The sequence below is a fragment of the Carcharhinus amblyrhynchos genome, chromosome 7 (assembly GCF_965287045.1).
Source record: "Carcharhinus amblyrhynchos chromosome 7, sCarAmb.v2.hapA, whole genome shotgun sequence".
Classification (NCBI taxonomy): Eukaryota; Metazoa; Chordata; class Chondrichthyes; order Carcharhiniformes; family Carcharhinidae; genus Carcharhinus; species Carcharhinus amblyrhynchos.
In genome coordinates, this window is record NC_137330.1 from 46,068,083 (window position 1) to 46,211,797 (window position 143,715).

General features: G+C 42.4%; 2 protein-coding genes across 2 annotated transcripts; both read right to left on the reverse strand.

The window, feature by feature from the left end:
- Positions 1-67,797: 67,797 nt before the first annotated feature.
- Positions 67,798-69,681, reverse strand: LOC145344913 (rho-related GTP-binding protein RhoB). The gene has a single exon (XM_080192232.1). It carries the CDS (start codon positions 69,506-69,508, stop codon positions 68,918-68,920), a length of 591 nt encoding a protein of 196 aa, XP_080048358.1. The 5' UTR covers positions 69,509-69,681; the 3' UTR covers positions 67,798-68,917.
- Positions 69,682-73,447: 3,766 nt separating this feature from the next.
- On the reverse strand, positions 73,448-96,982 carry LOC145344914 (b(0,+)-type amino acid transporter 1). The gene is made up of 6 exons (XM_080192233.1): positions 96,247-96,982; positions 86,437-86,570; positions 83,257-83,386; positions 79,581-79,705; positions 77,399-77,486; positions 73,448-74,128 (listed from the first exon to the last, which is right to left on the reverse strand). Exons 1-6 carry the CDS (start codon positions 96,943-96,945, stop codon positions 73,895-73,897), a joined length of 1,410 nt encoding a protein of 469 aa, XP_080048359.1. The 5' UTR covers positions 96,946-96,982; the 3' UTR covers positions 73,448-73,894.
- Between the last annotated feature and the right edge of the window lie 46,733 nt (positions 96,983-143,715).

A 143,715-nucleotide genomic window follows, 5' to 3' on the forward strand; every position in this document is an offset into this window, starting at 1 on the left:
GGTGAGGGTTGTTTGGGATCTTGTCCATTCAGGGAGCAAATGAAGGAGGTCATCACTGTGGTGACCAGAAGTGACCACTGAGATGCAGCTACAGAAGGTGATTGAGCAAAGACACGGGAGAAATGACTCACATCAGTTTTGTATGATGAACAATACTGTTCTGGATCCTCACTTGGTTTATCGCCACTCAACTCCCTATCAGTACAGGAGTGGTCAACTTCATCCCCAGCCAGTTAGAGGGCTCTTTCTTTTAAGTTCATGAGGACTTTCAACTTGGGCATCCCTCTACTCATCTGGGATCCCTTCCTCTTATTATTTGTCAGTTTACCTTGCATGAAAACAGATGGAGACAGTGTAAGCAGGATGCCTGTCAGGGCAGCTGCTGAGGATTCCTGGTATGTGTGAATAGTGAGTGGGATCAGCAAGGTGATGAGGACATGATCAACAGGGGAGATGAAGATGTGTGTGGGAGAATGAATGGTGGTGTCCCTGAAGCTATCTGTGAGTGAGATCTCTGTGTGATGGTTGTGTGAGTTGAGTGTGATGAGATGAGTGTCTTACGCTGGCAGGAATGGAGGCTATCATTCATCTTCCTCTGGCACTGGATGAGTCTCTTCCTCAGCAGGACATTCATCCTGACCACCACTGCCACTGACTCTCATGCTGGGCTGGTGTTCTCGCTTGCTGGTCCTCTCCCTGTGAGAAGGTACAGGGTGTCAGGCCTCTCCTCCATGCATTAGCAATCTGTTGAGGGAGGTAACTGAAAAAAGTTAAAGTTTATTTATTCGTCACAAATAAAGCTTACATTAACACCGTAATGAAGTTAAAATCCCCTAATTGCCACAGTCCAATGCCTGTTCAGGTCAATTCACCTAACCAGCACGTCTTTCAGAATGTTGAAGGGAACTAGAGCACCCAGAGGAAACCCATGAAGACACGGGGAGAATGTGCATACTCCATACAGACAGTGACCCAAGCCGAGAATTGAACCCAGGTCCCTGGCGTTGTGAGGCAGCAGTGCTAACCACCGTGTTACCGTGCCGACCCTGGGGGCAGACTTCCTTTGCAGGCATCTGTTTCCATGGACCATGAAGAAGTGGCTGGGGAGCGTTGGGGCAGCCTTTAAATGGAGTTTCCCCATGATTAATAGCTGAGGTGATGGAGGGGCAGGAGAATCAGAGGCTGCCCGCTATGGAGCTGTTGTGAGCTCCGAGGCCTAAGATGTTTTTGTCAAGTGTGTAACATTATGGTGTGAAAACTTGCCATCGCCTCCAGCAGGCTAAATACCACTCTTCCTGCCGACATCAGCCTTTGCCAAATTTAGGGAAAATCTGCTCAATATTTCTGTTCCACAATGAAAATCTGAATGAAGATCAACACATCTTACTTCCTGACACTGTCACAGACGAAAATTTACATGAAGTCATGCCATATATGAAGGAATAGTTAAAATTGGGAACGTTCAACAGGTCAGAATTGAAGGAGCAGAGATATTTCAGAGTATTGTGGGGCTGGAGGAACTTACAGAGATAGGGAGGAATAAGGTCATGAAGAGACTTGAATGGAGTTTTGACCAAAAAGACAATCTCCGGAACACTCCCACTTACGGAAGTAATAGTTCCATTGACAGTTACTAAAGGTGGAAGTATTCAGCACCACCCTCATTACAACACAGAATGCTGCCAATTATGTTGTTGCCTTCCAACACCAGTAGAATAGTTGCAGACAATTCCTCTTTAAAAGCAGCAGTCTTTATTATGAGCTGTCGGTTCAATTAATTTTGCAACATGGAGCCAAACAGGGAAGTTTCTGCTGACTGGATAATACAGTATAACATGCAACCCAATATGATATTGACCCATAAGCCTTGTAGTTGGTGCCCAAATGGCCTTAACTTCTCTCCTCCCACTTATCTGTTATCACCCTGTGTTTCACTGACTTGCCCAATCAAATTCAGCAAAGTGAATGTTTCTACAATGATACATGAGGGATTTGTAGCACTTGACAAGTGATGCTAGTGACCTTATCTTGGGAGTCATGTACGCAAAAAAGGGAGCATGTTAGCATTATTCAGCTCATGGTTGTGACCACAAAGGTGAATCTAAATGACTTTGTGTGCAGAGTCTCTTAGTCATTTAACCAATGTAAAATACCAGCAAAAAGAATGACATTCATGAGGCTTTACCTTGTTGACCTGACACAAGTTGTCTCTTATTCACTTTCTCAAAGGTTTATTTGACCATTATTTGGAAGGCCTGTTTCCCCCATCAAATGATCCATTGTAGGTTAGTTGAATCATTATAGCACAGAATGAGGTCATTCAGCCTGTCAAGTCCACGGCAGCAATTTAACTCATCCCACTCCCCTGCCCTTTCTCCTTGGTCATGCAATTATCTCCCCTTCGGGTGCTGATCCCATTCCATTTTGAGAATCACAATTGAATTTCCCTCCATCACCTTGTCAGCCAATGCATTCCTGTTCCTAACCATTTTCTGTGAAAACATCTTTTTCCACATGGTCCACTCAGTTCTTTTGTCAATCATTTCAAATCCTTCCAAATGCACAGAATGGAACATATCACTGCCGATGAGGCTGAACCAGGATTTTATGAAGCTTCATTGTAACTTCTTTGCTTTAAAGCTTTGTGCTTTTATTTATGAAACCCTTTTACTCACTTTCTCAGCCTGCCCTGTCACTCCCAACCAGCTGTACAAATATACCCGCAGGACTCTCTGCTCTGTCTTTAGAATTGTACGCTTTCGGTTATATTGCATCTCCTCATTCTTCCTACCAAAATCCTTGCATTGAATTTCATCTGCCATGTGTCCACCATTCTCCCATCCTGTCTCTGTCCTCATGAAGTTGATTATCATCCTCATGGTTCTCAATAATGCCAGGTTTTCTGCAAATAATGAAATTGTGCCCCACACACTCAAATCCAAGTCACTAACATATATGAAGAAAAATAGTGGTCTGAGTGCTGACCCCTGGGGACTACCACTATACCTACTTTAGATCAGAAAATCACCCCTTCCCCCATCTTTCCGACTGTTTTTCCACCTCCCCAGGACAATCTGGATATCCTAAAATAGCTCCCAAAAGTATCCATGACTCCATCATCAAGGGTCCAAAACTTGACTCTAGCCTGTACATTCAAGTAGACCCTGTTCTGCTCAGTAGTTCAGTTCTTCTATATTTGGTTATGTGGGTCTGTCCATTATTAATACTCACTGTGCTTGATTGGTTAAGCCTGAATGTGGACTCAGCGAAAAGTAAACAAGCTGTAAAAGAGCCAAAAGCCAGGGCTGAAACATGGAGAAGACTGTCAATTAAACCAAAATAAGCACTACAAATAAAACTTGTTACACACATAGAAACTAGTATTATCTCTGTAAAGATCTGGAATATAAAAAATACAGCAAGCCCAGATAAGGGGCAGAATCCAGGTATACCTGTACCAGTCATGTGCTAAGCTCTCAGCTGAAGTTTGGAACCTCCCAATCCTAAGTCCTGTCCTTTGTGTCAATGACCATGTAGTGGTGGGCAATGGCTCTGTTCTACAAGGTTATAAAGGAAACTCTACCGTTAGGGTAGGGCCCAAGAAACCCAGCTGAATTTATAATAAATCTGGCAGACTAATTGCAAATTTACAGTGAGAGTTGACAGGAACAGTTGCAAACATTTGAGGACACAATTTCTTGAAAACCACTGACCAATTCAGCATTTTAATACGTAATCTGATACCTATTCAGACATGGAAAATACCAGTTCAGGCTTTTGGCCACACTCTCTCGATCGTTACATCAACTATGTTAAGCACAATGATGGACACTTAAAGATGTAGCTTTCAATAAACTCCACTAATAGGAAAACAAGATTATTGTACTAATCCCACAGTCTCTGTGAAGTGGCAGACATATGTTTTTAAATGACCACAATTTATTTGTTAAATATGATTTTAGGATTCAACGGAATTATAGTGGGAGGAGAAACAGCAAAATGTGCAGTGCTCCCATATTCAGGGGAATTCCCACATCGTTTGATCTCCTGCTGAAGACAATCAAACTGAAATCCCTAAGTGGCTTCTGGATTTTACAGCATCTCAACACGATCACATTTTCCTGTTTGGAGTTTTTCTCACATATTTGGGATCCTTGACCTTTTCCTTTGTCCTGATTAGTTCCTTCCTTTCCATGTCTGCCAAGCTAAAGCTGCGGGCTGAATGTTCAATGCAGCTCTGATTTGGCTAGAAAAGTTAAGGATGTCTGTTTTCTACCACGCTGTTGTCTGAGATAGTAGGATATGAAACTTATTCTCCAATCATTCAGGGAAAAGAGAATTACTGATGCCATATCTGTGACCATGAACTGAAATGCTCGAAAGTCATGTGTGCTTAGGTTCATTTTCCTATAAATTGGCTGTTTCTCCTGTATCACTGGGAGAGAACTGGCCCTTTTATTTGCTCATCAATTTAAACTTCTCAATTAAGGATTTTTGTCTTCAAGATAAGCGTCACTGATAAATAGTAGATAGAAAAATGTTTTATTCAATGCAGGAATTATGCAATTATACAGTAATAGAGTCATAGAGATATATAGCACGGAAACAGGCCCGTTGGCCCAACTCATCCATGCCGATCAGGTTTCCTAAACTGAACTAGTTCCATTTCTCTGCATTTGGTCCATATCCTTCTCAACTTTTCCCATACATACACCCGTCGAAAAGTATTTTAAAAATTGTAATTGTACCTGCTTTGTTGTCAAGACACTGGAACAAGGGAGGAAAAAATGACGCACCTTTATCATGTTCATGTGGTGAGAGAAACTGTGACCTCTCCACGAATAAAACGAAGATTATTATTTCAGGATTTATTTCCTCTCAACTTCCTTCATTTCTTCTGAAAGCACTGGAAACAATGATGAACTTTAACCCCTGCCTTAGTTGGTCATTTATTTCTTTATCAATGAGACTTTTGGCTGAATTTTACAGCCACTCACCATCACCTTCTTTGTGAACTGAGGGCTGGAAGTCCCATGCTCTGTTTGCTTTGGCAGTGTAATGGCTGGAGAGCAGTTTTATTTAAAGTTTGGAACTGACATTTACATAAGAACATAAGAACATAAGAAATAGGAGCAGGAGTAGGCCATCTGGCCCTTCGAGCCGGCCCCGCCATTCAATAAGATCATGGCTGATCTGTCGTGGCTCAGTTCCACTTTCCCGCCCTCTCCCCATAACCCTTAATCCCCTCGCTTATCAAAAACCCATCAACCCGCGTCTTAAAAATATTTAGCGAGGCAGCCTCCACCACTTCAACGGGCAGAGAATTCCAGAGATTCACCACCCTTTGAGTGAAGAAGTTCCTCCTCAACTCTGTTCTAAACCGCCCCCCCTTTATCTTGAGGCTGTGCCCTCTAGTCCTGCTATCCTTTCTGAGCGGGAAGAGTCTCTCCACCTCTATCCTATCCATCCCATTCATCATCTTATACGTCTCAATGAGATCTCCCCTCATTCTTCTAAACTCTAACAAGTACAAGCCTAATTTATTCAGCCTCTCCTCATAGCTCAACCCCCTCAACTCCGGCATCAGCCTAGTAAACCTCCTCTGCACTCCCTCCAAGGCCAAAATATCCTTGCGTAAGTACGGCGCCCAAAACTGCACACAGTACTCCAGCTGCGGCCTCACCAATGCCCTATACAGCTGCAGCAAGACCTCCCTACTTTTATATTCAATCCCCCTCGCGATGAAGGCCAGCATCCCATTCGCCTTCCTGACCACCTGCTGCACCTGCAAGCTGGGTTTTTGCGACTCATGCACAAGGACCCCGAGGTCCCTCTGCACCGTCGCCTGCTGCAGTTTTTCTCCACGTAAGTAATAATCCTTCCTACCATTATTCCTACCAAAGTGGACCACCTCGCACTTGCCAACATTAAATTCCATTTGCCAGTTCCTGGCCCATTCGCCCAGCCTATCTAGATCCTTCTGTAGACTCTCCCCACCCTCCGCACAATTTGCCGTTCCACCAATTTTGGTGTCATCAGCAAATTTCGACACCCTACACTCGGTTTCCTCCTCCAGATCATCTATATAAATGGTAAATAGCTGAGGCCCCAGCACCGACCCCTGGGGCACTCCACTAGTCACCATCCGCCAATCCGAATAGCACCCATTGACCCCCACTCTCTGCCTCTTATTTGACAACCAGTCCTCTGTCCACGCTAACACCCTACCCCCAACTCCATGTCCCCTGACCTTCTGCAATAACCTCTTGTGAGGTACCTTGTCAAACGCCTTCTGAAAATCAAGAAAGTCCACATCCACCGGCTCTCCTCTATCCACCGGCCTAGACACATCCTCATAGAACTCCAGTAAATTTGTCAGACACAACTTCCCTTTAACGAAACCATGCTGCGTCTGCTCTATCAAGCAGTTCCCCTCAAGACGCCTTGCTATTTCCTCCTTGATGACGGATTCTAACATTTTACCTACAACAGATGTTAAACTAACAGGCCTATAATTCCCCGCCTTTTGTCTGGCACCCTTCTTAAACAATGGCGTAACATTAGTGGAAACTGTACCCATACACCTCCCGTCCCCACTAACCCATCAAATCCAACCCTTTATTTTCCATTTAACAAGCTATTCAATCTTCATTTTCTATCGATCTTAAAAGTTAGACAGAATCTTACTAGCTGCAGGCGGGGTGGGGGACAATTGTTATAAGTAATGAAAATGTCAGATCAGGTTGTTCATCCGATGAGGCAGCCTTGCCTCTGCACAACCTTGCCCGAGGTGGATAAGTACTGGGAGTGGTTGATCACTCAGCAGTGGTGCGTAGCCGATTAGTAGCAATTAACAAGTCAATAGAGGCCAGTTTGGACATGCAGGGTAGAATAGGTGTAGGGTGATGCGGCGGTGCGGGCTCGTTGGGCCGAAGGGCCTGTTTCCCGTGCTGGGTTGTTCTTTGTTCTTTGTTCTATGCTGTCAGCATCTCACTGGTGGCAGATGCCCCCCCACTGTGCTGGTCTCTGGAGGCAGCCACTTGATACACAGGCCAGGAAGTGGCCAACAAAGCCTCCTATTTTCTCAATCACGCCTTTCTCTCCCCTGTCAACTCCTCCGCTTCTGCCAAAGAGTAATCACTGCAGCCATAGTTTGTCCCGTTCATGGGTCTCCCATCCACAATGTTGGCCTCATCACTGTCTGATTGGTATATGTTTCGGCAGGCTTTCCTGAAAAGAGGCTGCCTGGGTTTCTCGCCAGGTCTGCGGCTGGCAGGTGATATTCCCGACACTGCAACAAGATTCGGACCATTGTCCCAATTATTTTTAACAAAGTGATTTTTTATGAACATATTGACAATGTCAGGGCCAATCCTTGTCATGTTGTCACCTGGTCTCCACACATGAGAACTTCCAACACACGATTCTGTTTGCAGAATAATGATCTGGGCTGTAACTCAAGAAAATTGTAATGGGGAACACTGCCAAGGAGGGGGAAGGTAGGAGGCTGAGGGGCTTATGGAGGGAAGTCTAAACTAAGAAGTCTAGATAGCTATACGTCTCACTACAATCCCCCTTTTGCCTTGCACCTTCATCCCTTTCATCTATTAATTTTTCTTGTAGTAAACAGTAGTAAACCGATCTTCCATTTTGATCTCCTGTTCCCTTCCTCTTTTTCCTGTAGCTGCTTAGCATCTGTTACATCCCTAACCTTTTCAGTTCTGTTGAAAGGTCATCGGCTGAAATTTCGGCTTGAAGATTTAGCCTTCAGTGGTAGTGAAAATGGAAGTGGATCAGCGGAATTTTGCTCCACTGACCAGTATGTTTCGTTCTCTGACTCCATCCTCACATCGGGCCATTTTCCCAGAGGTAAAATGAAAGATGTAGGGGTCAGGGAGCTACAAGCTTACAAGTGACTGGTAGCAAATTAAGGTTAACAACTTATCAAGGCCTGTTGTAAGAGGCTGACCAAGATTTCCAGTCAGCATCTAGATCCCTGCAAACAGCAAGAAGCAGTGTATTTGCCTGGAGGCAGTCTCCTGACACCAAATAAGGAAGTCATAATGTGGAGATGCCGGTGTTGGACTGGAATAAACACAGTAAGAAGTCTGGACTTCTTACCAAATAAGGAAGCCAGTGCCCTAGACAATGTTAGAGCTCACTCAGCTTGCCTGGCTTCACTTGCAGCTCCAGGCCACCCTATATTGCCATTCATCCACCACAACAATTAAAGTATTTTTATATTTTAAACTTGAAAATGTTGGAGAGCGGGTGTCTCCATTTTGAAGTCCCTCACTTACTGCAGTGGCATCCTGCTTCTGTTTCCAAGCTGGAAGACCCCACCTCCGGCCCCATCTTGAATGTCCAGTCAGCCATCAGGCCTCTATTTGGCCAATTCAGAGAGAATCACAGATGCGCAACTGTTAGCCACACAATGCAGGCTTCTGATCCCCATTTGAACCATCAGGGGGAAGTTCAGAGAGAAAATTCTGCCTGTTAACTTGGGTTTCTCTCTCCACAGATGCTGCTTGATCTGCTGAATATTTCCAGCATTTTCTGTTTTTATACCTGGCCAAATGTATGTTGCTGTTGTTATTGTTGAGGTTGCAGAGTTAAACTAGGCAAGACCATGAAGGGATTTGTAAATAAGGATCAAGATTTCCAACATCCACAGTCTTTTGCCTTTATCAAGGTTTTGGATTCAAAGTGCTATCACAGGTAAAGTCAGTAGGGATTGGCAGGAACTGTGAAGATGGCTGAGCCATCATCGACTGTCCCTTGATTTAAGATGGCATCTGCTCAGATCCTGAGTTTCTGTCATGAACCTTCATGTGACTAATCAGGCTGATTATTGGTCATCAGATCATTATTAGGCCCATGGGGCAGGATGTCTCACAAGGCAGTGGGATCCAGAGTGCAGAATTTACTTCCTTTTCTTTCCATTTCTGCCATCACTCCACCTCATCATTAAGATGTTGAAACTCAAAGCATGCAGCAGCTTGATGGGCAAGATGTTGCCAATTTGAGCGATTGATAGTGAACTTCTCCCGGGTATTAATAGCTGAACAGTATCTTTGAAATGTATTTTTTGCCCACTGGACCATTGGCTATTTGAGAGCTGAGAGAATAGGAACTTATGGAGGTAATGATTTTTAGACATATAATGTGCACTCCATTTAAGTGAAATTTTGCAGGAGTTTTGCCTGAATGCTTGTGGACATGGATAGAGGATTGGTTGACTAGCAGAAAGCAAAAAAGTGGGGATAAATTGGTGTTTTTCAGGTTGGTAATCAGTGACTAGTGGTGTGCCTCAGGGATCAGTTCTGGCACCACAATTGTTTACAATTTACATAGATGATTCAGAGTTGAGAACCAAGTGTAGTGTGTCAAAATTCGTAGATGACACTAAGATGAGTGGCAGAGCAAAATGTGCAGAGGAAACTGAAATTCTGCAGAGAGATACAGATGGTTTAAGTGAATGGGCAAGGGTCTGGCAGGTGGAATACAATGTTGGTAAATATGAGGTCATCCATTGTGGTAGGAATAACGGCAAAATGGACTGTTATTTAAATGGTAAAAGCTTGCAGTATGCTGCTGTGCAGAGGGACCTGGATGTCCTTGTGTATGAATCACAAAAAAGTTGGTTTGCAGGTGTGGCAGATCATTAAGGCGACAAATGGAATTTTGTCCTTCATTGCTAGAGGGATGGAGTTTAAAAACAGGGAGATTATGTTGCAGCTGTATAAGGGGTTGGTGAGGCCACACCTAGAGTACTGTGCACAGTTTTGGTCTTCTTACTTGAGAAAGGGTAGATTGGCATTGGAGGGTGTGCAGAGTAGATTCACCAGATTGATCCTGGAGTTGAGAGGGTTGGCTTATGAGGAGAGATTGAGTAGACTGGGACTATACTTACTGGAATTTAGAAGAATGAGGGAAAATTTTATAGAAACACATAAAATTATGAAAGGAATAGATAAGATAGAAGCAGGGAGTTTTTTTTCCACTGGCGGGTGAAATTAGAGCTAGGGGGCATAGCCTCAAAATAACAGGAGCACATTTAGGACTGAGTTGAGGAGGAATTTCTTCACCCAAATGGTTGTGAGTCTGTGGAATTCCCTGGCCAGTGAAGCAGTTGAGACTCATTGAATGTTTTTAAGGCAAAGATGGATTTTTGAACAGTAAAGGAATTAAGGATTATGGTAAGCGGGCGGGTAAGTGGACTTGAGTCCACAAAAAGATCAATCATGATTTTATTGAATGGCAGAGCAGGCTGGAAGGGCCAGATGACCTACTCCTGCTTCTGGTTCTTATGATCTTATGGACCTGGTTTCAAGAAGATCACTACCATTTTTTTGATGATCCTCTTATTGAAGGATGTAGTGGAGGTATTACTGTGGTGGAATGTAATCCTGGTCGTAATCATAGATGAGGAAAGATTTTAGCAGAAGTGGGGATGGAATAGGTTAAGAGAAAGAGAAAATAGACTGTCTTGGTGATGGACTGACTGTAGGATCTAAAGCTCAGTCCTGGACATTAAAGGTATTTACTGCAAAAAGGCCCACTGCAGCCCAATTAATCAGCACAGACTATTTGGTCCATTATTCAATTCCTCAGGCAATTGCACCATTGGGAAAACATGCCCTGAATTCTATTGTTTAGGCTTTGAGTGCGGATGCAATGATTTTACAGGGAAGCGAGAGAGCAAAATCGAAACAGAAAAAGGAAGCATCAAATTAAAAAAACTGTAAAGACAACATTACTGAAGTACTTGAAATGCTTTGAGATTTCCTTGATGTCTGATTTGCATTTCAGTGCGTAAATCAGTGAGAACTTTCAATACTGTCCAATTTCATGCATATTGAATTTAATGGGAACCAGTGTGTGGGTGTTTGTCAACTCAGCATGTATTTGGATCCATTTCCTAAATGCTAATTCTTTGATGAAATGCTGAAGTACACAAAACAGTGTGGGGGAGATGATGACAGCTATAGCATTGAAGAATAATATAAATAATATCCGTGGAATGAAACTATTCCATCTGTTAAATTCATTCCCATTGTAAATTCCAGGAGACAAACCAGCCGTGAGCAGACAACAGAACAGAGTACAGAGCAAAACATATTCCTAAAAGGGAGAAAAACGATGACTTGGCAAGAGCCTTGAGATTTGTTGCTTCAATGCTCATTCTCTAATACTTCCAAATTGTATCAACAGTTTCACATAAACAAATGCTCACACATTTACTGAGTGGAAATGTGACAGTAAGAATTAGACCTTTCAAAAATCTAGACAGATTTGTAACTATTTTGCTTCTGCTTTGTTATGAGATACAAAGTGGAGTGAAGAACTAAAAGCCAGTAACTTATGCAAACCCGTTACTAATCTCATACAGGTTTCTCTGAGCAACATGATCCACTCTGTGATATTTCCAACATTTTCCTAGTTTATCAGTTCTATGCACACAATTTCATAATACTGTCACCACCAGGTCAGGGAGGATGGAATAGTTTCCTTTCTTCCCACTCGTGGCCGGGTTTTGTGCCCCCATTTGCCACAGGCATAAATGGTGACAAAGGTACAAAATCTTGTGAGAGCCAAAAAACAAGCTTCCCCCTGGGAGATTTCCCAGAGCAATTGTCCCTGCCACCCCCCCCCCCCCCACCCCACTCCCCTCGCCAACCTCCCCCCCCCCCAGGAATGTAACAGCTTGGTGGGAACCCTATTTACATACATTAACATATTATTAGGGGCCCTCCTCCCTGCAGCAATCCTCCCACAGGTTCGAAATGTCTGCCTTCCACAGTGTGATGTTATGTTGGCGCACTTCACGATAGCTTTTAAGAAATGCAGAACTGGTGAGTTCACTTACAAGGAGTGAACAGAGGTGAATGCGCAGTTGCCATTGACCACCAATGACTACCAGGAAAGTAAGGGCATTGGAGAGACTGGGGAGGAGCTGGCTATGGGACTCATTCTACAGCAGGGTGCACCAGATAGTGGGGTGGTTGGGGAGTGGGGGATCGGGGTTTGTGGGGAAGGTAGTCAGGAGGCCACACAAGGCTGCAGCTGCTTGGGGTTTGTGTTCTTCGGGGGTGGAGTGCATGGTGGGGGGAAGGCACCATGGTTGTACAGCTGGCGGGGGTACTGGGGCACCATCACCATTCAGATAAAACAGCCGGTCTCTGTCTTTTCTTGGAGGTTCAAAAATTGTGAAAATGACAGACTGTCTCCGGATATAGACATCATTTTTGATTCCAGGATAGCGGGAAATTACCAGCATAATGATTCATTTATGGTCACATACCAACTGAAGTTTGGTATGTGACCATAACTGGTGGTCTCTGTGATTCCTGTGTCTTTTCCAGTTGGCATGATAGGCCCATTGAACCAACTGGTACACATTCAATGACTCCCTGTTGGGAATGCCATGTCCTGGCAAATCCATGTGCCTGCTCATCTTGCTTACCTCTGCTTAGAGATCACACTATAAATTTGCCTCACTTCATATACAGGGCCTCTGTCATCACTCAGATACAGTGATGGATGTCATTGAGGACGATATTTACCATTCCTGCCTGGAATGGTTCTATTGAGTAAAAGTTTAATGTAACTGTGCTCTTTATGGTCACTGGCAGATCACAGGACCATCTTCATTCCTGGTATGTGGCTGCGCATCCTCTTGAACAAGGTGGCACATTAATATGCCCACCTCCTTCTTGTATCTTAGGTATCTCAGGCATTGCTACTAGGTGAGGTTGGGGGCGGGGAGGAATGTTACCTAACCCATGGTGCATTGGGCTTTCTGTGGCAAGCCCTCCTTCTTAACTTGTTTATTATTGTCACAAGTAAGTTTACATTAACATTGCAATGAAGTTACTGCATAAAATCCCCTAGTCACCACACTCTGGCGCCTGTTTGGGTACACTGAGAGAGAAATTAGCATGGCCAATGCACCAAACCAGCATATCTTGGACTGTGGGAGAAAACTGGAGCACCCGAAGGAATCTCACGCAGACACGAGGAGAATGTGCAAACTCCACACCCGGGTCCCTGGTGTTGTGAGGCAACAGTGCTAACCACTGTGCCACCGTGCCAGCTCTTCCCTCTTCGGGGAGTTTCCCTTTCTGCAGCCTTTGTTCTCGTCATTGTTAATCACGTTGCAAACTCAGATGGCACTTTAACCACAGAGCTATCCATTGCAAACTTGATGTATACAAATGACCAAATCTTTTGTACAGCGAGTCTTTGAGTGGATGCATTAATTCACCAAAAGAGCTCTGAAACAAGGTGACGTACTTCCATAAATATTGCCCTAGCCGAAATAAGTCAAAAGTGCCTCATCAGCAAGTTTGGATAAGTTTAAAATGCTATTACGGGAAAACCCTCTTGGTTGGTGTTCAACTATGATGACTAGCACAGGCACTCAGTGGAATTGTGAGTCAAATCAGCTGGAATGACTGATGCATGTTAGATTTACCATGTTTCTGCAAGGCCCTCATAGCTTTCCCAAAATGGACACTGGGCCATGAGGGAAACAGCCAATAACAGGTTCGGTACAACATTCTTACTTTGGGGCTCCTCTGGCACATACTGCATGTCGTACAGAGCCCACTTTCATAGACATAGCACATTTATTATACCACCTTTATAGGAACAAAATATGCACATTTTTTTCTTTCTTAAGTTTTCTTGCCAAGTGACAAAAGAATGTTCTTTGTTCCTCCCATAATAAATATTTTTGATCTGATTTGTTGCCATTGGCAGCATCTGTTGCTTTATCATTAAAAAATCAGTTTCAATATTATTAGTATTATTGGGAATCCAAGGTCTTTCTGTTTGCAAGTATTTTGTAAGCTAACATTTTAAAATCCTTTTTGTTTGCTTCCCTTTATGTGTTGAAGTCAGACAAGGTGTCACCTAATTGCAACAATAAATCACAGTGAAAAAGTAAGCACGTGTGTCTGGAATTTGTTTGGAATTTGCTGCAGATTCTTGGCAGGTTGAAAATAGCCCATTATCTCTTTGCAATGTGAAATAAAGTCTACAGTTTATAAGCAAAGGATTCATGTTCCCTTGCTTCATGACAACTAGTTGAGGAATAATCTACATTGAAACTAAGAAACAGGGAAATAAACTTATGCGTTAATTATGTTTTCACTTTTGATCCCTATTTTGAAATATTTTCTTGTGCCTCCAAAAACTGCTTTGTACCTATAAATACTCTTCATTTCCAAAGTCTTTAAATGATTTTCCATGAAATTAATGTACAGCTGCATCAAAATCTCTCTGCATTGTGGCAACATAATCAGATTAGGGATAAAAGCTTACATTTGAAATAAGCAACACAACACTCTCCATAGCCTAGTTTAACAATACATTATCCAGTGTGAAATGGTACAATAGAAATTCAGAAGGCGCCAGGTTTAATTGCTGGTCTATATCAAAGTAGTTGAACTCGGTGGTAACAAGTGAACAGCCAATTAGCCATAGCGATTCAGCTCGACAGTGAAGAATCTATACAAGGCTTCTGTTCATCATCCCATACATGGATACTGGATAGGAACCAGATGGAATTCAACAGACAGGCTCCTCCCCCCACCCCCTAGTGCTTTAATAAGATGTTGACATTTGGTTTTAAGGATTACATATAATAAATGGTCCTTTTGGCAAGGTACCAGAATATGGTTCGTGCTGGTGGAAATATAACTAAACCATCATAAGCTAGTGCATCCAGAAGGAGAAAAAAAAACAACAAATGTTTCTAGGTGATGTTTACACATATTGGGAATCATCGCAGATGCAATGTTATATTTGCTGGACTGTTTAAAGGACCTTGGATAGGTATTTCCAGTCTCCGGGCAGGTGCAGCTGAAAAATCCAACCCAAAGTGTAACTGAAATGTTAATCTTTAATCTCCTTCACTTGTTTTCACTTTTAGTCTCTTTTTGTTTTCCTTTCCTGAAGACATCAGCTGAGTGCAACTCGTGTGCAACAAGAGGTACTGTGCCCAGAGAGGGATGTTGAAAACGTCAGGTGCAGTCTTCATATACACTTAATGGCTGAAAGTTTCAGCAGCAGACTCAGGGAGTAACTGGTAAGCAACAAGACCTGAGTAGATGGCTGTTATAAATGGCTCACATAATATATTGAGACATATTTAAAGAGTGGCCTCCAATGGAGGAGTGGGCAGAGGCAAAAAAGAAAGGACGGGCATTGGCAAGAGACAGAGAGGACCCCAGAATTGACCCTCAGCACTCTGGTTGTTCAGAGGTTCACCAGCTTTGTATATCACAGGGTGCGATCGCCACCTTGACATGGTAGATAGTCTTATGCAGACCAACAATCCTTTGAGCAATGCCATTGGGCGCTCCTTGCTTCTGGTAGAACCATCTATAGTAGCAAGATCAGAGGAGAGGCGCTGTACAAGGTGTGGTTCAAAACGTCCGCCATGGAAGAACAGGTGAAGGAAGACTGTGCAATTCACAAACTGCAAGCTGGTAAGGTGTTCCCAGTCAACTTCACTCGGCATATAACTGAAATCTGACTCCAACCCATGAAGGTCATGTGGTCAATGATGGCACATCAAAGTCCCTATGATAAACAAGGTCACACACAAACTTCTACCAGAGTCCATTTTCCAAGTTCTGTGGAGATTGAGAATTGACGATGACAGGGCTATGAACATTAGAGTTCCTAGCAAGAATCTGCACACAGGCAACGTACACTTTAAGATGACTGGTACAAGCAAGGGGATATACCAGCTACTGGAAAGGAAAGGTTGTCAGTGATCCCCATGTTCAAGGATTTGCTTTAACCATTGGAATTTCTTAATTGTATAAATGAAAGAATCATGACACTTCACCTACCCCTCAGCTATAATCAATATATCATCATTATCAGTGCTTTAGCCCCAACCCTTACTTAATTCTAATGAAGATGTCAAGGAAAAGTTCTATTCTGATCTCACTGCCAACCCAACAGAAGAAAACAGCACCTTTCTCAGGGACTTTAATGCCAGAATTGACTGTGAATTCAATGTCTGAAACAGAACCAATGGGAAAAATGGCTGAGAGAAAGTCAAGGGAAATGGCATCCTCCTGTTGAAAAAATATGCATGTCCTCATTATAACAAGCTCCTTCTCTAACCAAAAGAAAAACGCAAAACTACATGGCGGCATACTAGGTCAAAGAACTGACACCTGTTTAAATCAAAGTGATGCCCATATCACTTGATTGTGGGGAATTAATGTCTGCAGGATACATCATAGACTTGGTCAATCAATGAGAAACATCCATCTAGCACCAAGACATTGCCCAATGTCCAAGAGGAAGAAAATCAATGTCTCAGCTCTAAATTAGCACTACTGAAGATAGGAATTCCAAGTGCAGATCGTGAGCACTCTGGAAAATCTTCAATTCCAGATCAGTGGGAGCAAATAAGTTAGTTGTGCTGAACTCCTGTTGCCAGGCCATTGGCTTTAAACAATGGTTTAATGAAAATAACGCTGAAATGTTTGAATTCCTAGAACAAAAATGAACATGAACCCAAGATTGCAAGTCAAGAAGGCAGCATTCCACAACTCAAGATTGATGGCCATGGACAAATCTGGAAGATAATGGACAAGTGGTGGGAAGAGAAAACTGGAGAGATCCAACAACATGCTGACCGTGATGACATGTAAAGTTTTTTTGAAACAAACGGGGCCATCTATAGCCTAAAGTTAAATGGACAAAATCCCCCATCCTCACAAGAAGGCGTTTGTCTTCTCAATGACATCCATCAACTCTGGAGAGAGCATTTTCAACAACTTCTTAAGCGTACATCCATTGTGGCTGTTGATTCTCCCAGATGCTCCCTTAGTTTCCTGATGTTGAATCCATGAGTGAATTACCATTGATACAATGCTGAAACAAGCAAACACATGAAGAACAGCAAAACCTGTGGCTCCAATAGTATCCCAGCAAAGGTCTTCAAAGCTAATGAGTTGTTCCCCACATCAAGATTCCTGGTACTCACTGTACAGATTTGGGAGGAAAAAGAACTAAACTGACCACTATGTACAGACATGATCTACAACGTATGGGTGACTGCAATGTCATTGATTTGCAAGCCATTTCAATCTCTTAAATTCTGCATACAAGAAACATGGCCTCTCCTCGAACGTTGTCAAAACAAAACTCATATCAACACACACTTGGTCAGCAAAATATTCCACCTCCTTTATATGTTGAAAGAAAGACTCTGGAATATGTTGAACACTTCATGTATCTTGGTAGCCAAGTCCAACAGCTAGCTCACCTTTTTAGAAACTGTGGCAGCAAGTGTTTGACAACAAAGACCTCTGAAAGTCAACAAAAGTTCTCATGAACAGAGCAGTTGTTGTCACCACACTCCTCTATTACAGTGAGCCCTAAACTGTATCAGCAACACATTAGCTTGCTAAAGAAATTCCATCAGAAATCCCTCTGGAATCTACGGAAGGACCATCAAACAAATGTTTGTGTTTTTCTTGAAGCCAAATCCACAAGCATTCAGGTAAAACTCTTGCAAAATCAACAACCGTGGACTGGACATTATGTCCAGATAGCCAACAAGTATCTCCCCTGTCAGGTTATGTTTTCTCAACTCTTGAATGGCCAGCATTCCAGGGAAGGCAAATAAAACAATTTGAGGCTCTCTTTGAAGTGTGGAAGCATTGACATTAATAACTGGGAGGAACTTGAGACCAATCCTTCAAAATGGTGACAACTTGTCTGTTAAAATGCATTACACAGTGAGTCTAATGGTGAGGCAGAGCAGTGACAGAGAAGGGAAAAAAAGAAAACAAATACTGCATTGTGGATGCCACAGCCTCATGGGACACTCTATCCCACATTCCCAAAGATTGAGAATTGACTTGCCAATCACATGAAGACCCATGGCAGAAACCCACGGCCCTGTGTAAAAGTTATTCTCAAATCAAGGGACAGCCTCTGGTCTGCCAACAATATCACAATATGGAGTAAATTTGGTATGCATTGCGCCTGTTTCTCAGGCATAAAATGGCTGCAAAGTATAGCAATTTGGAAGTGGATGACCTGCACCCAATCCATACAGGCATTAATACATTTGCTAAACTCTTTGGTCCCTGGATATAGGTGTCCAAGATATAAAGCTAGGATAATGCTCAACCCCACAATGAAATTAGTCACTGATATGTGTGGTAGATGTCGGGATTGCCCTACTCAGGAATCTTCAGCAACCTTAACAATTAACTGCAAGTCATATCAGACACTTAGTGAATTTTTAAAGCTTGAAATGAATCTTTCTTGTGGAGTCAGAGAAGTAGAAGTGCATCTGTCAATTCCACAGGAATAGTTATCACATCCCTCCTTTTCTGTCTTGACAGCCTTCACCTTACTTTTTGAAGGTGGCGTAGATAAGGAAAGTTGCTTGAGACTGAAGTTTTAAGTATGCTGACAAGGTTGTGGGGGGGGGGCGCGAGTCATCCATCAATATCTGAGTTTTGTTTTGATTGCAGAGCATTATGTCCGGTCCCACAAACTGACCCAGATCAAAATCTTCCCCAGTGTGATCTCTCAACTCTTCTAATGACACTTATATGTAGAACCCATTACACATAAAAATCAATTCATTTTCCCAGTAGAGTCTTTCCAATCCAAGAAGCATTGTGTGACCAATGGCTGCCTAGTCCTTATATGTTATGTAAAGAAGGTGTCATTAAACCAGGCTAGCTTTCTTCAGGCAAAACTCAGAGCAGCTAAAATAAAACAGATGAGAACTCATAGTTAGTGGAAAGAAGATTGTGGATGAAGAGTTCCCACTATCCAGGGCATGCCCCGTGCTTTTTTTGCTTGCTTAATACATTTATTAGCTCAATTTTAATTGTTTTTCCTTGCAGGAAAAACTAGGTAAAAACCAGGAGATGTGCAGTAAGGCAGAAGGGTCCTCCTTTAAAAATGCAGACTAGTGCCATTACAGAAACAGGAAGGCAATTCAGATGGAGATAATCAGGAGGTGGATGTGGAGGTTGGAGAGTTCTGGTTAGGCCATGTATCCAACAAAAAAAATTATATATAGCACATTTAACAAAGTAAAACACCCAAAGTGCTCATGGCCCAAAAATGTATTTGTTTTTGCTGATTCTGTTTGCTTAATATCCAAACAACAAAGACCAGCTCAGCTCCATGAAGGGGCAAGAGTGAGCCCACAACAGTGTTATCAGTGCATTACAGTGTTATCTCTCTGCGCCAAAATTTGCTTTGCTTATTTCTCACAACCACTTCATCAGCCTGGTAAATCATTTCCATGTGTATTGCAACATGGCTCAAAGTTTCAAGGCTATGTCAGAATTAAACCTTCCCTTGTTTTAATAGCCATAACTAACAGCTCTCAAGAAAACCAGATTGCAAAGAATCATTTCAAAACTCCTCTAATAAGTTCTTAGGCACAGTGGTATAATGAGCCAACCAACAGACTGAAATCAACTTCTCTGATCATGGTTTCCGGTCAATATTTTAAAACGAATGCTATCCTTTGTTGTATTAATCTTCAGCAATGCTGCCAGACACTGCTACGCGCTTTGAATAAAATCATCTTGACAGCTTCACATTATGGTGTGAATCTCTTTAACAGCAGAAGTTGGCATTTGGCACAATTGTGCAGCTCTTCTTACAAGAGCGCTGCAGGAAAATAGCCATGTTATTTCATTTAAATATCTTATACCCTTTATCTGCCAACAGGCCTTGGGGTGGAGAGGTGATGAGGGACATTTGGATCTTGGTGTTGGACTGTTTCTCTCAGCATTGGTGAAACTACTGTGCATTTCCAACATCTTCAGTTTTTAATCCAGGCAGCCTGGATTTAATGGTGGAGAATCCAAAACCCCCTGGAGTATATAATTCCAAATACTCTCAACCCTTTGAGTGATTAAATTTCTCCTCTTCTCAATTATGAATTATGCTGGGACTGTAACCAGAATTTCACCAGTCTGCCCACCATGGGAATCAGAGCAGGTGAGGGGTGGAGCATGAGAAGGTCCATTGATCTTGGTAGGATTTTATAGTTTTGGGACAGGTGAAGCTGTAAAATCCTGCCCCGTATATTTTTAATTGTTCCTTTAAATGTTTCTCACTGTTCATTTACATCCATACCTTTTAGTTCATTTACCCAATTAACCTTAGCTACTTCTCCATTCCATACTAATGTATTGGCTTTGCTTAAGCTTAATTTTTTTTTACAATTGGGAATATGTACTTTCAAACTTAACATAGAATTGAATATATAATGGTCATTATTTCCCTATAAATCTTTTGCTATGACATTACCAATTAACCCTATGCTTCATTACACAACACTTGATCTCAGATAGCTTTATCTCTAATCTGTTCCATTGCGAATTAGTCCAAGAAACTGTCATGTAAATATTCTATAAACACCTTCTGGACCATTCTTGACAATTTGATTGTCCTAGGTTATATGAAGATTAAAACTCACAGTTATTTCATTTCCTTTAATATAGACTCCAGTATTTTCTGAAATAAAATAAACACATAAAATACTACAGATGCTGGAATCTAAAACAAAAACTGAAAAATGCTGGAAAATCTCAGCAGGTCTGACAACATCTGTGGAGAGAGAGAGTAGAGCCAACATTTGAGTCTAGGTGACCGTTCGTCAGAGGTGAAATGTCATCGAGACTCAAAACGTTGGCTCTACTCCCTTTCCAGTATTTTCTTGTTTGTGCGCTGCCCAACTATCAAAAATATTCAACGTGTCTTCATCCTAATGTTAAAGAAAATTTTAAAGAGCAACTTACATTGCAGAAAATCCACACAATATTACTTTATTTTGTGCTTACAATGACCATTGGGAGAAATCAGAAGGATCTGCTCAAAGTTGTCCTCTTATAGTCTTTTATTCAGATCTAATCATACGAGTATGTTTAATTGTGTATAGATCTAAGCACACGAATATATTCAATTCTGTACAGATCTAATCACATTCCTCAATACATTGCATTTCCTACCTTGTTTACCCAATAGATCCTTACAATGTTACACCCATAATTAAATCACTTATGTTGTTTAGCTTTTTTCTAGAACATTCATTTCTTTGCATGCCTTCGTTTTATACGAGTTATTCTACCCTCTCTAACCTCCATGCTAACTCATATTTTCTGAATTAAACCTTTATTTATATTCTATTTTTTCACTTGTGGATTTTAAATCCTCAGTAGCTGAAACCAGTTGTATCCACAGAGCAACACTCCGCCATGTTTGTCACCATCTACAATAAGTGGCCTTTTATTCAGATGGGACAATGACAAGTTTAAATACCCACTTGCACTGCTGCTCAAACTCACCTCCATTTCACTGGTCAGCTCCTCAAGCCCCAGGAAGCAGGTATTGCTCGAGTAAGAGGTGCAGCCCCATTAAAAGCAAAGTTTTAAAATACCTCACTGACATTTATTACAGAAATAAATATCCACATCCAATTAGGAAATTCCTGACTCTGTTTCTCATAATCTTCCACATGTGTTGCCTTGAACCTGGAAAAGAGTGTGTTGGAGCAGGGGTGCCTTCCCACTCTTAAAACCAAAATATTTACATCCCACCTGCTCCAAACACACCCATTGTTGGAGGTTAATATTCTTGTCTCCATTCCCTCCCCTTCCAGGTCAACATAGCACCTCATTAGAACTTGTTAGAAAACTGTGTTGCTTTGCATGTTCCAAATATGGAAGGGAGTTGTCTTCACCTCAGTGCTGTTTCAGACAGATGCCCATATTAGTTAGCAGCACTTATAACTAAGCAACCTGAATGCACATATTGAGTGCCAAATCTCACCCAATTACCCAATCAAAACTAAAACATATTTTTTGTATTCATTCGAGAGACATGGTCATCGCTGGTTGGCATTGCAGTCGAGAGTCAAACACATCGCACTGGTCTGGAGTCACATATAGGCTAGACCAGGTAAGGACAGCAGGCTTCCTTCCCTAAAGACGGTTAGTGAACTAGATGGTTTTTTTCAACAATAGTTTCATGGTCGTAAGTAAATTCTTAATTCCGGATTTTTTTTTATTGAATTCAATTTCCTTGCCTCGGCAGGATTTGAACCTGGCTGAGTTTCTGGGTTAATAGTTTTGCGATAATAACACTAGGCCATTGCCTACCCCGTATTGCACGCAAGGAGAAATAACCAGATTTGTGTTATGAAGTGCAACAGTTGAAATTATACAAACAGAACCAGATCCACTCTGACTGTTCAAGCACATTCAGACTGGCATGTCTATGTTTTCTTGAAGGTTTCAGTGTGACCATTGCATTCATTTGTATATTTTACAGCCGCAGTAATAACACTATCACAACTGCCACTTCACATATGAAATGTCAGAAACACCCCGAAAACAAGAAGATGACGCATGCTATAATATTGACTATGAAAATTTAACAGTTTTAGCATTTAATTCAAAATAAACATAGCCCCACCCATCAGACCTCACTTCACACTCCGCCCTCAGTTGAACTTCATACCACTGTTTTGGTGGCTGCATGAGTCCTGCAGAACTAAGTGTTGTCCAAATAGACACTTGTGTGTGGCACCAGGGGGAAGGAGACCCCTGAACTCCCCAACCCCAGGCACACTACTAATCCGATTCAGTGACACATGATGAACCATGGGTCCAGTGGCACTGTGCTGACCATTAAGACTACCTCAGCACGGAAATGGAGGGCAGGAATGGTCTGTACCGGCAGAGTGGTGCACAGTGCATCAGGAGCAGTATGCAAGTGTGGCAGAAAGGCCTTGTTGCACTTACCTCAAAATCTTTGGTGAACTTAGCGCTGCCTTGTGCACACTACTCTTTATCGATAGGGTTTTAGACCAACATAATTTCATCACGCCACCTGCCACTGGGAAGAATGACTTGCCATTAACCCACCATTGGGAGAATTACAATACGATTTTATGCCAGCGAGCTTTCAATTTTTGGCTCCTACTAGATTCTCCACTCCTGCCTGCCACCAAACCCATAATTGGCCTGATGGGAGAATTCCACACCGAGAATTAGTTAGCTTTAAAAGAGAAAGACAGATTAATATTTTGGGTAAGACCCTTCATTGGAACTGATATATATACAGTTATAATCAGACCATCTTATTGCAAATCATGCAGTTCTCCCTTTCCTCCCTGGAACTGACTATGTAGAACTGACAGTATGATCAGTCCACATAGGCCTGTATGTGCACTAGAATACAATCTCCTCCAGTAAAGTACACACAAGGAGCATTCAACAGAATACAGTGATTTACACTTTCTTAGAAAAAGGTATATGCACTTGCGAATGGGGTGGGGAAAGAATATGGTTCTGGTTAGGCAAGACCCTTGACGAACAATGTTTAGGCTACTCATAGCCAATGAAAGGAATGTGCACAGTCCACATACTGTTACCTTAAAATTATATTGGAAAGCCACATATGTCATAATACATTGATTAATGTAAGGCTCCCACACAAGTTACCCAAATGGAAACCCCAACTGAATGGCAGGAATGTAGCAGGAACATGCCACCATGAATTTCAGAGTCTCATTCCTACCTGTCAGAGGTAGTAATTAACTCAAGTCATTCAATGGAGTTAAGCAGCAATGCAGAATGCAGAGCCTGATGAAATCATAAAGGAGAAGAGCAGCACTAAAAGGAAACTCTTCCAATGCAGAGACCATTTTCGCAGGTTCAAAGACATTTGTCATGTTATATTCAGACTGACATCTAAAGACAATCCATTCAAATCTGGGACATCCTAATTTACCAGTCTTGAAGTACTCAGTTTTTTTAAAGTTATTGAAATGATCTCAAGCTGAATCTGTTTTTAAATTGTTCTTTAGTCACTGGCTCCCTTAACCCGGGTTTTTCACAACCGGCAACCAGATGAAGGTAAAATTGATTTTTTTCAGGTTGGCAGCCAGGAAGTCTTTTGTTTTTCCATGACGATGATATTTGCACCTAGTGCAATACCTTGAACTAGCAACAGCACAATCCATGCTGAATTTTGGAATGCTCCCCTGATGATGTTACAAACGAAAACCTGTATCTTTGAGTCCTGTATGTATTTTACATGCCAAATGTCAATGATGTAATGAAAGTGCACAGTTAGCAGTTAGCATTGTCACTATGCCCACCGAATTCCCTTTGGAAACAATTTGCTGGTAATTGACAGGGAGACTGATGTGTGACTTAAAGCCTGACCTGCAATATAAAAGGTCCTGCAATTTAACCTGATTACTAATCCCAGATCAGGCCTGACCAGACACTAAAGTGAATCATGCTTCCTTTACCAGCTGCACTGATCTAGATATAAAATAGGCACATCTTCATAGACAATGTCATAAATCTAGAAATTGATGACATTCCACTAAGTAATTTTACTTTAATTATTCATCTACATAATTACAGAGTTCCTAATGCCAAAAATTTTCTGACATGTCCAGGCATCAATAGGTGCTCCCAAGCAGCGCAGAAACATGGTCCAATAACTTGACATTCTCACACAAGTTGTTTTTTTCAAAAAAAATCACATTACTGAGATCACCTTCTGTGATAAGACATTTGGTTGGTTTGAAGTTGAGGGAGCTTTGCGTCTTATTGCTCATTCCATGTCTGACCCCATAATTGCTTCATGCTATCATGGGTATGCAAATTGAAAACATGCCCCATTCCCTAGCATCAACATTCCTTAACTTGATAAGGAACAAGAACTATACATAAAATGAAATGTTTGTTGAGCAACCCTTAAGCACTCCACTGAAACAATGGTCTAAGATTTCGAGAAGTAGTTTCACAAAGGCAATACGTTGTTATGATTTTGGTTAGCATTTTGAGCACAAAGCATTGCTTTGTATTCAAAGGTCATTCATTCAATAAATTTCATTAGTATATTTTGCATATTGAATTACATTAGTTGCTATTAGCAGGAGATTGTTCCTTGTATTCAGATCCTGATAAAGGACTTTTATCAAAATGCTTACATTGGATACAATTACAGAAAGCTTTTGAAATTCAGGTTTTCATCTGCTTCAAATAAAAACTGTCACGATAAGCAAAGCAAAAGTATTTTTGGAATGCTTGAATCCAACTCACTCACAACCCTTGAATTACAATACAATATTTACGAATAAGACTGTCGTTCTAACAATTCCCAAAAAGATATGACCATTGACCATCATTCATTGCACATCTATGTGCACTGAGCACTGCAACTGATGTTGAGAAAATAATAATGCTATTGAAAATATTCCATGCCATTAGAGCTTTCCAGTAGTTTTGCCCCAAATATTCTTCAAAGCAACAGGGTGTCAGAACATTTTACCTAAGTTATATTCTGATAGACTCCATTCCTAGCACAACAGAATGTAAAGAGTTGATTATTAAATTTACATTCTCTTCACAGAATTCCTGAGCACTGTCAGTTTAACGATAGGATAACAACTTACATTTATATAACAGGCCAGATTTTGTTGTAGTTGTAATAAAACTGTCAGTGTTCACAGGCATTGGTTTATAAAACTGACGGCAACTTCTGGTGTCCGCATATATGCAGCTAAATATGAAAGTCTTCATGCTGTTAGTGAGCTGCCATTCTGTTATGGGGCTGCTGTTGAAACTTTGCAAATGTAAATCTTATATATGACTGAATTGATATGAACTTTCACCTTAGTCTTGCTGTAAAATATCTTGAAAAATGTACTTTTCTTGAACGATGTAAAACTGTTTTTAATTGACTACTAAGTCATAATGATATCTGACCAACCTCTCTGGCCCTGAAAAATTAATTTTGTATTTAAGAAACAGCAAAGTTCTCCATTATCATAAAAATCCATTGATTTTTAAAACCAATTTTTAAAAAAGCTTGTTTATTATATTTCATCTTCTACCTTAATCTATGCATGCGTTCCATTGTTTATTTCACTCTCTGTGAAATTATTAAGAGAATGATAAACTTTGCTTTCTACTTCCCAATTTGTTATCTATGAGAATTCTTCAATGTGCTTGACTGTTTAGTAAATGAATTTAACAACATGGGAGGTGAAAAATGCATAGAGATCATTAGATCTTTGTGGTCAACTTTCTTTAAGGATATGGTAGGCAGTTTCTGATGAAAAGAGCAGCAAATGATATCTGTGAACCATGCAATGGGAAATATTAGCTGAGTATTAAGTAGCTGAGTTTAGAAAGAGGAAACATGTGATGGGTTTAATGAAAGAGATGGGTCTGATGAGGTCTAGGAAAAGAATGGAAAGAAGTCCAAAGATGTGCGGATTAGGTTGATTGGGCATGCTAAAATTGCCCCTTAGTGTTCCGAGATGCGTAGGTTAGTGGGACTAGCGGGTAAATGTGTAGGGATATGGGGGTAGGGCCTGGGTGGGATTGTGGTCGGTGCAGGCTTGATGGGCCAGATGCACTGTAGAGTTTCTATAATTCTACGAAGCTGCAGAATTGTTTGTGATATGGAATGGAGGGATGTGTGGGGATGCTAGTACAGGTAGAATGTGAGGTAACTACATGGCTTTTCTCAATGTTGGAGATGGAAAAATAAACTGTGAACTTCTCACATCTGAAATCAGAGTCAAGAAAGGAACAGGCAAGGAAAATGCAAAAAGAGATAGATTGTGGTTGAGAACAGAAATTTGGAGAAATTACAGAAGGTGAACGGATGAGAAAATCAGCAGACTGCCTGCTATTTTGAAATTATTAATTATCAAGCTATTGAACTTGTCAACCATCTGCAATTTTTCATTTTCTGCTGCATCTTTCACACATCGGGCATGAAAATGTTTGGGATTGTTTTAGGACAGCTGCACCAGGGGAGGCGATGGCCTAGCAGTATTATCACTAAACTATTAATCCAGAAACTTAGCTAATATTCTGGGGACCATGGCAGATGGTGGAATTCAATTAAAAGGCCAGAATTAAGAATCTACTGATGAAAACATTGTCAATTGTTGAAAAAACCCATCTGGTCCACAATATCCGTCAGGGAAAGATATCTGCCATTCTTGCATGATAGAGCAGACGCAGCACGGTTTCGTTAAGGGGAAGTCGTGTCTGACAAATTTACTGGAGTTCTATGAGGATGTGTCTAGGGCAGTGGATAGAGGAGAGCCGGTGGATGTGGTCTTTCTGGATTTTCAGAAGGCGTTTGACAAGGTACCTCACAAGAGGTTATTGCAGAAGGTCAGGGGACATGGAGTTGGGGGTAGGGTGTTAGCGTGGATAGAGGATTGGTTGTCAAATAGGAGGCAGAGAGTGGGGGTCAATGGGTGCTATTCGGATTGGCGGTTGGTGACTAGTGGAGTGTCCCAGGGGTCAGTGCTGGGGCCTCAGCTATTTACCATTTATGTAGATGATCTGGAGGAGGGAACCGAGTGTATGGTGTCGAAATTTGCTGATGACACCAAGATTGGTGGAACGGCAAATTGCGCGGAGGGTGTGGAGAGTCTGCAGAAGGATCTAGATAGGCTGGGCAAATGGGCCAGGAACTGGCAAATGGAATTTAATGTTGGCAAGTGCGAGGTGGTCCACTTTGGTAGGAATAATGGTAGGAAGGATTATTACTTACGTGGCGAAAAACTGCAGCAGGCAACGGTGCAGAGGGACCTCGGGGTCCTTGTGCATGAGTCGCAAAAACCCAGCTTGCAGGTGCAGCAGGTGGTCAGGAAGGCGAATGGGATGCTGGCCTTCATAGCGAGGGGGATTGAATATAAAAGTAGGGAGGTCTTGCTGCAGCTGTATAGGGCATTGGTGAGGCCGCAGCTGGAGTACTGTGTGCAGTTTTGGTCACCGTACTTACGCAAGGATATTTTGGCCTTGGAGGGAGTGCAGAGGAGGTTTACTAGGCTGATGCCGGAGTTGAGGGGGGTTGAGCTATGAGGAGAGGCTGAATAAACTAGGCTTGTACTCGTTAGAGTTTAGAAGAATGAGGGGAGATCTCATTGAGACGTATAAGATGATGAATGGGATGGATAGGATAGAGGTGGAGAGACTCTTCCCGCTCAGAAAGGACAGTAGGACTAGGGGGCACAGCCTCAAGATAAAGGGGGGGCGGTTTAGAACGGAGTTGAGGAAGAACTTCTTCACTCAAAGGGTGGTGAATCTCTGGAATTCTCTGCCCGTTGAAGTGGTGGAGGCTACCTCGCTAAATATTTTTAAGACGCGGGTTGATGGGTTTTTGATAAGCGAGGGGATTAAGGGTTATGGGGAGAGGGTGGGAATGTGGAACTGAGCCACGACAGATCAGCCATGATCTTATTGAATGGTGGGGCAGGCTCGAAGGGCTAGATGGCCTACTCCTGCTCCTATTTCTTATGTTCTTATTATGTTCTTACCTGACTCCAGAGCCACAGCAATGTGGTTGACTCAGAAATGGCCTAGCAAGTGACTTAGTAGTGTTTCAAGAAGGCAGCTCACCACTACCTTCTCAAGGGCAACTAGGAATGGGCAATAAATGCTGGCCAGCCAGCGATGCCTCTATCCCATGACTGAACAAAAACAACAGGGCAGCACAAGGGAAGAAGAAAAGGCATGTTATTGGGACCATGGCTGATTGTAGCAGCAGCTTCTGCTGGTGAAGGTGGCAGCATCTGGACTTTTTTTTAATCTATATTTAAAAATTATTTGGTCCAAGTTGTAAGAAATAAAGAAAGAATGATAGCCTTCACCAACTTTCTGTTAACAACAAAACTACTCCACATGACATCCCAGCCTAGAATAGCAATTGGGCACCTTCCTGTTGGATAGCTAAAATCGTAGAATCATAGAATCCTACAGTGCAGAAAGAGGCCCTTCAGCCCATCGAGTCTGCACCAAACACAATCCCACCCAGGCCCTACCCCCATATTCCTACATATTATGCCCACTAATCCCTCTAACCTACACATCCCTAGACACTAAGGGGCAATTTCTTACCATGGCCAATCAACCTAACCCGCACATCTTTGGACTGTGGGAGGAAACTGGAGTACACAGAGGAAACCCACGCAGACACAGGGAGAATGTGCAAACTCCACACAGACAGTGACCCAAGCTGGGAATCGAACCCAGGAATCTGGAGCTGTGAAGCAGCAGTGCTAACCACTGTGCTATTGTGCCGCCAAAATTGGCCATCTGTGCTTGATTTGCCGAGCTGAGATTGGAGCAGCGAGGGGGGGAAGTAGCAAAAAAAATCCTCTGTATTCTGTATCACATCCCTCATTGCATTGTTGATTGCTGTGCCTTAGCATGGAACCCAAGTTCAGTGCCAGACTAGCATTTAAAATTAATCTGCATTTGTTAAAGAGAGGTGCATTCTTGCTGCATCTATACTGAAAGAGGCTGGGAAGCAGGATCTGTCCTGCAAGGACATAACACAAAAATCAGGAGCAGGAGTAGACCATAGGGCCCATTGAGCTTGCTTCACTATTTAATAGAGTCACGGCTGATCTCGAGTTTCAATTCCACTTTTCTGCCCACTTCCCAAAGTGATTCCTGAGAGGCCAAATAAAATTATCTCGGTCTTAAATATATTCAATGAAGTTGCAACCACAAGCTTATGGACTAGTGAATTCGAAAGATTCACAACCCTTTCAATGAATAAACTTCTCTGCATCTCAGTTCTAAATGATCACACCCTTATACTGAAATTACATCTCCTTATTCTAGATTCCCCAGACAGGGGAAACATCCTTTCAGGATCTATCCTGTTGAGTCCCTTCATAATCTTGAATGTTTCAATGAGATCAGCTCACATTTTTCTAAACCCCAGAGAAAATTTACTCACCTCCTCATCAAAAAGACACTCCTTTCATCCATAGCCTAGTTTCCTTTACTGCACACACCACACTCCCCCGCTCCACTGCTTCAAGTGTATCCTTTCCTAAATTGTACACTGAAAGAGGCTGGGAAGCAGGATCTGTCCTGCAAGGACATAACACAAAAATCAGGAGCAGGAGTAGACCATAGGGCCCATTGAGCTTGCTTCACTATTTAATAGAGTCACGGCTGATCCCAAGAGAGCCAAGTGTGATCCCACCAAAGCCTCATCAAATTATAGCAAACTTTTTTTATTTTTATACTCCATTCCCTTTATGCTAAAAGCCAACATGTCTTTTTTTGCTTTTCTCGTTGCTTACTGCATTTGCATGCTAATTTCTTGTATTCCTTATTCTGCTTTTCTATCCTTATGACCAAATTGAATGAATTCACACTTCTTCACATTATACACTCTTATACCTTGTTGCCCACTCATTTAACCCGTCCATCTCTCTTTGCAGACTCTGTGTCCTCACAGTTTGCATTCCCATCTGACATTGTACCATAAGCAAACTTAGATCTAACACTCTCTGTCTCTTTGTCTAAGGCATTATGATAGATTAAAAATAGCTGAGACCTCAGCAATGATTCTTGACACACTCCATAGTCACAGTCCGTCAACTTGAAAATGCCTCATTTTTATTCCTACTGTTTGAATTTTGTACGTTATTTGATCCTCTATCCATGCTAATATATCATGTTTGTGTGGCACTTTATCAAATGCTATTTGGAAATCCAGGTTTACAACATCACTGTAGTTACATGTTCAAAAAATCTCTAATTTATTTGTCAAACAGGATTTCCCTGCAAAAAACCGTGTTGAATTGTTCTAGTCATGCTATGTTTTTCTAAGTGCATTGATAGGACTTCCTTCATAATAGATTCCAGCACCAACACATCAACCACCTGTCTGGCTTCATTGATAAAGAATTAGGTCCAGCACTGCACCGTCCTTGTTGGATCCTCTACATATTGACCTATGAAGTTTTCCCGTATACATGTTAAGAACGCTAATCCATCTACGCCCGTAAAATGATGACTATCCCATTTGATGTTGGGAAAATTGAAATCACCTAATATAATGATGCTCTTATTATTCTTACATCCCTCTGCGAATTGTGCACATATTTGTTCTTCAATTTTTCCCTGACTATCTGGGGGGTCTATAATAAACATCAAGCAATATAGCTGTCCCTTTTTTATTCCTAAGCTCTACGCACAAAACTTCATTTTATGCCCCCTCTAAGATATCATCTCTCCTTACTGCAGTAACTGCCTCTTTAACTAACAATGCAATGCCTCCTCCTCTTTTACCTCCTCTGTCTTACCTGAAGATTCTATATCCCACGACGTTGAGCTGCCTGTTTTGCCCCTCACTCAAGCATGTCTCTGTGATGGCCATTATATCATAATTATACGTGTTAACCCTCATCCTTAACTCATCCATTTTACCTTTAATACTCCTGGCATTAAAGTAGAGGCTCTCCAGCCTTGTCTTACTCCCCTGAAACTTACTATCGCTGCATTCCTTCTGACCTGATTGCTTTTCTATGTTATACTGTTCCCCTATTCTACTAACAGTCTGGGTCCCTTCCCCCTGCCAAACAAGTTTAAACTCTTCCCAACAGCACTAGCAAACCCATCAGCAAGGATGTTAGTCCCTCTCTGATTCAAATGTAGACCATTCCACTTGTACAGGTCCCACCCTCCTCAAAAATGATCCCAGTGATCCCCCTGCGTCAACTCTTAAGCCACACATTCATCTGTACTATTCTCCTATTTCTCTTCTCACTAACTCATGTCACTGGGAGTAATCCAGAGATTATAACCCAAGAGGTCCTGCTCCTTAGTCTATTGCTGAGCTATCTAACTTCTTGGTGTAAGACCTCATCCCTCTTTCTACTATGTCACTGGTACCAACATGTACCATGACCTCTGCCTTATCCCCCTCCCTCTTCGAGATGCCCTGAATTTGTTCAGTGACATCCGGACACTGGCACCAGGGAGGCAACACACCATCCTGGAGTCTCTTTCATGACCACAGAAGCACCTTAATGTCAATAGAGTCATAGAGGTTTACAGCATGGAAACAGGCCCTTCGGCCAACTTGTCCATGCTGCACTTTTTTTAAAAACCCCTAAGCTAATCCCAATTGCCTGCATTTGGCCCATATCCCTCTCTACCCATCATACCAATGTAATATCTAAATGCTTTTTAAAAGACAAAATTGTACCCGCCTCTATTACTACCTCTGGCAGCTTGGTCCAGACACTCACCATCCTCTGTGTGAAAAAATTGCCACACTGGATACTTTTGTATCTCTCCCCTTTCACCTTAAACCTATGCCCTCTAGTTTTAGACTCCCCTACCTTTGGGAAAAGATATTGACTACTTAGCTGATCGGTGCCCCTCATGGGGCAGCATGGTAGCACAGTGGTTAGCACTGCTGCTTCACAGGTCCAGGGACCTGGGTTTGATTCCTGGCTTGGGTCACTGCCTGTGTGGAGTTTGCACATTCTCCTCGTGTCTGCGGGGGTTTCCTCCGGTTGATATCAATATGCTAACTTTCTGGTCACAGTGCCTGTTGGCAAGCTGGCATTCTTTTTGAAAGATAGTGCTTCTTGGTAGAAAATGCTTCTGAAGCACTAATTCTGCTACCTGTGAATATTTTGCATTTACGCAGAGCTCTCCAGGGAAACGCTGAGGAGTGAAAAATGTAAATACCCGTCTTCCGCAAATGGAACTCGGTATGAATCAGAAACATGCTGAGTTTTCTGTCTCAGTAAGGCCTGACTTACAAAAACAGCCACATTGCGAATCACATGCTTGTGTGTTAATCATCAGATCAATTGGCATAAAAATATATCAAATGTAGATCAACTTTGTAAAGTAACCATGCTGTTATCTAGGGATGTGCATGTCAGACATAAACATCCATTTCTAGATTGCAGAAGCATTATGAAATGAAAGGCATCATTTAAACATTTTTGCAAATGATTTCATGATAAAAGATTGCAGTGCAGGTAAAGGATAATCCTGGATATTTATTTTCTTTGTATGGCATCTATAAGCGACAATAGAGGTACACGTCCAATATGAATGCAGCAAAATGCCAGTAATTCCGTAGAAAATGGCCAACGACAAGCCCTAATGTATGATTCTCCTTTCCTTTGGAAATAATTGATTTGTTCATGTCTGTGAAAAATTAGGTCAGTAAGTGCTTTAAGCCTGCAAGAGAAATCAAATGATTGAGAAAAATGTAATGTAAATGAAATCAGGATATTAATTTGTAGCACATTTGGAATCCAAAATTGTAACCTTTGAAGCCTGAAGAGAAGGAATGAAGTGTTTTCTGGAGGATTATGTTTATCTTGGTGGATGGCTTTGCTGTAGGTCTGCAGCCTCTGGAGAATCATTGTCAGGATTTATCTCCTGCTGTTGCCATTAATTACAGGCTCACTCACTCACAAGTAATACAATGGTGATGGTTGTCGGGTCAGTCACAGTTCAACTCTACTATCTAAGCTAAGATTTCTGCAGCTTTTTTGTCCATTTTTTGCATCATGTTTAAATAACGACACTCAGCAAATATTTATTTTTACTCTCTTTGTACAAGGCAAGGTGAAGGGACATAAACTCTGAATGTTGGCTTTGAGATAAAATTTGGGATTCTAAGTTAACGCACACATTTTTAAATAAAGCTATCCCAATGCCAGGGAGATTAACTGGTGGATAACTGAACCATGCAGATCCTGTATGTCCCCAGGTGAAATTATGGGGTAATCATGGTTTCCACTGTGTGTGTGTGTGTGTGTGTGTGTGAGAAGAGAGTCAGTTTGACTATGAAGCCTTCTGTGATAGAGTAGCTTGATGACACTCTGTCAAAGCTGCTTGATGTCCATGCATCAATATCTGAGCAATGAATCAACATCTTTAAGAGACAATGGAAGTGTGTGCTTCATGAAAATAAACATTCTTATGTGCCAATATTCTCAAAACATCTGTATTTTAAGTTTTTGCAAAATTAAACAAGATCTTTCCAGACATATAAATGCTACTTTACACTGTTCAATTTCATCTTTTGATAGTGATGTGAGAATTGCTTATAGGATTAAAAATCTTGGGAGATCTCAGCCAACTGAGAAATCTCACAAACATAATTGTACATAGCCATGATCCCCGGGATGGTTCAGGCCTCTGCGGAATATCAATCGAATTGAACAGACATTTATATCGCTAAAGCTTCCAGCTAAATCTTCTAGCAAAGTGACCCAATTATTCTTCAAAATATTCTGGCAGCAAACATGACATAATGCTGTTTAATACTTGTTAAAAGGAGTTCAATTAAATGACGGTTCTCACTTTATGATGCAGTTAAAGACACATTCCAACACAAATAAATCATTGGTCACTTAAAATATTTTACATTAAATATTAACAAATGAGCAAGACATTAACTCATTGAATACCTATCTACCCCCTCAGGGTGAAAGGGGGGCCTTGGGATACATGGCTAACAAATTACTGGAGGAGGTTCGATAGTGAATGACATCCTTGTGTTCCTATTTCCTCATTCTTTGTTCCGAAATCTGATTTCCAGCTGTTTTTTTTTCTGTGTCCACTTCATGTTTTTGCAATGTAGTTACTTCTATTTAAAGAAAAGAAACAGTATTTTTAAAAAGATCTTTCTTTCCTTCCTGTGAGTAGAGTGCTACCAATCCTGTCCAGTGCACTTTTTAACATAATATCACAAGAACTTAAGAAATAGGAGCGGGGGTTGACCACACAGCCCGCGAGCCTGCTCTGCCATTCAGTATGGTCATGGCTAATCTTAGGTTTCGACTCCACATTCCCGCCAATTCTCATATCCATTTATTCTCTAAGAGGTGAAATATCTGTCCATCCCAGCCTTAAATATATTCAATGATGGAGCATCCAAAAGCCTCTGTTGTAGAGAATTTGAAAGATTTACAGTCCTTTGAATGAAGTCATTTCTCCTCCTTTCAGTCCTAAATGATTGGCTGCTTATCCTGAGACAGTGCCTTCATGTTTTAGATTCCCCCACCTGCGAAAACAAAGAAGTGTAGAAACTAGAAGCAGGGCTAGGCAATTCAACCCTCCGAGCCTACTTCACCATTTAATATGCTTTCAAGGTCAACTCAGTAGCCTTGACGCATTAGTGGCAGTTGTGTCTCCTCAATGAATAAGATATGGACAGGAGGCAGATATTCCCAACAAAGTCCTCATCTCACTATCCACTGCATTAATGTGACAATGGCTGCTTTTAGGTAAGTTTTCACATGACTCTAATTTTTAAGTGGATTTTATTCCCAGATTGAGCACATACAGGGGACATTGCTGACCTTCTTAGAGACCATGGTCTGTGAGTCATAAGGCTGGAAGGTGCCCATATGAATACTGAACGAGCTCTTGATGTACAGGTTGGACATCCCTTCCACTGAAGTGGATTGGCATTCAGGAAGAGGAAGAAAAAATGGAAGTGAGAAAGAAGGATGATAAAATAGATGAATGAGATTAAATGAAATAAAATAAAATAAATGGAAATGGGGTGAAGGTGGAGGGGAGAATTCATGCTCTGAAGCTGTTGAACAAAATACGCAGTCCAGAAGGCTGCAAACTGCCTACTCGAAAGACGAGGTGCTGTTCCTCCAGTTTGCGTTGGGGCTTGCTTCATTTAACCTCATTCATCCATTTTATCATCCTTCTTTCTCACTTCCATTTTTTCCACTTCTCCATTCCAGCTCTCTTTCTTTCCACAGTTTTAGGGCAACTGTCACATTCCTCACGCAGTCCCTTAACCACCTATACCTCTGTTTTCCATTCTCGCATTCTGGTCACTTAATGGATACTTTTTAGCATGTTCTTGACCTTCTGTATCCTCATTTACATTTCCTTTGTTCAATTCCAACCCCCCCACCCCGAACCCATCCACTCTCATAGTATAAATCTCTGCTGTTTCTCTTTGCTGTCAGCTCTGACGAAGGCCATGATGTGGAGATGCCGGCGTTGGACTGGGGTAAACACAGTAAGAAGTCTCACTAGTGATAGGGAGAAGTTGGAAGCTGGTCCCCCAGAAGAAGGTCAGCAGCACCATTTTCAATCTTACTTCACAATGATGAAGTTTGACAAACAAGTTAAAATAATGATCAGCTGGGAAGGAGTCTCTGGGCGTGTGAGAGGAGTGCAGCACAGCAAATCTTGGCCAGTTGAAGGGGTGCCCTATAGAGCACGGCTCAGCTGAGTACCGGACTTGAGGGTTTAATGCTCAATGACCGAGCCTGGCTCCTTTACTCATTGTGCACGTTCAGGTGAGAATCTACTATTTTTATGTGCTGTGGTTCAAATGGTCTTAATTGCTTTCATAGCATTACCACCAACGGCAGTAACACACTGCTGAGTGGAATTCTGCCCCTCAGTGGGTGGAAGTCTCGTCATTGAGATCTGCCAGCCAATCTGATTAGCCAGTAGCTCCAGCAGTCCCGGCAGCTCCAATTCTCAGTTGTGGGCATTGACACGACCGCAAGGACCAAAAAAAAAGGAGAACGATGGTTGCAGAATAGAATCACAGAATCCTTACAGTGCAGAAGAAGGCTATTCGGCCCATCAAGTCTGCACTGACCACAATCCCATATAACCCTATCCCCATATCCCCATGCATTTACCCTAGCTAGTCCCCCTGACACTAAGGGGCAATTTAGCATGGTCAATCTACCAAATCCGCTCACCTTTAGGATTGTAGGAGGAAACCATGCAGAAACGGGGAGAACGTACAAACACCACACAGACAGTGATCAAACCCAGGTCCCTGGCATTGTGGGGCACAATTGAAGGTAAATTCCAGGCTTTTAGGGTAGGAAGGGATCAGAAAGTTGAACATGTGGGGGAGAGGGTAGGCAGCAAGGAAGGAAGAGATGTTGACAACTTGGGAGCTGCCCAGCCACATATAGCACATCCCCAAATGAGTTTCCTCTGCCATTTTCATTGAGGCCCCTGCTCACACAAACTGCATTATGGCATGAACGGCGTACTATCCTGGTCAGTAGGCTTATTAACAAACCTAATTGACTTTTAATTATTCATTTAAATAAATATGGTGGGCACACTGCTGATTTTGGCAGCTGTCCGCCTGGTGTATTATGGGGCTTAGCTTAGGGATAGGCACAAAGTTGGTGGGCTAGCCACCCAAATATTTTACCCCACCCCTCTGACAACATTCCCAACCAGGAGGTGGGATGGGAGAGTTGGTGAGGTTGGGGAGAGTGGGATGGCGGTGGCATAAAATCCAGCCCTAAATAAATGTTGGAGAAGGCAAAACCATCCCTTGCAAATATGTTCATACATACCATCTTCGTCTCCAGCACAAACTGTTAGATAGAAACCTGAAATGCAAATTGTGGTGGACAGCTTTCCTTAAAGTCAGTGACCCATTCTGGAACTAAACAGTACATGCCTGGAAATTCTTTCTTCTTTTTCACTTGAGTTCAGATGAATTCAGGAATGCAATGTTTACCCACAATTTGCATTTCTGGTTTCTGTCTAACCATTTGTACTGGTGACAGTGAATACCAGGCAGAACAAGTTCAGGTTCAGCAGTGAGGTCATTGTTTCATCGGATAATCTGTTAAACCTCACTATCATGATACCTCTTACTGTGTTAACCTCACTATCAGACAGGAATAATGAGCACTCAGCTAAGAACCCATCAGCTGCTGACACCTATCCTATCACAAATCTCTATCCTATCACAAATCAGTGCCTTCAGGAGAGAAAAGAGTAAAAGGTGATTTAAAATAATACAGGATATCTATGTGGATAAGGCATTGGGGTGTGAAGGGTTTCTGTTTGGAACCATACTCTGTAATTGAAGGGAGAAAGGGATGAAAGATGTCCTCACGAAGATTGGCTTTAAACTTTATCTTGGTGGAGGTGTAAAACAGGCAGAGGAGCATCAGTCGCCCATCATATTTTCTGCCCAAAGTAAAATCAGGATGGCCATCCATCACTCCTGCTTTGTTTCCTGTTAAAGTTGAATTTAATCCCCAGTACAGCAACTCTATCTATGATGTTAAGTACTGGACAGGTCCAAGAAGAAGTACTTCATGAAATGATACCAAACTGTTCTCAGTGGCTGACAATCCAGTATTGGAATTGCTTTATGGAGGACTGACTCAACCTTCTGATTTTAGACACATGTACTTCCTGTGTTATTGTTTGAGATTCAGATAATAACCTTTTTGCAGGATGCACCTGCAGGAGATAGCTCATGCTGTTCCCTTCAGAACAAGTACTCGTAAATAAATGGGATGACATCAACACTGAAAATAGGTTTCTTGAAGTTGTTACTTCTGTTCTTGTAAAATCGGACTGGAAACTCCCACATGTAGACAAACTTATAACTCCAACACCATACTGCTGTACAGAATTGTTGTAATTTAAGATTTCTTCAACCCAATATATACTTCTTTCTCAAAACCAGAACCGTTTTTCTCTCCATTAAAATGCATTGTTGTTTCACCTTTAATCCAAATATTAACTAAAAGACCTGGAATTACCTGGGTTAACTGTCCCTCTTTTTGAAAATGAATGTTACATTGGACATTTTCCATCTGCCTAGAAATTAGAGCATTAATTTCTACAGCCTTCATAATTCTTCCAACGTTTGCCTCAGGGTTCTTACACATACCTGATCAGGTCCTGGAAGTTTATCCTCCTTTAATGTAGCTAGTTTCCTTTATTAGACTGCCACACATGCAGATAGCCACTGATGCACTACAGAAACACAGGGAAAGTTATCAAAAAACAAAGAACAAAGAAAATTACAACACAGGAACAGGCCCTTTGGCCCTCCAAGCCCACATCGACCATACTGTCTGACTTAACTAAAACCCCCGATCCTTCTGAGTACCATATCCCTCTATTCCCATCTCATTCATGTACTTGTCAAGATGCCCCTTAAAAGGCACTACTATATCTGGTTCCACTACCTCCCCAGGCAACGAGTTTCAGGCACTCATCACTCTCTGTCTAAAAAAATCTGCCTCCTACATCTCTTTTAACCTTGCCCCTCGCACATTAAACCTGTGCCCCTGAATAATTGACTCTTCCACCCTGAGAAAAAGCTCTGACTATCCACTCCACCCATACCTCCCATAATCTTGTAGACTTCTATCAGGTCTCCCCTCAATCTCTGTCGCTCCAGTGAGAACAAACCAATTTTCTCCAACCTCTCCTCATAGTTACTGCCCTCCATACCAGGCGAAATCCTGGTAAATCTTTTCTGTACCTTCTCCAAAGTCTCCACATCCTTCTGGTAGTGTGGTGGCCAGAACTGAACCCTATATTCCAAATATGGCCTAACTAAGATTCTACAAAGCTGCAACATGACTTGCCAATTTTTAAACTCAATATCCTGGCTGATGAAGGCAGGAATGCTGGATGTCTTATTGACCACCTTCTCCACCTGCATTGACACTTTCAGTGACCTGTGTACCTGTGCACCCAGATCCCTTTGCCTATCAATACTCTAAAGAGTTCTGCCATTTACAGTGTATTTCCTATCTGTATTAGACTTTCCAAAATGTCCTATAGTTCTATTGGAGCAAGGTCAGACAAAACAAAGGAACAAAATGGGTAGTTGATCAGCATTATCTATTTGTAAAGGACTGATTTGCTCTAAAATGTAGTGGTATGAATTGCCCCATTGCAAACAAGCTAACAGTGTTATACTTGGGATTGAAATGGTCCTCTGGCCACGTTAAGTTTCAAGATGGCCCTGCAACGATTTCCGTCATGGTGCACAGTCAATCTATTCCTCACCCTTTTTCTTTGCATTTGGAAAATGGAGGTGCTCTGCAACATTGGCACAAGCATTTTTGTGTTTTCTGCCCAGCAACAATGAAGCAGCCCCATTTAAAGCAGCTCCTGCTTTTGCAAGAGCTGCATGTACACAATTTTTCTGTAGCTTCTCCCCCCCCACCTCCCCCACAAACCACCACCCCCCCTCCCCCCCCCTCCCCCCGCCCCCACAACCCCCACGACTCCCCAGCAGCAAGTTCCCACCAGCAGGACAACCCTTTTGCCAGGAACTTGCAGAGTAAAACAATGAGGCCAACCTCAGGATATCCTGCGAGGTCAGTCCAGCGCTAGAGCAGCACTGAGCTTGCAGCTCACTGGCACCGATGCTGAAGCAGCAGAACTGGAAAGATTACCCATTAATATCCTCATCTTGCTATATCCCTATTCTCCTCCATCAGAAACTTTCTTAAAACCTATCTCCTTGACACCATGTTTGGTTATGACTATTCATCATTCTTTTACTTACTGTTCTGTCTCCAAAAATTAAGTTCAGTGAAGCAAGATGTTATGTTACAAAGGGTATTGTATAAAGCTGTTTCAATAACATTAGATTTGATTGTTTTTCAGCTTTTGCACTCCAAATCTTTAGCTATCTAAGGAGCAGTAAAAAGAAAGCATCAAACATATTTATCTGTGATAATAATTTGCTAATAATTTGTTAGCATTGGTTTAATAAAAAGAGTCCTGCTTTGGATTGCTGATAAAACATTGGTAGGTCCTACCCTTGTCACCAAGAATTGAGATGCTTCTGCTACAAAATAGAACTGCAATTTACTTACGTTACTGGATAAACATAGAAAGTAGCTTCCCCGAGCATGTTTCATTACAAATGGTGCTTTAAAATTTGTAACGGATGTGTTTATTACTCATTGAATGCAATTTATAAGGACACTGTATACATTCGTGGCTTGAGTCAGACTGTAAATAATAGAAAATGTTGATGCAATAAAGAGACCTAATCGTTTTTGGCACAATCTCTGGAACAAGCTGTACAAGGATTAGGGACATTTTGTAAAAGAACGTGGTCTATGTTGTTCACCTGAATCATTTATATCATTAGAATTTTAAAAAGAAAAATAACTTTCTGTGTGGCGTTTGCATGTTCTCCCAGTGTCTGCGTGGGTTACCTCCAGGTGCTCCACTTTCCTTCCACAGTCCAAGGGTGTGCTGGTTAGGTGGATTGGCCATGCTAAATTGCGCCTTAGTGTCCCAAGATGTGTAGGTTAGGGAGATTCGCAGCGTAAATACATGGGGTCACAGGATAGGGCCTGGGTAAGATGCTGCGTCAAGGAGTTGGTGCAGACTTGATGGGCCGAATGGCCTTCTTAGTGATTTTATGATTCTATGATTCACGTTGGTTTGTCATGGATCCGGTCATGATTGTTACACTTGCAAAAGTTACGCAACTTGGATGCCTTACGCTGCTGCTAATTTTGGATTCATACTGAGAGAGACACTCGATGCTTTGGTTGTTGCAGACTGTTGAGTCTCTTTGAACAACAGAAAAGTCTAGATCTAACATGCACAAATCACAGGCCATAGCTGAACTGGATGCAATTAGACGGCGCATTTCAAAAAAATTAAATAATATAGGTATCAGGACTTATGGAAGCAAAATATTCCCTGATGGCTCATTCATTTGTGTCTCCTTTTGACAAGAAAGCGGCCAATCAAATTTTTCTCATTTTAAATTCCTCCACAGCCTCACCCCATTCCACTCTGGTAACCTTCTTCACCCTTACATCCTACTGTATATTCCATTCATAAAATCACAAGATGAATATTGATGAGAAAGTTCATTCCATCTTTCGACAATTGTTCTAACTATACAAATTTTTCACAAACAACAATTTGATGTATTCTGGAGAACAATATGTGCCATGCAAAAAACTTTTGAGCACAATTCTAGTTCATAGAATAAGAGAGGAAGTAAGCATTTAGATAAATAATTGGCTGAGTGACATGACGCAGAGAACAGTGCTAAATAGTTGTTTTCCAGATTGGAAGAAAGTTTGTAGTGGAGTTCCCCAGGGGTCAGTTTTGGGACCCTGCTCTTCCTGATGCACATTAATAACCTAGACTGAGGTGTGCAGGGCATGATTTCAAAATATGCAGATAATATGAAGATTGGAAGCATTCTCAACACTGATGAGGATAGTCTTGAACTTCAAAATCACATAAACATTTTGATGGATTGGGCAGACAAATGGAAGAAGTTCAATGCAGAGAAGTGTGAGGTGATTCATTTTGGCAGGAAGAATAGGGAAATACAGTCAGAGAAACTCTTAAGGAGGTGCAGGAACAAAGGAGCCTCGTATATGTACATATGTATATTGAAGGTGGCAGGGCATGTTGAGCGAGCAATTAATAAAGCATATAGTATCCTAGGTTTCATTGATAATAATCACAAATTCTAACAGGACTAGACAGGGTAGATTCAGGAAAGATGTTCCCAATGGTTGGTGTGTCCAGAACCAGAGGTTATAGTCTAAGGATATGGAATAAACCTTTTAGGACTGATATGAGGAGAAATTACTTCATCCAGTGTGTGGGGAATCTGTGGAATTCACAACAACAGGAGGCAGGTCAAAATATTGTATGTTTTCAAGAAGGAGTTAAATATAGCTCTTGGGTTGAAGGAGATCAAAGGAAATGGGGGGAAGTCGGGATCAGGCTGTTGAGTTGGATGATCAACCATGATTATATTGAATGGTGTGGCAGACAGGAGGACCGAATGGCCTGCTTTTGCTCCTATTTTCAATGTTTCTGTGAGTACATCACTATGGAGGTCACATTGAACTTGTGTAAGACAATAGTTGGGATTGGAATGCTGTGTCCAGTTCTGGACACTATACTTGAGGAAGGATATGAAGTCATTGGAGAGAGTGCAAAGGAGATTCACAAGAATGGGCGGCATGGTAGTAATGGACAGCACGGTAGCACAATGGTTAGCATTGCTGCTTCACGGCTCCAAGGACATGGGTTCAATTACCGGCTTGGGCCACTGTCTGTGTAGAGTTTGCACATTCTCCTTGCGTCTGCGAAGGTTTCCTCCGGGTGCTCCAGTTTCCTCCCACAGTCCAAAGATGTGCGGGTTAGGTTGATTGGCCAGACTAAAAATTGCTTCTTAGTGTCCTAAGATGCATAGGTTAGAGGGATTAGTGGGCAAATGTGTAGGGATATGGGGTAGGGCCTGGGTGGGATTGTAGTTGGTGCACACTCGATGGGCCAGATGACCTCTTTCTGCACTGTAGGGTTTCTATGAATGATTCCAGCGATAACTAATTGTAGCGAGGGGGAAAGGTTGGAGAGGATGGGTTCTTTGCCTTGGAGAAAAGAAGGATGGATGGAGACTTGATGGATGCATTCAGGGTCCTGAGGGTATGGACATGATATTTAGAAAGAAACTGTTCCCACTCAAAAGTACATCAAGAACTAGAGGAAACAGATTCAAAATAATGGGTAAAAAGGAATAAAAGTAATGTAAGGAAAAAATTGGGGTGGGTTGGTCCTAATTCTCAGCATTTATTTGAACCGTATTCTTCTAAAATTTATGAAACTGTTGTGTCGTATTAAAACTTATTTTCCTTTCTACTGTTCATTGATTGGAATGCTCCAATTGGAAGACTGTGTCTCACAGAACTAATGCCCCAGGCTTCATCCCCTGCATCTATTGCCTATTTGTTCTCTTTGTTTTTACCTTAAGGGTACTAAGGCCATGTGTATGACCATATGACCAACACAACAGGGATTTCTTCAGCATTTTGTTTTGCTACTTCTAGCACAGTAGTCAGTATTTCCTATGTTAAATAATGGCCAGGATTCTCCGATCTTATTTGCCTCACTATTGCTGCCAACGAGAATTTGGTACTCAGCCAAAGCTCTATTCACTGCAGAGGAACCAGAGAATTCCAGTGGCAGACGAGGGTGAATAACTCAAAAACATTTTGTGGAGCTATCGGATTTATTAAACTTTAAGTTGAACAATTATCTCATTAAAAACATATGACCAATAAAAATATTTGTAGTGTGATAACTGTAAGAATTAATTCTAACCATTCAAAATGCAGGAGAATACCGTCTTTGTTTGAAGCTGAGTGCACTTTTATGTCAGCTCAGAAAATCCTTTTTCATTAAAACGATTCCTTTCAAAGGCCCTTGTAAAACAATTACTTGTCCTTTCAAAGCGGAAGTTGTCATTGGTGTGAGAGACTATCAGACAAATTTTCATTTCTATGATCCTGCTGCAGGGATCAAAACCAGTCGTGTGGAACAAAGCCCCCAATATAAATATGAAAGGACCCCCTGTACTACACTAAGCAAGAAGTAAATGGTGTCCTTATAGCTGATATGTAAATCATATGAGAAATATTTCTGTGTTGGAAGTATCTTTCAATCTGTGCTATAAATTGTGCATGATGAGTTTTAAGAAGAATGAATGGATGAATTAATAATGTCAGTTGTTTTGAATGCAATAGATGTACCACAGCAGTGTAACAAAGATTGAAAATGTAGCACTTGAATAGGAAGAAAATGTCAAGCAATCAGGATTGGCCATTGAATTTCCTCATGCAGGAGAGTCAGAGGTGTTTGGAACTAATTAGTCAAGCTCTAATTGGAAGAGAATGCTGCAATTGACTCAATGCAAATGCTGTGTGATGCAGAACCATCAAAACACATGATGCAATTCTACATCACCCACTTTGTATTCCTTTGCTGCTGGCCTATCTACCCTAATGAACTAATAACTTATGCATGGCACATACGTCTGTCATGTCTGTGTTTAACTATAAAACTAACTGGAACACGTTATGAATTAAAAAGAATCATAGAATTCCTACAGTGCAAAAAGAGGCTATTCAGCCCATCCAGCATACACCAACATCAATTCCACCCAAGTTCTATTTCCCAAAAGCCCATGTATTTACCCTGCTAATCCTCCTGACACTAAGCGTCAACTTAGCATGGCCAATCAACCTAACTCACACATCTTTGGACTGTGGGAGGAATCTGGAGCATCTGGAAGAAACCCACACAGACGTAGGGAGAAAGTGCAAACTCCATACAGTTACCCAAGGCCGGAATTGAACCTGGGTTCCTGGCATCGTGAAGCAGCAGCACTAACCACTGTGCCACCATGTGGCCCATGAAAATTATCCAATTTTATTTTCATTCGTTTACTCTAACCTTAGACCCTTGCATGCCACACAATGTTACCCAATCAGGAGTGCAGATTTCTAATTTTCTTTCAAACTGTTGAAATATTGGTTTCTATCAATATTAAGGTAATTTGTAATTTTGGCACTATGCTGTTGATATCATCTGCTTGACACTTCTACTTCTGGCAGCACGTTACAGCGCAGATTACACCCATTTTAAAGTACTTTAGATACAACTCTTTCCAACCCTTTTCAGGCTTATCCTAAAGACAAGGGGTACGCATCATGATTAGCAGCAGAAATGTCTGTGAGTTAGAAGTGGTGGGTTCAAGATACACTCCAGAGGCTTGCCCACAAATATCAAGGCTGACACTCAAGTGCAGTACTGAGGGACTGCTGCATGGTTGGTAGTGGTTTTTTTCAGAAGAGGTGTTACACTAAGGCCCCAGCTGCTCTCTCAAGCCCTTGGCATTATTCCAAAGAAGACCCATTGGCATTATTCCAAAGAAGAGTTTTACTTTCTGTGTCTAGTCTCTACAAACTCTTTCCGAGTTTTAGTTGGGAAATCAGAAACTCATCGTATGAGGTGTAATATTCCGCTGCTCTATAATGCACTGTGTTAGAATCTCAATATCTGACAGATGATTTCTCAAGTTCAAAGGGAAATCTCACCAGCTGACCTTAAGTACAGCAAAATTATGATTGTACTCAAACAATTTTCCATCATTAAAATAAATGGGCAGCTCAGCTACAATTTTGGTGGGTGAGGTTGCCCATCAACAATTCTTATCTTGGAAAATCACCTTACCATTAACTTCTGGCTTAAGTGGGCTTCCTTTTACAATTCAATGGCAATTAATAGTTATGTACATACTTCATTTTGGTCTGAATCCTAAACAGTGGCTACTCATTAAAGGCATACGGCATGCACCATTCAAATCATAGAAGATAATGCGCTGTTACTACTTTTTTCATTTTTGCATCAAGGTGCTGAACTAATATGTTAAAGAAGAAATTCAGTGGTTTGTTTTGTTGTACTAATTCCTATGTCACATGAGATAAAGGAAAATATATCTGAATTGTTAATCTGTAGAAGATGTTAGCAAGGGTGTGCACTTTGTACACATGCTTCCCTTCAGACAGAAGCCAGCGCTTAACTGGCATCTTAGTAGATCCATTTGAAGCTGTGCAAAATAGAGATGTCTCAGAAATTGTTTAATAACTTCAGCATTCTCTGCAGGCATTTGCATGAGTGAAGGAGCAAGATTATAGCTCCTTCTCTGATTCCTATAACATATCTGTATTTATAATCATCCATATAGCTTTTTTCTTGACTTGACCACAGCCATAACAATGATTTTCACATCAGATTACCTGTATCTCAAAAATTAGTAAGAAGTTTCACAACACCAGGTTAAAGTCCAACAGGTTTATTTGGTAGCAAATAAAGCCACTAGCTTTCAGGGTTTTGCCCCTTCGTTAGGTGAGTGGGGAGTTCTGATCACTGACTTCTTACTATGTTTATCCCAGTCCAACGCCGGCATCTCCACATCTCAAAAATTAGCCAGTCAATGAGATGAGAACAATCAGCCTGAGTTCTTTTTTAACACCTCAGTTGGTAGTGATACCTTATGTATATTCCTAAAAACAATTTTCTTTCACAATCATTGTCAGATGGACTTGTACAGCTGGTAAAATATCTCATCAAGAATATGCAAGAGCTAAGATGTTCAAGTAATGGTTCCCCAATATTGAATATGATTTTACATCTGTTCTGAAAAATCAGTTTTTATATATAAATGATGTTGAATTGTGATTGAAAATCTGTTCAACAAGATTGGAATTACTACAAATTTCAATAAAAAGTATGTTCAAAAAAGAAATAAAGAAATTTGTTTCATTGTATTTTAGATTAATTGCATTACAAGAAGTCCAGATACTGGAGCAAGCTTCTGAAAGTTTACACAGGGCCCATACTGTGTGGTGGATGCTCATATGTTATTTCGTGAATGATATAAATGTGTAACTGCACTGACCCACCCTGATTCTACAGTGGGCAAAAAGGCGAAGCATTTAATCTGATGGCATGCGGTCGGTGTAGATCTCTCTGCTTATCAACAGTACCACTAACTGTGGGATAACCACACAGCTTTTGTGAACACCATGACAAGAAGCTGTATGAAATGGTGGTTTCACTGTAACACTGAAAGGCATTGAAAAGATTTCATAGCCACAAGAATATCACAACTTAATAAAGCAGATGGGATGCATTCTGCTCCATACATTTCCCTCAGGGAATAACTGTTAATGATTGAGTCAGAAAATAGGATGGCGATGTGTTTCCACAGGGAGTTCTCTGGTTTATCAGCCACAATGTTAGTGAGAAGGCTGCAGAAGCACTTTCTTAAAGGTTTTTGTAACTTTTCTGCCTCAATTATGGCGGGCAAGGACAAATCCATAGAAATTCATCTCCAATGTCATATTTAAAACAATCAAAAGAAGTGTTAGCATCAAGAGTGTGATTTTCCTAATGTATGACAATTACCAACAAAAAGATACTTGACCCGATCACTATCGCAATTTTACAAACTCCACACAATCATCTGAAGCTGGAATTGAACTTAGGTTGCTAGTGCTGTGAGGCAGCAGTGCTAACCACTGGGCCACCATTGCCTCCAAGGCAGTCTTATTTTTATTCACAATATCTTATTTGGAGCCTTTTATTAATGCTTTATAAATTAAATAACATCCATTGACACTCTCTTATTAACCATGTTTGTTACCTCATTAAAATATTTATTAGGTTCATGAGGCACAACTTAATAGATAGTAACTTGATCCAAGCTGAAGTTAAAATAAGAGGCCAAATTTTTTAGTCTTACACTTCTAAAATAGTGGAGCAATATGACATTTTTCCACTCCAGGAGACAATTCCCGAATGAAGAGATTTTGGAAGAACATGATAAATGCAGTAACAATTTCCTCAGCTACTTCTTTTATCACCTTGGGGTGGAGATCGTCAGATTTTGGGAGTTAAGTCCAACTTCAATAACATTAGTTTCTGCATCATTATGCTTTTACTTAACATGGAATCTTGTTAGTTCTTCTCTGTGATTTATCTTAGTGTTCCTTACTTCTCTGGCATTTTATCCACATCCTTTACAGTGAAGACTGATCGAAGTAACCATATAGTAAGTCTGCCATTTCCAGATTTCAATTACAACACAGGATCATCTGTATCTGTCATCAGGGGACCCACATGACTTTCAGCCATCCACTTTCTGTTAATACATTTGTAAAAAAACTTTAGTGGTGTGCTTGATGTATTTTGAAATTTTTTACTCTTACTTTTTGTAGCACTTACCATACTCTTAATATCCCTTTGCTGTTCTTTATAGATCTTTCAGTCCAGGGACCCCTACTACTTCTTGCCTTCGTACTTGCCCTTCTTTTAGATCTCTCATTTCTCTTGTTGACTGAGTTTGTTTAATTGCACAATGAGGGTTCTTGCTCCTTAGGGGTGTGTACAGTCTTGTATTCTACCAAATGCATTTTGAAATATTTCCATTGTTCATCTGTAATTTTATCATTGTAGTTTTGTTCAGTGCACCATTGTCAATTTCTATCTCAATCCTCCAACGTAATTCTTACTTGATACATTTAAAACCTTGATTCATACTGTAGGACGATGTAAGTATGTTTGGGATAAAGACTTGGTGGGGGTTGGGGTTGGTATGTAGACTAAAGGGTTAACATCAGAAGCATACGTGATGTGAATGTAATAAAATGTCAGATCACATGAAAAGTAAGAGAGATCTGGAAAGAGGAGAAACTCCAACCACATGCCGAAATACAAATGTGCAAAGGCTTGCTGCAAAAAAGAATAATGGCTTTAATAAACTACAGACTCAAGTAGCAGACTTTGGGAGAATAGATTATCATTTAGATTCCTACCAGACAACAAAAAATATGACTTGTCCATCTTCATCTCATACCTATTTCTTCCATATCTAAGGGGCGCTTCTAACTCTGCTCTTTCAGTCACGGAAAAGCTTGATCTGATAATGACCTCCATTCTCTCTATGTATGTTACTAACATCAGTAAGGGCACTGCTGCCGCACAGCACCAGGGACCTGGGTTTGATTCCCAACTTGGGTCACTGTCTGTGTGAAGTTTGCACATTATCCCCGTGTCTGTGGGGACAACGTGAGTTTCCTCCGGGTGCTCCAGTTTCCTCCCGTAGTCTGAAAGACGTGCTCGTTAGGTACATTGGCCATGCTAAATTCTCCCTCAGTGTACCCAACCTGGTGCCGGAGTGTGGCGACTAGGGGATTTTCACAGTAACTTCATTGCAGTGTTAATGTAAGCCTACTTGTGACACTAATAAATAAACTTAAAGAATCTTAAAATAGAAATGTGAAGACGTATAAGTTCAGAGTCAATCTAAACTTCCATCTCAGTTTCTGCTAAGTTCCAAAAAACGTGTTTTCTCTTCTTTTTGTCATTACTCTCACCGAATCTAAATTTTCTACTTTATCTTTAAAAGAATTCTCTCAATTTCCACTTGTAGAGAAGAGCATGACCTGGGACCATTAATATGATAGTCACCAAGAAACCCAATCTTTACTCAAGAGCGTTGAGAATGTAGAACTCGGATTGGTTGAGGCAAATACATTAGATGTATTTAAGCAGAGGCCAGACAAGCATATGGAAGAAATGGGAATAGAGTGTTATGATAATAAATTCAGATGAAAAGATTAAGAAAAGGCCATTCAACCCAACCAAAATGGACTGGTTGGGTTGAATGGCCTGTTTCTGTGCTGTTTATTCTATATCATAGAATCACAGAATCCCTACAGTGCAGAGGAAGGCCATTTGGCCCATTGAGCCCGCACAGACAATAATCCCACCCATGTGCTATCCCTGAAACACTATATACTTACCTTGCTAATCCCCATGACATTAAGAAGCCAATCAGTCTAGCCCACATATCTTTGGACTGTGGGAGGAAACTGGAGCACCAGGAGGAAACCCACATTGACATAGGGAGATCATGCAAACTCTACACCATCATCCCAGGCCAGAGTTAAATCTGTTTAAGTTTCTTTTTCTCACCTAAAAACTGTAAAACTTCTCACCTTCAGTCTTTCCTTTGTCGTACAAGGCTTTTAAAACTTAAATTTCTTGACACACAAATCGCTACTTACAGATCTGTTTCTTTTTCTCAACTTCAGTGGTGCCTGCAACACACGTTCCGACACTTCATGAAAGAAAGAAACGTGGATTTAGCACCTTATCACACTGTTTGCGGCTTCTGCTTAACATCTTGTCTGAAGGATTGCACCTTTGATAATGCAGTACTTCCTTGGCACTGCACTTGGAATGTCAGCTTAGATAATTTCCACAAGACCTGTTATTCATCTTAATTCTTACAGAGATGAGCGTGGTTCCGATTACTTTCAATATAGTCCCTCAAAAACCATTTTCTCCCCTAAGCAAAAACAAATTACAGTGATTCTTAAATCTTTTTTCATATTGCAATGAAAATTAGCAATACAAATGGTTCATACAACCAAAAAGCATCTTGGGAAACTTGTGCAAGAAACAGCAGAGCAAACAGGAGCATGTTTAGTGACTGACGTGTACACCATTGTTTTTTTCTGATTGCTGTTCCAGATATCCTTTCTGGAAAGGATATTGGTTTTCCTTGGCAACGTCAAACAGTAAGTGATAAACTTCCACTGCTCTCTTTGCTTTGTTAGTGTTACTCCTTCCTCTTTCTTCCTTACATCTGTATATTTGTAAAACTACTTTGTTGTTTCCAAAGTATAATTCAACAGTGTTTCAGAAACCCAAGTTTAAAAATAGCATCTGTGCAGTTTTTGTACAATATAAAAAAGTCACAAATTCACACTTAATAACCCCAAATAAAGACATGAGCTTATTTCTGAAAAATTATATGCAATCTTGTGCAATTAGCATTTTTTAAGATTTAATTCTTCCATTCCAGAAGTTAGAATTGTATTCATTGGTGTTTAAAAGAATAAGAGGGGATCTCATAGAAACTTAAAATTCCAACAGGGATAGACAAGGTAGATTCAGAGAGAATGTTCCTGATGGTGAGGGAGTTCAGAACTAGGGGTTTGAGCACAGTAAGAAGTCTCACAACCGCAGGTTAAAGTCCAACAGGTTTATTTGGAATCAGGAGCTTTTGGAGTGCTGCTCCTTCATTCATCAGGTGAGTGGACAGTCCAACAGGTTTATTTAGAATCACAAGCTTTTGGAGTGCTGCTTCTTTGACAAGTGAGTGGAGAGTCCTGTTGGACTTTAACATGGTGTTGTGAGACTTCTTACTGTGCCCACCACAGTCCAACGCTGACATCTCCACATCATAGGGGTTTGAGGTTAAGGGATAAACCTTTTAGGATTGAGATGAGGTGAAATTTCTTCACCCAGAGAGTGATGAATCTGGAATTCTCTATCGCAGAATATAGTTGAGACCAAAACATTGTGTGATTTCAAGAAGAAATTAGATATAGCTCTTGGGGTTAAAAGGATCAAAGGATATGGGAAGAAAGGCAGGATCAAGATATTGATTTTAATGAATGACGGAATAGGGTTGAATGTCTACCCCGCTTCTATTTTCTGTGTTTTCTATGTTTCTAAATATTTTTCTCGCATCAACTTTGTTCCTTTCTCTCCTGGTTCTTTGCTGGGGCCCATAGTACTTAGTTATTTAGATACCTTATTCTTCCATGCATGTTTGACATCTGATTTTTGACTTTTTCAGCAGGTTATTTGGTCTCAGGGGGTCACGTGGGTCACATTCAATTCTATTCTCATCCAAACCACTCCACCCCACCTCACCCCTTCCCCACCTCCGCCACTTTCAGAAAGAAACTTTGGGTAATTTTTCCCTCCGTGACCAAGGAACACTAAGATTAATTGTAGCACCTCGCATGTTATCCCAGTTAAGATAAACTAATCAAGGATTGAACGTGAGAGTTTTCTTATCCGTATTGCTCAACTAGTTTTTCACTGGTTAAACTGGCTGAATGGTCAGGGGTACCTACAGAGATTATTTTAGAATTGAGAAAGCAAGGTGAAATACAGGTCATTTTCAAGGATCAACAGTGTAAAAATCTAGGCAAAACATACCAGTTCATGTCAATCAGGTGATTCCGATTTTAGAAGCCTGAAAATGGTAGGAGAAAGGAAAGACCATGGAAACTAAGGAGTACGGCAATATGAATTCCAAGGAAGAAAAAGTTGGAGACAATCACTGAAAGATAAATATTTCTACAAGGCAATAAGGAGATAAGAAAGAGCAAGATGAGGGATAATGGCACATAGGGAACCCTGAAGGAAATGATGGACACAAGTTCAAAGACACAAAGCATAATAGCAGTGATAAAATAATACTTCTGGAATATTCATTTGCGGAATGTGTGCATCACTGCCCAGGCCATCCCTAATTGGCCCTGAGAAGGTGGTAGTGAGCTGCCTTGTTGAACAGCTGCAGTGGTGTAGGTGCATCCGCAGTGCTGTTAGAAAGGGAGTTCCAGGATTTTGATGCAGTGACAGTAAAGCAATGGCCATATATTTCCAAATCAGGATGGTGTGTGGCTGGGAGAGGAACGTTCAGATGGTGGTTTTCCCATGTGTCTGAGAAATGGAAAAATGAGAAAGCTTGTGATTATAGAGAAGTTAGTGACTGTGAGGATGATTTTCACAGTAACTTAGATTCCACCTTGTTCACCTTGGAGATTGCTAGCATCAGAACATGCTGCCAAAACATTTCTCCTCATATTGTAAGGATGTTTGATTTTGAAGTACATTGGCGAACAAATTTTACAGTTTGGTGATGGTAGTGATCCACATTAAATTAGAGACATTTCAGCATCAAATCAAGTTGCTTATGCTCATTTGGCCAACCTACAGAGCAGGTTGACGTAATAACATTTGAGCTATTATTATTATGATCATAGTCCTATATGCTCTATCTGAAGATGTCTCCTCCTGAGCCACTTTCTTGCAGTGTTTGCCTGCCATTACCTTCCACTCTCAGGGCAGGGAAAGGAGATTGGTACCAAATCTACGTCAGTCAGGGAAGAAATCCAACCTCATGCTGTTGACATTATCCTGGATAACACACTAACCATCTAACCAACTGAGCTAACCACAACCTAGATTGCTCCCCCCAAAGTTAACACCAGAATCTAATGTAGCCCCAGTCTGAATTAAGTAATATTCTTCCCATTCCTTCGGCAAACCACAGCTACCACCACCCTGAATCAACCTGAATGTTAGAGTAGACCTAATGGCCAACATCAGTCTTTCCAAAAATATTTGTTGCCAAGAAGGTTGCTGAAAATTGAGGCCTGCATAACAGGATATCATTTCCAGTATTGGCACTGAGGGTTCAATTCCTCACTTGTTCCTCATTCATCATCATCACTCACTAACAAAACTGTCATTGCGAACTAGCCCCCACATTGACTGTCTCTGACAGCCTTGTTCAAATAAGGGTTTTATTGACTTAATTCGGTTCCCCTTTGCCAAAGTTCATCTAGGATCTCCCAGGAACATTGCACCGATTATACACAACAGCATGGATAATTATGCACTGTGCATCAGGGTAAAAAACAGATGAAAAGATGTGTAGCACCAGAGCTTGTAAAAATGATGTCACTCCTATGCCTACTTCACCTGATCCCTAGGTTTAGTATTTACAATGTCTCTTTATTATATATTTACTTACATTTAATGTGGAAACTCAGTAGTTACTCTTCCTCAGTTTCTTTACAGAATGTTTAAGCAGTTAGTGTGAAACAATTACTGATTAGGATTGATACGAGGAGAAATTTCTTCACCTAGTGAGTGGTAACCCCATGGAATTTGCTACCATTGCAACCAAAGAATGCAGCTGAGGCCAAAACTTTAGTTTTCAAGAAGCAGTCAGATATAGCTCATGGGGTGAAAGAGATCAGGGATATGGGGAAAGGCGGGTTCAGGCTATTGAGTTGAATGGCTGATCATTCAACTTAATTTGGAATGGCTGATCATAATGAATGGCAGAGCAAGCTCGAAGGGCCAAATGGCCTACTCCTGCTCCTATTGTCTATGTTTCTACATTTCCATCTCAGTTATAGAACTGGCTAATTCGATGTTCACAAGGATTTATATTTTGTTTCTCTTGGCACATGTTAATTGTTGCTCTGACTCAGATTATGCTTGCCATAATTTGTATAAATTACTCCCAAATGAATTGTTGCTGTCAGACAACTCTCTATAAGAATTAAATGTCAAAACTTCAGAAGCAAAAATGGTGCAGATAAATGCTGCAGTTAATATGTTCAGACTAAAATGGTAATTCTCTGTGCAGGTAAATAGTCATAATTTAGATGGCAGTCACAAAAACCTCAGGAAAATGACATCATGTTGTGTTCTAGAGTTCTCATGACTCTCAAGTCAAACTTACAGTTTTGATGAGTGGGAAAACCCCAAATAATTTAATGTCCTTTAAACTAAAATTTACGCCATCCTGGAGGATATAAACTGTATTCCACAGTAAATCATAATTTCTGACTTTGCATGAAGATAGGATGTTGCATTTATTAGCAAGTTGTTCTCTCATTACTAAAACGGAAATATCTTTGTTGTCAATGGGCCCTAAATAAAATGGTTTGCAGTTTGTAAAACTAAACCTACTGTCTAATTGGTGCAGATAAGTAATAGAGAATGGTGCCAATTTAACAGCAATTAGCACTGATGTGACAATCTCATTAAGAAGGATCACCAGAACTGCATGAATTACTGAGTTGCTGGGTGCAAGAAAACACATCTTTGACAGCTGCTTTGTACTGAATTAAGAAATAAATGAAAATACATTGCAAATAAAATTCAGAGGCATTGTCTTCAAAAATTTCTTTTAAAATGCCATTCCTCAGTAATTATAATGAGGATCCTAAAGACACTAAAGGCATTTAAAGTTAACCTATTAACAAGTTGTCACATTTGAAACATCTACTTATTAGACAAATAACTATTGAAAAGGAATTAATGTTTTTAATTATTTACATTTTACTTTTTTCTAAATGTATAAGAGACTGAAATCCTGTAGTCTAAATGGATCAAATTCTTTCTGATTTTATTGATCTATTGTGAATTTGATCTCTTCAGAGATTACGCATCATTCATTGTTGAATGTTATTAAATACCAAAGGGTGAATAAGATGGGTAATATAGATCACATTTTTGCTTAGGTCAGATGTCCATTTACACAATGAGTGATACAAAAAGACAAGAAGCTGTTGAAACACGCAACAATGGAATGGAAATTTCATTGTCTAAATTTCCCACATGCCAAACTTCTAATTTTAGATTAGAAAATTTGAGCTGTAATAGTTTATTTCTCACCTGTCAACGAAGAAAAATGAAACATAAGTCACCTCTGTGTTCACTGTTTGTGACTCTAAATTGTTGGATATAGAGATCAAGAGTAAATTATTGCCAACACTGGAATTCTGAAGTACAAACTTTCTGACTCAAGTGAAACATAAACAGTGACATGGACTGGTTGAATAAAATGACCAGTTCCTGTACCATATATCCTTCTACATAATCCTATGTAATCAGGAGATCTGGCACCATCTTTGGAGAGAGAAACAGCGATAATGGGCTGGGAGGTAGAAAAGCTGAAAACAAATGTGCAAAGATATTAGGGGACACGTCTGACATCTTCCCACTGTCATGTCATTTAGCCAATACCAGGGTGTGGCCTGCCTACCCAAAGCCTAATTGAACAACTTAGGTGTCCTATTTAAAGCCTCGCCATGCCTTTGCTTGCATTTTGGCCTTGGCTGAGAAGCCCAATGCTTGGGCAAACAGCTGTTCTTTGACCCACAAAGCAACCCCAAAAACAACAATATTTGTCACCCTATGGCAACAGTGCCACTGTCCTCAACAATCACACAACCTCCTTGCTGGGCCTGCCCACCTGGCCATGGCTTACCCAGATTCCACTTACTGATTTCAAGGAAACAAAGCCATTGTTGTCCCTTTCTCCTCCAGGCATAGTTCCTGCAATGGCCACTGTTCCTGGTGGTATTGCTGAATTGCTGAGGCTGCTGGTGGTCTTATTTTCTATGTTTATAAACGAGATGGGGGGCAACGTAGTATCAGGCTATTGACATGGAATGATGAGCCTTGATCATAATCAATGGTGGAGTGGGCTCAAAGGGCTGAATGGCCTCCTCCTCCTATGTTTCTTTGTTTCCATGATCCTCTGATTGGCCAATTGGCTCCTGCCTCCAAAACATAACCGAGGGTCCCGCTGCCCCCAAAATGGCATAATTCCCCACAAACCTGCCCCCCTTCTACTTTCAGCCTTAGTGCAGGAGCTTCTCTTTCCTCTGTAGAATCAATGTTTCGGGGTGCTGGTTCTTCAATAGAACAGGCCATAAAGCACAGATTTGTCTCCTCAACTGCATGCTCTCTGTCCATCCCTCCAAGGTGCAAATGTGCTGTCATTTCCCTCCGTCCTCTTCCAGTCATCTGCAGAACGTTTATCTATATCTATGTCTTGTTGCCCCATTTAAAAAGGTCTGCCTGTTTGGCTGTCTCTTTCTCCCTTTACATTCCCAAATAGTAACTATGCTTGTCTGGCTCACAAAGAAATATATTTTACCTTTGATTATTGAGGGAAATGATTATGATTTAAACAGAGATTAAATTAATGCAGTTAGATTTTTCACCCTGTTTTCAAATTACTTGTCATAAATAAATTATAACTGTTTCCTCTACCTCTCATCTAATTCGTCATTGAGTTCACTTGTTTAATTTAAGTTGCCATGACAAACTGTTTCCTGCAGAGAATTTTGTAATCATTGTGGGTTTATGTCCTACCCAGGGGTATTCTGGAGTTTATAATGTATTAAGAAATCCCAATGAACTCTGTGATGGCTCAGTGGGTAAATTCATTGTCAAAATGGGACAGATCCACACAGACCTGGAAAATCCCTGGTTAGATAACAGGCTTATGCTGAATTAGATGATCTCAGCTAAGGCAATAAGGGAGGTGCTACATTATCCTCTCTCACATCCCTCGGATAGACAGGAAAAACCATCTGGAATTCCTACTCCAAACAACTCACTGACAACTCCTAATGGATAGTAGATGATGGCAGGATTGAATTTAATGTTAATCTTCCAAGTTGGCAGATAAACTATCAACACGCTTTCAGATTTCTTGACCATATTGGGAGTTCCAATGCTCACTTTGCAAGATCACCACAGCCAGAAAATTATATGCAGTGTCTGGCCAAATTTCCAATTGAAAGCAAAATCAGAATATTACCCCTACTAACTAGTCAGACACACGTCAAGATTGACCTTTTTGAAAGCTGTCATCTGTAAAACCATACCCCAACATGAGCCAATGCTCTCAGAAAGAAGAGAGGAGAAAAAAAAATTGACAGTGTTCAGCAAGCTTTGCCAGAATTCTCAGAGACAAGACTATTTCAATAAATCCTGTTGTTTTTATACAGAGTAAATCCAGTGACTATATTAACGCAATATACAAACCACAAGGAGAAGTGTTTATAGAGATTTTAAAAAATGATAACACATACATCATGAAAGATTGTAATGACTCCAGAGCTCAGCTGTGTATCAAAGTATCACATAATGTTCAAGGAAGGGGTGATGTAGTACGAATATGATGTTCAATCTAAACATTTGTATTCAGGGCTGTAGAAGATTTTATGAGTCACAACTCAGTGAATTGCATTGCTTAAGGAAAGCCTTGTAGACCAAAGACAGAGTTGGGGATGGGGGAGGCCAAAAATCAACAGTCTCTATCATGCATTTTTGCCATAACCTCAGCAGGAGCGTTGTGTTGGGTTTGTAAATTGGGGATGGGCCCAAATACCTGAAACTTTCTGTATTGGTCAATTGGAGCCTCCATTTACCACAAATGAAGTTTTTTTTTAAAGTTTAAAGTTTATTTATTAACGTCACAAGTAGCCTTACATTAAAAACGCAATGATGTTACTGTGAAAATCCCCTAGTCACCGCACTCCGTGCCTGGTCGGATACAGTGAGGGACAATTTAGCATGGCCAATGTACCTAACCAGTACACCTTTCAGACTGTGGGAGGAAACTGAAGCACTCGGAGGAAACCCACACAGACATGGAGAGAGCTTGCAGACTCTGCACAGACAGTGACCAAGCCAGGAATTGAACTTGGATCCTGGTGCCCTGAGACAGTAGCGCTAACCACTATGCCATCATGCTGCCCACTGTCAAGTGGGAGAATGGGGTTGGGGACTAACTCCTAGCACACAACCCCACCCTGGAACCTCTTAAGAGTCCAACACAGTACCAATGATAGAAACATAGAAGATAAGAGCAGGACAAAGCCATTTGGCTCTTCGAGCCTGCTCCACCATTCGAAGGAGAAAGAGCAAAAAAAATTACAGCACAGGAACAGGCCCTTCGGCCCTCCAAGTCTGCACCGACCATGCTGCCCGACTTAACTAAAACCCCCGACTCTTCTGGGGACCATATCCCTCTATTCCCATCTCATTCATGTACTTGTCAAGTTGCCCCTTAAAAGTCACTACTGTGTCCACTTCCACTACCCCCCTGGCAATGAGTTCCAGGCACCCATCACTCTGTGTAAAAAATCTGCCTTGCACATCTCTTTTAAACCTGCCCCTCACACCTTTAAACCTATGCCCCCTAGTAATTCACCCTTCCACCTTGGGAATAAGTTTCTGACTATCCACTTTGTCCATGCCTCTCATAATCTTGTAGACTTCTATCAGGTCTCCCCTCGATCTCCGTTGCTCCAGTGAGAACAAGGATGTTCATCCAACTCAATAGTCTAATTCTGCTTTTTCCCCGTAACCTTTGATCCAATTCGCCCCAAGTGCTATAGCCAGCCACCTCTTGAGTCAATGTTTTGGCATCAACTACTTCCTGTGGTAATGAATTCCACTCTTTGGGTGAAGAAATGTCTCCTTACCTCCATCCTAAATAGTCTACCCTGAATTCTCAGACTGTGACCCTTGGCTCTGGACTCCCCCACCATCGGGAATATCCTCTCTGCATCTACCCTGTCTAGCCCTGTTAGAATTTTATAAGTCTCTATGAGATCCCCCCTCATTCCTCTGAACCCCAGTGAAAATAATCCTAACCTAGTCAATCTCTGCTCATATATCAGTCCCACCATCCCCGGAATCAGTCTGGTAAATCTTCATTGCACTCCTTTGAGAGCAAGAACATCTTTCCTCAGAAAAGGAGGCCAAAACTGCACACAATACACTAGGTGCGTCCTCACCAAGGCCCTGTATAATTGCAACAATACATCCGTGCTCCTGTACGCGAAACCTCTCGCAATGAAGACCAACATGTCATTTGCCTTCTTTACCATGTGCTGCACCTGCATGTTTACCTTCAGTGACTGGTGCACAAGGATACCCAGGTCCCACTGCACACTCCTCTCTTCCAATTTATAGCCATTCAGGTAGTAATCTGCCTTCTTGTTTTTGCTGCCAAAGCAATTTATCCAAATTATACTGCATCTAATGGTATCTAGTTATTGAACGACAGCTCTGGGTCTTACTGTTTGTTTATTCTATCATGGGAGCTGAGAGTCACTGGGAAAGGCCAGCATTTGTTGCACATCCCTAATTACCCTTAAGAAGGTGGTAGTGAGCTGCCTCCTTGAACCATTGCAGTCCATTTGGTGCAAATGCACCCAAAGTATTGTTGGCAAGAGAGTTCTGGAGATTTGTCCTGACAGCAGTGAAGGGACACTGAGATAATTTCAGACTTGGATGGAAACTTGTAGGTGGTGGTGTTCACATGAAATTTCTGCCGGTAACAGAGATCACGGGTTTGGAATATGCTGTCAAAGAACCTTTGTGGGTTGCTACAGTGCATGTTGTATATTGTACATACTGCTGCTACAGTGGATCGGTGGTGAAGGGAGTGAATGTTTGAGGTGATGGATTGGATGTCAAACGAGCAGGCTGCTTTGTCTGGATTGCATTGAGCTTCTTGCTTGTTGTTGAAGCCATATTCATCCATGCAAGGGGAGAGTATGTCATCATACTATAGAAGCAATACCAACATTTTCTGTTTTTATTTCAGACTTCCAGCATTCACAGTATTTTGTTTTTATTTTAGTATTCCATCACAGTCCTGGTTTAAAACATGCAGATGGTGGACAGACTTTAGGGAGCCAAGAGGTTAGTGGTTCATTGCAGAATTTCCAGCCTCCGACCTACTCTTGTAGTCATAGTATTTATACGATTAATCCAGTTATGTTTCTGTTTATTGGTAACCCCCAGGATGTTAATGGTAATGCCATTGAATGTCAAACAGAAATATTTAGGTTCTCACTGCCTGGTACTTCTGTGGTGCAAGTGTTGCAGGGCTTTGGCTAGGATAGAATATTGAACTCCAAAAAAGTGCAAACTTTTGGACCATACTTAAGTCTGTTAATAAAGGATGCCAAAGGAATATGACTTGCTCCTCTTGAGAAGGGGCACATATAATTCCTACCCCTTCTGGAAAGGCAGGCTTCCAATGCAATTTTCAGCTTCTGTGAAAGGTGGGTTTTAAAGTCAGACCTCTAATGCAGTACGTATCTGTTGGTACATGCAAATGCATGATTTCCCACTGATCCTGAAAATTTCTGCAAGGCAAGAAATAAACACCACTCCTCAACAATATCCGAATGTAAACAAAGATATTGGTTCCATAATGTACACAGAACTGTACATTTCCCCATATACTGAACATATTTTACATTATGTGATACCCTGATTACAGTTTCTGTTCTGAGAGATTTTCTCTTTGCCAATGACTGCACCCTGTATACTGGCTCAGAGCCAGAGATGCAAGTCAGTATAGACAAATTTTCCACAGCTTGTGACAAATTTGGACTCACCATCAACATTAAAAAGACTGAAGTCATGCACCAGCCTGCTCCTCATGCACTGTACACAGAACCCATAATCACAATCAAAGGGCAGAAACGACAGGCAGTGGACCAGTTCACTTATCTTGACAGCACCCTCTCCCAAGCAGTGACTATTGATACAGAAGTTAACTGCAGAATAGCAAAGGGAAGTTCTGCTTTCAGTTTACTGTGCTCCACTGTATGGGAACGTCGAGGAATCAGCCCAGCAACAAAACTGAAGGTCTACTGTGTCGCGGTACTCACTATTCTCCTGTATGCCTGTGAAACGTGGACTGCGTATCAAAGGTATGCAAGACAACTCAATCATTTCCACATGACTTGTCTTTGCAGAATATTACACATCAGGTGGCAAGACAAAGTACCAGACACTGACATTCTCTTTAGAGCAAGTCTACCATCACTCTACGCACCGCTGATGAGAGCGCAGACCTGGTGGGCAGGTCATGTCACCCGTATGTCAGACGAGCACATATCCAAGCAGCTCCTTTCTGGGGAACTCTCTGCTGGAAGACACTCACATGGAGGGCAGAAGAAAAGTTACGAAGACATACTCAAGGCCTCCCTGAAGTTGCTTGACATAGACACAACCATCTGGGAAACACTGGCACAAAACCGTCCTACCTGGTGCTGCCTCATCCACAAAGGCTGGCAAGCTCACGAAGCAAGGTGTATTGCTGAAGCACAACTTAAGCACGAGCTGTGCAAGTCCAGAGCTAACAGCACAACAACTACAGTGTCTACACAAGTCTGTCCAACATGTGCCCAAATTGGCCTGTCATCTTCGGACACATTGCAACCAGCCTCAAAACGACTAATGGTGTCGTGGTCCTCATCGACAACGATGGATGAACAACATATATTTTATATTATGTGACACTCTGATTACAGTGTTAAAGATAAATTCACTACCATGTACACATCATTCAAATAGCAGATGTCAGTGAATTTAAGATGGTAGTTTAATTGGTAGATTAACAAACCATCTGAGCTTTTAGCTAATGGTTGCCAACGTTGTCCAACACTTTTAGTTGGATTACTGTCTTGTAATTCACAAATAACATGAGTAGGTATGGCAAAAATAATTCTCTATCACAAAATTACATTAAAATATCTCAAAGGAAGATCATTTATCCTATTTGATATCAACGGTCCACAAACCCCACCCCGCCCCCCCAACAGCTTCCCACTGCTATATCCAATAGTTTCTTAAATAATTCCAATTTTTTATCTTGCATTAACTTTATGTAGAAATCAATTTCAAAATATTGATCACTCGTCATAAGAGTGCCTGCTCATCTGAATTTGCTTTTTGTTGAGTTTCCTTGTCCTACGCTTGCAATTCAAATTCAAATAATTTTCCCATTCTAACATTACTAGGCTGATACCGGAGTTGAGGGGATTGAGCTATGAGGAGAGGCTGAATAAACTAGGCTTGTACTCGTTAGAGTTTAGAAGAATGAGGGGAGATCTCATTGAGACGTATAAGATGATGAATGGGATGGATAGGATAGAGGTGGAGAGACTCTTCCCGCTCAAAAAAGACAGTAGGACTAGGGGGCACAGCCTCAAGATAAAGGGGAGGCGGTTTAGAACGGAGTTGAGGAGGAACTTCTTCACTCAAAGGGTGGTGAATCTCTGGAATTCTCTGCCCGTTGAAGTGGTGGAGGCTGCCTCGCTAAATATTTTTAAGAAGCGGGTTGATGGGTTCTTGATAAGAGAGGGGATTAAGGGTTATGGGGAGAGGGCGGGAAAGTGGAACTGAGCCACAACAGATCAGCCATGATCTTATTGAATGGCGGGGCAGGCTCGAAGGGCTAGATGGCCTACTCCTGCTCCTATTTCTTATGTTCTTATTTCCATTACTATGAGAGTTAGGGGAGGTGAAAACTCCTTCAAAATAAGGAAGTAACTGAAAGTATACAAAAATTAGGATTGGTGGAATACTTTGGAGTGTTGTGGAGGTAGCTAAAAGTTCTGCCACCAGTAGTGGAACAAATTGAAGAGGATGGATTGAGAAAGAAACCAGAATTGGAGGACCAAAGGGTTTGGGAAAGGATACAAGGCTGTAAGGCGTGGTCAAGAAAGGGTGAACTTTGAAAAATAATGATTTAAAGTCAATGTAGGTCAGTGGGGACAGAAATAATTGACAGGCAAGCTTGGATATTGGTGGCTGAATTTCAAACAAATCGAAATTTATGAGGGAATAGTCAATGGGAGGCCTGCAAGGACATAACATTGCGATTTCTCTTATGTGACAAAAGCCAAATGAGTTTCAGCATGGGTAAGGGCAATATTGCAAAGGTAAATGTTAGCCACCTTGATAATGTATAGAATGTGTGTTTCAAAACTTTTAATTCCATTTAAGCAGGCGATTGGATAGGGGGATGGCAAGTAAATGGAAGTTATGACAAACTTCAGTTTCCTCATCATAAGTTGGAAGAACATCTTGCTCATCCATAAAATGATGTCAGACTGGTGGACGTGGTGCACAGAGTTGGTTCTGGAGGCAAGGAACTGGTAGATGGATAACACTGGGTGACATCAGATCAGATATGGAAGCTGATGTCACCAGGGCACAGCATGAAATAGGTAGGTAGGAAAAGATAGATCTTTGGTGCACCCAGAGATGATGATACAGGTCTGATAGTGCTTTGACTATGTTAGAGAAGTAGAAACAAAATTTTACAAGTGTAGTTTATCTGGCTGGATAACTGAAAGGAATGGACATGATTGACTGCACTGAACACTACAGGGTGATTGAAGCAAAAAAAGTGATAAAGCATGAATGAAGAAGGCTTTTCAAAGCAATCTCTGTGTTGAAAAGCTAAATTGAAGGGAGTTAAACATTGAATTTTAGAAGAGATGTTCTGTGACCCTCTATATAGTTTTCTACTTTGGGATCATCTACATATTTACCACTTTGCACTAAGTTCCTGAATCTAATTCAAGGGTATGAGAAACATGTGCACACAACATTCAAATAGTGCAGTTTAGGGACATACATCGAATTCCCCAGGCAGTCCCTCAGGACAGGTTGATAAGCTTCCACTCTGGATTGATGTCCAATGAACGATCTGCAGACTTTGCCAGAGCAGAATTAGCATTGCCCCTGATGATTTTTTAAATTTTTTTTCATGTGGGCATCATTGGCAAGACCAGCATTTGTTACACAGCCCTAATTTCCCTTGAACCGAATGGTTTGCTAGAGTCAACAGAATTGTTGTGCGTCTGGAATCACGTGAGCCAGGCCACCACACAAGGATGACAATTTCCTTCCCCAAGTGACTTTTGTTAACCAGGTGGGTTTTACAACAGTGGTAGTTTCATGATTACCATTATTAAAAATAGTTTTCAATTCCAGATTTTATCAATTGAGTTTGAACTCCTGCCCCCAGAGCACTACCCTGAGCCTCTGACTTACTAATCCAGTAACATTACCACTATGACACCATATCACTACCACTTGGTAAAAACAGTGGGGTCGATCTTACATTTGCTGCCTGGAATTGAATCTGATGTAGAGATGCCGATTTAAGACTCAAATGATTTAAGACTTGAATAGCAGGTTAGCTGTAAAGACTTGCATTCTAATCAGTATTCTGTAAACTGTGTATATCTTTATATACCCTTCTCTGATCAGAACCTTCCACACACACCTGCCGGAGGAACACCATTTCCAGAAGCTTGTGGGATTAGTATCAAATAAACTGGTTGGACTTAAACCTGGTGTTGTGAGACTTCTTACTGGAATTAAATCTGCCATTACGATTCAGCTTGTTATAACAGATGGTTGATATGCAATACCAGTATCACAGCCAGATGGCAAGATGAAAATCTAGCTCAGTATATAACTATGCTCACACAATTAGATGGTTCTAGCTTTGATTCATGGATTGTGTGGAGTTGTTAATTGTTCCAGACAATTTACAGAACAAGGTACTGATTTTCATCACTCAATGATAATACTGTTGCTAAGGGCAATACAAGTACAGTGAGATTTAAATCCTTAAACAGGGAATGTGACACATCAGAATGAACAGGAGCTGGGGCTATTTTAAATTAGTTCTTGGGCTGCATCACCATCAACCCACCGGTTCAATAAGGTATCCCAGTGCAGTTCACCAGCCTAGGTCTTATTAATCTTTAACTGTTTTAGATGAAACCCAAAGCATATGAGTCTGAGAGGCAGGGGGAAGAAACAGAATGCAGGTGAAAATTAGCAGCACCCACAGCATTAATACAGGAGGTAAGAGCACACATAAGGATGTATGCTCTAACAACTTCAACAACTGATGGAATAGACTGTACTACTGTACTTCAGGCAACCACCATTATCATCTAAATAAAAAACTGCTAAATTCAGCAATGGCCCAAGCACAAATTAAGTGTGGGTTTTCCCACTGCTAAGTCATAGTTGTGTTAATTATATGCTCATAAAATAAACAATCATGCTGAATTTAGGCTCCTTTCCTCTAATAGTACAGCAACAGACAAAACGAGTAGTGATGAAAGTCCTAAATTCAATCCTTGCTACATGCTCACTCAGCTGGGGTAGTGGATAGGCGATTTCAAATTTCCAGCATGCAAAGTATTTTTGTGGGTGGGTGTATTCCATTTGGACTGTGAGACCCAAAGGATAGGATAGGTTAAAATATATTTAAAAAAAATCAAAGGCTCCCTACTTCTGATCAATAGCTACATCTATGGAACAACGTGAGTTATTGGAAATGAGAAAAGGAACAACTATTCTAGCTTGTGTTTTGAGTTTAAATGTAGCAGAGATCAAATTTTAAGTATACTCACCAATGATTCCAATCTAACGTGCCTTTGCAATGGGACAAAAGGGACAGCACTTGGGGGGGGGGGGGGGGGTGCGCGCACCTTGGGGAATTACAACAAGCAGCCAATTTAAAATGGATTTAAAAGTACAGGCTGTACGGCCATGATTAGAAGTACAGGCTGATACCGGAGATGAGGGGGTTGGCCTATGAAGAGAGAGACTAAATAGACTATGTCTGTACTCGTTGGAGTTTAGAAGGATGAGGGGGATCTTATAGGGACATATAAGATAATGGAGGGGACGTATAGGGTAGAGGTAGAGAGATTCTTCCCGCTTAGAAAGGATAGCAGGACTAGAGGACACAGCCTCAAGGGGGGGTAGCAGCAGTTTAAAATCAGAGTTGAGGAGGAACTCCTCCACTCAAAGGGTGGTGAATCTCTGAAGTTCTCTGCCCATTGAAGAGGTGGAGGCTACCTTGCTAAAATATATTTAAGTCACGGGTAGATAATTCCCCTGTCTATCAGAAACTTAAGTGTTATGGGGAGAAACCAGGAAAGTGGAATGATCCACTTCAGATCAGCCATGATTTTATTGAATGGTGGGGTAGGCTCAAAAGGGCTAGATAGCCTACTCCATGTTTTTATTCCCTAGTGCTGGTTCCTGATAACACCCTGACCCATGCACAAAAACACTATGGAGGAGTGGCTTTTTGGAAAACATTCTGGAGAACACCAGCTACCCCATTTTTCCTAATAGTGCCATTTGACCTATACATCAAGTCAGTATGGCTCAAAGAGGAAAACTAAAAATTAAAAGATGTGCAACATTTAAATAGGTATTAAAAGGAACAGCTGAAGCTTTAGCAAACCCAATTCTCTTCAAAAACCATATTCCCCTTTGAGAACAAGAGTTCAAACAGCAGGAAGTCTCAATTTTCTTGTAGCATAGACATTAGTGGAACAGCATACATGGAAATGAAAAACTGGCTAAGCAATAGTCTAACTTACTGAATGGCAACACAGCTCCCACACAATGCTATTACTGGAGTACTGTTAGTCATGATCCTTTGTTCAAAGAAAATCCATGAATGGGGCAGTCACAGGCTGCATGTATAAAATAGATGTAGTTATTCTGTTCAGTGTGGGAGAATTTGTAAGGATTCCAATCGGCTGTCACAACTTTTAGCAAAATAGCCATTGGAATAATCAGAAAAAAAGTAAATGTGCTGTTCTACCCCAGTCACAGACAAGAACGCCATATGGGAAAAAAAACAAATCACCCCCACTTTGGAATCAATACTTTTTCCAGGAAGGAGTGACTGATCTTTTTAAAAAAAAAGCACCACTGTTTAATCACGAACACATCTCATATGATTCAATGTCTCCTCACTCCACACCTATTATCTGCATTTCCAGGCAAAAAGAGATCATGAACTTTTCAACACCCTCTGCTACTTCTGAGTATGTTTACACCAAATGAAGCTGAAATTGGGAAGTCCCTGTGAATAGGTCATTGGGTGTTAATTAATTTACCCGGCATTTTGGCAGAATGCAGTCCAACTGCTGGTCAGTGTAAAAATTTAGTAGAATTAGTTTCCTCTAAGCTACTGTTTAATCTTCGCAGTGTATTGCACATTGTCCAAACTATATTTTCCAGCACAGATGTCAGTCAGGTTCCTGTATTTGAAGCAGATGGCCTAGTACTGTAAAATGTTAAAATCAAGATATTTCAATGCATCGATGAACACATTCATTGGAAAGGGCAAGACTAATAAATCGAAAGACAAGCCAAGCCATGTTGGTGCATACGTACACACACTTGCAAAGCAGTTACACTGTTCACTATGAATCCTGTAGGCATTAGGACCCAGCGAGTGCTCGGCAGAAAACTTGACCGCACCCATTCCTTCACAAAGACTGATTCAGTTAGCAAAATAAAACTCATTGCTATCAATCTGGGGGGTACGGCAGTTGAAGAAACCCGGCGCATTACAGTTAAAATAATTAACCACTTCATTAAAATCCAGAAACAGCGCGCAGATTCAGACACCCGGTGTAAAGTTACTTCTAAAACAAAACTCCACATTTTGCCAGTCAATAAATATAAACAACTAGAAAAAAAAACAACAAAGCGGGAGTCCAATTTGATTATATTTAATACCTTTTTCGTGAAAACGAGTTTCTTTTTTTAAACACAGCTTACAATTCAGTATATAATCTTGTAAACAAACACGCCTTGGCTTCAACTCCAAGCTTCGCCATTTTTTTTCCTTGTTGGGTTTCTTCTTTTTCTTTAAAACTGAGACAATGAGCAACCTCAGTACCACTTGGGAGACGTATCAAAAATATCAATGCACTTTTAAGCCTCTTTTAGAGAAGAGTATACAGATATTTTTCAAACAAAAAAAAAGTGTTATTTTCCAATTTACCTCCCTAAAAAAAGTGCCCCCAAAGCTTTTTTGGGGGGAGGGGGCTGCGATGCCAGAGCAATATTTGTTTTTTTTAAAAAAAAAGTTATGTATGACAATGAGTAGTTAGATCAGTCAGTCATTCACTGTGTGTGGGTAGGGAGGAGGAGAAACAATTTGAGAGATGTGTCCCAGAGGCAAATGCCTCAAATGTGCTCCTTGCAGCAGTCTCGGGGCGACTTTCCCTGGGGTGCACTAGTCAGCCCCCGCTCACCCACCTCCCCCTCCCCAGTAAGTCATCCTCCCTCCACACAACATCATCCCATGCAGCTTCCTCCCGTGTACCAGGTGCAGCTAGGAAACAAACTTGGGGGGAAAAAAAAAATCAACAATAAAAAGTCCTGATCGCAGTTTGAAAAAAAAAGTAATGCTCAGTTTGTGTATTTTTCCCCCCTCAATAAAGTCATAGGAACACTCCCTTCCAAACCAGCCCCAGGCTTGCCGCATTACAATAGGTGAACCCCCTCCTCTCTGAGAGGGGGTGGGGTCATTAGTCCAGTCCCTTCGGCACTCAGTCAATGTGATGCCATGTGAAAAGCTTATCTTCCTTCAAGTTCGTAGATCTCTCAAGTGATCGATCGATCGGCCCTCGTCAAATAAAACAAATCCCCTCCTCCCTTCCCCTCTCCTTCCTCCCCACCCCCTCCCATCTTCAGTGTTTTATGTTTTTTTTCCCCCCCCACCCTCCTCCGATGTGTCCGCTTCACACAAAAGAGAGATAGCTCTCGGCTTCAGTTAGCTTTGAGTAGTAGCAATAACAATAATAATAATAAATAAAGACGGGGCGGCATCATAAGACGGTGCAGCAGTTAGTGCAGCCGCTGCTGGGCCGGGCTCTCTTCTGCAGGGCTGCCCGGGTGGCGGTCTCGAACACCTCCCGCACCCCCTCCTTGGTCTTGGCCGAGCACTCCAGGTAGTCGTAGGCTCCGATGCGGACGGCCATGGCGCGGCCATCCTCGGTCTTCACCGGCTCCTGCTTCATGCGGGCCAGCTCGTTCCGCACATTCTCGTCGTTCCGCAGGTCCTTCTTGTTGGCCACCAGGATGATGGGCACGTTGGGGCAGAAGTGCTTGACCTCGGGCACCCACTTCTCGGGGATGTTCTCCAGCGAGTCCGGGCTGTCCACCGAGAAGCACATCAGGATGACGTCCGTGTCCGGGTAGGACAGGGGCCGCAGCCGGTCGTAGTCCTCCTGGCCCGCCGTGTCCCAGAGCGCCAGCTCCACCTGCTTCCCGTCCACCTCGATGTCGGCCACGTAGTTCTCAAACACGGTGGGCACATAGACCTCGGGGAACTCGTCCTTGCTGAAGACGATCAGCAGGCAGGTCTTTCCGCAAGCACCATCTCCCACCACCACCAGCTTCTTCCTGATAGCAGCCATGGCTCCAGATAGCTTTTTTCCCCCTCCCTCTCTTCCCTAACTTCTCTCTGGAATCGGCAAACAAAAAAAAACACAACAGAACCGGAGACTCTCTGCGCCCAGTGAAAAGTGCAAATCAGAGGGGCTCCCTTTCTCTCTTTCTACATCCGTCTTTCATTCACTCAATGTCCGGGTTGCAGCTCCTCCGCCGCTTTTTAAAGGGGCAGCGCTTACTCCTAAATATAGCAATCCAATGGTAGGCTCCTGGTTGAGCTCATCGGCTGCAAGCGCCCACTGATTGGAGGCGAGCGACTGGGAAGTGCAATCGATTAAGTCAGCTTGCAAGCAGGAGGCGATCTCAGCAAAAACAGCCTTTCATGTCCCCCTCAGTGGGGAAACTTTTTTTTAAAACAGGGGGGTGACCAGCGTTTTTTGCATCCAAATAGGTGGGTGTTAATTATTAAAACAGGTTTCCGCAATGCCCACGTTTTGCTTCTCTTTTTCATCCTGCTTTGTGTAAACGGTACTGAGTCACCCAGCCGTAAAGCACAACCGAGGCTGAAACCCAGTGTGGGCATTTTATTACAGACGGGTCGGGCGGGGGTCATTAGTTTGCACAGTATGGCAGCAATTATTTTTCCAACTCCACGACTCCAACCGCAGATGATCCAACCTAAGCTTAAATAATTTTCATCTGTGTGATGAAAAGTGTGATTTACACTTGTGTGAAACGTTGCTGTAATGTTGAGCAGAATTTGAAATAGCAACAAAGGGCGATTATCATTGCCCTTAAATGAGAAGATCGAAAACATGCACTCATCTTCCCACCCTAGTCCAACTTAATGGGAGTTATTTTCTACGAATTCTCTAACGTAGTTGTATAAAACGCGTTCGCAATTTAGTCGCGACTGCTGAGTGGATTCAGTCACTGCAAGCCAACTAAATAGATTTATTAATTTGTTTTCCCAATCAATTTAATATTTTCCGATTATCATTCTCCTTCCTCCCTTATAGTCATAGAGGTTTACAGCATGGAAACAGGCCTTTCCGCCCAATTTGTCCAAGCTGCCCTTTTTTTTAATCACAAAGCTAGTTTCAATTTCCCACATTTGATCCATATCCCTTGAAAGAGACCTGATATTGTAGCTCAGCAGTTTATTCAGACACATAGGGGTAGTCAAAACAGTTCAAGGGCAGAATGATGAGTCTTTCTTTCAAGAAAAAGGTTCAACAATCCTTACTTTGTCTAGAAACACAAGGCACAGTGGCAAAAGTTATATAAAAATATACAACTATTCCTTATGCATCATACTTAAGAGAAAATGTCATACAACTTTCCTGTGCCCCCTTCAGCACAAACTTTTGCCAATTTATGAAATGCAGCTCCTTTAAGCAGTACATTGCTTAAGGCCTTATGTTTTTAAATATACCAGCAAGCGGATGTAAACATTTCCTTGTATGATGAAAGGAAGCTCAGACCTGAACTTGTCAGTTAAATAGTCACAGGAAAGAATAGGACACATCTATTGGAAACTATTTATGCTGATCTGCACATTGAAAACCCCTTATTACAAGATGTATAGAATGTAACGCACAGTTTGCCCATCATTTCTCTCACTATGATAATAGCCCAAAGCTACAACAGATGTTTAATCAGTACATTGTCAAATTGTTGTTGCCTAAAGACATTCACAGTCTTTCTGTTTAAAATAAAACATTCAATTTGATTTTATCTCAATGAGCTTCTTGAGAAGCATCCTCTTGGTTTTCAAAATTATTTCAGAAGGAAAACTGCTGAAGTATTAGATCCTCAAGGAAACTATACCATCAGTACAAATTGCTGAAGAGTGCACAAGTATCCCAGGCAATAGATGCCTGCCATAATCCAAATGCAGCTCAGGAAATCACCAGTCTAGCAGAATGATCAAATCCAAGCCAAAGCTTTTGAGAGGGATTGCTAAAAGGAGAGTTAAAAATTTTAATGAAAACGTTAAAAGACAATTAAATACGCAAATGTAATTACATTATTATGACTTTTTGCTTTTTAAAAATTTTATTTAGACTATTTCGTGGGCATTGGAAATTTAATCACTTAGGAAATACTGAAAAATAGAAAATCTTCAAAAAACATTTTAATCGGAACCCAGTGGCCTGTTCAAAGATAGTGAAGAGTTTACACCAATAAAGCCTATTATCAACATGGATCGAAATGGAAATAAACAAGCAAAAAGTGTGCAGAAAGTGACAATGGGAAGCAAACTTCTACACATCAAGTGTATTTTAAAATATTTGTATGCATATAATAAGCAAGCAAAAGCACAGTCTCTGTATCTATGTAATAAATAATGAAAAAAAGTTTGAGTTACTTGATGCAGTGACATGCATGTATTTCCTGTCCAGCAACTTCGTATGATATTAAATTTCCTCTCGTATCATTGTGTTCAATGGCGAGTGTAAAGCAAGAGTCTAAAGAGCAATTGGGATGTTCAATACATGTTGACCTGGTCAGCGACGTCCGCGTCGCGTGAATGAATATATTTTTAAAACTCCTCAAACTTATATTAGACAAGGCCAAAATCCACTTGTATTTAATCTATGGGGTACAACCGGCCACCCAATTAACGTCATGAAGTTCTCTGTACAAAAATGGTAATCTTAATTTGGCAGGAGATCTTTTCTTAAAATCTCATTGTATGACAGCATTTCTATTTGTCGTGACTTTAATTCTTAACCTGAAGAGTGATTTTCTGACCAATGAAACCTGTAGAATTCTTCCTGTTTTGTTTTAATTTTTAGCAAATTGGACTGCTTAAAGAGGAAAAACTTCAAGCTGGACAAGAGCGCCATCCACAGATAAAAAGCGGTATGAACCTATATGTATGGAGTTAAAGCTATCAGTGATGATAGAACGTAACGGGAAATCAAGGGATGGGAAATTGAGAACGTGATTTAACAGATTTTCATCTGTGTCCGGTACGATATTGTGGCTATCCAAAATTGCGCTTGTTAAAATAACTCAAGTTACATGAAAATCGACGGCAATATGCAAATTGGAAGAGATGTGATTCCCTGATTTATTTCAGGGGTCAATGTGCATGTGCTCAATTCACCCATATATAAAGATTGATCAAGAGTCAGGCACGATGGTGGCTGATGAAGTCTGAGTCTGAAGGAAGGGCAGTTTATTGAGAGCATGTACTAAAGGAGATTTTAATAAGCAAATGGTGCGCCCATCCTGTGGAGCAAATGCCCTGGGATCCCAACAGGGCAATTGCATTTGTTACATTTCTTTCAGACTACCTCCGGGGCATTATCCGCTTAATAAAGCAATCTGCATCACCTGATTTTGAGTTTTCTGTCCCACAACAATGAGGCAGACCTTTTTAAATAGTGAATGCAGCCTTTTGAGGGCTGGAGCTGCAGACGATTTCCTGTCCCCTCGACACAGGGTCAATTGGGCTGGGGACTTACAATGGCTGCACAATGAGGTTGACGTCAGAAATCCCACAAGTGTGGTCCTGCATACTAATAAGCCTGGGAAAAATCAGCTCTGAGACATTCACATTAGATTTGGTGCCAACAAGTAATTTCAAACAGTAATTAATAATACATATAGTTAATGAAATATAGTTAATGAAATAATGCTAATTAAAAAGACAAAGCCTGAGGGAATGCCCATACATCTGGCAACTCACAGTTCTGAAGATGAAATATCTGTAATGGCAATGTGAAATCTTGTCCAGAGCTACAGTTCGCATCCTTTGGTTTCTCTTGGCAATCCGCGCTAACCTAATTTGCATAGTAAAGGTAGGGCTGGCACTAACATAATTTATCTTTGTTTTGGGTGATTTATATAATTTTATTCCATCCGTATAATAAATATTTCATCAACATACACAAATGGACCTGCTCACCAAACGTATTAAAGATTTTTTTCAGGAAAGTAACATTTTTATTCGTTTAAAATTAAATGACAATTTATAGCGTAGTTTGCTACAGTGCAAGCTACTCCCAAACCTCTTAACCCCAAATGAGCCATTAGTCAGGGCACAATAGTGCAGGGATAGAAGGAAGAATAGATGGAGAATCGCACTTGGCTGTTGTTACCTTTTGTTTTTAAATGACCAGCTTTCATTTTTGCATATCGTTTAGGAACCGTTTCTCTGCGTGTTGTTGTAGCTAAATCGTAATTTTGTGGTCTGTAACCGCACTCAGATTTCACCATAAATAATACAAACAGCAAATGCTAATTAAAAAGACAAAGCTTGAGATAATGCTAAAAAAAAACTTTAAAAATGGTGCTGCTGCAACATTCCCTCCATAAATGATATCCGAACTGCATGTCTCCATTGTTCGTTGTTTTTGTGTGTGATTTCCAGCACACGCAATATTTAGGATTTTCACCAATTAATCTACGTTTCTCTGTGCTGGTGCAACCTCCAGTAACAGCTGCAGAAACACCGTGACCCGGTTCATTCGGCCAGCACATAATTTTAAGTGAATCAGTGGCCAATAAATCAGGAGACCGCTCAGCAGGAACAAAAAAACAACCAAGTATTCAATCCGAGGATCGCCTATGATTGGCGCCACCACCAGGATGACTGAAACAATTAGCAAGAAGACTGGAATAAGCATCGGCACCTAGAAGCGGAGAGAGAACGTTTTCAATCAATGCAGGATAAAACCGTGATTTTGTTCCGCCATCATTCAGCAAATTTTAACATTTTTTAAATGCAGGCAGTAACTGTTACAATATTTTATTAGAAAGAATTACAGTTAGGAGTCCGTAGGAGGACCTTCGTAGGAGATCCTATCGGAATTTTACCCTCTCGCCCGCCACAGGAATCGGAGCGGGCGACGGGCAGACCATAGGAAGATCTGTTGATCTCAGGTGGCATTTTATAGTTTCGGGACGAACGCGGCTGGAAAATCCCGCCCATGGTGTTTCGGGAAAGAGAGAATCTAGTGAACTGGTGTGATGGCAATGATCTCTCCCTTAATGTCAGTGAAACAAAGGAGATAGTCATCAACTTCGGGAAAGGTAGAGGAGAACAGCGCCTGTCCATATCAATGAAGATTAAATTTAAAGTTTCTTTATTAACATTAACACTGCAATGAAGTTACTGTGAAATTCCCCTAGTCGCCACCCTCCTGCGTCTGTTTGGGTCAATATCTAACCAACACGACTTTCAGACTGGGAGCAAACCAGAGCACACGGAAGAAACCCATGCAACTACGAGGAGAATGTACAAGCTCCACACAGATAGTGATCCGGGAATTGGTCCTGGTGCTGTCAGGCAGCAGGGCTAACCACTATGTGCCACCGTGACACCCCAAGTGGAACTGGTTGAGAGCTTCAAATTCCTAGCTGTCCAGATCACTAACAACCAAGAACCTGTCCTGATCCCTCCACACCAACACTATAATTAAGAAAGCCCATCAATGCCATTAGTTTCTCAACAGGCTAAGGAAATTTGGCAAGTCCACTATGACTCTTACCAATCTTTTATAGATGCATCATGGAAAGCATCCTTTCTGGATGTACCACAGCTTAGTGTGGTTCCTGCTCTGACCAAGACTGCAAGAAACTACAAAGGCTTGCAAATGTAGGCCAGTCCATCACGCAAACCAGTCTCCTATCCGACTCAGTCTACATTTCCCGCTGCCTCGGAACAGCCAGCATAATCAAGGACGCCATGCACTCTGAACATAAGCTCTTCCACCTTCAGGAAAAAGATACAAAAGTCTGAGATCGCGTACTAACTGACTCAAGATCAACTTCTTCCCTGCTGCCATCAGACATTTGAATGGACCTACCCTATATTAAGCTAATCTCTCTCTACATCCTAACTATGACTGTAACACTTATATTGTGCACCCTCTCCTTTCCTTCTCCCTTCTCCTCTATCTATTGTCTGTATTGCACACAAGAAACAATACTTTTCACTGTATACTAATACATGTGACAATAATAAAATCAAAATATTGCATTCCAGTTCTGAAAATACATGCTACCAGTGATAATATCTGCCTGTGCAACTTCAGTTCTGCTGCTGCACCCCTCCCTCTTCCCAAGGAAGCTGCTGTCGCCTCTTTAACTCTTACTTTGCTCCCACTAACTTCAACTCTGCATCTACTGACCGCATTCTGCACAGTGCCCTCTGCCTTTCTCACAAGTAGCTGCGTGATGGATGCATAAAAATCAGCACAAACTAACCCGAGAAAGGAAGAAAACCAAATGAGGAATAGTGTAAATTTGCCAAGGGAAACCATGACCCCAATATTGGGCAGAGATGCCAGTGGAAATAGAGGTATCGAGTCACAAAGTGAGAATTTGTTGCAGCTCTGCAAAGGAGTCACCCAGAATATCAAGACAGTGAAAAACCTATAGCAAGTTGTAGTGGACAGAAGCCATAACCAGCTGTGTGGACCACTCTGCACTGCATTCTAAAATCTTGCAAACTTTTCCAAAAAACTTCTCTTCAACCCTAGATTTGCTTATGCTATAATGGCCAAAGGAACACTCAAGTGGTGCTTTTATTTCTAGATTCTCTAAATGTTATACCAGAGAAAAACAGAAGTAATGCAAGAGAGTTGACAGTTGCCACAATGCTTATTCTTATCAGAAGCCACCTTGCATTCAATTAACAAAATGTAAATGCACAGCATTCTCCATCCAACCATTCTGTAACCTGTCCCCCAATCTTAACAGCTGAGAGAATTATATTTTTGAAGAACGTTTGCTTTCCACCCTACCTCTTAGCTTTCTTTCTTTCGAATGTATTGTTATTTCACAAATTTCGTGGTTGTCTCCCTCCAGTCAAGTTCCTGTCACCACCAGCAAACTAAAATTGCCCTAACCAAAGTCACAGATTACATCCTCTCTGACTGCCCTGCACTATTTTCCTTATTCTTCCCTTTCTCTTTGCAGCCTATTATATGGTCAGCCAGTCTCCAATAATAACTTCTCTTCTAGACCCCACACTGCTACCACTTGAACCACAAGGACTTATCCTTTGCTTGAACAAGTATGAGAATTTTAAGAAGTTGGTAGACTTGAAGCCAATTTGGTCATCAAACATCGGAGTAATGGATTAATGGGACTAGGTGCAATTTATGATACAGTAGTAGAAGAGAACAGCTGATCTGTGGTGGTCTGTTGCACATAGGTTTCATTGTCTGTCTAAATAAGGAAGGGTGCAGAGAGAATCTGTAATACTATTCATTTGTTGTGCCTGGTGTTACTGGTGAACTGATAGTTCTGGCAAAAGCATTTGGAATTGATTCTTGCTTTGAAAGAGAAATAGTTGTTCTGTTGTAGTGCAGGCCTCCAGTAGGGCCTGTAAATCCAGTCCAGTTTGATCAGCTTCTGAAATATGCAATTGCATCTTTAGGATCTACTCTAATTAATATGTCATTTTTATTTTAAGTGCATGTTACATATGTGTTTATCCATTGTCCAATAGTGAATCAATAACCGCAAGGTACAGTGTATGTTTGCACTATACCAAAATGAAAAGTTGTATTATTTTACTTGTTAATGTAAGCCTGCTTGTGACAATAATACCTGCAATGAAGTTACTGTGAAAATCCCATAGCCATCACATTCATGTGCCTGTTCAGGTACACAGAGGGAAAATTTAGCCTGGCCAATGCACCAGATTGTGGGAGGAAACTGGAGCACCAGGAGGAAACCCACACAGACACAAGGAGAATGTGCAAACTCCACACAGACAGCGACTCAGACCGGGAATTGCACCCGGGTCCCTGGGTCTGTGAGGTGGCAGTGTTAACCACTGTGCCACTATGCTGCCCATATTTAGTGTAAACAAATAATTGAAATTGATGTTAGAAATGTGAACATTCACAAATGTACTTGCATGAAAGTAATTGGATTAAAATAATTCTTACTTTGAAAGGCACATGAAGATTTTGCTTCTTAATTTTAATTTTCATCAATGCAGCAAATGTTAAACCGTAAGACATCCAAGCTATAAAACTTTGAGGTAAGAAAAATACATTGTTAACGAGTAGACGTGTATTCTAGTAGAGTCCGCACAACATCAAAAATAAATTGCCTAATAAATTAATGTACTTTGACTTATTTTCCAAATGTTCACATGAATCATGGTGCCTCACCTACTAGGGTACACATATTGGGAAAATTGAGTTCTGTGCAGGGACCCAACCAAATATTGGGGAATCTTTATGGGTCTTTTAGACCGGTGTAGACACTGTAAAAGTTGTTTAAAATTGACAGAACACCTTGGGATACATTTTCATTTTCAGCATTCCTGACACTGGGTTTTGCTCTGCAGGAGCACTGTGGTAGCATAGCCCCTTTAGGGATGGTTCATTAAATCATAGAATCCCTATAGGGCAGAAGGAGATCATTTAGCCCATCGAGTCTGCACAATCCCACCCAGGCTCTATTCCTGTAACCCCTCATATTTACCCTGCTAGTCCCTCTGACACTAGGGTTAATTTATTATGGCCAATCAACCCAAACCGCACATTTTTGTACTGTGGGAGGAAACCGGAGCACCCAGAGGAAACTCACACAAACACGGGGAGAACGTGCGATCTCCACACAGTCAGTGATCTGAGGCCAGAATTGAACCCGGGTTCCTAGAACTGTGAGGCAGCAGTGCTATCCACTGTGTAACCGTGCCACCCATAAGAAAAAGCACGCGAAGCTCAGCCTATTGGATGTTAGGGCACGGATCCTGGAGGAGGAAATCTGCAGTGTGAGCTTGGGTGTTGATGGGACTAGACCCGTATCGGTACTAAGCTTGTTTGTATATCGTTTTAACTATCGTCCAAAACATTACTGTTGTGATTTGAGGCTTCCTCGTCGTATTACAATAAGCACATTTTGGAACTGAGCTGACTGACGTGGCATTCACTAGACCCAAACATTCCATTTTGGGAATTACTCTGCATCCAGAGATTATTCTCAGAATAGTTTCTCATATTGTATCATCAGTTGAGATAAATTGTTTGTTCGGCAGCTCAGGAAATGTTCTCAAATGTTTAGCTGATAATTCTTTTGCTGGCAGAACAGAGAAGATGCCGTGAGGATTGCTGGGGAGGGGGGGGGGTGCGGTGGGTGTGCGGGCGGTGGTGCACAGTTCATGTGAAGAATCTAAGGTATAATTACATGGAGGAATCCTGACTCAGATCCGACTCCAAGTCAGGGGCTTCACACAAAACCTCTCCTTTAAGCCCCCTTTGCCCACAGACAGAAACTTCTGGCAGACAAAAAAACTTATTCAAAACACAGCTGCAATAGCTGCCAATTCTTTTAAATTATTTTGCACTTAAATGCTCTTTATATTTATAATTTGTATAGGTATAACAAGGAACAAGTCTACGTGCATGAATGCTATGAGACAGATTGCAATGTAAAAGATTGGGGAAAAAATGTTCTTGCCAAGGCAGTGCTTATTCTTTTAAACAATCTAGGCTGATCTCCTTCGTTAATTGGATGAAAATACTATTTTGTAATGACAAATACATACACCATGTTACACACATGCGTGTATTAATTTGCTGCTAAGCCAGAGATGCGCTTAACCTGGTCGCTCCCTCGAAGGACAGGAGTTCAATTGCTTTAAATATAAATAGATTACTCATGCCATTGCTTATAGCAAATTAGGTTAAATATTGTTTTTAAATGTGAAACAAAAGGTTCAAGCCATATGATGCATAATGTGTTATTATAATGTGGCACTATGCCCCTGAAGGCCACAAACAATTGTTGAGCAAACGCAGCATCATATCATTGTTCATAAATTAGAGCACAGGCACCATTTTTAGATTCCAGTTAAGAAGGACACAGCATTTTATATATTTTTTGATCTGTAAGCAAAGTAGGACATCTGCAGAACGATGCCTGTTTTTACCATGTAGGGTTTTCCTGGTTTTTCTAACATAACTCAGGCAGGAGATTGGAAAAGTTAGATTTACTAAGTCTTAAACATCACTTTGGTGAGTTCCACCAGCGTTATGGTGGGGGACTGGAACAGTCCTGTGAGAATTTTAGGAATTGAATATATTAATAGTTACTTTGAAAAAAACTTCTTACACAAACCTGAAATAATTGACGATGGACCCAAAATCCCCGAGGGTTAGCATTATCAAAGCAATGAAAGCTGTAAACATAAGGGCAGGCAATGGTGTCAGACGATGCACATGAGCCATGGACAGAATACCTGGCTGGGAGAAAAAAAGTACAATGATCAATAATCTGTTTTCACCTTGTGATTTGTGAGTTCCATTTTGTTAAAAAGAACGTGTTAATATCCATTAGTTCATATAGAAATCATAAGAATCCAACGGTGCAGAAGGAGGCCATTTGGCCCACCGAACTTACAGTGACAAAAGTTCCACTCAGGCCCTATCCCCATAACCCCACGTATTTACCCTGGTAATCTCCCTGACACTAAGGGGCAATTTACCATGGCCAATCTATCTAACCCGCACATCTTTGGATTGTGGGAGGAAACCGGAGCACCCAGAGGAAACTCACACAGACACGGGGAGAACGTGCAAACTCCACACAGACAGTGACCCAAGGCCGGAATTGAACCGGGGTCCCTGGCGCTGTGACACGGCAATGCTAACCAGTGTGCCACCGTGTTGCCCATGTTAGGTAATCAAAAGCATATTAGTCTTGTCACACTTTTGAATCTATCAATTTGTGTTTTATGCTGAAAACAGTGAGTTCATGCCAGGTTCTCGATACAACTTTACTCAAATGGTCATTAGTCATGAATGAGTCTGTACATTGAATGTCTCTAGACTGGAATGAAGAAAGAAAATGCTAGAAATATTCAGCAGGCCTAGCAGAATCTATGGAAACAGAAATTCCTTAGGTGATGGCCTTTCATCAGAACATGAAGATGTTACCAACTTGATCGGGATCAGCGTAACGGTCTAGTCTAATGCTGTTGACACCTGATGTCCATACTTGTGCATTTTGCATTAGGTCTCACCCAATAGCAATAAGCAGCAGGAATCATCCATAAGACAAGGATGTCAAGTCTATCTGTGGCATCCTTACAACTTCCCTCCCGAAGAGCGACTAACTTAGCAGACAATCAAGCTTGCAAAAGGATAATTCTGTGTTCCCATATTCATAGCAAGAAGCTCTGGCTGGTTCAAGGCTGCAGTGCTATGCTGGAGCTTCAATTTATGTTCTATATACTGCACCCAATTTTCTTTTCTATTGACCTGTCTTCCTCCAAAAGTTACTTTTTATAGCATTCTGCACGACTCATGATCTATTAGCAGCATTAGGAGTATAATGTCAGGCTGCAGTGGTCAGTGAAGAGTGATAGGCTAGCATCGGGAACAGCTCTGGACACAGAGATACACTTGGCTAGAGTATCCAGGAATTCCAAAAGATTCAATCTCTTTGAATCCTTGAATAATTGCCTTCCTTTTTGTCCCCATTCCAAACACTTGTACCAGACAGCAGGCACTGTTGTTTGATTTACGATAAAGTCGGACCTCATGGGTAATGTCTTTTCTGAATTTTTTGGAATATGTTGCTTGTTCTTTTGAATGTGTAATGCTTTTTCTTGTGTGTAGCCTGTGGACTCATGCTATCTTGGAGAAAATTTGCAACTTGCACAATATTTTCCAAGCAACTTACAGGAAACATTGCTAATAAACGTGGTGCACAGTTTACGTGCAGATTCTTAGTCCCCAACTCAGTATTAAGGAATGATCATTTTTGGATTATCAAAATTATCATTTGGATTTATCAAAATTCGCTAGATTCCGGGGAAGTGCCGGAAGATTGGAAAACGGCTAATGTTACGCCGCTGTTTAAAAAAAGTAGCAGACAAAAGGCAGGGAATTATAGGCTGGTTAGTTTAACGTCTGTAGTTGGAAAAATGCTAGAATCCGTCATCAAAGAAGAAATAGCGAGACACCTAGAAGAGAATGGTTTGATTGAGCAGACGCAGCATGGAGTCGTTAAGGGGAAGTTATGTTTGACGAATTTATTGGATTTCTATGAGGATGTGACTAGTGCGGTAGACAAAGGGGAACCAGTGGATGTGGTGTTTTTAGATTTCCAAAAGGCATTTGATAAGGTGCCTCATAAAAGGTTGCTACAGAAGGTTAGGGTGCACGGAGTTGGGGGTAAGGTGTTAGCGTGGATAGAGGATTGGCTGTCTAATAGGAAGCAGAGAGTTGGTATCATTGGGTGCTATTCTGGTTGGCGATTGGTGACTAGCGGAGTGCCGCAGGGATCAGTGCTGGGGCCTCAACTATTTACCATTTATATAGATGATCTAGAGGAGGGGGCTGAGTGTAGGGTGATGAAATTTGCTGATGACACAAAGATGAGTGGTAAAGCAAATTGTGTGGACGGTGTGGAAAGTCTGCAGAGAGATCTGGATAGGCTGAGCGAGTGGGCGAGGACCTGGCAGATGGAGTACAATGTTAGCAAGTGTAAGGTTATCCACTCTGGCAGAAATAATAATAGGAGGGATTATTATTTAAAAGGCGAAGAGCTGCAGCATGCTACGGTGCAGAGGGACCTGGGGGTCCTTGTGCATGAGCCGCAAAAACCCAGTCTGCAGGTGCAGCAGGTGATCAAGAAGGCAAATGGGATGCAGGCCTTTATAGCGAGGGGGATAGAATATAAAAGTAGGGAGGTCTTGCTGCAACTGTACAGGCTACTGGTGAGGCCGCAGCTGGAGTACTGTGTGCAGTTTTGGTCGCCGCACTTGCAGAAGGATATATTGGCCTTGGAGGGAGTGCAGAGGAGGTTCACTAGGCTGATACCGGAGATGAGGGGGTTGGACTGTGAAGGGAGACTAAATAGACTGGGTCTGTACTCATTGGAGTTTAGAAGGATGAGGGGGGATCTTGTAGAGACATATAAGATAAGGAAAGGGATGGATAAGGTAGAGGTAGAGAGATTCTTCCCACTTAGGAAGGATAGCAGGACTAGAGGGCACAGCCTCAAGATAAGGGGGGGTGCAGTTTAGATCAGAGTTAAGGATCTTCACTCAGAGGGTGGTGAATCTCCAGAATTCTCTGCCCGTTGAAGTGATGGAAGCTACCTCGCTAAATATATTTAAGTCACAGGTAGATGGGTTTTTGATGGACAGGGGAATTAAGGGTTATGGGGAGAAAGCGGGAAAGTGGAACTGATCCACTTCAGATCAGCCATGATCTTATTGAATGGCGGGGCAGGCTCGAAGGGCTAGATGGCCTACTCCTGCTCCTATTTCTTATGTTCTTATGTTCTTATGGATTCAAGATTTTAAAAAATTTAGGAATCTTGCTTCATTTATCCTTCAGGGGTTGGATTAATGAAATGTTGTCGAACATTTGTTAGACAATTTAATAGTTTTAATAGCATTCCCAGTAGAAAAGGTTATATTTGTTTTGTGGAAGGAATAACCTTGATAGAATGAGTGGTTACATCTTGTTTCACGCTCTTATGTTTCTCAGTTAACATTACTTTCTGTATAAAGAAATGTTTACGTTGAGCTTTGCGTGAAGTTTGAACATTGTCCCTCATTTCTCCATTATTCTGGCAAGTATTAAAAAAAAACAAACTGGGGTATCTCCTGCAGGCCATTACCTCCACCTCTCAATCCTGGAAGCTTTTCCTTTTAATATCCAGCCAGTACCACCTTTTCCCCCTATTCTATCTCGCTCAGTTAACGGTGTGAGAGGCACATTGTTCTTGATTGCCAAATATGATTTATGTGTGAGGCACAGTAATAGTTTTATATCCTTACCATTGAACCTTCTCTGGCTGCTACGTAGTAACTGCGACCTCCAGTGAAGAAACTACCATTAACAGACCCAAATGTGGAAAGTACAACTGACAATGGAATAATCCATCCCCAGCTGCCCAGCACTTTGTTTCTAAAAATAGAAAATATTCAGAAGTTATGGAAAACTTTCACAGTTTTTCACAGTTGTCATTCAGACTTGTGTTAACTGGACCAATATTAACTTATTGCTTTGTTATAACATTCCTCAAAAGTTATTTTTTGTTTTGTTTTTATTCCAATTCAATTAAATCAAGCCCAATTCAGATCTCAACAAGTTGAGACATTCCCGATCCAAGCTAACAAGACAGGGTTCTCACCTCCTGTCCTGGGCTTGACCTACATGATCCAAGCTGCTTAGAGTAGGCAAAGGTCCTTCTCCAAGGCTTGGTCTCATTTACATCTTACCCAAAAGACCGAGATGCCACTTTTAAAAATTGCTCCAAATAAAGCTGAAATGTAACCTAATGACTTCAATCAAGCACAGCATGTCGATACTACACTTGATCTTCGCCAAAAGGCTGAGAAGGTATTTTAATTCCCTCCATTCAGCAGGGATTGGGATGGTAATGGAGTTAAAGTCAAGGTGATCCAATTTGCACCCTATTCTGTTTCTGTCGTAATTGTTACAAGGTTTTCCATTTTAGGAGCACAAATACTTACTGAATCAAACTGGGCCTCATTTATCTATGCAAATTGAGGTCCTATCACATAGACAGGACCTCAATGCAATTATAATGGCATTTTGCATGGAGGTTATAGTTAATAACAGTCACAGGGAATGAAATTTGCATTGGGCAGTAGTGCAGAATGGGCAATAGCTTACTTTACATTCTACCAATAGTTGTGTCCAAAAAAAGCATATCATATTCCTAACTTTAAAAATAGACTGTATTTGGTATATTATTTTCTGGAACTGCCTTTTCTTTTAGAAATAAATATGAAAAGTCTGCTAAGATGGCTACAAAGAGTCAGGTGACTTCGTTAACATGTGCAAAGGTTCTAAAAAGTTCCTAATTGACCATGGAAGGAATGCATCCCCTGAATGGATGTACCAAGACAAAATCATTTGTGGAATTCACACCTCCCATTGTTTGTGGATTTACCCAAAACAGACTGGAATGGGGAAAAGAAAATGCTAGAAATATTCAGCAGGCCTAGCAGAATCTATGGAAAGAGAAATTCCTCAGGTGATGGCCATTCATCAGAACGTGAAGATGTTGGCAACTTGACTGGGATCATCATAACGGTCCAGTCTAATGCTGTTGCCACCTGATGTCCATACCCATGCATTTTGCATTATGCTTCACTCAATAGCAATAAGCAGTAGGAATCATCCATAACACAAGGATGTCACACTGAGCTTGAAACTTAACAAAGAAAGCTGTTTCTCTCCCATGTTTGTGGATGATAGGCTCCATAGTGAGCCCATCAGCAGCAAATATGGAGACAGACTGTGATTTGAGGAGCAGTGAATACTGACAAATGCAAGCATGTGAAGGTAGAGACAGAAATGCTATGGCACATAGGACCTCCACTCACCATGCTTTCCCATGCTGCTGGCTTCTTTTCCCCCAGGCCCTAGTTCTGTGGCCTGGGTCCTGCTGTTTGTCCAGACACCCCGCATCTCTTGTAGTTCCCCTGCTTTTCCTGGCAATCCTATGCTTATTGGCACTTCCCTCAGCAGACATCCACATTGGGATGCAGCTAGACCTCTTCAGACCCCTCCCTGTTCGTCCGGCCCCACCCCAGTTGATATAGTGAGAGTAGGTGGTTGAGCAAATGAGTGTGAGGGTGTGTGTGTGAGTAAGTAAGCAAGAGTGAGGATGGAGGGCTAGGTGAGTGGGCAGATGGATGTGAAGGCAGCTGAATGTGTATGGGATCAGAGAGTGTGTCCATGTATTTGTGGGCTCAGTGTGTGTGTTTGGGGGAGTGCTGGGGATGGTGTATGGGGGATGTATGTTAATGGAGAGTGTTGCAGGAGGTGTGTGTGTGAACCAGTCTCACCTGTATGCACCAATAGACTCTCTCATCATGGGTGGGGATGAGTGAGCACCCTGAAACTGGACACATACGCTCTCTCATCCTTTCACACTCTAAGTTCACGCATATTTTATTTATTACTCACATTTTAATCGCCAATTTAGTGGGTTTTTTTGCTTAGCAAATTGTTTCTTTTCCTACAATAGATTTTTTTTTTGTAATTCATGTTTAATGCTGTGTCAAACCTTAACTTTCAGAAATTTGTCCTTCAGTTCTGAATCTGAGAAAAATTGAAATGTGACCTCCCCTGTGAACAGGTTGGACAAACCAGTTGTAAGGCCACCAAGTCCGTTCCTTTTCAAATCCACAGAAAATCAACGGAGTAGATTTTGTGCAAGTGAAGAGTAAAATCTCCTCACTTTGGGAGTCAGCCACAAGAGGTCTTCAGTTTAAAATAATCATTCAGGAGATAGACAAGAATGGGGGTTAGAGAAATTTCTTGACATAGAGGTTTATGAGAACATTAAGAGTTTTGCAATAAGCAGTAATTGAGACAGAGATCATATCTTTTAATAGAAAAATTAATGAGTATTTGAAGCTGAATTCGATTCAGGGTGATAGCTGGGGTGGGGGTGGGGGGTGTTGTTACCGATATTAGTTTCACATGACTTTAGCAAAGAGCCAGCACAAATGTGATGGACGTAAAGGCATCCTGTGGGCTACAGATCATTTTGAATCTCAGGGGATTTGCTGAAGACAGATCACCAATATAGATAATTCATTTGCCATCGGCATTAGAATCATAGAATCCCACAGTGCAGAAGGAGGCCATTCCGTCCATCGAATCTGCACCGAACACAATCCCATCCAGGCCCTATCCCCATAACCCTATGCATTTATCCTAGCCAGTCCCCTTGACACTAAGGGACAATTTAGCATGGCCAATCAAACTAACCCACACATCGTTGGACTGTGGGAGGAAACTGGAGCATCCGGAGGAAACCCACGCAGACATGGGAAAACTTGCAGATTTCATATAGACAATGAATCGAACCTGGGTCTCTGGCACTGTGAGGCAGCAGTGTTAACCACTTTTTAACTATCATTCTTTGAATAGATATACAAATACAATCGCAACTTATGTTGGCATAAGTAACTTACCCCCATGTTACAGCCACAGCACCAGATGTCATCATCTCAGTTGGACTCATGGCTGCCAGATAGCTGATATTTACCATTAAATACAGCAATGTCACCAGTGGAAGAGAAATCAATAAAGCTCGTGGCAGGTTCACCTGAAACAGAAAATTCAGTGCATTCTTGATCATAGGTTTTGACTGGTGAACATTTTCAAAAATAAAAATGATTGACTAGATTTTAATCTCATTAACAGGTTTGACGTGCAGTCATTCCCACTCCCCGGAACCGAGTGTAGGGTGTCGAAATTTGCTGATGACACCAAGATTGGGGGAACGGCAAATTGTGCGGAGGGTGTGGAGAGTCTGCAGAAGGATTTAGATAGGCTGGGCGAATGGGCCAGGAACTGGCAAATGGAATTTAATGTTGGCAAGTGTGAGGTGGTCCACTTTGGTAGGAATAATGGTAGGAAGGACTATTACTTACGGGGCGAAAAACTGCAGCAGGCGACGGTGCAGAGGGACCTCGGGGTCCTTGTGCATGAGTCGCAAAAACCCAGCTTGCAGGTGCAGCAGGTGGTCAGGAAGGCGAATGGGATGCTGGCCTTCATAGCGAGGGGGATTGAATATAAAAGTAGGGAGGTCTTGCTGCAGCTGTATAGGGCATTGGTGAGGCCGCAGCTGGAGTACTGTGTGCAGTTTTGGGCGCCGCACCTGCGCAAGGATATTTTGGCCTTGGAGGGAGTGCAGAGGAGGTTTACTAGGCTGATACCGGAGTTGAGGGGGTTGAGCTATGAGGAGAGGCTGAATAAACTAGGCTTGTACTCGTTAGAGTTTAGAAGAATGAGGGGAGATCTCATTGAGACGTATAAGATGATGAATGGGATGGATAGGATAGAGGTGGAGAGACTCTTCCCGCTCAAAAAAGACAGTAGGACTAGGGGGCACAGCCTCAAGATAAAGGGGGGGCGGTTTAGAACGGAGTTGAGGAGGAACTTCTTCACTCAAAGGGTGGTGAATCTCTGGAATTCTCTGCCCGTTGAAGTGGTGGAGGCTACCTCGCTAAATATTTTTAAGACGCGGGTTGATGGGTTTTTGATAAGCGAGGGGATTAAGGGTTATGGGGAGAGGGCGGGAAAGTGGAACTGAGCCACGACAGATCAGCCATGATCTTATTGAATGGCGGGGCAGGCTCGAAGGGTTGGATGGCCTACTCCTGCTCCTATTTCTTATATTCTTATGTTCTCCTAAAATGTTCTCACTATTTCCCCAGCAGGATGTCATGGGGGCGTAAATCAATGTCCTTTAAAGTGTGGACTAGCACCGTGGATTACGAGAGCAAGCAAGAGATGAGTACTGCACAGCACTAACCTCCCAAGTGAAAAGGGCAAGTCTGCGGCTGCCATGGTGTGATGTGGTTGGGGTGGGGGGGTGGGGGGGGGGGGTGGGGGGTGTGGAAGGTCATTCAAGAATGCAAGAGTTTTGGGGGGCCCGGGCTGGGCCAGAGGTTCTCAGGTGGGCGGTGGATGGTAACGGCTGGATTGGGGCTCATGTGGTGAGTATTCGCTCTGCTGGCTGAAAGAGCTTTGAGGGATTTCATATGAGGTTGAGTTCGAATCCCACTAACGTGGCGCTGGTTACTCTACTGTCTGTCTGCTGGTCAGGGTATTGTTGACATTCCATTTCAGGCCCCACAAACAGTTACAAACATCAGGTCTGACAGCTGTTGCATCAATCAAGGGAGCTTGTCAGTTATTAATATAATTCTTCACACTGCATGAGTGCTTCCTGCAATGAGCACCTGTAATGTCTAATCGCATGAAAGTTAGAAGGTTTTTTTCATCTTCTATCTGAACTGCACACCGTTCCTGGAAGCTAGATTGTACTATACATCCAGGAGGGTGCACTCAGAAATTATTCTGCAGAAGTTCCTGAGTGACGACCCCCTCATAGCCACTGTTATTCTCTGCGTGAGCACTGAGCCCAGTGTCAGATAGTAAACTTGGAGGTGTGGTTGTCAGTGAGGATGATACAAATTGACTGCAACAGGGCAGAGACAGCTAACAGAATGGGCTGACCAGTGGCAGGTGGAATTTATACAAAGTGTGAAGTGATGAATGGACCGAAGGGATAGGGAGAGGCAGCATAAAACTAATGACACAATTCTGAAGAATGTGCAGGCACAAAGGGACCGTGGTCGGGTGGGGGTGGGGAGGGGGGGTGGTGGAGGGGGGGGTGGCGTGGTGGTGTTGGGGGGGGGGGGGTGGTGTGGGGTGGCGGGGGGTGTGGGGGGGCGGTGGGGTGGCGGGGGGTGTGGGGGGGGTGTGGGGTGGGTGGGGGGGTGTGGGGTGGGGGGGTTGTGGGGTGGCGGGGGGTGTGGGGGGGTGTGGGGTGGGGGGGTGTGGGGTGGGGGGTGTGGGGTGGTTGGGGGGGTGTGGGGTGGCGGGGTGGTGTGGGGGAGGTGTGGGGTGTGGGGTGTGTGGGGTGGCGGGGTGGTGTGGGGGGATGTGGGGTGGGGGGTGGTGTGGGGGGATGTGGGGTGGGGGGTGTTGTGGGGGGGGTGGGTATGGGGGGGTGTGGTGGGGGTGCGGGGGGGTGGGGGGGGTGGGTATGGGGGGGTGTGGTGGGGGTGCGGGGGGGTGGGGGGTGGTGTGGGGGGGGTGCGGGGGGGTGGGGGGGGTGGGGGGTGCAGGGGGGGTGCGGGGTGCAGGGTGGGGGGGTGCGGGGGGGTGGGGGGGTGCAGGGGTGTGGAGGGCATTTGTGGGGGTGCGGGGGGTGCAGGGGGGTGTAGGGCGGGGTGGGGGGGTAGTGTGGGGGGGTGGGTGTGGGGGGGTATGGGGGGTGGGGTGGGTATGGGGGGTGTGGTGGGGGTGGGGGTGTGTGTGGTGGGTGGGGGGGTGGGGGGTGCGGTGGGGGGTTGGGGGGGTGCAGGGGGTGGGGGTGCGGGGGGTTGGGGTGTGGGGGGTGGGGTGGGGGTGCAGGGGGGTGGGGTGGGGGTGCGGTTTGGGAGTGCGGGGGGGATGGGGTGGGTGGGGTGGGGGTGCGGGGGTGCAGGGGGGCGGTGGGGGGTGCGGGGGGTTGGGTGGGGGGTGCGGGGGTCGGTTTGGGGGGGGTGGGGGTGGGGGTGGGGGTTGGGGGATGTGGAAGAACATAAGAACATAAGAAATAGGAGCAGGAGCAGGAGTAAGCCATCTAGCCCCTCTAGCCCCTCTATCCACGCTAACACCCTACCCCCAACTCCATGCCCCCTGACCTTCTGCAATAACCTCTTGTGAGGCACCTTGTCAAACGCCTTCTGAAAATCCAGAAAGACCACATCCACCGGCTCTCCTCTATCCACCGCCCTAGACACATCCTCATAGAACTCCAATAAATTCGTCAGACACGACTTCCCCTTAACGAAACCGTGCTGCGTCTGCTCTATCAAGCAATTCCTCTCAAGATGCCTCGCTATTTCCTCCTTGATGATGGATTCTAACATTTTACCTACAACAGACGTTAAACTAACCGGCCTATAATTCCCCACCTTTTGCCTGCCACCCTTCTTAAACAACAGCGTAACATTAGCCGTTTTCCAATCTTCCGGCACTTCCCCGGAATCCAGCGACGTTTGGAAAATAATCACCAAGGCATCCACTATCACCTCCACCATTTCTTTCAGAACCCTTAGATGCATTCCATCCGGTCCTGGGGACTTGTCCACAATCAGTCCCTCCAGTCTGTCGAGCACCTCCAGTCTGTCGAGGAATGTGGTGGGGGGTGCATGAGCATTGATCTTTGAGGTGGCAGGGCAAATTAAAACAGTGATTAGAAAAGCACTGGGATCTTAGACTTCTTCAGTAGAGGCATTATGTAACGCTCAACTCTAGCAAACAATTCCATCTATTACCTGCTTTATGCATTTGTAGACAGCTGACTGAGAGACTCATAATTTTTCTCCAATGCCACAGGGGAAAATAAATTGAGAGTGGTGGTGCTGGTAATTTTGACAGCAATGGGCATTGCATGGCCGTTTGATCCAGCAGCAAGCAGATCCTGTTTAAGGTGGCTACAGATGGCAACCAGTTACTATATCTACCTCAGTTTGTGGAAGCATTATGCTTCAGATAGGTCAATGAAACCCGGCCCCTGTCTGTAAAATCTCTCATATGGGGAGCTGTTTACAGCCTTGGCCCTTCTGTTGGTCTTCTCTCTTTTGTTCTGCAACTGCCTCCTTTGCATTACCTTCCCGTGTCTCTGCCTCCTGTGCCTTTATCCCTCTTGTATACCTCTGTAACCTTTTAACTCCCTCTTGTGGACCTGTTGATCCCACCACAGCATGTTGGCGCTGCCACGCATGGTGATTAACTTCCTTGCCCATTGTAGTATTGAAAACATCTGTGATGGTTCACATCCTGCGTGAAAGCCTCCAAACTTCTCGGAAAACCTTATGCTGTCAAGAACTCTGTGAAATATTTGTCAGAGGGAATTGACAGGACAGCTGTAAGCATTGAGCCTTTATTGAGATTACACTATATGAACTTTAAACATCTCTGTGAGCCATGGCTCAACCCCTCTCCCTTTTCACGAGCAAGTTTCACAATCACTGGGGAAACCATGCTGCAGACGTTAAATTCAAAAGACTGTTTAAATCAATTGAAATTCCCTCATTATTACATTGTAATTATGATATTAAAGTCTGTTTTCATTATCAGTTTACCTGTCCTAATCAACACAGCTCTGTTAAACCCAGAAGAGGGCGTGTTGGAGCTGGTTTGTACTTCAGTTTTCACTTCCTACCTGATTCAAACCCATTCTTTCTTGGGGCTTAAAATTCCTCAAGGTATCTCCCTTTTAAAAAAAACTCAAAGAAATTTGTCAACACTGAATGTCCCTTGAACGAATGGGCAATGTTTGGGCAATCTTGGGAAACTACTAATTCATAAGAGAGTCCTGTCCAAAGTATGTATTAAAATCATTGATCACCAAGCCCTTTTTGTGGGGGGAAGAAATAACTACAGAATCCCCAACCATGACAGACAGTTTGTGATAACCAACTAAGTTGCTGCTCACAGCTATACACTTTCATCATTATTGAAGATGCTGGGTGCCCTTCATAAATTGGAGATGCAATGGAATATGCCCGGCTGTTAGCAGCTTACACAAACATCGAGGTTCAGATGAACAGGAATGTAGGAACAGGACTGGCATGACTAAAATTAATCTTTAAGCTAAACTGACATGACTAAAGATTATTCTTTTCCAACTTAATTTTATAGATGAGGAAAGAGCTAGCATGAATAACATCTTTCTTCATTTTTTCATGTTTGACAATAACTTGCATTTACACACCCCAATTTTAAGTCTGCCTGTCCAATGAGCAGCTGAATTAAAAGATGTGTAGGTTAGATGGATTAGGCACGGTAAATACACAGGGATAGGGTGAGGAAAAGGGCCTGGGTAATATTCTCTGTCAGAGAGTCGGTGCAGATTTGATGGACTTAATGGCCTCTTCTGCACTGACTGCATGGGATTCTTTCATTCTCTGAAATTGTTAATGGATCTTTTCTCACTTTCTCAATGCACTCATGCATCCTGACATACTGAGTAAAGGCCTTTCACAAGCAGGTATTATCCCAAAGAAGACATGAAAATCAGGTCTCACAACATCATTAGCACTTTAACTGAAATTCAAAGCAGTTCCACCCTGTGCCAATTTTGCCAGCAAAAGCTGTATAATGATATCTGAGAATCGCTGAAGCACTATTTAAAGGGGCACCCTCACAGCTCAGTGGATCCCAGGATCATTGTACTATTTGGATTGCCAGGAGAATTTCCTGCTTCCAGATCACTTCTTTCTCACTTTTCTTTGGCTTATCACCTGTGATAAGTTTTATTTATCATGGAGCCCCATTACTAGTTGTTTGAGTTAAATGGAAACTGGAGGAAGCCATTTGGCCCCTCATGCTTATGTTGTCTTTCAGTGAGATCATGGCTGATTTGTATGCTAACTCTATCCATACACCTTGGCAGCGAGATGAAGAGCAGCCAGCTGGAGTGGCAACTTGGCCTGTCAGAAGTTAGTGGGCCAGAAAGGGAACTCATAGAAGGCCAACACCAGCACACTGGGTATACAGGCCATGAATCCTCAACACTAATCCATCTGAAGTACAGTGCACGAGGAGCCTCTTTTGTTTCAGGGAGCCAGGTGGAGGTCCCAAACACCTTCTGCAACAGAACTTTGGGAAGTCGTGGTGAGAAGTCACCACACCTCCTTTCTCCTTTGCCATCAGGTCCTTTCAGTTTGCTACCAGCTGGTCTACCCAGTCTGCAGTAACAGACCACTGATGCCTTGTTAACCAGGGTTGAGTTGTGCATCATGTTTCCCACTAACTTAAAAAGTCAACACAAAAGAGTTTGAGGGTTTGCAATTCACAGTGTCAGGATATCCTAAGTCACTCTACAGTCAATGAAGGATAGGCACTGTTGTAATGTCAGAACAATGGCAGCCAATTTGCTCACAGCAAGGCCCCACAAACAGCGCAGTGATAATGAAAGGATAATCTGTTTTTGTGATGTTGGTTGAGGGATAAATATTGACCAGGACACTGAGTCTAACTCCTTTGCTCTTTTTCAAAATAATGCCATGGGATAGTTTAAATCCACCTGAGGGAGTAGACAGAACCCCAGTTAATATTTAATCCAAATATCAAATAAGTTTGAAAGTTTGCAGCAGAAAGGAAGTAGAAAAAGGCTTGCCTTTATATCAAGCAATACACAGCATCAGGATATCCTAACTCACTTTACAGTCAATGAAGGATAGTCACTGTTGTATTGTAGGAAACCTGGCAGCCAATTTGCTCACAAGGTCCCACAAACAGCACAGTAATAATGAAAAGATAATCTGTTTTTGTCGAATATTTAATCTAAAAGATGACGCCTCTGACAATACAGCACACCCTCATTACTTTATTAGAATTGCCTAGATTTTTGTGCACAAGGGCAGAATTTTCCATTCAAAGTAGAATCCATATCTACACAATATCAGAATTTGCTATTAAACCACATGACAGATTAAAATATCGAATGTGATCAAGGTGATTAATTTAATGCTAAATATTGTCTTCATTTAATTTCTCACCCAGGTGATCAAACTACAGTGCTTTTCTGAAAAGAATACTTGCTGACTCCTGTGCTCCCCTCGCAGCCTCAGCAAAGCTGAGTTCCTTTCGTTGGACTCCTGAGATGCTTGTGTCGATGTTTGGCTGCTTGATGTTGTGAGATATTGTCAAGTGGAATGGCCACGCTGACTTCCAGGCACTGAAACAGGTATTGGTTTTGGACAGGGAGAGGAGGGGAGGTGGGTAAAGGAGACGTGCTGTCAGAGTAGTGGTGACTGTCAACACACACTGACCCCATGGTCTCACTGCCATTTCCATGATATTGCGATACATTGGTTCCATTTTATTTAAATTAAGTAAAAGAATAAAAATATTGATACAGCAAGTATATCAAAATTGTGTCATTGTTTTGAGATTCCATATTTTTCATAGTTTTTGGTTTCAGAGAAGATGAGTGAAGTATATTTGCATTCATCAGTTTATACCTTTTACATATATATCTGGGTTGTAACTGTGTGCCTGAAGTAGATTTTAGCTCAAGTGTAATGATTTATAGTTGTTTTCAGTGCTTAGTTACCATGTCGCTACACAATAGTTTCTATTGTAAGATCAGCAAAGAATAAGGTCTATGATGTGTTTCTTAAGCTGTTGCAGAACCAGGGATCATTCCATAGGAGTTCAGAACAGGATGAAATTTAATTCATAGATATCACAGCTACATCAATTGCTCCAACAAAAAGCTGGAAATATAGGGTTCCATAAAACTTGTTTGAATGGGTCTTGAATACCTTAATGTGGAACTCCAGTATTACTGGTGCCAGTATTACTGATTTTACTGGGATTTGAACATTTTGAATTGTTTTTTCCTTCTGCGAAATGTTTTGTGCCAAATGACAATGTTGATATCAAGGTTGATTTAATAAGGGGATCAGGGGTTATGGAGAAAAGGCAGGAGAATGGGGATGAGAAAAATATCAGCCATGACTGAATGGCGGAGCAGACTTGATGGGCCGAGTGGCCTAATTTTGCTCCTATGTCTTATGGTCTTACGATAAGAGTAATGAGGACCTGTAATTGAACCTTACATTTAGAACAGAAGCTAGTAGATGTTCATAACTTTGTGTTTTGTAAAAAATGTATTCTGAGATGAAGCATTGTTAAGAAGGTTGGCATTTATCGTTCACTTTTGACGGGGTGGTGGTGGGCCTCCTTCTTGAATTGCTGCTGTCCATTTGGTGAAGGTGCTTCCTTCCTCAATGCTGATAGATATGGAGTTTCAGAATTTTGACCAAAATAAGACGACAGAATAATGATACGTGCCCAAGTCAAATTATAGGTAGAGTAACTCAAACCTGGCTACCCAAGAACCAGTGGTTTCCAAAAATTGGCCAATTTTATAATCTTCCATATATCAATTTTAATCAAAGGAAATTCAAATAATAATTTAATTCAGTTAGATGCTGCATTGCACAGTGTTGCTCCAGACTTGTTCCCAGTTTCCCTGATTCACACACCACTTTATCCCATGGTTCAAGTGACCATTAGCCCCACCCCAATCCAAATTGACCCAAACTACCCACAGCTCAAAATCCCCAACCTTTTGTCTGAAAGTGCCTGACTTGAGGTACCAAAACTTCAGTGTGTGAGTTGGAGGGATATTTGGAACATCCATAGAATCCCAGCAGTGCAGAAGGAAACCATTTGGTCCATCAAGTCTGCACTGACCTTACAAAACCTTACTTAAGCCCTTCCCTCCTCCTGAACTCTCTAATCCTGCACATTTGCTGTGGCCAATCCACCCAACCTGCATATCTTTGGATTATGGGAGGGAACCAGAGCACCCAGAGATAAAGGAACATGCAGGTATGGGGAGAACATACAAACTTCATGCATACAGTCACCCAAGGCCAGAATCAAACCTGAGTTCCTGACACTGTGAGGTGGCAGTGCGAACCACTGTGCCATCATGTCGCAAAGTTTGAAAACTACCTCACTTTCGCAGCACCAGCTTTAGCTGGTCTAGGAAGTAAAGGCCTGATATGTGCATCCAAATTCATCACAAGGAAATCACTGAATTGCTAAAAGTTGTGATTTTCTATTAGTATTTATTGAACATTAAATCATTAAAATTATCTTTCCACCTCATGTCTTTGTCGTTGCTGACCCACTTCCTCACCCTGGATAATTCAGTGCTCCCATCCCAACATAGAATTCTTGACACCGCACTTCCCTCACTGTTCAACAACCTGCCTCTTTCTCCCCGTCTCTCAGCAGCAGCAATTTCACCCTGAGGCCAAAATCTTCCATCCTTGTTTGTGGCTGGGGTATTCCGATGCAACTGGAAGTCAATGGAGTTTTGGCTGTAACACCAAATTCCCCTTTCTCACTCACTATGGACCTTGCCAAGGATGAGATGGGAGAATTCCACCCACTGTCTCTATTTTCTGAACTTTCTCAATATTTTAGAAGAAGTCAAATTTATCTGCACTTTTTGGCAGAAGGAAACTGTCTGAAGTGGCATAACTAAATAAAACCCACAGAAAAGGTACCCAATTTGAAGGCAGGATTGTAAAAAGTAGTAACATTCAGTAGTTTGTATGGATATGCACGCTGGCTCAGCACAAGGTGCTTAGCATAAACTTGACTTAATGCTGTTAGTAGTAATTAGTACTGTAACGAAGTAGGTTTTCTTTAAGCATCAAGTACTAACTAAAAACTATTCATTTTGCACATACCTCAGGGCGTCGGATTTCTTCAGTCACACAATTTAAGTTATTCCATCCATCATAAGACCACATCCCTTGTTGGAATGCCATTCCCACTGGGCCGATACCTTTTATTGTTCCTTGAAAGGCATTCTGAAAACTGCGTGTGTGTCCCTTGAAGATCATCACTATTCCACCAGTCACAATGATAAGTAGAGATACTAGCTTGGCAAAAGTGAAGATATTTTGTGTACGAGTTGCCAGTTTCACACTAAGGCCATTAATGGTAGCCAGAATTAAAATGCTAGCAGCTGCTGTGCATTTTACTACAACTGATGGCGGTGGACATTTCTCATAAAATGGAGCTGCAATGTACTGCGCAAGACTCAGAGACATTGCTGCAATACCAGCCGGTCTAGCTATAAACACAGAGGTCCAGGAGAACAGAAAGGCAGGGATGGGACCAAAATTTCTCAAAATGTATATGTACTCTCCGCCAGATTCTTTTATGACTGTCCCAAGTTCTACATATGCGAAAGCAGCTATCGTGCATACCAGCCCACTGGCTGTCCATATCAAGAGGCTGGCTCCAGGACTCCCAATGTATCGTAAAACCCATTCTGGAGACATGTAGATGCCTGAGCCAATCATTGTCCCAACAATCAAACAAACAGCACTAATTAATCCTACTTCACGTTTTAAATGTAGTTCTCCTGTAGTTGCGTCCATATCCAAAGTTGAGTTAACAAGGATTCAGCTTGTTCCTTTCCTCCTTTTCTCACCTGTAGCAATACTGAATGTCTGTGTTGAAATCTTTTTAGTACATACAGAGTTCTAAGTTTGCTTTTCTTGATTAGCATTTGTAAACATTAACTGTCCTGTTAATGATCAGTCCTACCTTCAGATAAATTGGTATCATAGAAAGATAAAACTTTAGTCCTAACATTTATGTTATTTTAGCTATTACAATGCTGTGGAGGGTGGGGTTGTTCAGGGGTAACTTTTTCACAGAAGATTCTGTGTACATTGAATGAGCAGCCAGAGGAGGTGGTAGAGGTGGGTACAACATGGTCTGCCTACCCTGCCTGCTACAATCCCTATGGTGGTTGGAACAGGAAAATTTTGCCCTATGACTCTATCTGGTATCAATATAAAAGAGCCCTTGCTCTAACTGTGGTTGTGCACAACCTTTGCTGTCATCTGTATTCTGTGCAAAATTATGTTCATTCTTCATTCTCGGGACGTGGCTGCTACTGACAAGACCAACATTTATTGCTTATCCCTTACTGTCATGGGAAGGCAAGGCCATTTCAGAGGACAGTTAAGATTCAGCCACATACGGTGGAAGTGCAGTCACTTATAGGCCAGATGAAGTAAGGGCAGGAGATTTCACAAAGGTTGCTCATGAACCAGTTGGGTTTTATGACAACCTGCCAGGTTCATGGTGACTTTTGCTACTTTCATTACCAGAAATTCCATGGTGGCTGATCTTCAACTAAAGTTCTTCGACTAAAACTAAAGATGAAAGAATTGACAAGATTTTGTATTGACACTCCAAGCACAAAACAATAATTGAAAAGAAGGACAATTTACTGAAGGCCAGCAGAAGTATCAGGGCCAGAGTACTGAATGTAAATCCACTGGGAGGACACCACAAATAGAAAATAAATCTTATCCAGCATGGGGAAAGCTAAACTTCAGTTGTGAGAAGCAGAACCACGTTGCACACTGGTTTTGCTGGAAAAGTAAAAAGCAAGCTGATAAAGATGGTTCTGGAGAAAGATCGGACCATAATTTGATCGTCTATACCGATAAACTTGATGCTTTCCTTCAGCAGTTATAATTTCAACCCTCAAGCAGCAAGGACAACCAGTTGAGTTTACATCCAGAGAGTCCATTAATGCAAATAGAACAAGCCTAAATACCAATCTAGAAAGAGTGCCTGGCTATTGTCTTTGCCTGCAACCATCTCCACCAGTTTTTGGGAGAGAAAAAGTGATGGTAGAATCTGACCACAAGCCTCTTCGAAGCATCTTTCTCAAACTACTTCTTTCTGTTCCAAAGCCTTTGCAAAGGAGTTACTTTGTTTGTAGAGATTGGAAGTGAAGTACAAGCAAGGGAAGTAGGTGCATATCACTGACATGCTATTGAGAGCAGCAATGAAGGAAGTTGAAGATGCGAATACAGAATGTGAAACCTTCCAAATTCACCTAGAAGCAGCAGCATGAAATCACCCCAGCAGAGACATCTGACAGATGAGTGTCTTGTTCAAATCAAAAAAATTGCACAATGAAATACACCTCTTCAAGTGCTACAGGAAGTTGTGATGGATCTAAATAGATACAAAATTGGCTTCTTAATAGAAGCCAAAGAGAATGTCGTTGTAGAGAACTGTTTTTCAAACTGGAGGCCTTTGACCAGCGGTGTGCCTCCGGGATCCTCTGTTATTTGTCATTTATATTAAGGATTTGGATAAGAATATATGGTTAGTAAGTTTGCAGTCGACACTAAGGTTGGTGGCATAGTGGACAGTGAAGGAAGTTACCTCCAACTGCAACGGGATCTTGGGCCATTGGGCTGATGAATGGCAGATGAATTTAATTTAGACAAATGCGAGATGATGCATTTTGGTAGATTGAACCAGGGCGCGACTTACTCAGTTAATGGTAGGGCATTGGGGAGAGTTACAGGACAAAGAGATCTCGGGGTACATGTTCACAGCTCCTCTGTCCATCTGTGACTCATCCTTGAAAGTGGAGTCACAGATGGACAGAGTGGTGAAGAAGGGATTCAGCATGCTTGGTTTCATCAGTCAGAGCATTGAATACAGGAGTTGGAATGACTTGTTGAAGTTGTACAAGACATTGGTAAGGCCATACTTGGAATACTGTGTGCAATTCTGGTCACCCTATTATAGAAAGGATATTATTAAACTAGAAAGAGTGCAGAAAAGATTTACTAGGATGCTACTGGGACTTGATGGATTGAGTTATAAGGAGAGGCGGAACAAACTGGGACTTTTTTCTCTGGAACATAGGAGGCTGAGGGATGATCTTATGGAGGTCTATAAAATAATGAGGGGCACAGATCAACTAGAGAGTCAATATCTTTTCCCAAAGGTAGGGGAGTGTAAAACTAGAGGGCATAGGTTTAAGGAGGGAGATACAAAAGTGTCTAGAGGGGCAATTTTTTCATACAGAGGGTGGTGAGTGTCTGGAATAAGCTGCCAGAGGTAGTAGTAGAGGCGGGTACAATTTTGTCTTTTAGATAGTTACATGGGCACGATGGGTACAGAAGGATATGGACCAAATGTGGGCAATTGGGATTAGGTTAGGCCTTTTAAAAAAAAGGGCGGCGTGAACAAGTTGGGCCAAAGAACCTGTTTCCATGCTGTAAACCTCTGTGACTCTATGATTCTAAACCATCAATGATATACTTGACAGAGAGAGTATTAGACATACTGGATAAAGCAATCATTCAAGGTTGCACCTTGTACAAAGAAATTAGAGCCATCAGACCTAGGAAGATGAGAAAAGTGATGCTGAAGCTTACCTATGCAAGCCATCAAGGAATTGAGTCTAGTCTGAGGAAGGCAAATGAGGTGCTCCACTGGCCAAACATGACCAATGAAATTAAGGGTCACATCGGCCAGTACAGTGCATGTAATGAGCATCAAGCAAAGCAAGATAAAGAGCTACACATGACTCATTACATCCCAAACATGGATGAACCTTGCAGTAGACCTCTTCATTCTCTTTAGAACTATTTAACTCACAATTGACTATATTCAGACTACTTGCATGCCAAATGGCAAAAACAGCAAGTGATAGACAGAGCTCTAAGCAATCACAAAACCAACCATTTAAGTTCTGCAGTCCTTCCACATCAGGTCAAGAATGGTGATGAAAAACTAAACAACTCACTGGAGGAAGAGGCTCCAAAATATCCCCATCCTAAGTGATGGAGGAGTCCAGCACATCAGTGCAAAAGGTAAGGCTGAAGTATTCGCAGCAATCTTATCCCTTCTAGAAGGACAAGGACAGCAGATAAATGGAAACACCAGCATCTGCAAGTCCCCCTCCAAGCCTCTCACCATCCTGACTTGGAAATATATAGCCATTCCTTCACAGTCGCAGGGTCAAAATCTTGGAATTCCGCCCCTAACAGCATTGTGGGTCAAACCACAGAACATGGAATGCAGCAATTCAAGAAGGCAGCTCACCACCACCTTCTCAAGGGCAAGTAGGGACGGGCAATAAATGCTGACCAGCCAGCAGCGTCCCATGTCCCATGAATGAATTTAAAAAAGCCTACTGGAACTTAGACCAGCTGATAACAATGACTTCCAGTGAGATGAGAGAATGTCTGAATGTTCAGAACAGTCATCATGGTATTCCTAACATTGCAATCAGCAACAATGGCTCTCAGTTCACGAGTAAAAAATCAATCACTTCAGGAATGTTGGGAAATTCAGCACCACCCAATCATCTCCACCCAATCTTCAGTAAAATAGAAATGCTGAGGCAGTGGTGAAAATTGCCAATGAGATTGTCACAAACCTGAGGATTCAGCAGAGATGTGTACAGTGTAATCTCAGAGTGGAGAAATACACCTATTGAAGTAACAAAGTTGATATACTTCAAGGACTCATGTCATGCTGCATCAAACCTACTCTTCCAACAGCTAATAAAACTACTGAAACCAGTGGTAGTAACAGGAGTGAGTGACAAAATCAAAAGTGAAACATAAGAAAGACAAATTCTGCTTTGATAAAGCTGCCAAATTGTTCCAGAACTGAGTTTTGTGGAGCCAGAGTGTAAACAATCAAAGTACACACAGAAAGTCAGCCCATTTGGCAATTTGTGATCTGCGTGGAGAAGTGGCCACCTCGATCATACATGGTGAATGTGAGTGACCGGATCCAATGCTGTAACTGCAGATATGTATTTGCAACAGACTAATCAACTTTACAGCAGATTGCTGATGAAGGAGATTTGATTTCTCCAACTGAGAACAAAACGTAATGACCATGAATCCAAGAGATAAGCCATGCTTCAAAAAATGTAATGGAACAACAGCAATGGTCACAGCAACAACATTTGCCACGCAACAACATTCTCCAGAGAAACAATGTCACCCCAGGTACCAGCAGTCATCAGATTGACAGCCAGCAACAACCCACAGACATGCATTGACAGAACTGAATGTTTTAAAGAATTTTACTGAGGTTAGAGGAGTCTCAACCGCCATCCAGAAAGCAGGTGAGAGACCCACATTGCCATCTTTGGGCATGGCCCACCGAATTAAGAGCCAATCAGCCTATTAACAGGCATTGGTGGACTTTCCATGGGGTCAAGATCCCGGAGGCATGGAGTGCTGAGAACTGCCAACCAGTTGGAGACTGGCAGCTCTTTTGCTCAGTAAATCTCACATGAGCTGTCAACAAGTTGCTAACCAGCTAATGGCCCCACTGTTTCAGCATACACTAAGATCACAAAACTCCACTCTGTGGACGGGAGTCTACTATCCCGCCCACCACGGGAATCAGAGCGGGTGTGGAATGGACCATGGAAACGTCTATTGACCTCAGGCCTCAGGTGGGATTTTACGGTTTTGAGACAAGCGAGATTATAACATCCCACTCTTTACCTCTAACATCTATGGATGCTGGGAGGAAAGACTGGGGAAGTAGAGATGATACCAATCTTAATGGCAGAGCCTCTGTAGTGCCATGTCCATCTGGCAGACAGTCAAATGGATAGCCTGAAAATGGAGATTTAAATTGAACATTAATTTATGGAAACCATATGTGTTTAAATGTCTCAAAAAGCTTCAACCAATTCATTGTTTTTGAAGTACTGCTATTCTTTAGATAGACAAAAACATTTTTATAAATACATTTGGTGCTCGATTCTCCTAATAAATACCCCAAATAAATACGTTTAATGCTTGAATCGGCCATTACCTGGAGCACAAACTCTATACTATAACAGAAGAAACAGCCATGAGATTAAAGGGGCAGAAATGTCCCAAAGATCTGGACAGAAGTTGCCTTGTAGACTTCAGCAAAGATCAAGCTCTTATTAAGTAAAGTCAGTATTATTCAATGGGGAAGATCTCATAACTACTTCTCATGCTATCTAAGATTTATCTACATCCTGGAAGTGGCAAGAGGGAAATCCAAGTCCCATTCCTGACATTTGAAATGTAGCAGGTGTGAATGAATCACTATCTTGGGATAAAGGGGAAGGACTTGCAGACCACATGGATAAAGGATATAGTTCAAATTGTTGATCATTCTCTGTCACTATTCCATCCAAATTTAGCAGAGATTGTAAAGGAGGTCATTAGTTCCTATGACTAGAGGAGAATCCAGTCTGTGATTTGAGAAGTTCTACTTAGAGTCAACAGTTCAATAAATAGTGGAGTCTTCTGTCTGAAAATAGTTGTAAAGAAATTAGCCTAACAATGGTGGGTGTGCTGTAATGTTTTTCCACAGTCATTAAATAGCGATTGAAATTATCTTGTTGGTATTCATTCATTGGCACTAATTAGAAAAGCAAAAACAGTAGCTTAGTGACTAAGTCAGATTATGTTAGAACACGTGATCAGAGCAAAAATAGAATTCAGCTCCTCATTTTTAAAATAGCAACTCTAAGCTCTCTGATTATTGTAGTAATTGAACCTTCTTCTGCTATTTTTATCATGGTTCGAAGATTTACTATTCAGGAAGACCAATTGACTTCACTGTCTCATAATTGAAAGAGAAATTCTTAAAACTCTGGAGAAAAGGTGCAATAGTTGTTGTAACATAAATCAATAAAAAACAAAAATATCAGAATTGTCCAAAATGAAACCAAATCTTCTTGTAAACTGTCAAATATTAAGCCATTCCCTCGTTTACCCTCTGGAAGAAATACCATGGTAATATGGAAATCTAGGCAACATTTAACAAATTGAAACATTAACCCCTGCTTGGCTCAGTAATCCAGTAGAGATTACTCTGAAATAGAAAAACAGAAGCCAACAGAGCTGGAAAGCCTGCTGAGTGCAAAATGTCATTATTTGCACAAATAGCTTCTGTGAAAGCTGATTCTTAAATATTAGGTGTTGGCATCTTGCTAAATAATCTTGGAAATACACATAACACAGGCTTTACAAATCTTTCACTAACATTCCCCAGTGAAATATCGCTGGAATATGTGGAGCATCAAATCCCCATCTTACACATCGCCCCCACCCCCCGCCCCGAACTAGAAAGTTGGCAAGGAGCCCATCCACCCAAAAGCCAGGAACCTAAATTAAAACTTAAAGTATATTTATTAGTCACAAATGGGCTTATGTTAACACTACAATGAAGTTACTATTAAAATCCCCTGGTTGCCATAATCTGCACCTGTTTGGGTGCACCTGAGGCAGAATTTAGCATGGCCAATGCACCTAACCCACACGTCTTTGGAGTGTGGGAGGAAACTGGAGCACCCGGAGGAAACCCACGCAGACACGGGGAGAAGGTGCAAACTCCACACATACAGTGACTCAAGTCGGAAAGCGACCCCAAGTCCCTGGTGCGCTGAGGCAACAGTGCTAAACACTGTGGCACCCCTCACATTTATTTTATGCTGAAACCAGTGTTAATTATTGAAGATCTAGACCTACTGTATCTTATGGGCCTTACCCACCTTCAAATATGCTGTCAGGAGCAATAAAATCTGGTCTACAAACAATTCAGCGAAATTGAATTAAACTTGTCTGAAATTTTACAATGTTTAAAGCTCATGCAGATCTTATCACTAGGTGTGCTAAAGCATCATCTAAATGACCAGCTTCTGTTTGTCCTTCTACCTTGACTGAGACTGGACAGAACACCAATGTATTGTGGTGAGTGCAGGTTTCCTTTGCTTATAGCTAGCATGGTTTGCCTGCTGGGTATTGGGCATTGTGTAATGGTGGCTGAGGTACTGAACAGGCTGCATAGACCTAAGGGCCACCATTCATAGTAGTCAGAATTCTTATTCAAACCACACCGCCATAAGGTGAGATTGTCATACTGCAAAGCAACAGAGTGAGAGAGAAAAAGATGCAAGTGTTGGGGGGTGAGAGTGGAGAGGGGGAAGCAGCAAGTTCTTGACAGAGTGGGACAAAAATTTACATTAAAAATTTCCACAGCCGTTAAGTACTGCACCATTTTGTTGAAGTAGCTTGTAAGTCTGTTTCATTGTGAAGTGCATTTCAGGACACCTTCAGATACAGCCCAACAACACCTATCCACTCCACAACTACTTAAGCAGCTGTCCCAGTACACCTAGGAAAACCCTTGGCCTCTTTCACAGGAATATTCGTTCGATGAGGTCCCCCATGCAAGACTTCTTGAGAAAGTGAGGGGGCATGGGATCCAAGGGGCTGTTGCCTTATGGATCCAGAACTGGCTTGCCCGCAGAAGGCAGAAAGTGGTTGTAGATGGGTCTTTTTCTACATGGAGGTTGGTCATCAGTGGAGTGCCCCAGGGATCTGTTCTGGGACCCTTGCTGTATATAATTTTCATAAATGACCTGGATGAGGAAGTGGAGGGATGGGTTGGTAAGTTTGCTGACGACACAGAGGTTGGTGGTGTTGTGGATAGTTTGGAGGGATGTCAGAAGTTGCAGCGTGACATAGATAGGATGCGAGGCTGGGCAGAGAAGTGGCAGATGGACTTCAACCGGGATAAATGTGTATTTTGGCAGGTCAAATGGGATGAAGGAGTGTAATATCAAGGGTAAGACTCTTAGCAGTGTAGAGGATCAGAAGGACCTTGGGGTCTAGGTCCATAGGACTCTTAAGTCGGCCTCGCAGGTAGAGGATGTGGTTAAGAAGGCGTATGGGTGTACTGGCCTTCATCAATCGAGGGATTGAGTTTCGGAGTCGGGACATAATGCTGCAGCTTTATAAGACCCTAGTCAGACCTCTCTTGGAATACTCTGCTCAGTTCTGGTCACCTCATTACAGAAAGGATGTGGAAGCTATTGAAAGGGTGCAGAGGAGATTTACAAGGATGTTGCCTGGATTGGGTGGCATGCCTTATGAGGATAGGCTGAGGGAGCTCGGTCTTTTCTCCTTAGAGAGATGAAGGATGAGAGGTGACCTGATAGAGGTGTATAAGATGTTGAGAGGCATAGATAGGGTGGATTCTCAGAGGCTTTTTACAAGGGTTGAAATGGTTGCTACGAGAGGACTCAGGTTTAAGGTGCTGGGGAGTAGGTACAGAGAAGATATCAGGGGTAGGTTTTCCACTCACCACTGGGTGAGTGGAATCGGCTGCCGTTGGTGGTGATGGAGGCAAATTCAATGGGGTCTTTCAAGAGACTTCTGGGTGAGTACATGGGACTTAATAGAATTGAAGGTTATAGGTAAGCCTAGTAGGTATGGATATCATCAGTGCAACTTGTGGGCCGAAGGGCCTGTTTGTGCTGTAGTTTTTCTATGTTCTACGTTCTATGTTCTAACATGTTTGTGGTTAGAAAAATAATTGTGAGATTTGAAAGCCTTATTGTGTGATCATGGGCAAAAATCAGAAATAGAGGATGTAATCTTTAGAAAAAAGATTCTAAGTGCCGAACAAGTGAGAAAACAGGAGAGAAAGGCGCCATTTTGTTTGGTGAGTTGCAAGTCGCAATCTAAAGGCACTTAGTGTAAAAAAGGTACCAGGATACGATTCTCACCAGTAAGGTGGGGGTTGGGGGGTGGTGTGGTGGTATGGAGCCTGACCTCAATGGGGAAGTCCCCCCAAAGCAATCACCTCCTGTGCTGGTCTACCACCCCCCACCCACCCCCACGGATATCAGACCCACCACCCCATGTCTCCAATTGCCCTGTGCCAATCTACCCACCCCATTTGTCCCATAGACATTGGACACCCTCCTCTTGCCGATTGCCTCCACCTGAAGAGTTCACTTGCTCCCTCCCATCTCAATAAACACCCTTGTGGAATTCTGATTTCCTCCCACCCCAGTCTTAACTGCACCCCACATGCTCTGCCCCTACCCAGGCCCCACTCCCTTGGCACTGCCCTGGCACAATTCAGGTGCCCAGTGGGCAGTGCCAGGGTGCCATACAGGTCCTGCCAGGCTAGCACTGGCTCATGGGCACAGTCAAGCCCTGCCCCCAACCACCCAGGGAGCTTCAAAAGCCTCAAATCCCCTCAGTGGAGCCATTACATCTGGTCTCCGCTGGTGGTAACCAGCTGTGATTCTCACCATTGAGAACTTCGAACGGCAAGAAAGTTAAGTCAGCCTGGATGATAGCTTCCAGGATTCATTAATGACATTTAAATGATATCATTAACGATTGGGTGAGGCGAGAAACCGGGTGCATTCCTTGTTTTTCGCCTTTCACCCAATCTTACCGCCTCACTTTGCCGAAAGTTGGGTGGGATGAGATCATATGATCACATTCAGAATCTTCCACAATCAATTTGCAAATGGCTGGCATGTTTGGCTACTACATTCAGGCCACTCCACTGTTTCGGATAATCAGCTCTTTGTTACCCAGTTATGAAAGACTAGTTTGAACCAACACAAATGTATATCCTGGATACTGAGGTATGTGGATTAATAACTGGTATTCATTCAGCACTAAATTTTCTCTCAGACATCTTTATTACTTTCCTTCTTCAGCTTCAATACTAAATGACTTCTCAGCCTCGTTTGTTTCAACTCCATCTCAACTCATGATATTCAGCCCCCTGTGAGTTCACTGCCCTCTTACCCTCCCTCAATTTCTCCCTCCATGTCAACTGCCCAAATACCTTCATAAATATCACCTTGCCATCTCATTTGGTTTTGCTACTGCCATTGTATCAACCATAGATAAATCTGCTCATTTCCTTGTATCACTCTCTTCTCACACCCTGATTTCCACCCACTCTCCACCAACTGTATCTGTGTTTGCCTCTGAAAAACATTATCCCCCAATTCACTTATAACTGTATTTCCAAAATCCCAAACTGTGTCCTCCATTAAGCAGCTGCTGATTTATTTAAACACACCTTTTTTTTCCACCTTTGATGCCCTGGCTTCCAATGAAATCACTAATCTCTCTCACCCTGGCCACTTTCCTAGTACAGCCCTTCACCGCTACTCCCTTCAGCCTAAGGTTACAGACTTGAAAGGATATGGAGAACAACTAGTTTAGCTATCCTTTGCCAGATGGAGCTAGACCACATTTAGCTACCAGGTCCTGCTCTCATCTAAGAGTGCTCACTATTCCAGAATCACCCTGGAATACAAAGATAGCCCCCAGCTCTTTTTTTTTTGCTACTCTCCCATCCCATCCAACTATACATCCAACAATAAATGGAAGGAGCTCATGGATTTCTTTCTTTGTCAATAAGATTCGGACCATCTGATCTTTAGCTTCTGCTGTTCCCCTTCCTTTCACCTGTGCACTGGGCCAAACTTCCACTAAAGTTCCTCCCTGCCTAGTCTTGAACATAAATCTTTCTCTTGTTTCTCTCTATCTTGACGCTTGCCTCTTCCAGTCCATCTTGTCCATGAAACCTTCCTCTTTGATGCTATCCCCACTAAACTGTTAATTAACTAATTTCCCCTCATCATCCTCCATGATAGTCAATATTGTTAATAGTTTTTTGCTTCAGTGTTGTTCCTCCATCTTTTTAATCTGCTGTCATCGCCCTCCCTGTAAAGAAATAACCTGGACCCACCATTCTTTCAAACCACTGTCCCATCTTTGACTCTCCTTTCTTCTCCAAAGTCCATGAGTATGTTGCACCACCCAAATCTGTACCCATCTTTCCCAGCCTCCATTAAATCCCTCCAAATCCCTGCCACATTACTGAAACAGCTCTTATCAAAGTCACAAATCACACCCTTTGTGACCATGACAAACATAACTCTCCTCATCCTTCTCGACCTGTCTGCAGCCTTTGACATGCTTGACCACACTAATGCCTCTCCACTGTCACCTAGCACAGTGGGACTGCTCTCATCTTGATTCTGTTCTTAGCTCACAAACTGAAGCCAGAGTATGGGGCGGCGCAGTGATTAGCACAGCTGCCTCATGACACAAAGGATCCGGGTTTGATTCCCGGCTTGGGTCGCTGTCTGTGCAGAATTTGCATGTTCTCCCTGTGTCTGTGTGGGTTTCCTCCGAATGCTCCAGTTTCCTCCCATAGTTGAAAAGACGTGCTGGGTAGGTGCATTGACCTGAACGGGCGGAATGTGGCGACTAGGGGAATTTCACATTAACTTCATTGCAGTGTTAATGTAAACCTTACTTGTGATAAATAAATAAACTTTAAGTATCATTTGCAATGGCTTCTTGTTCTGTTCCTGCACTGCTATTTCTGATGCTTATCCTTTGCTCCTTTTTATTTCTCATTTACATGCTCCCTCTCAATGACATCACCCAATGCATTAGTTTTCATATGTATGCTTATGTCATCCAGTTCTCCCCAACCTCTTCCTCAATCCTTTCCTCTGCTGTTAAATTATCAGACTGCTTATTCAACATCCAATACTGGATGAGCAGAAATTTCCTGCAACTAAATATTGGAAAGACTGAAGCCATTGTTTGAGGTCCATTGCCTCGCCACTGACTCTTTTAATCTCCTTGGCAATAGTCTGAGACTAATCCGTTTGCAAACTTGCTGTCATATCTCACCCAAGGTGAGATTCCGACCTTACAGGGGATTTTCACAGTAACTTCATCACAGTGTTAATGTAAGCCTATTTGTGACACAAATAAATAAACTTTAAAAAAAAATTAAAACTTAAAAACTTTAACAAATCTGAAGCTTATATTCATGCGAGCTGGCTATTTTAACCTCTATAGCCTCACCCCGTCTCAGTTCTTTTGATGTTAAAATCCTCATTTCTGCCTCTGTTGTATTAAAGACTGCGTGCCAAAGAAGCAAATCCACGTGCTTCCCAACTGGAGACTATCTATGAACAGGGATTTTGCTGCTTGCTGAAGTCCAGTTCTGAGGTGTTCATAAGAACATAAGAAATAGGAGCAGGAGTAGGCCATCTAGCCCTTCGAGCCTGCCCCGCCATTCAATAAGATCATGGCTGATCTGTCGCTGCTCAGTTCCACTTTCCCGCCCTCTCCCCATAACCCTTAATCCCCTCTCTTATCAAAAACCCATCAACCCGCGTCTTAAAAATATTTAGCGAGGCAGCCTCCACCACTTCAACGGGCAGAGGATTCCAGAGATTCACCACCCTTTGAGTGAAGAAGTTCCTCCTCAACTCTGTTCTAAACCGCCCCCCTTTTATCTTGAGGCTGTGCCCCCTAGTCCTACTGTCTTTTTTGAGCGGGAAGAGTCTCTCCACCTCTATCCTATCCATCCCATTCATCATCTTATACGTCTCAATGAGATCTCCCCTCATTCTTCTAAACTCTAACGAGTACAAGCCCAGTTTATTCAGCCTCTCCTCATAGCTCAACCCCCTCAACTCCGGAATCAGCCTAGTAAACCTCCTCTGCACTCCCTCCAAGGCCAAAATATCTTTGCACAGGTGCGGCGCCCAAAACTGCACACAGTACTCCAGCTGCGGCCTCACCAATGCCCTATACAGCTGCAGCAAGACCTCCCTACCTTTATATTCAATCCCCCTCGCTATGAAGGCCAGCATCCCATTCGCCTTCCTGACCACCTGCTGCACCTGCAAGCTGGGTTTTTGCGATTCATGCACAAAGACCCCGAGGTCCCTCTGCACCGTTGCCTGCTGCAGTTTTTCGCCCCATAAGTAATAGTCCTTCCTACCATTCTTCCTACCAAAGTGGACCACCTCACACTTGCCAACATTAAATTCCATTTGCCATTTCCTGGCCCATTCGCCCAGTCTATCTAGATCCTTCTGCAGACTCTCCACACCCTCCGCACAATTTGCCGTTCCCCCAATCTTGGTGTCATCAGCAAATTTCGACACCCTACACTCGGTTCTCTCCTCCAGATCATCTATATAAATGGTAAAAAGCTGAGGCCCCAGCACCGACCCCTGGGGCACTCCACTAGTCACCATCCGCCAATCCGAATAGCACCCGTTGACCCCCACTCTCTGCCTCCTATTTGACAACCAATCCCCTATCCACGCTAACACCCTACCCCCAACTCCATGTCCCCTGACCTTCTGCAATAACCTCTTGTGAGGTACTTTGTCAAACGCCTTCTGAAAATCCAGAAAGACCACATCCACCAGCTCTCCTCTATCCACCGCCCTAGACACATCCTCATAGAACTCCAGTAAATTTGTCAGACACGACTTCCCTTTAATGAAACCGTGCTGCGTCTGCTCTATCAAGCAATTTCCTTCAAGATGCCTCGCAATTTCCTCCTTAATGACAGATTCTAACATTTTACCTACCACAGACGTTAAACTAACCGGCCTATAATTCCCCGCCTTTTGCCTGGCACCCTTCTTAAACAACGGCGTAACATTAGCCGTTTTCCAATCATCCGGCACTTCCCCGGAATCCAGCGACGTCTGGAAAATAACCACCAAGGCATCCACTATCACCTCCGCCATTTCTTTCAGAACCCTCGGATGCATTCCATCCGGTCCTGGGGACTTGTCCACAATCAGCCCCTCCAGTCTGTCATGCAACACTAGTCAGGCAAGTCAGGCAACACTAATCTATATAAAAAAGCCAATCTAAAGAGATCCATCAAAAATGCCAAAAGACAGTACCAGATCAAGCTAGAGTCCCAGGCTAGCCACATGGACCCCACTGACTATGGCAAGGCCTGCAAGACATAACAGCCTACAAGATGAAGGCAGGTAAAATTGCTGGCACCAATTCACCCCTCCCTGACAACTCAATGCATTCTATGCATGTTTTGAGCAAGAGGTCAGCAAGAGCATGCCCTCCACCCTTGAAGGCTCGGTAGAACTTGTATCCAAGGTCACCATCGCAGACCTCAATGTCAGAGCAGCCTTCTCGAAGGTCAACCCACAGAAAGCGACTGGCCCGGATGGGGTACCTAGATGAGCACTCAGATCCTGTGCAGACCAGCTGGCAGGAGTATTCGCAGATATTTCCAACCTCTCTTTACAACAATCTGAGGCCCCTATCTGCGTCAAGAAGCTGATCATTATCCCAGTACCAAAGAAAAGCCAGGCAGCACGCCTTAATGACTATCATCTGGTGGCTCTGACATCCATCATTATGAAGTGCTTCAAAAAGCAGTCATGGCATGAATCAGTTCCATCCTCTTAAATTGCCTGGATCCATTAACAGGTCCACAGCAGATGTCATTTCCCTGGAAACACCTAGATAACAAAGACACCTATGTCAGACTCATATTTATTGACTACAGCTCAGCCTTCAACACCATTATTGCTACGAAACTCATCCCCAAACTCCATGGCCTGGGCCTCGGCGCCTCTGTCTGCAACTGGATCCTGATCTTCCTAACCCACAGACTGCAATCAGTGAAGATAGGCGACAGCATCTCCTCCACGAGCATCTTCAACACCAGCACCCCACAAGGCTGTGTCCTCAACCCCTTATCTTATGCACCAATGATTGTGACCAAGTTCCCCTCCAACTCGATTTTTAAGTTTGCTGATGACACCACCGTAATGAGTCGGGTCTCAAACAATAACGAGACAGAGTACAGGAAAGGGATAGAGAATCTGGTGAATTGGTGCAAAGGCAATCATCTCTCCCTCAATGTCAACAAAATGAAGATGATAGTCATCAGCTTCAGGAGCTGTTGCAGAGGACGTGTCCCTGTCTACATCAAAATAGAAATGTTCGAGAGCTTCAAGTTCTTCGATGTCCAGATCACCAACAACCTGTCCTGGTCCCTTCATGCTGATGCTATAATTAAGAAAGGCCACCAACACCTCCACTTTCTCAGAAGACTAAGGAAATTTGGCATGCGCATTACAATTCTCACGAACTTTTACAGATGCACCATAGAAAGCATTATTTCTGGTTGTATCACAGCTTGGTATGGCTCCTGCTCTACAAAAAATGGAAGAAACTACAAAGGGGGTCATGAACGAAGCCCAGTCCATCACTCAAAGCAGCTTCATGCTGATGCTATAATTAAGAAAGGCCACCAACGGAGTGCCCCAGGGGTCGGTGCTGGGGCCTCAGCTATTTACCATTTATATAGATGATCTGGAGGAGGGAACCGAGTGTAGGGTGTCGAAATTTGCTGATGACACCAAGATTGGTGGAAAGGCAAATTGTGCGGAGGGTGGGGAGAGTCTACAGAAGGATTTAGATAGGCTGGGCGAATGGGCCAGGAAATGGCAAATGGAATTTAATGTTGGCAAGTGTGAGGTGGTCCACTTTGGTAGGAATAATGGTAGGAAGGATTATTACTTACGTGGAGAAAAACTGCAGCAGGCGACGGTGCAGAGGGACCTCGGGGTCCTTGTGCATGAGTCGCAAAAACCCAGCTTGCAGGTGCAGCAGGTGGTCAGGAAGGCAAATGGGATGCTGGCCTTCATCGTGAGGGGGATTGAATATAAAAGTAGGGAGGTCTTGCTGCGGCTGTGTAGGGCATTGGTGAGGCCGCAGCTGGAGTACTGTGTGCAGTTTTGGGCGCCGTACTTTTGCAAGGATATTTTAGCCTTGGAGGGAGTGCAGAGGAGGTTTACTAGGCTGATGCTGGAGTTGAGGGGGTTGAGCTATGAGGAGAGGCTGAATAAACTGGGCTTGTACTCGTTAGAGTTTAGAAGAATGAGGGGAGATCTCATTGAGACGTATAAGATGATGAATGGGATGGATAGGATAGAGGTGGAGAGTCTCTTCCCGCTCAGAAAGGATAGTAGGACTAGGGGGCAAAGCCTCAAGATAAAGGGGGGGCGGTTTAGAACAGAGTTGAAGAGGAACTTCTTCACTCAAAGGGTGGTGAATCTCTGGAATTCTCTGCCCGTTGAAGTGGTGGAGGCTGCCTCGCTAAATATTTTTAAGACGCGGGTTGATGGGTTTTTGATGAGAGAGGGGATTAAGGGTTATGGGGAGAGGGCGGGACTGTGGAACTGAGCCACGACAGATCAGCCATGATCTTATTGAATGGCGGGGCAGGCTCGAAGGGCTAGTTGGCCTACTCCTGCTCCTATTTCTTATGTTCTTATGTCCAACACCTCCACTTTCTCAGAAGACTAAGGAAATTTAGCATGTGCACTACAATTCTCATGAACTTTTACAGATGCACCATAGAAAGCATTATTTCTGGTTGTATCACAGCTTGGTATGGCTCCTACTCTACCCAAAACTGCAAGAAACCGCAAAGGGTCATGGACGAAGCCCAGTCCATCACTGAAACCAGCGTCCCACCCATTGACACTGTCTATATTTCCCACTGCTTCAGAAAAGCAGCCAGCATAATTACGGACCTCACACATCCCTGACATTCTCTCTTCCACCTTTGTTTGGGAAAAAGGTACTAAAGTCTGAGGACACGTGCCAACTGACTGAAGAACAGCCGTTTTTCTGCTACCATCAGGTTTTTGAATGGACCTAGCTCGCATTGAGTTGATCTTTCCCTACACCCAGTTATGACTGGAACACTACATTTTGCACTCTCTCCTTTCCTTCTCCATGAATGGTATGCTTTGTCTGTGTAGTGCACAAGAATACTTTTCACTATATAATAGTACATGTGACAATAATAAATCAAATCAAATATTACTTCTAAACCTTATCATACCAATGCTAATCTCCCACATTCCACTTTCCATAAGCTTGAAGTCATCCAAATATCTGCTGCCTATGTTTAACTCATTATGCTCACGTATAGTGTGCTTGCTGACGTACATTGGCTCCCAGCCAAGTAATGTCTTGATTTAGAATTCTCATCCTTGTTTTCAAATCCCTCCATGGCCTCGCCCCTCCCTATCTCTTTATCCTCCTCCAGCCCCAGAACCCTCTTTGACTTTTGTGCACATTTGATTCTTGCCTCTTCAATATCCCTGATTTTAATCATTCTACAACTGGTGTTACTGAGCAGCTAACACCTGAAGTTCCCTCCCTACATCTCCCCATCTCTTTACTTCCATTTCCTCTTTTAAGTTACTCCTCAAAACCTACCTCTTTTTGACCAAACATTTGGTCAGCTAACCCAATATCTCTTTATGTGGCATAGTACCACATTTTGTTTTATAATGCTCTTGTTTAGGCTGTGGATGTATGATTGTGTTCAAAGTACTATAGGGATATAACTTGTTGTTGAATTTTTCTTTTTTTGTTTAAAATTGATGAGGATAAAAAGAGTCACAAATGCTGCTAGAATATTCATCTCCAGAGCTGTGACGATATTCTTGGTATTAGATAACTTTGGCCATTTTGATTAGTTACCAGTGTTGAAGTCTGGGCAGGCAGCATGGGTCCAAGGCCAACAGAAGGAAAGCACAATCATTGATTAAACTCCACAACTGAGATTGTACAGGATTGAGACAGAGCAGGGTGTCATAAGAAGAAACCACAGTGCTTTAATATTCTTGTAGAAAAAGCCAATATAAACTTTGGCTTACTACTCAGAACCTGAAGATGAAAAAAAGACTTCTTATAAGCTTTACAACCACCAAGGAAAGGAACACTCAAACCAACAGAAGGGAATAGATGGAATATCCTCAACCTCAAAATAAGATCAGAACGTGATCAGACAGATGGGTTGAGGCACCTTGGAGACTAACCCTGTGATGTCTGAGACTTTGTGGGAAGATGTAAAAGAATGTAAATATGATTGAAGTAAAGATTGGGGCAGAGATATAGAGTAAATCACATCATCTGATGAAGGAGCAGTGCTCCGAAAGCTTGTGCTACCAAATAACTCTGTTGGACTTTAAGCTGGTGTTGTGAAACTATTTACTGCGCATAAATGAAGCAGATGTAACAATTATCTCAGATTAAGAGAAATCTGGAAGGGGGAGAAGTTCCAAACTTGCGGAGAGTCCAAATGTGTAAATGCTTTCTGAAAATAAAGAGTAATGATTTTAAGAAACTGCAGATTTGAGCAGCATACTTCAGGAGACTAGGCAACCCCCAAAATCCTTGTCTAGACTGCAACCACACAACAAAACAAAACATTGTCCAAATAAATCCATTTATCTTAGAATCATAGCATCTCTACAGTACAGAAGAGGTCATTTGGCCCATCGAGACTGCACAGATTCTGACAGGGTATCTTACCCAGGCCCTCTCCCCCACCCTATCCCCATAACCCCACACATTTCCCATGGCTAATCCACCTAACCTACATGTCTTGGGACACTAAGGAGCAATTTAGTACGGCCAATCCACCTAACCTGCACATCTCTGGACTGTGGGTGGAAACTGAAGCACCTGGAGAAAACCCATGCAGACATTGGGAGAATGTGCAGATTCCACACAGACAGTCACCCAAGGCTGGAACTGAACCCAAGTCCCTGGAGCTGTAAGGCAGCAGTGCTAACCACTGTACACCGTGCCACCCTCAATGGGGTATTGTGATGGGATAATTTCAATGGGTGATTTTCCAGCATTGCGCTGCTGGTGGTCATGCATCAGAAATTCTAATGCATTATCTAAAACATTTGAGCCACAATCAGAAAATCGTGTGCAGCATAGATCCAAATGTTTGATTGACGCTATTGGCAGGTAGACACTCTGTTGGAAAACCAGTATCAGAAAAAATTACCTCTCTAATCATATACCCTTACAGTTCATTCCTTCATTTTTCCTTCCCACCATATCAGAAATAGCAACAGTGGCAGAAACATATTTTCATAACGTTGAATTCAAAGTAGCTACAAACTTGGTAATAGGCGTGTTGTTAATTAATACCATGAGTTAGATTATGATGCCAATTTGTAATTTATATTTTGAAAACTAGGCTAGGTTCTTATTAAACAGATACAACATTTGAAATAAGAAGGGTAAAAACATATTCCAAATTTCACATTTCTAGAAACAGTAAAAGACATGCTGTTATATATTTTCATAATTGGAAGAGTTAAATGTTATCATTTGAATTTTTTCTTAGAGTCTGACAGCCTAAAACTAATGAGAAATTTCCTCTTAGTAGCTTTTCTTTGTTCGTTCACAAGATTTGATTTTGTCGTGCTTCCCCAGGACAACAACTGATTTTAGCCAATTGGAACAGAGAGTCTGAGTCTTAATCCTCCAAGCAGTAGACTTTATTTTCCAACACAAGACAATAAAGCCGGGATGTCCGGAACAATCCAATGAACCATCTGCTTACAGTCTTTTTATGCACATTACAGCTCCATACCTCAAGATTCTTATCTTACTTTTAAGATTCAACCTTGTTTAGCCACCATTGTTTCTGGGTCAACCCTTTATCTACCTTGTTTGAGATTGGTCACTCATTGGTACATCTCTTTGCTTCTTGAAACCATGGTAGTTATGACCTTTGCCCTTATCTAGACAATTCCGCTTATACAATAATCGTGGTTTAGCTAATTCAGGCCGAATAGTGAAGAAAAACATGCTTACTTTATTCTCTCCTTTTTGCTACAGTCACATATTAAGTTGGACCACTGGGCAGTGTCCATTGTTCTCCCGAGTGGCTACTGTTTACATTCATTAATGAGTGATTACTATACTAACATATGGCCGTGCTAAATTGTCCATTAGTGTCAGGGGGATTAGCAGGGTAAATATGAAGGGTTAGGGGAATAAGGTCTGGGTGGGATTGTGTTCGGTGCAGACTCGACGGGCCGAATGGCCTTCTTCTGTAGTGTACGGACTCGATGATTCTAACTTCATTGGGTAACATGCATTGATTATATTGGTTACATTTCATCTAGTCATGCTGGTCTGACTACTATACTAATTACATTACATAAGAACATAAGAAATAGGAGCAGGAGTAGGCCATCCAGCCCTTCAAGCCTGCCCCGCCATTCAATAAGATTATGGCTGATCTGTCGTGGCTCAGTTCCACATTCTTGCCCTCTCCCCATAACCCTTAATCCCCTCTCTTATCAAAAACCCATCAACCCGCGTCTTAAAAATATTTAGCGAGGTAGCCTCCACCACTTCAACGGGCAGAGGATTCCAGAGATTCACCACCCTTTGAGTGAAGAAGTTCCTCCTCAACTCCGTTCTAAACCGCCCCCCCTTTATCTTGAGGCTATGCCCCCTAGTCCTACTATCCTTTCTGAGCGGGAAGAGTCTCTCCACCTCTATCCTATCCATCCCATTCATCATCTTATACGTCTCAATGAGATCTCCCCTCATTCTTCTAAACTCTAACGAGTACAAGCCTAGTTTATTCAGCCTCTCCTCATAGCTCAACCCCCTCAACTCCGGCATCAGCCTAGTAAACCTCCTCTGCACTCCCTCCAAGGCCAAAATATCGTTGCGTAAGTACGGCGCCCAAAACTGCACACAGTACTCCAGCTGCGGCCTCACCAATGCCCTATACAGCTGCAGCAAGACCTCCCTACTTTTATATTCAATCCCCCTCGCTATGAAGGCCAGCATCCCATTCGCCTTCCTGACCACCTGCTGCACCTGCAAGCTGGGTTTTTGCGACTCATGCACAAGGACCCCGAGGTCCCTCTGCACCGTCGCCTGCTGCAGTTTTTCTCCACGTAAGTAATAATCCTTCCTACCATTATTCCTACCGAAGTGGACCACCTCGCACTTGCCAACATTAAATTCCATTTGCCAGTTCCTGGCCCATTCGCCCAGCCTATCTAGATCCTTCTGTAGACTCTCCACACCCTCCGCACAATTTGCCGTTCCACCAATCTTGGTGTCATCAGCAAATTTCGACACCATACAGTAACATACATTGAGTTGGTTAATCATGCTGGTCTCATCCCATCTCCCATTTTGAACCTATTTCATCACACACATTCTAATTACAAGTTTCGGAGCAAATTCTCTTACAGTATCACTGGTTAAACCAGCGTTTGTTGATAATCCCTAATTATCTCTGAGACCACCTTCTTGAATCATTGAAGGCCACTTGGTGTATGTACACTCACGCTGCTGTGAGGAAGGGTATTCCAAGATTTTGACCTCGCAGTTGGTGAAGAAACATCAGTACAGTTCCAAACCAGAGTGGAGGAGAACTTGCAGTGGTTCTTCCATGCAATTGATGCCCTTCTAGGTCATGGCTTCCTAAACTGTGTGTTGTAAACCTCAGTGAGATGGGATTTGGGTCTTGCAAGCTCCGAAGCAGCAATGTCTGCTGTGGATTACAGACTGAGAGCTAACAGCTATGAGGCCCATTAGATCCTGGTGTTTTTTCCTGTTGGTCAGCATGGCCTAATGAACAGAATTTTGAGGTCTGATTCCTGCTTCAAAAAAGCATGCTAAAAAAGGTAGCATCTTTTTTCTTGATCCCTGCAGTATAAACCATCTTCAACCTCACTGTCCCATCCCACTTTCCCAAATCTCTCGCCCTTTGGTCTTGTCATGTATTATAAATCAATGCAGCTGTGTAATGTGTCACATGATTATGACATCATCAAAGGCATTTAGGAGCTTTTCTCTCTCTTCCAGCCTGGATGTAGTAAGAAGTCTCACACACCAGGCTAAGGTCTAACAGGCTTATTTAGAATAATGAACTTTCGGAGCACTGCTCCTTCATCAGGTGAATGATGAAGGAGCAGCACTCTGAAAGCTTGTGCTACCAAATAAACCTGTTGGACTTTAACCTAGTGTTGTGAGACTTCTTACTGTGCTTATCCCAGTCCAACGCTGGCATTTCCACATCATGGCAACCTGGATATAACCAAGCAACTCCTTTCTATTAAAGCTCCACAAACGGGTTAAGTAACTCGCTGTGTGGCAACATTTTCATTTTTTTATCTTTGCTGTTAGAAGGAGCTGACCATTTCAATATACAACAGCTCTTACAATGCTATAAGTCCACCTCCTTCCTCACACAGTTCTACAACGTCAGAGAGCAGGCAGAATACAAATGTTTTATAATTAGAGCTGTCCCGTTGCGAATCATTTTGGGGGTGTTGTAGTTGGCCCCTTTAATGGGAGTAACTCGGGAGGGTCACGTGACCCAATCGCCCAGTTGAGAACGAGCGGAGACATCCCTGTGCAGAGCACAGGCTTTTACAGCCAGAGTAGATCCGAGAGTTATAAGTGTTAACATCATTGAAAGTACTCTTTATATTTATCTGCTTGTAAATAAATCATTATAGTTTGCTATACTAACTGGTGGGCTCCAATTCTTGCAATTACTACAAGAGGAAAAATTTGCCTTCCCTAAAGGACATTGGTGAACTAGCTGGGATTTTACAATAGTCGACAAACGTGACTAATTCAAATCCTGACTCCTCAAAGCCTGCCTAAAGGCATAAGTCAGAATTGTGATGGAATACTCTCCACTTCCCTGAATGAGTGTGTGTCCAACAACACACAAGAAGCTCAACAGAATCCAGGACAAAGCTGCCCACTTGATAGGCGACCTATTCATGACCTTAAGCATTCACTCCTGCCACCGCAGCCATACAGTGACAGCAATGCATACCATCCACAAGGTGCACTGCAATGTTATTTTGATAGCACCTTCCAATCGCACAACGTCTATCACCTCGAATGACAAGGCAGCAGATACATGGGAACACCACCGTTTGCAAGTTGTCATCCAAGCCAAGCATTATCCTGACTTGGAAATATATCACTGTTCCTTCACTGCTGCTGGATCAAAGTCCTGGAACCCCTTTCCTGACAGCACTATGGGTATACTACATCACATGGACTACCACGACAGTTCAAGAATGTAGCTCACAACTATCTTCTCAAGTGTAATGATGAAGAGCATTAATTGCTGGCCTGCCAGTCATGCCCACATTTCATGAAAAAGTAGCAGAAAAGGCTGTAACTCCAATGAAACACTCAGGGAATGCTCCTTTGTTAGAGCTGCTGTCTTTTGAATCAGAGCAACATCACAAAAACGTCCTGGTCTTATTATCATATTGCTGTTTGACCGCGTTTTCTGGTGCGAATGAGTTGCCCTGATTCCCTACTTTAAAACAGTGATCAGCCTACAGAAAAACCTCATTGATCGTAAAGTGCTTCAGATTATCCAATGGTCATGAAAGGTACTTTATAAATGCAAGATCTTCTTTTTTCCTTTTTGGATATTGAGTTTTCTATCATTTTCACTCACACATCTTAACACCCGGTAGAGCCTTTGCAAAGTATTATGACTTTTAAAAATCATCTTTGAGCTTCTGAAAAGACTTCATTATATTTCACAAAGGTGAGGTGATCGAACTGCAGGCAACTACACTGAGCTGCAGCTGTTTAATTTTAATGGACAGAAAATCAGGGAATACACAACTGTGCTATCCCCAAGATGTAGTTCCAATTATTCTCAATAGTGAGTGTCAAATCACAAAATTATCTTCATAGTAACAACTATGGGCAGCATCTTAAGGTTCCAGCCCTGTCAAAGAATTTTCCCATTGGTCACACCCTCCACCAGTGCAACTAGAAGATCCTGCCAGCGGGAATGGCTGAAAATATTTGGCTGTACAGGTGGGACTTTCCACACCCTCATGGCACATTCTGTGGCTGCAGAGGCAGCCCACCTTTTGCCAGTGACAGGATCTTCTGGACCCACCACTGTCAATAGGTTTTTCTGCTGTTCACACACTCCATAATGAATGATGGAGCAGGCTCGAAGGACCGAATGGCCTCCTCCTACTCCTATTTTTTTCCTATGTTTCCACCACTAGGGAACCACGGCATGTAGTTGCCGTGGGCCTGGAAGATTGTGCTGGCCAGAAAAGCCAGAGCATTTTGGCCATAATATATTTAATGTAGCAAAACGTTAGTAATAATGGAGAAAAGAGCAAACAATGACAATAATGTTCTGGATTGTGGAGGGTTCTGAAGAACTACACTGGTGTAGTGGTATAATTCTTGTTTTTAAGTCAGAAAGTTATGGGTTCATGTGCACCAGTGATTCATGCAATCCACAACCCAGAACTGGGGCAGTCCACAACAGTTTAGGAAGTAAGACCTGATTGACCACACCATCCTCCTTCAAAACCTCTTCTCTGTTGTCTAGATGAGTGTGAATAATCCTCCCTGGTTACATTTTTATTTGCCTAGTCACAACCCAAGAATTACCTTCTGTTGTTTCCCTTCCCAATCGTACAACTTTACCACCAAAGTCTCCCAACATTCCATTATTTGTCCCAGCCTATTTCTTATCTACATGTTTTCATTTGATAACATCATACAAAATCATAATGTTCCACATATACACTGATAACATGCAGCTCTGCCTCACCAACATGTCCCTTGAACCCTCCACTGTCCCTGATTCATCACATTACTTGTTTGTCATTCATTACCGGAGGAACAAAAACATTTTCCAACTAAATATTTGGAAGATCAAAACCACTGTCTTCAGTCTTTTCTACAAGTTCCATTCCTTCACCACTAACTGCATCCCTTTCCCTGGCCAGCCTGAGGATAAACCAAATGGTTCACACTCATGTTATCATATTTGACTCCCAACATGAGCTCCCAACCAGATATCCAAAATCACTCACTTCAAGTTCCATATTGTTGCCGGATTCTATTCCTGCTTCAGCTCATCTGCTGCTGAAACCCTCACCCATGAATTTATCACCTCTGGACTTAACTATTCCAGTGCTGTCCTGGTTTTCTGTCTCCCATCCTTCATAAACTTGAGCTCAACCAAAACTCTGCTACCTATATCCTAGCTTGCAGCAAAGTTTGTTCAGCTTCACCTCTTTGCTCAATGACTTACATTCGTTCTCAGTTAAGCAACATCTCAATTTTTAAACTTCTCATATCTCAATTCTTTCATGGCCTCACCCCTCCATTTATCTGTAATCTTCTCCAACCTTGTAACTTTCCAAAATGTTTTCTCTCCTCCAGTTCTGGCCTCTTGAACATTGTTGATTTTTAATCACTCTGTCATTGGCAGCTATACTTTCAACTGTCTATGCCCGAAATTCTGGAACTCCCTCCTTTTTCCTCATTACCTCTCTTCCTATTTTAAAGTGTTCCTTAAAATTTGTTTCTACAGCTTTTGGCCATCTGTGCTAATATCTCCCTATCTAGCTTGTCGCCTGCCACACAGTCTGTTTTAACCCTTATACGGTGGACAAATAACTACAAGTAGGCGTCTTATTAGTACAACCAATATTTATTTAAACCCACACAATCAAATATTCACCCACCCACCAACAATAAGTTATCTCACAGAAAATACTAGAATTTAAGTCCAATATAAGACCTTGACTTAACTTTGCGTGACTGGCAAGTACCCAAAAAGACATTGGCCTTTATCTGTGCGTTGGTCTCGATAGTCATCTGCGTAGTCTGGTCCTTTGGTCTGGTCTGGCACTCTGGCTCTGGTCTTTCTTCCTTCCTTCTCAGGTGTGGTGGCTCTTCTCGTGCTGGTCATTGCTAGCAATGTTCACCATTGTTGTGGCTCATTCGTGGGGTCAGAGAGAGAGAGATTCTTCGTTGTGCAGCACCCTTTATATCCCGTTTGGTTTCATGCCCCTTTTTGGCCATTGCCAATCAATTGATCAGGACTTGATCCCCCTGATCAATAGGAGTCCAATCAGGTGCTACCACACCGATCTCTGGGTGTGTCCCCAAAGGCCATGTCTGTAGGTGCTGGAGGCACATAGGTCACATACCTCCCTCCTAAATAAGGGTTCACGGTGCCCTTATGTCTGGTAAACAACCCAGTGTGACCAGAAAGTCTCTTTTATCCTGGAGATGAAATAAGCCAGTGTGACTATAAAGTCCCTTTCATCCTGGAGATGACCCATATCGTGTTTCTTCACTCATCAGGGTTGCAGCCTGTTTGTCTCTGTCTTTAAACTGCAGCCTGTCGGTTGAGGTTCTTGCCCAATTGTCCCAGAGTGCTTTACAAAACGCCATTTTAGATGGCCCATTTGGCCACAGTCCCCCCTTTGATCCGGAACGCCAAGCGTGATGGATCACAAACTCAGGACCAGTATCTGTCAGGAATTCCCCAGTCACTCAACAGTCAAGCAAGGCCCAGGCATTGGCATGCACAGTTATAATACATTCCTACAACATATTTTAGAAGCAACGGACAACAACACTCTACAAATACAAACAACCTCATATTCTAAGCCCCATTATTACAATGTTAGTTACCTACAAATACAAAGAATCAAATATTCTAAACACCATTTTAGGTTCAGAGTTACGCACAGGACAATAATAAATCATTGATAGAGATGTAAAAGGGAAATAACATTTAAATTTGGATTTTGAAGGGTCATGCACCCAAAAGTGCTGAAGAGGTAGTTTAACTCTCCAAAGTATTTCTTATTTAAAAATGATCCAAATTTGCATAATAAACACATTTTGTCACAGCTACCATTTTAGATTTAAACTTCCACAGTCACAGCTCAAAATCTATCTCCTAGCATACACATGCTATTTTCGTCTATGACCCAATTAACACAATGTAACCAAAGTACAAGTTTAGAAGTAATTCAACTGATTTGCTACTAGTTTAACAAATTATAGAGGAAACTCCTCCAATATTCTATTTTACCAATTTTATTTATGAATACATGATTTGCACAAATGATTTACTTGTTCCTGTTTTAAGCATTTTAACTCTTGTAACTCCAGATAACTAAGTACTAGGAAAAATCCTGTCATCTGTTGTAAAGTCATTGACACTCTCCAGAGCCCTTAACTTTCCAGAAAAATTAACTCCCAACTTATTAGCATTTACATACATTGAACCGAACAAACTTCACATGTGAACATGAGGATTATAACAGATAACATTTACTGAGTAGAGGAAAGTCACAAAACAAAGTTATTACTTCATAAAATTATCTCACATTCAAATGGTCACATCATAAACTGAGAATATGTTTCAATGCATCTCTCTTTGAAACACAAAACCCATACAGACTCTCTTTCCATTTCCCTTTATTTGTCAAAATTAAACTTATTTACCTCTTTAGAATTTAGGCAACTTCCCATTTATAAATTGGTTATTTTGTGGGCTCAATTTATTCTATCAATTAAATGTCAGAAACATAACCAATCACCTTAATTTGAAAGTTAACAGTGAGAAAATCTGAATGAGCCAAACTCTTCAAGTCTCAATTACGACTAGGTTGTGATAAACAATCTTGCTTGTCATTCACAAACCATCTATTTGAAACAAAACACAAAAGATACATTTGGCTTGGAACCAAATGAATTAATTTGGTCTCAAAACTGTCAAGTTAAAAACAAAACAAAAATAAAATTTACAACCTCCAATGTATATAATTTTTAATTGCCAAATTAAGAACAGAAGATGGTGAAATCTTTGCCAGTTAAGAAAACACAAGAAATAAAACGTTCCAATGTGATGACGTCATGAGTTCTTCAAGACAAAGGAAAGAGCACATGGTTCCTTCCAAGGTTTAAATCCTTTCTTAACAACATTTGAACTCAGGATTATTCAAAATTCAAATTGGTTATTTCAAACTTCAATTTATGTACTTTGATTTTGAAATTTCAATTTACTTTCCAAAAATTGTGTTCAAAGTAACGTCCCACAAATATACAAATTATTTATGTATTTATAGTTTATACCTTTTAAGCACAATCATGGCCATTGATTATACCAAAAGGCTAAGAAAATTCCAAAAAATTATTTCAATTTAATCCAGTCCAATTTCCAATTTGTATTTAAACTCTGTATCAAACCCACTGTTGTAAAATCACAATTAGGGGAAGAACATTAAAACATTAAACAAAGAACAAAACAAAAACATTGATACAACCACGTTACCAAACACACACAGACACACATGGAAGCTTCCAACATGCATTCCACATTATCTTTCATTCAAATCCAAAATTATAAACTGGGATGAAAATAAAACATTGAAAGGAAATAAAGAAAATAAATTAAGACAGTCATCTTCATTCTTCTTTCTTCCAAACTGGAATTAAACTCAAAAACAAATTAAATTCAAGAAATCTCATACTTAAATTTTAACGGTTGTAACAGTTCCTCAGTCCCTTTGAAGTTAAACCAAAGTGTAAAGCATTGCATTTATTGCCCACAATAAATATTCCACAAGAACAAACAGACTTTTAACAACGCCTGTCTCAATCTAATGCAACAACAATCACCTACATTCGACAAGCAACCAGACCACACAAACACACTGAAATACAAAACTAATCAAATTATTAGCTCAACCTTAGATTTTCTCTAATCAATTTTCCATGTTGCCAATTAATTTATAATTTTTCCCCAGTAAGTTGAGAGAACATAGTTTCTTTCTTTCAAAATTCTGCAACACACACTGCAAAATCCCTCCTTTTAAAAAAAAAGGACCACTTGGGGCTCTTTGTGATGTTAGTGTAAGCTCCTTACCCCACATGGTCTGTTTTAATGCAGTCCATGAGCATAACATTTTCTAATAACACAAGACTATCCATTGATGGAGACTATTAAGTTTGCATTCAGAACTATATACAGTGCTGAGATTCTTTAAACATTCATTCCCTCCCAATCAGCATCTCCTGGTAATTCCATGCCTTCCTTGCACTAATAGTCACAGAATTCATCAGACCAGGGGCAAATTCTAAACTTACTGGGGGATCAGGTGCCTCCTGAAAAGGAGGTGGGGGAGTCGCCAGTCAATGCCACAACCCAATCCATAAATACTATCTCCCTCAGACTCAACTGTCCCAAACACAGACAACATCCTTATCTGCATTGACAACTGAGATTTTAATTGATTAATCTCCTGCTGGGACTTGGAGTGATCAGAAGTTGGATTCTTTTCACTAACTTGATATACTTTAAACTGACTCATAGACAATATATTTACCTCATTGTTTTGTTTCTGCTCATCTACTTTTCCACAGAATTACTTATTTTCTTCTCTTAACTTCTCAATTAACCCTCTCATAATTTCTAACTCATGCTTTAACTTCATTTTCTCTAATTTCTCACTCTGTAACTCTTCTAAACTAATAATCACAATAACTTTACTCAGTTTTAACAAACATTTTCCTTTACCTCTGTTTCTCTCATTAAAACATCTCTTACTCGTGGATCCCAAATCCAAACTCACCGTAGTTTTCTACCCATTTCTCTAGGCGTAGTGCCAGGAAAACAAGACGTGACTGAAAGGGTACAGTGCCCACTAATATATCAAGGGTATGTTGAACACCCCCTCTCTACTCCAGAGTTAGGTTTGAGCCTTGTCTCACGGTCGACAATAGAATTCACTCTTCCCCTTGACTAGCCTTACTTCAAAATCTGCCCGAGGAATCCCGGTTCCTTCTCAGTATTCGCATAAGATTCTGCCCATAGGTGCCACCCTTTCTTCTTAATATATTCCCTAATTCTTTTTTCCCATATGGAACACTTCTCTGTCTCTATACTGTTTCCTGCCATTCTATATTTAATGACAAGGGGTAGGGAGGCGATCGGACTGCGGGTACGGCTTTATGCTATGTTCTGGTCCTAATCCCTCTGGGTTCTAATACAAACCTACAGAGTTTACCCTATCCTCCTTGTTAGTAACAATACATGTACAAGAAACAATTTCCCAAAAGCAAGTTATTTGTCCAATAAGGAGATCACACCTGTTGGCTCTGAATCTTAAATAACCGTTCAATATAGAGTCTGCGGTGTTCGATATCGGAGCAACAAAGTTACTTCTTATTGATGCCTACCCAGAGACGCCACTGTTGCCTGCCGCGCAGTCTGTTTTAACCCTTATACGGTGGACAAATAACTACAAGTAGACGTCTTATTAGTACAACCAATACAAGCTCTTTCAATTTTTATTTGATAATACTCTTGTGTGAGTCTTTGGATGTAGAATCTATATCAGTGCAACTTTCTATTGTTGTGGTGAGTCTGTAAAGAACTTACTTAAATTCCCCCACACCCCACAAGCTTTGGAGGTCATGAATGAACACATCCTGCCATTTGTGGCAAGATGCCAAAGTTGTGGAAGTTTGACCCTATTCCTCCACATTGCAGAAAGAGACCACATTCACATAGCTGAATGTTTAAAACAATTTCAAATGTCTCGATTCTCAGCTATGAAAGCCAGTGATTCCCAACTATGTAAATAGATAGCTCTGAAAGGTTAGCTAATAGATATCATCAGATGACATCAATGTTGTTGGCACTCCCTTTCGCTAGGAATTTGTTGTTATTTTGGAATTGGTCTGAAGAGACAGACTAAAATTGACAACTCGCTTGGAGAAGCAATTATGCAGCTGGTAGGTATTTCAATCAGGCAAGTGTCACTACATAGCTTGATTGTTGATTTGCACTTTTAAAGCTTGTGAAACCTAAACATAAGAAATGGGCTCATTGTGGAAGGGATTGTCCCAGAGCATATCACTGCAGGAAAAGAAAGGGAAGAGGCTGATTACATAAACCATGACCAGACAGAGAAAGGTATTCAACAGCTGTTCCTGCTATATTGATTTACAAGTCAGTATTTGAACATTCCATGAGGATTTCAAACTCCTGTGATCAAAATAAACACCCAGGCAAATATTCTATTTTTATACAAGGAACCATAAGTAAATCAATGAAAATCATTAGGTAAACAATGGTGCCCACGGTCACATAGGGAGAGGCATGTGACCCAGATACAACCCAGCATGTCATTGCCATTTAATTCATGAAACCTGCTGTGCGTCCTGCAGTTTTTACAGACCGTTATCTGAATGAGCACACACTTCAGAGTGATGGCTCACTGACAGGAGAAATTCTTGACACAAAGCATGAAAGAAATATCTGGTGTGTGTCAAAAATGATGTACTATCTCACTTCTTATTGATGCCATCCATAAGGTAAATATGCCAAACAAACTTTCTTCAATACCAAGGTTTCCTGAGTCCCAAGTTCTGCCACCTTACACAGAGCTCTTACAGTACATTCCAAATAATTACTCATAAATACTCAGCTGAATGTTTAAGTGGTATGCTGTGTATTTATTAAATCTATTTCTTTGAGTAGTGTATGCAACTCATATGTCTTGCCATGGTACTTACATTGCTGTTTGTAGTTGTTGTCTGCAAACAGTACATGAGCTTCTGGAAAGCACACCACAGACTATATGCACATCTGCCTAGAAACCACTAGTTTTTCACTACTCACAGACGTTAATGGAGGTTATTGTCTAGGGATTCTTTTTGTTGATATCCTTAAACAATATGAAGTTTAGCCTGCAATAACGGATGAACAAGATAGCAAAATCTTTGATAACTTGCTTTATGCCTATTACCGTTAAGACTAACACTCACCTAGTACTATTGATTATGAACTAATATCTCCATGTACCTTTGCCTGTATGTACAATCTCATTTCCACAGATCAATCAAGTGTAACTGAACCAAAGATAATGACTAGGTCACAAAGATAGCTACCCCTACCTTTAAAAACAAATAAATCATTTGCACACGATTATTCACTGATAAGGATTATGAAATTTTTCACCTGTTGAGGATATATATATAGGGAAAGCAACAAGAGGTAATACGCTTCAAGATCCAAAACCCAAACAGTGGAATAGGTAATTGTGAATGATAGTGTACCTGAATGAGAATTGGAGTAACTGGAATTTTAAGTTTTATTGTTACCCTGCATGATATAATGAATAGGAGAGACCGATACATAGGTCAATTTCTTTATGCGGGCATGGGCTGCTCCAGTCAGATTCTAAATGAACTAAACATTGTACCATCATCTGTAGACATCTCCACTTCAGACTTTACAATGGAGAGTGGGCCATCAGTGAAGTAACTAAAAATGAATAGTTTAAGCTTATATTCTCTGGAATTTAGAAGAATGAGGGGAGATCACATTGAGATATACAAGATGATGAAAGGTATGGATAAAGTAGATGTGGAGTGGATGTTTCCTTTTGTGGGGCATTCTAGGATGAGAGGTCATAGACCCAGGATAAGGGGTAGCAAATTTAAAACAGAGTTGCGGAGAAACTACTTCTCCCAAACGATTGTGAATCTGTGGAATTCTCTACCCCAAAGTGCAGTGGATGCTGGGACAGTGAGTAAATTTCAGTAGTTAGATTTTTAATTGGTAATGGGTTGAAGGTTTATGGGGAGAAGGCAGGAAAAAGGGAATGAGGAGTATCTCAGCCATGATCGAATGGTGGAGCAGAATTGATGGGCTGAATGGCCTAGTTCTACTCCTATATCTTATGAACTTATGAGTTAAGTATAGGATAGGGCTCCAAGGAACTCCTGCAGTGACATCGTGGGACTGAGATGAAAGGCCTCAAACAATCACAACTTTTGCTAGGTATGACTCCAAGCAATGGAGAGTTTTACTCCTGATTCCCAATGACTTCAGTTTTATTAGGGTTCCTTGATGCCACACTCAGTCAAATGCTGACTTAACAAGCAGTCACTCTTGCTTTACTTTTAGCATGGTCACAGGGTGTGATAACAAGTATATTGTTCTGCTAACTGAAGGTTAGGAGAACATAAAGTTGCTTGTGTCCTTTCCAGTAAAATTGACTGTAATAATGGTAGACTCTTCAACCCAAGGCTATGGTATATTATGTCATTAAATTTTGCTTGTAAAGAACAAAGCTTCATTTCCAGGATTGGATCTTGGTCTTGGACACAGAAAAATATCTGGTGGATGTCTAGGCTATAAAAAATGTAATGAAAGTTAGAAGAACTTATTAAAAGATTATTGCAATAATACACACACTACCGCAAGTGTTTTGAAGCTGCATCAATTGCAATATTTCAGGAGTTAGATAAACAGAAAATAGCATGGGAAACTAGAAAAATCTGAGTAGAGACCCCCAGCATAAGCACATTGAGTAAGTAACTTTCTGACGTACTGAAATGTTTTATCATTCTCTGAAACACTTAGTAGATTAAGTGTTAATTATTATGTTTAATAATTCTGTTGGAAGTCCAGTGATTCCTCATTATTCTCATCACTACGCCTTGGGCGACCTGAGAAATGATTCTCATTTATTGCAGGTAATGATAGCTTGTCTAAAGTCCAACACTAACAGTGGAGAAAGTCCAAATAAATGATTACTACTCCAGCAACATTTGATTGCTAGAGTGCCAGGATACAGTGATGTCTTATACTGAGAATAAGGTCATCTGTGGGGCTCATGAAGTAATAAACAGATATTTTCAGATTTATTGCCGACACTTATGCCACTTAACTTACAGGTACATTCTACATTCTAACTTTCTCTGGTTTGGGCTTGGTGACCTGCCCAGGGCTAATACGTGACCAGAATTTTACAGTAAATTGGGTAACAATTAAGATAGTGAACTTACCTGTTAAGGTAATGAACTTACAAATGTCAAAGCATCACATTAGATGTTTGTTGGTTATTATGTGAAATGGTTTCTAGCCAATATTGTTCTGTTGATCAATGAAAAGGTTTATTTTCTGGTTCTGCCAATAAAAATCATTACAAATTGCAAATAGTAGGAAGAAATACAAAATGCACACAGTTATTGTTTGGAAGAATGGACATTACAAAAGCTGCATTTCATGCTGCCAAATGAACCTCCCTGCTACCTTCATTTAGAATTTGCAATCTGTTATAATTGTATGATTTATTACCATTCCTCTCATTTCTTGTGAGATGCTGGTCATTATACTGTGGTTAATGCAGTCTTTGTCCCTGGCTATTCCTGCTAATAACTGTGCAATACTTGAAGGCTGTCTACACTTAACGTAGCAGAACATTGGTTACACAACCAGAGCAAAGTATTTGCAAGTAAATGAAGGCGATTTAATTGGATAATGTCTCTGCTATCTTAATAGTTCAAAGGTTTACTGATTTTCTAGCTTGGAGTAGTTTGTGGGAACCTCATCTACATGTTAAAAAATATTTAAGATGGATGAGAAAGGTCAAAATCTACAGTTGCCAAACTCAATGTTGAGTCCTAAGGGCTGCAATGTGCCCAACTGGGATTGAGTCACTGTGGGTGGAGTTGAGGAATAGGAAGGGAGCGATTACTATGCTAGGGGTGTACTATAGGCCACCCAACAGCCCACAGACAGTGGAAGAAGATGTATGTAAAGACATTTTGGATAGGTGCAGAAAGAATAGGGTTGTTGTAGTGGGAGATTTTAATCTTCCTGAAGTGGATTGGAAGGTGCCTCGAGCTGGGGGTTCAGATGGGGAGGAATTTGTAAAATGTGTGCTGGAAGGGTCCTTGGAGCAGTATGTAACTAGCCCAACTAGGAAGGGGGCTATACTGGATTTAGTTCCGGGTAATGAGCCAGGTCAGGCGGTTGAGGTTGCAGTGGGTGAACATGTGGCTAACAGTGACCACAATTCTGTCTACTTTAGGATAATAATGGAAAAAGATGAGTGCTGTCCAAGGGGGGAGGGTGCTAAACTGGGGGAAGGCAAGTTACAGCCAGATTAGGCATGAGTTTATGGATACTGATTGGGAGAGGTTGTTTGCAGGTAAATCCATGTTCGGCAAGTGGGAGGCTTTCAAGGGAAAACTGAAAAGGTTGCAGGAAAGACATGTGCCAGTTAAGAGGAAGGATGGGAAAGGTAGGATTAGAGAGCAGTGGATTACTAGGGATATTGAGGACTTGGTCAGGAAGGAGAGAGAGGCATATGTTAGGTCTAAGCAACTGGGAACGGAGAGAGCACTGGAGGAATATAGAGAGAGTAGGAGGGAGCTCAAAAGGGGAGTTAGAAGGGCGAAAAGGGGGCATGAAATGGCTTTGGCGGATAGGATTAAAGAAAATCCAAAGGCATTTTACTCTTATATTAGGAACAAAAGGGTGGTTAGAGGGAAAATCGGTCCTCTTAGGGACACAGGATGGGAACTGTGCTGAGAGTCTGAGGGAATGGGGGAGATCCTGAATGAATACTTTGCATCAGTATTCATGAAGGAGAGGGGCTTGGTGTCTTGTATTGTCTTGGAGGGAGCTGTAGACCAGTTGAAAGAAATATCCATTACGAGGGAGGAAGTGTTAGGGTTTTTAGGCAGCAGAAAAACAGATAAATCTCCGGGGCCTGATGGCATTTACCCTAGGCTGCTTAGGGAAGTGAGAGATGAAATTGCTGAGCCTCTGACGCAAATCTTTGTCTCTTATTTGGACTCAGGTGAGGTCCCAGAGGACTGGAGGATAGTGAATGTGGTACCGCTGTTTAAAAAGGGTAGTAGGGATAACCCTGGTAATTATAGGCTGGTGAGTTTGACGTCAGTGGTAGAAAAGTTGTTGGAAAAAATTCTTGGGGATAGGATGTATACGCATTTAGAGTGTTGCGACCTGATTAGGGATACGCAGCATGGCTTTGTTAAGGGGAGGTCTTGCCTTACGAATCTGGTAGAATTTTTTGAGGAGGTGACAAAATCGGTCGACGAAGGATGAGCCATTGATGTCGTCTATATGGATTTCAGTAAGGCGTTTGACAAAGTCCCTCATGGTAGGTTGGTTGAAAAGGTTAAGGCTCATGGGATACAAGGACAGGTATCTAGATGGATTGAGAACTGGCTAGGTAACAGGAGACAGAGAGTAGTAGTGGAAGGGTCCTCTTCTAGCTGGAGGTCTGTCAGCAGCAGTGTGCCGCAGGACTCAGTACTGGGACCTCTTCTATTCGTAATATATAGAAATGACTTGGAAGAGGGCATACGTGGTGTGATCAGCAAGTTTGCAGATGACACAAAGATGGCAGGATTGGCGGACAGTGAGGAGGAGTGTCAGGCAACACAGCAGGATATAGATAGGCTGGTATATTGGGCAGATAAATGGCAGATGGAATTTAATCCTGATAAATGCGAGGTGATGCATTTTGGAAGGAATAATGTAGAGGGGAGTTATATGATAAAGGGTAGACCTATTAAAAGTATAGAAATGCAGAGGGACCTGGGAGTGCAAGTGCACAAGTCTTTGAAGGTGGCAACACAGGTGGAGAAGGTTGCGAAGAAAGCTTATGGAATGCTAGCCTTTATAGGAAGGGGTATAGGGTACAAGTGCTGGCGTCTAACGTTGCAGTTGTACAGAACGTTGGTTAGACTGCATTTGGAGTACTGTGTCCAGTTCTGGTCACCTTACTACCAGAAGGACGTGGAGACCCTGGAGAGGGTGCAGAGGAGGTTTACCAGGATGCTGCCTGGTATGGAAGGACTGGGTTATGGGGAAAGATTGGGTAAATTGGGGCTGTTTTCCTTTGAAAGACAGAGATTGAGGGGGGATCTAATAGAGGTGTATAAGATAATGAAGGGTATAGATAGAGTAAACAGTGGCAAGCTTTTTCCTAGATTGGAGACAAATATCACGAGGGGCCATGGGCTTAAGGTGAGGAGGGCGAGGTATAATTTGGATGCTAGAGGGAGGTTTTTCATACAGAGGGTTGTGGGGGTATGGAATGCACTGCCAAGTAAGGTGGTGGAGGCAGGCACACTGGATTTGTTTAAGGTGTACTTAGATAGACACATGAACGAAATAGGGATGGCGGGTTATAGGAGACTGTTTTAAATAAGGATCAGAGCCTCGGGACGTTCCTGGAAATCACCTGTTACATGTGTTGATGTTTTTCTCTTTTACTCCACGGGTGCGTCGGTCCACCTTGTTGTCTAACGAGGGGCATACACACGGTGGGTCGTGCGTGGGCTGCTCTTGGATGTTTCGAGAGTAGCCTAGTACTTCACGTTGTTTGTGTACGCTTAAACTGGACCGGCAGATGGGCACCACATCAGCTCAGTGAGTATCACTGTTTGCTGTGCAGATACATGGATTTGGGCCAGTGTCTGTGGGAGTTTGCGCATTCTCCATGTGGTTGCGTGGGTTTCCTCCAGGTGCTATGGTTTCCTCCCACACCCCAAAGATGTGCTCATAGGCTGATTGGTGTAACAAATTGTCCCTAAATTGTTCTCCCCTCAATCTGGTTTCCAATGTGGGTGCCATAAGCATAGACATGGGTCAAGGGTGGAAGAGGAAAAGCGCAATGTTAAAATAGCAACACGGGCTCGTTGGGCCGAAGGACTTGTTTCCCGTGCTGTGTTGTTCTTTGTTCTTTGGAAGATGAGACGTTTGTGTTGGGCTTCACTGGAGTACTGCAGCAAGCCAAGGATGGACAATGGGCATTTGAGCAATGTGCTGAGTTAAAATGGCAAGCAACAGCAGCAAGGTTGGGTCATGTTTGCGAACTAGATGAAGGTGTTTGGCAAAACGGTCACCCAGGATCATTCTCCACCAGCTCCAGCATAATGTTACTCTGAAACACTTATTCCCCTTAGCCCCCGCAGTCCCTCAGCATTCCGAAGCAATCGATTCTTCCATGATACCCTGGCCCACTCCTCCATTTCACCCAACACTTCATCCCCTTCCAACGGCACCTTAATTTGCAATTGCAGAAGGTGAAACACCTGCCCCTTTACCTCCATCTTCCTCCCCTTTCAAGGCCTCAAATACTCCTTTCAGGTTAAACGGCGTTTTACTTGCACTTCTTTCAATTTGGTTTATTGTATTTGTTGCTCCCAATGCATAGGGGAGACTAAAGGCAGACTGTGTTACGTAACACCTTCATTTAGTTTGCAAGCGTGACCCCAACATTCCTTTTCATATGTGTACTGACTCAACTCCAAAAACACCCCCCCCCCTCACATCATGCCATCTCTGTTTTGTTCTGAAAGGTGCTACTTTTTGTTGCAGTTTCTACATTCTCCCTCCTTTCAGTTCTGACAAACACCTCGAAACATTGACTCTGTTTCTTTCCTGATAGATGCTGGAGGACCCGCTGAGTTTTTGCAGCATCCCCTGTTCTCATTTAGGATTTTGGATTCCGGAGTATTTTTCCAATTACATAAACACATCTTTGTCTTTACATTCTGCACTGAATTTGAAATCCTCCGCCCTAAGACTACTTACTTCCAACCCTACAACACCTTCTGTCTCCATCCATTACAACAGACATCCTTTTCCATGCCTTTGTTATCTCCATAATAGACTTACTCATATGCTCTCCATGGTTGCTTCCCATCTTTCTCCATCTACTTTGACGTGTACACTCTGTTTCACTGTAAATCCATCTCACTCATCACTTCTTTCTTACTAATCTGTACTGGCCCTGACTTCTCAGTGCAACACATTTAAGATTCATATCTGTTGTCCTGTGCCGCACTGCATTTTACAATGTTTTCCAGCTTTATATCAATTTGTAAGTGTTCTATTTCTCTCATTGTGCTCTTATGTGTGTGCCCACTCTGCTCAAATCATCATTTGTAGCATTCAGGGCCAAGATCCTAGTTTTTGTAACTTCCTTGTTAAATCTTGGCTCTTTTCCATCCCTATATCTTTAAAAACATTTATTTAACTTTCAGTCACCTCTCCTAACCTCTCCCTTATACCTCACTGTATGGTTTCCTTACAACTCTTTGTTAAGTGCTTTAGGATATTTCACACATTAAAGATGTTAATAAGTGCAAGTTGTGGTGAACATCATTCTGCCATATCTCAATTGTCAGCTTTTTTTAATCTTTCAGTATCCAAATTGGATACAAGTTCAAGACATATGCAGCACAAAAATATGTAGCGAATGAGCCAATAAAGCCCAGCTGCATAAACAAAGGAACATTGATCTGTAGTTTATTCAAGGACTGCTCCACCCAATTTTTTAATGTGTTTTAGAAGCAGTCCTTTTCATGTTGCAACAGATTAAAGACAACTCAAATTGAGATGGATATGCAAATATTCCACAACTTTCAACTAAAACTGTATGAAGTATTAGTATTCCAACATTACATACTCAATGTTTAAAGTTTGATCGAGCCTTGTTCATTGTTATTGAAAATATAACTTATTTTGACCTCCAAAGAAGAGCTTCAAATCTTTTTGCAAATGGATTTACTTTCATTGACGGCAAACATGATTTATATTGCCCTGACAAATATCCTCAAGGTTTAAAATATATTTAATGTTTATGAGGTACAGGCTAAGGTGAACTATTTGTCGTGGGATTATGACCAAATGAGAGATTACCGACAAATTGATATGAGCATATGGAATTGTTACTTTTATTATCAAACGGAATATGTATTTACAATTTCCTGAATGAATGAGATAAGTACAACAGCGCTGTTTCATTCTGCCTTCAATAGCTCTCCCTTTGGTCCGATAATGGTACTGCAACTTGCAGAGTATACATACCACAGCCTCTCCCCTTGGCAGCGCAATATGACATGTGGACCGAGTGGCCATGTAATGACATGGGCATTCTCCCTGGAATGCGGAGCAAAGTGCAAGCATGTAATATCTGCTCAGACTAATGAATAAAATATTGTTTGTTATAAGTGCCTGGTCACCAGTCTTTGGGAACCCAGAACTTCTAAAGATGTCAGGAATTGGCAGTATGGCACAAGGACTTTGTCACATTAAGCCATTTGTATTCAATTAAAACATTGCAAACACTGGGCCAATTTTGACCAGGAGGGGTGTAAATATTATGGTGCTGGATTATTAGATAAAACAAAAAAAACTTTACACTTTACTAAATCTAGTTGGCCCTGAGTTCTAAGTTGTTTATGCTTCAATTGGAGAAGGAGAAAGAGGACCCAAAATAATTTTGAAAATGTTTGATAACATTTGTCTGCTAATGATGAACATAATACTCGACATATGCATGAGTTTAACTCCACAAACCAAATATCTGCCAAATTGATCCAATCATACATGGCAACTTCGAAAATCATAGCAAAGAAATGTGCACTGCTTAGTCAGAAATCGAATAGTCTGTGGGGTCCACAGTGACCTAGTACTCAAGAAGCTGCTCTGAGCGAAAGATTTAACACTTCAACAAGCCCTTAGCATCTGTATGTTGAATGAATTGTCTGAAAAAAAGCAGGGAGTTTTGGTGGAAAACTGAAGTTTTTGTGATTTAGGGCATGCCCTACCCTAACTGTGGTGGCCATCACCCTCAGAACAGAGCAACATGTTTGATGTATGCCAAATGTGCATCAAATCAATCACTTCACAAAGTGCTACAGGTCAAAATCACAGCAGTTTTCCTTTGACAAAAGCCACATTACAGCTAGTCATTCCTCCAAGATTAGAATCATCAACAAAACAAAGGAACTGGAGCTCATTCAGAACAACCAAACCACTAAGACTCCCACAGTGATAAACTGGGAGAGTATTGGCACTGTCACAGAAAAGGGTGAGCTCTTCATGGCCCCAAACATGATTTACAACAACATAAAACTGAAGGTAATGACAGACATTGGAGCAAAGTGTAATGTATTGTGCAGTTGAATGCTGTGGGAACTAGATCCATATGCAGCACCAGACCCCAATAACCAGGTGGACTTTGTGGCCTGTGGTGGACAAAGCATCAGCACAGAAGGTATGGCCAGTACGCAGGGCAGTTTCAAATTTTCTATAGTTGACCAGAACATGAAGCCAATGCTAGATCTTCAGGACAACACCATACTGGGGCTCATCCAACTTGATCCAGAGATACATGCTCTGTAACACCAAGCCCAGAAATACGAGAGAACAAATAGTCTTCAACTCTGACATCATTGTTAAGTTGTCAGGAATATACCACAAGAGACCAGGTGACTCAATGCCATCAGCAGTTTGTGGTCTGGGAACAGTACCAAAAGCATTGAAACAGAAAGTAGTCGATGAGCTGCATTGGATGACAACACTGGAGTAGCAGTAGCAGCAAGATTGAGGCAAATAGCTGAACATTGTGAATTTGGGTCTGCCATTAATGATATGTTGAGAGACCATCTAGTGTGTGGGGTAAAGACTACTGCCATACAGAAAAAACTGTTGGCAGAGGCAGAAGTAATCCTCAAGAAGGTGCTAGAAATTGCCCTTGCCATGTCACAGTAGTGGAAGAGTAAACTTATTGATATCCACAGGGAGGGGTCCAACCCCTGAGATTAGAAAGCATTGCAGTCAAGCTCGCTATGTACAGGGATGAAGCTAAATGGATCTTGGAATAATAACAACCCGTGTAAGTTACAGCCAGCAATCTGCCCAACTCCCCTTAATTGTAGTTGTGGGCCAAGGACCATGCATCAAGCTTGATGGGTTGAGATTGGCTCCAGGAAATTAAATTGATTTGACTAGAATTTTTTTTTAATTAATGAAGGAAGCCTTCATGAAGTCCTCAGAGGTTACCACTGGGAGTTTCAGTTTGAATTGGGCAAAATCTGAGGCTTGAAAGCCAAGATTCATGTAGATCCAGAAGTTGCACCAAAATTCTGTAGAGCCAGACCTGTGCTTTATCCATTGCATGAGAAAGTGCAGATTGAATTTAGATGATGAGAAGATTTGAGTATCATAAAGCCTATGCAATTTGCAGAATGGACTGCTCCCATTGTGCCCATAATCAAACCAAGTAAGGCTGTAATGTATATGCAGAGACTACACAGTAACAATAAACTGAACAGCAAAATTATACAGGTACACGATGGCTAAAATAGAAGACTTGGAGCTAAATTGGCTGTAGGGGTCGGACCTACACCAAATTAGGCATGAGTCATGCATACCAACAGTTTGAACTGAATGATGCTTCCAGGGAAATCATCACTATTAACACGAATAAGGGCCTGTATCGGTACACCAGATTGTCATTTGAAGTCTTGTTTGCCTGTACAATTTTCAACAAATGGAGAGACTATTTGCAAGATTTGCCTAATGTAGTCATTTAGTTGGATGATGTGCAAATCTCAGGAGCCACAGAAGAAGAGCATCTAAGTAACTAGGAGAAGGTTTTAAAAAGTTTCCAGAAAGCTGGAGTAAGACTAAAGAGAGAGAAGTGTAGTTTTCAGGCAAATGAGTTGACTTACTAGGGCTTTAGATTGGATCCACAAGGATTGCATCTGATGAAAGATAAAGTTAGGGCCACAGCTGTCTGTGACAGTGCAGTATCTCTCTCTTTCTCTCTGGCAGTGCAGTGGGGCTGCAGTGTGTGTGTCTCTCTCTGGCCGTGCAGTGGGGTTGCAGTGTGTCTCTCTGACAGTGCAGTGGGATTGCAGTTGTCTCTCTCTCTGGCAGTGCAGCAGGGTTACAGTGTGTGTCTCTTTCTCTGCCAATGCAGTGGGATTGCAGCGTGTGTCTCTCAGTCTGGCAGTACAATGGGGTTGCAGCATGTGCCTCTCCCTGGCAGTACAGTTGCAGTGTCTCTCTCTGGCAGTGCAGTGGGGTTGCAGTGTCTCTCTGTCTGGCAGTGCACTGGGATTGCAGCGTGTGTTGCTCTGGCAATGCAGTGGGGTTGCAGTGTCTCTCTCTGTCTCTCGGGCAGTGCGGTGGGGTTGCAGTCTCTCTCTCTTTCTGGCAGTATAGTGGGGTTGCAGTGTGTGCCTCTTTCTCTGGCAGTACAGAGGGGTTGGACAGTGTCTCTCTCTCTCCCTGGCAGTGCAGTTGCAGTGTCTCACTCTCTGGAAGCGCAGTGGGGTTGCAGTGTATGTCTATTGCTATCAGTGCAGTGGGGTTGCAGTGTGTGTCTCTTTCTGGCAGTGCAGTGGGGTTGCAATGTCTCCCTCTCTGTCAGTATAGTGGGGTTGGAGTGTGTGTGTCTCTCTCTCTCTGGCAGTGCAGTTGGGTTGCAATGTGTGCCTCTCTCTGGCAATGCAGTGGGGTTGCAATGTGTGTCTCTCTGGCAATGCAGTGGGGTTGCAGTATGTCTGTGTGTCTCTGTGGCAGTGCAATGGTGTTGCAGTGTGTGTGTGTGTCTCTCTGGCAGTACAGTGGGGTTGCAGTGTGAATCTCTCTCTGGCAATGCAGTGGGGTTGGAGTGTGTGTGTCTCTCTCTGGCAGTGCAGTGGTGTTGCAGTGTGTGTCTCTTTCTCTGACATTGCAGTGGGGTTGCAGTGTGTGTCTCTGTGGCATTGCAGTGGGGTTGCTGTGTATGTCTCTCTCTGGCATTGCAGTGGGGTTGCAGTGTGTGTCTCTCTGGCAGTGCAGTGGGGTTGCAGCATGTGTGTCTATTTGGCAGTTTAGTTGCAGTGTCTCTCTCTCTCTGGCAGTGCAGTGGGGGTTGCAGTGTGTCTCTCTCTGGCAGTGCAGTGGGGTTGCAGTGTATGTGTGTGTGTCTCTCTCTCTGGCAGTGCAACTGCAGTGTCTCTCTCTCTGGCAGTGCAGTGGGGTTGTAGTGTGTCTCCCTCTCTGGCAGTGCAATGGGGTTGCAGTATCTCTCTCTCTGGCAGTGCAGTGGGATTGGTGTGTCTATCTCCCAGCAGTGCAGTGGGGTTGCAGTTTGTATGTGTCTCTTTCTCTCTGGCAGTGCAGTGGGGTTGCATTGTGTGTCTCTCTCTGGCAGTGCAGTGGGGTTGCAGTGTGTGTGTGTGTGTGTCTCTCTCTCTCTTTCTCTCTCTCTGGCAGTGCAGTGGGGTTGCAGTGTGTGTGTCCCTCTTTGGCAGTGCAATGGGGTTGCAGTGTCTCTCTCTCTCTGACAGTGCAGTGGGGTTACAGTGTGTGTGTGTGTGTGTCTCTCTTTCTGGCAGTGCAGTGGGGTTGCAGCATGTGAGTCTATTTGGCAGTTTAGTTGCAGTGTCTCTCTCTCTGGCAGTGCAGTGGGGGTTGCAGTGTGTCTCTCTCTGGCAGTGCAGTGGGGTTCCAGTGTATGTGTGTGTCTCTCTCTGGCAGTGCAACTGCAGTGTCTCTCTCTCTGGCAGTGCAGTGGGGTTGTAGTGTGTCTCCCTCTCTGGCAGTGCAATGGGGTTGCAGTATCTCTCTCTCTGGCAGTGCAGTGGGATTGGTGTGTCTATCTCCCAGCAGTGCAGTGGGGTTGCAGTGTGTGTGTGTCTCTCTCTCTCTCTGGCAGTGCAGTGGGATTGCATTGTGTGTCTCTCTCTGGCAGTGCAGTGGGGTTGCAGTGTGTGTGTGTGTCTCTCTCTCTCTTTCTCTCTCTCTGGCAGTGCAGTGGGGTTGCAGTGTGTGTGTCTCTCTTTGGCAGTGCAATGGGGTTGCAGTGTCTCTCTCTCTCTGACAGTGCTGTGGGGTTACAGTGTGTGTGTGTGTGTGTCTCTCTTTCTGGCAGTGCAGTGGGGTTGCAGCATGTGAGTCTATTTGGCAGTTTAGTTGCAGTGTCTCTCTCTCTGGCAGTGCAGTGGGGGTTGCAGTGTGTCTCTCTCTGGCAGTGCAGTGGGGTTGCAGTGTATGTGTGTGTGTCTCTCTCTCTGGCAGTGCAACTGCAGTGTCTCTCTCTCTGGCAGTGCAGTGGGGTTGTAGTGTGTCTCCCTCTCTGGCAGTGCAATGGGGTTGCAGTATCTCTCTCTCTGGCAGTGCAGTGGGATTGGTGTGTCTATCTCCCAGCAGTGCAGTGGGGTTGCAGTGTGTATGTGTCTCTTTCTCTCTGGCAGTGCAGTGGGGTTGCATTGTGTGTCTCTCTCTGGCAGTGCAGTGAGGTTGCAGTGTGTGTGTGTGTGTGTGTCTCTCTCTCTCTCTCTCTGGCAGTGCAGTGGGGTTGCAGTGTTTCTCTCTGGCAGTGCAGTGGGGTTGCAGTGTGTGTGTCTCTCTTTGGCAGTGCAATGGGGTTGCAGTGTCTCTCTCTCTCTGACAGTGCAGTGGGGTTACAGTGTGTGTGTGTGTCTCTCTCTCTCTCTGGCAGTGCAGTGGTGTTGCAGTGTCTCTCTCTGGCAGTGCAGTGGGGTTGCAGTTATCTCTCTCCCTGGCAGTGCAGTGGAATTGCAGTGTGTGTGTCTCTCTCGCTGGCAGTGCAATGGGATTGCAGTATCTCTCTCTCTGGCAGTGCAGTGGGGTTGCAGTGTCTCTCTGTCTCTGGCAGTGCAGTGGGGTTGCAGTGTGTCTCTCCCTAGCAGCGCAGTGGGTTGCAATGTGTCTCTCCCTGGCAGTGGGGTTGCAGTGTGTCTCTCTCTGACAGTGCAGTGGGGTTGCAGTGTCTCTCTCTCTGGCAGTGCAGTGGGATTGCAGTGTCTCTCTGTCTCTGGCAGTGCAGTGGGGTTGCAGTGTGTCTCTCCCTGGCAGTGGGTTTCAGTGTGTGTGTGTCTCTCTCTCTGTCTCTCTGGCAGTGCAGTGGGGTTGCAGTGTGTGTGTCTCTCTCTGGCAGTGCAGTGGGGATGCAGTGTGTGTCTCTCTGTCAGTGCAGTGGGGTTGCAGTGTGTCCCTCTCCCTGGCAGTGCAGTGGGGTTGCAGTGTCTCTCTCTGGCAGTGCAATGGGGTTGCAGTGTGTCTCTCCCTGGCAGTGGGGTTGCAGTGTGTGTGTGTGTGTGTGTCTCTCTCTCTCTCTTTGGCAGTGCAGTGGGGTTGCAGTGTCTCTCTCCCTGGCAGTGCAGTGGGGTTGCAGTGTCTCTCTCTGGCAGTGCAGTGGGATTACAGTGTGTGTCTCTCTGTCAGTGCAGTGGGGTTGCAGTGTGTCTCTCTCTCTGGCAGTGCAGTGGGGTTGCAGTGTGTCTCTCCCTGGCAGTGGGGTTGCAGTGTGTGTGTGTGTGTGTGTGTCTCTCTCTCTCTCTGGCAGTGCAGTGGGGTTGCAGTGTCTCTCTCCCTGGCAGTGCAGTGGGGTTGCAGTGTCTCTCTCTGGCAGTGCAGTGGGATTACAGTGTGTGTCTCTCTGTCAGTGCAGTGGGGTTGCAGTGTGTCTCTCCCTGGCAGTGGGGTTGCAGTGTCTCTCTCTCTGGCAGTGCAGTGGGATTGCAGTGTGTGTCTCTCTCTCAGTGCAGTGGGGATGCAGTGTGTCTCTCTCTCTGGCAGTGCAGTGGGGTTGCAGTGTGTCTCTCTGGCAGTGCAATGGGGTTGCAGTGTGTCTCTCTGGCAGTGCAATGGGGGTGCAGTGTCTCTCTCTGGCAGTGCAATGGGGTTGCAGTGTGTCTCTCTCCCTGGCAGTGCAGTTGCAGTGTCTCCCTCTGGCAGTGCAATGGGGTTGCAGTGTCCCTCTCTGGCAGTGCAATAGGGGTGCAGTGTCTCTCTCTGGCAGTGCAATGGGGTTGCAGTGCCTCTCTCTCCCTGGCAGTGCAATGGGGTTGCAGTGTGTGTCTCTCACTCTGACAGTGCAGGGGGTTGCAGTGTCTCTCTCTCTCTCTCTGGCAGTGTAGTTGCAGTGTCTCCCTGGTGTTGTCAGACTTTTTACAGTGCAATGGGGATGCAGTGTCTCTCTCGCCCTGGCAGTGGGGTTGCAGTGCGGTAAGCCGCCGCTAGGGGCTGAGCGCTGCCGCGGTCCGGGAGGAGCCGGCATGCTGTGCGCGGGGAGGATGCTGGCAGCCATGTTGTGGGGAAGTCAGTGAGTTTCAGCCGTGGAAAAAAATACACAAAAGCCGCGGAACCGGCCGCCATCGTGTCTGAGTGAGTGTGAGTATCAGCCGGACAAGCGTTTGAAAACAACCGCTCTGCCCGTTGCAGCGGCCAGGTGGTCCAGTGAGTGCGACGAGAAACAGTGGAGACAAAGATAGAGCGAGGGAGTCGGCCCCGGGCCGGGTTTAGTGTCCGGAGAGTGGAGCGGGGGCGGGGGGGGTGAGAGGAGTAGGTGAGGGGTGGAGTGGGAGTGTGGGGGGGCAGGGGGCTGGTGTGGGGTGGGTGGAGGGGGGGCGGGGCAGGGG

What these genes read in the sequence shown, in the direction of transcription:
- LOC145344913 (XM_080192232.1), bottom strand. Translation starts at nt 69,508, where the DNA reads ATGGCTGCTATCAGGAAGAAGCTGGTGGTGGTGGGAGATGGTGCTTGC.
- LOC145344914 (XM_080192233.1), bottom strand. Translation starts at nt 96,945, where the DNA reads ATGGACGCAACTACAGGAGAACTACATTTAAAACGTGAAGTAGGATTA. An exon ending in GCTGTGGCTGTAACATGGGG is followed by an intron (nt 83,387 to 86,436) that starts GTAAGTTACTTA and finishes TTCTATTTTTAG; the next exon opens with AAACAAAGTGCTGGGCAGCT. An exon ending in TCCATCGTCAATTATTTCAG is followed by an intron (nt 77,487 to 79,580) that starts GTTTGTGTAAGA and finishes CTTACCTCAAAG; the next exon opens with TTTTATAGCTTGGATGTCTT.